The sequence below is a fragment of the Schistocerca piceifrons genome, chromosome X (genome assembly GCF_021461385.2).
Source record: "Schistocerca piceifrons isolate TAMUIC-IGC-003096 chromosome X, iqSchPice1.1, whole genome shotgun sequence".
In the NCBI taxonomy this organism is placed as follows: Eukaryota; Metazoa; Arthropoda; class Insecta; order Orthoptera; family Acrididae; genus Schistocerca; species Schistocerca piceifrons.
The window spans coordinates 355,619,262-355,763,440 of record NC_060149.1 but is presented as its reverse complement, the minus strand read 5'-3'; positions in this window follow the sequence as shown (position 1 = coordinate 355,763,440).

Here is a 144,179-nt window from a genome sequence, read left to right as displayed (position 1 = left end):
CGGTTGAGGATCCATGACGCGAACTTCCCGATCGAGGTGATCCGACAGATTCTAGATCGCGTTTAAATCCGGCCAGTTTGGTGGCCACTGGAGTGCGGTGAACTCATCCCGGTGCCCTTAAAACCGCGCACAATGCTTGCACGATACGTTACACAGTCCTGCTGGCAGATGTAATAATGCCGAGGAAAAACAACATTGACATGGTCCCCAAGGATAGATGTAAACTTGTGTTGGTCCACTGTGCCTTCCATAATGACGAGATCACCCATGGAAAGCCACGAAAACATTTCCCAGACCATAACGCTCGCCCCTCCAGCCCGAACCCTTAGGACGATTATTGCACGGTGTTTTCTTTCAGTCCGATGGAGGATAAAACGTGATTCATCTGAAAAGACCACCTGTCGCCACTCAGTGGACGACCAGCTGCACATTCCAGCCTCGTCGCTGATGAACAGCAGTCAGCATGGGTTGCTGAACTAGGCGCCTGCTGCTGGTATCTGTACAGAGCAACGTTCTATAAACGGTCGTCGAGGAGACACAGGAGACCCCTTGGTTCTTCTGAGAGGTCAGTTGCTCGAACAGTTGCACATCTATTTGATCGTACACATCTGCAGCCGTTGTTCAACAGTCATCTATGGCCCCCCGTCCACTGGGATTTTCTCTGCCTCGTGGTGACTGGGTGTTGTGTGATGTCCTTAGGTTAGTTAGGTTTCAGTAGTTCTAAGTTCTAGGGGACTGATGACCATAGATGTTAAGTCCCATAGTGCTCACAGCCATTTTTTGAACTTCGTCCACCACAGTTGCCTCGCCTCTGGTTTTGAGTTGCGCCATTTTGCCACGCACGATATGCTTTAATCACAGCGGCACACCGACGGTTTATATCTTAGCTGTTTCGTAAATGCCTCCACCTTTTGACTGAAAACCAATGATCATGTCCTTTTGGACGTCAGATAAATCGGTCCGTTTCCATAGCACGATAAAGACTGCATTGTTTGCCGGCCGCGGTGGCCGAGCGGTTCTAGGCACTTCAGTCCGGAACCGCGTGACTGCTACGGTCGCAGGTTCGAATCCTGCCTCGGGCATGGATGTGTGTGATGTCCTTAGGTTAGTTAGGTTTAAGTAGTTCTAAGCTCTAGGGGACTGATGACCTCAGATGTTGAGTCCCACAGTGCTCAGAGCCACTTGAACCATTTGAACTGCATTGTTTCCCGCGTCCCCCCTACAGACATACTGCAGAGTTCGAATTGTAAGAGAGTCAAAGAGAGACTCCTATACTTCGAGCGTCTAGTCACGACAAAAAAGCACTAAATAATAATAATAGTAATAATAAATAATCTACTCAGAAAATTCGAAGAATCGATTTTCAGAGTAGAATCGTCTATACTCATTAGCCCTTACGCGTCGCTTCTGCAAAGACGAAAAAGATAAAATTTTACTAAATACATTTTGCTAGTAGCATATAAACAATAATTCATATCATGTTCTATTCGCGAAATGAACGGTAAAAACGTTTAAATAGGGTATAGTAAGAAATACTCTTTGACAAGTGCTTTATAGTGATTTGCAGAGTGTGAATGTAAGAAAACGGAGCGCAGAAGACTGCTAAAAACCCTAATAGATATAAGCTATAGTGAAAGCGGTAGATAATTTGAGTTTCTCGCATCTGGCAAGCGTTCAGCACCAATGTCACGTATACTAAGAATATTCAGTTCTCTTCAAAGTGGTGTAGGATGAAATGAGACAATGTCACCTGCAGTCCAGAAGTAAAAGCGGTGTGGCAGAATAATTCTGAGCTGATGTAGCTTACCTAAAAGAGATAGCAAGTATAAGGTTCAACGTCCCGCCGACGACGATGTCATTAGGACGCAGCACAAGCTCGGATTGGGGAATGTAAAGAAGCAAATTGACCCTGGGCTTTTAAAAGGGACCACTCAGGCATTTGCCGTAATTGATTTAGGGAAACCACGGAGAAGCTAAAACTGGATGGCTGGACGGTAATTTGAACCACAGTCCCCGCGAAAACGAGTCCAGTGCCTTACCATCGCACCGCTTCGCTCGGTTACGTAAAAGTGTTCGCTTGCAAGGCACTCTCTCCACGCATTCATGAATCACCTTCGTCCGCCCTGAATCTTCAACAGGACATTCAACTGTCTTTAGGATCTCTGGCACTGCGAAATGGCCGATAACAGTCAAAATATTAACAACAGCTACACCTGTTGAGTTAATTTTTAGCACCACTAAAGCTTTTTAAAGATTCTACAACTCCAATGGCAGACAATACAATAAACGCACTATGCATCTCTTTAAGCTCTGATTATAATTTACCAAGAATGTGTCATCACAGAGATATCTGAGAACAAATCCCACTGGCTGGAAGAACACAGTGAAGCAGTGTGTTTTGAAGGGATGGCGTCATAAGTACTAAGATAATTACAAAAAAATTTAATTATAATTTATCTGCAAGTTTTTCACATATTTATCTGCCTAGTCATTTGTTCGAACCCGAAAAATGTGACCCGATCTCGCCATTGTATTTGGGACGTATTCAAATGCTGAGGTGCATTTTTTGTCGGCTTAGTATGAAGTATGTATCTCGGTCGAATAGCTGTCAGTGATAACTGCATTGGTGGCAGTGCTGTTATTGGTTGGTTGGTTTGTGGGGGTTGAAGGGACCAGACTACAAAGTGCTGTGTTATTTTTGTATTTATGGAACATTACACAGATTGCAGGGAATGAATAAATGAAACCCATTAATGTCACACAACCTGCTGATATCGAATAGCACCTAGCCGAGCTACTCCATCGGTCGGACAAATCATCATCAATAAACTCATACACATCTCCTCCAGACGCAAGGATATTGTCCGGGACAGGCTCTGCCTGCTGCCTCCCCGTAATGCCGCATCACCGAACATAAGCAACCAGTGTCGTCGCCGGATCATAGAATGGGTCAATATCATGGTCCAACACTGGAATTGAGTACCCACCAACCGCCGCCACGACAGTTCAGTTCTCGGCAGATTGTTAACTGTCTAAGACATACATGCAGATATGAGAAAATTGTACTTGGGACCAGAACTGTATGTGTTGTTATTCGGATTTCACACGTCCATACTTCATCTTAGCGGGCTCTGCCCCAATAACTCCAGTGTCAACATTTTCATGCATCGTACACAAATAGTCAACTAACAAAAATACGAGTATCTCAGATTAACCCTCGACCATAAACCAACATGGCAACCCCATCTAATAACTATTCAACATAAAGTCCACAACAGAGTAAACCTACTAATTGACCGAACATGAGGATCTCGTATACAGGGTGTCCCAAGAAGAATGGTCAAGTTAAGAGATTTGATGGGAACGGTCATTCGAGCGAAAAGTCTAGTACACATGGGCTAAATGTGTACCTTAAGAGCTGTGGGCACTCCTTCATCCTCGATACTGCGAAACAAATCTCTTCTACTGCAAACTCTTTCCTTTACGTATTTTGGCAGGAGGTAGTATGAACCAAACCAAGATAAAGTTGTCTAATAAATATGGGCTGTAAAATGAGTACCTTAAGAGCTTTGACAGTTCTTCAGAAGAAGAGATGTGATTAACAGTAGTGAAGATGAACAAGTGCTCAGCCGGCCGCGGTGGTCTCGCGGTTCTAGGCGCGCAGTCCGGAACAGTGCGACTGCTACGGTCGCAGGTTCGAATCCTGCCTCGGGCATGGATGTGTGTGATGTCCTTAGGTTAGTTAGGTTTAAGTAGTTCTAAGTTCTAGGGGACTGATGACCACAGCAGTTGAGTCCCATAGTGCTCAGAGCCATTTGAACAAGTGCTCATAGCTCTTAAGGTATACATTTCAGAGTCCATGTTTACTGTACATTTTTTCTTGTTTTGGTCCATACTACTACCTGTCAAAATATGGAAATAAAATAGCTTGCATTTGAAGCGTTCTGTTCCACAGTATCAGAGATGAAGAGGTGCTCACAGCTTTTATGGTATACATTTTAGAGCTCAAGTATAGTGGACATTTTTGCCTCGAATGATCGTTCTGTCATATCTCTGAATACTGGCCATTCCCCCTAGGACCCCCTGTAGAACTCATCCGCATAATATACACTACTGGCCATTAAAATTGCTACACCAAGAAGAAATGCAGTTGATAAACGCGTATTCATTGGACAAATATATTATACTACAACTTACATGTGATTACATTTTCACGCAATTTAGGTGCATAGATCCTGAGAAATCAGTACCCAGAACAACCTCCTCTGGCCGTAATAATGGCCTTGATGCGCCTGGGCATTGAGTCAAACAGAGCTTGGATGGAGTGTACAGGTACAGCTGCCCATGCAGCTTCAACACGATACCAAAGTTTCACGAGTAGTGACTGGCGTATCGTGACGAGAGACGTAAGAGATCTGGAGAATATGCTGGCCAGGGCAGCAGTCGAACATTTTCTGTATCCAGAAAGGCCCGTACAGGACCTGCAACATGCGTTCGTGCATTATCCTACTGAAATGTAGGGTTTCGCAGGGATCGAATGAAGGGTAGAGCCACGGGTCGTAACACATCTGAAATGTAACGTCCACTGTCCAAAGTGCCGTCAATACGAACAAGAGGTGACCGAGACGTGTAACCAATGGCACCCCATACCATCACGCCGGGTGATACGCCAGTAGCCGGCTGGAGTGGCCGAGCGGTTCTAGGCGTTACAGTCTGGAACCGCGCGACCGCTACGGTGGCAGGTTCGAATCCTGCCACGGGCATGGATGTGTGTGATGTCCTTAGGTTAGTTAGGTTTAAGTAGTTCTAAGTTCTAGGGGACTGATGACCTCAGAAGTTAAGTCCCATAGTGCTCAGAGCCGTTTGATATGCCAGTATGGCGATTATGAATACAAGCTTCCAATGTGCGTTCACCGCGATGTCGCCAAACACGGATGTGACCATCATGATGCTGTAAACAGAACCTGGATTCATCCGAAAAAATGACGTTTTGCCATTATGCACCCAGGTTCGTCATTGAGTACACCATCGCAGGCGCTCCTGTCTGTGATGCAGCGTCAAGGGTAACCGCAGCCATGGTCTCCGAGTTGATAGTCCATACTGCTGCAAACGTCGTCGAACTGTTCTTGCAGATGGTTGTTGTCTTGCAAACGTCCCCATCTGTTGACTCAGGGATCGAGACGTGGCTGCACGATCCGTTACAGCCATGCGGATAAGATGTCTGTCATCTCGAGTGCTAGTGATTGGAGGCCGTTAGGATCCAGCACCGATTCCATATTCTGCTAACAGTCATTGGATCTCGACCAACACGAGCAGCGATGTCGCGATACGATAAACCGCAATCGCGATAGGCTACAATCTGACTTTATCAAAGTCGGAAACTTTATGGTACGCATTTCTCCTCCTTACACGAGGTATCACAACAACATTTCACCATCCAACACCGGTCAACTGCTGTTTGTGTAATAGAAATCGGTTGGAAACTTTCCTCATGTCAGCACGTTGTAGGTGTCGCCACCGGCGCCAACCTTGTGCGAATGCTCTGAAAGGGTAATCATTTGCATATCACAGCATCTTCTTCCTGTCGGTTAAATTTCGTGGTGTAGCAATTTTAATGGCCAGTAGTGTAAGAGAGATTAGGGAGTGTTCGGAGGCATGCAGATGGCAATTTTTTCTTTTCTCCATTCGCGAATGGAATATAGTAGAAAATCGTTCATACTGATATGAAGAGCTTCTGCCATGCACTGTATAGTGAGTTGTGGAGTTCGCACACCGCTGATTCAAAACATCACGACACTGCCCACCGCGAGACTGAATTCCGCCTAGTGGCGAAGTACTGCAAGTACCGGGTGATCAAAAAGTCAATATAAATTTGAAAACTGAATAAATCACTGAATAATGTAGATAGAGAGGTACAAATTGACACACATGCTTGGAAAGACATGGGGTTTTATTAGAACCAAAAAAATACAAAAGTTCAAAAAATGTCCGACAGATGGCGATTCATGTGATCAGAATAGCAATAATTAGCGTAACAAAGTAAGACAAAGCAAAGATGATGATCTTTACAGGAGATGCTTAATATGTCCACCATCATTTCTCAACAATAGCTGTAGTCGAGGAATAATGTTGTGAACAGCACTGTAAAGCATGTCCGGAGTTTTGGTGAGGCATTGGCGTCGGATGTTGTCTTTCAGCAACCCTAGAGATGTCGGTCGATCACGATACACTTGCGACTTCAGGTAACCCCAAAGCCAATAATCGCACGGACTGAGGTCTGGGGTCCTGGGAGGCCAAGCATGACGAAAGTGGCGGCTGAGCACGCGATCATCACCAAACGACGCCTTTTGTCGGACATTTTGTGAACTTTTTTTTGTTCTAATAAAACCCCATGTCATTCCAAGCATGTGTGTCAATTTTTACCTCTCTATCTACATTATTCCGTGGTTTATTAAGTTTTCAAATTTATACTGACCTTTTGATCACCCGGTATATACGCGAAGCACAGATGATTGGGAAATCATTCTAACGTATATGTGGGGAAATCCACTGACATAAGCAATCTTGTCAAAGATCATATTGCTATGTCCCAGCGTCTGGGAACGATCATCTCAGAATTGGCGACGCAAGTCGGCTATTCGCGTGCTACTGTCATAAGCACCTACGGAAAATGGCTGAAGGTTGGTGACACAGTGAGTAGAAGACAAAGTGTTGGTCGTCGGAGGTCGGAGGCTCGCCCGCTCTGCGAAGCTGCATAAGCTCAACATGGGGTTCCGCAACAGACGAACCCTACGTGTTCCCAAATGGACCCAGCGGCATAGTCAATTACGATTGCAATGGGCACGGGATCAATGGAAACGTGTCGCCTGGTCAGATGAATCACATTTCTGGTTATACTAGGTCACTCTTCATGTCCAGATACGGCGTCATCCAGTCGAATGGCTGCTCGAAACATGCACCAAGCCACGAACTTGGCCCGGTAGGGCAGTATTATGCTCTGCGAGACGCTCAGCTCGACTCCCATGGTACCTGTGGTAGTAATCGAAGGCATGACAGCTGTAGACTGTGTGATCATTACAGAGGGCGATCTGCATCCCTTCATGCTTGACATCTTGCTCGACGGTGATGGCATCTTCCAGGTTGATACCTATCCGTGTCCCAAGATCAGAATGGGGCTACAGTGGATTGAGGAGCGTGATAGTTAACTCACATTGATGTCTTGACCACCAAATTCGCCTGATCTTTGACCCAATGGAAAACATGTGGAACACTGTCGGGCACCAGCTTTGCGCCCACGAGCCACTGGTTCGTAATTTTCGGGAAATACGTGATCTGTGCGTAGAACTGGTGCCACATACCTCCGGAGACACTCTAAGGACTTGTCGAATCCACACCTCGTAGAATCGCTGCTGTACTGTGTTCCAAAGGCTGCCCAACAAGCTATTTAGCAGGTGATCGTAATGTCTTGGCTTGTCAGTGTATGTAGATGATAAGGTTATTCAGTGCCACCATCTGTTTTAACCTTTTCTGTAATTAATGTTATATTTTCGCGCCTTTGGCAGACAACTGAGTTATAATAGGCAGGCTGCTATAGATGAGCCTATGTAAGCTCATCCCTGCAATTGCAGTGGGCTGGGCGCGGCAGCTTTGCGGGCCTACTTCAACCAATACGGTAACGTGAGTTTGTAGACTTCTCTATGCTACTGCAGCATTATTGCCGCAGCTCTGTAGACGGCTACTGTTTTCGCCCACAGCCATTAGCACTTCGCAACTGAAAGCTGGCAAATCGCTGCCAAACCACAAAAAACCTAAAGCTCGATTGTGGAACGGGACTTTGAACACTGTTACTTCAGAATTTAAGTCCTATCTCCCAACCAATGTGTCCACCTTTCTCAATACGGCGTTGGCGCAGTGGTCAGCACAGTGGGCTCGCATTCGTGAGGAGAACTGTCCAAATTCCCGTCTGACCATCCACATTTAGGTTTTCCGTGATTTCTCCAAATCGCTCCAGGCAAATTCCGCGATGGTTCCTTTTAAAATGGTACGGTCGATGTGCTTCCCCCTCCTTTTGTAATCCGAGCTTGTGCTTCGTCTCTAAAGACCGCGCTGTCAACGAGGCGTTAAACTCTTATATTCCTTCCTATCTCGCTACGCGGACGGCGGTGTTCGGAACAAGTGGCCAAACTTCGCAAGAATGGAAGTCGCTGAAAAATGATGTTGAGGAATATATGCAATCTGTTGTATGGGTGTGTAAATAACAAACGTCTTATCACCTACCGCGCAGCATAAGCTGCAGTTCATTACAAATGGTTCAAATGGCTATGAGCACCATGGGACTTAACATCTGAGGTCATCAGTCCCCTAGAACTTAGAACTACTTAAACCTAACTAACCTAAGGACATCACACACATCCAGGCCCGAGGCAGGATTTGAACCTGCGACCGTAGCGGTCGTGCGGGTCCAGACTGAAGCGCCTAGAACCGCTCGGCCACTCCGGCCGGTGCAGTTCATTACAAGATAGCCTCACGACATGATGCTGGTAAACAGGTATGGGAAGGGGAGGTTGGCAAAACTTATAGGTGACAGCATAGGTGGGGGTGGTGGGACCACTCATGGGAAAATTCCGGTAGTTATGGGTGTTAGAGCTGTACCTTTTTTAGATTGAAGTCAGCTGATAGGTATTCCTGCTTAAGGGAAGTCTCTCTAACAAAGAAACCACTTTCTAAAAAGCTTGGGTATCCGATTAATGAGGGAATTAGTATATTTCATCAAAATATACAAGGTATTAGAGATAAAGTTAGTGAACTGCTTATAGATGTTGACTCTGAAATTATTGGTATATCTGAACACTTCTTAAATAAGGAGATAATTCAGAGGCTTCCTTTACCAGGATACAGGTTGGCTGGCAGCTTTTCTAGGAGCTCTTTGCGGTGTGGGGGAGTAGCCATGTATGTGAAAAACGGTATCCCATTTGAGTCAATTGATGTTTCAAAGTACTGCACTGAAAAGGTGTTTGAATGTTGTGCAGGTGTGGTTAAATTTAGTGGAGCTAAACTTCTTACTGTTGTTATTTATAGATCCCCAAACTCCGATTTCACAACATTTTTGCTAAAGCTAGAGGAGGTTCTTGGTTCACTTTATAGGAAATACAAAATGTTAGTTATATGTGGTGACTTCAATATTAATTGTATAAGTGATTGTGCAAGGAAAAGGATGCTGGTAGGCCTCCTTAATTCATATAATCTTATGCAAACCGTATTCTTTCCAACGAGAGTGCAAGGGAACAGTAGAACAACCATAGACAATATTTTTGTTCATTCGTCATTATTAGAAGGGCATTCTGTTAGCAAAAAGGTGAATGGCCTTTCAGATCATGATGCACAAATTTTAAGTCTAAAAGATTTTTGTGCTGCAACACATGTTAAATATAGTTACCAACTTTTTAGGAAAGCTGATCCAGTTGCTGTACAGACTTTTGTAAACCTTATCAAGGAACAAGAGTGGCAAGATGTTTATAGTGCTGATACAGTAGACGATAAATACACTCCTGGAAATGGAAAAAAGAACACATTGACACCGGTGTGTCAGACCCACCATACTTGCTCCGGACACTGCGAGAGGGCTGTACAAGCAATGATCACACGCACGGCACAGCGGACACACCAGGAACCGCGGTGTTGGCCGTCGAATGGCGCGAGCTGCGCAGCATTTGTGCACCGCCGCCGTCAGTGTCAGCCAGTTTGACGTGGCATACGGAGCTCCATCGCAGTCTTTAACACTGGTAGCATGCCGCGACAGCGTGGACGTGAACCGTATGTGCAGTTGACGGACTTTGAGCGAGGGCGTATATTGGGCATGCGGGAGGCCGGGTGGACGTACCGCCGAATTGCTCAACACGTGGGGCGTGAGGTCTCCACAGTACATCGATGTTGTCACCAGTGGTCGGCGGAAGGTGCACGTGCCCGTCGACCTGGGACCGGACCGCAGCGACGCACGGATGCACGCCAAGACCGTAGGATCCTACGCAGTGCCGTAGGGGACCGCACCGCCACTTCCCAGCAAATTAGGGACACTGTTGCTCCTGGGGTATCGGCGAGGACCATTCGCAACCGTCTCCATGAAGCTGGGCTACGGTCCCGCACACCGTTAGGCCGTCTTCCGCTCACGCCCCAACATCGTGCAGCCCGCCTCCAGTGGTGTCGCGACAGGCGTGAATGGAGGGACGAATGGAAACGTGTCGTCTTCAGCGATGAGAGTCGCTTCTGGCTTGGTGCCAATGATGGTCGTATGCGTGTTTGGCACCGTGCAGGTGAGCGCCACAATCAGGACTGCATACGACCGAGGCACACAGGGCCAACACCCGGCATCATGGTGTGGGGAGCGATCTCCTACACTGGCCGTACACCACTGGTGATCGTCGAGGGGACACTGAATAGTGCACGGTACATCCAAACCGTCATCGAACACATCGTTCTACCATTCCTAGACCGGCAAGGGAACTTGCTGTTCCAACAGGACAATGCACGTCCGCATGTATCCCGTGCCACCCAACGTGCTCTAGAAGGTGTAAGTCAACTACCCTGGCCAGCAAGATCTCCGAATCTGTCCCCCATTGAGCATGTTTGGGACTGGATGAAGCGTCGTCTCACGCGGTCTGCACGTCCAGCACGAACGCTGGTCCAACTGAGGCGCCAGGTGGAAATGGCATGGCAAGCCGTTCCACAGGACTACATCCAGCATCTCTACGATCGTCTCCATGGGAGAATAGCTGTCTGCATTGCTGCGAAAGGTGGATATACACTGTACTAGTGCCGACATTGTGCATGCTCTGTTGCCTGTGTCTATGTGCCTGTGGTTCTGTCAGTGTGATCATGTGATGTATCTGACCCCAGGAATGTATCAATAAAGTTTCCCCTTCCTGGGACAATGAATTCACGGTGTTCTTATTTCAATTTCCAGGAGTGTATAATGCTTTCCTCAAGACTTTTCTCGTGCTCTTCGAAAGTTGCTTTCCGTTAGAACGTTCAAAACAGGGTACTAGCACAAACAGGCAGCCTGGGTGGCTGACTAAAGGGATAAGAATATCTTGTAGAACAAAGTGGCAATTATATCAAAACGTTAGAAACAGTCAAAATCTAAATGCAGCAGCCCATTACAAACAGTATTATAAGGTGCTTAAAAAAGTTATTAGGAAGGCAAAAAGTATGTGGTATGCAGATAGAATAGCTAAGTCTCAGGATAAAATTAAAACCATATGGTCAGTCGTAAAGGAAGTGACTGGTCTGCAGAGACAGGTCGAGAATATAGAATCAGTGCGTAGTGGGGATGTCCGTGTTACTGATAAGTCGCATATATGTACAGTACTTAATAATCACTTTCTGAATATAGCAGGTGAACTAAATAGAAACCTAGTCCCAACAGGGAATCATATAGCGCTCTTAGAAAAAAGTGTTCCGAGACTGTTACCTGAAATGCTCCTCCATGATACTGACAAGAGGGACATTGAGTTAATAATTAAATCTCTAAAGACCAAGAACTCTCATGGATATGACGGGGTATCTAGCAGAATACTTAAGTATTGTTCCACGTATGTTAGCTCAGTACTTAGCCATATCTGTAACTTTTCCTTTAGGAGTGGTCGGTTTCCTGACCGATTAAAGTACTCGGTAGTGAAGTCACTTTATAAAAAGGGAGACAGGGATAATGTTGACAATTATAGACCTATTTCTATGCCATCGGTGTTTGCTAAAGTTATCGAGAAGGTTGTATATACAAGGTTACTGCAGCATTTAAATTCACATAATTTGCTGTCAAATGTACAGTTTGGTTTTAGAAATGGCTTAACAACTGAAAATGCTATAGTCTCTTTTCTCTGTGAGGTTTTGGACGGATTAAATAAAAGGTTGCGAACGTTAGGTGTTTTCTTTGATTTAACGAAGGCTTTTGACTGTGTTGACCACAAAATATTACTGCAGAAGTTGGAACATTATGGAGTAAGGGGAGTAGCTTACAATTGGTTCGCCTCCTACTTTAAGAACAGAAAGCAGAAGGTAATCCTCCGCAATATTGAGAGTGGTAATGATGTTCAGTCCCTATGGGGCACTGTTAAATGGGGCGTCCCCCAAGGGTCGGTGCTGGGGCCACTGCTGTTTCTTATTTATGTAAATGATATGGCTTCTAGTATTACAGGTGATTCAAAAATATTTCTGTTTGCTGATGACACCACCTTGGTAGTGAAGGATCTTGTGTGTAATATTGAAACATTATCAAATAATGTAGTTCATGAAATAAGTTCGTGGCTTGTGGAAAATAATTTGATGCTAAATCACAGTAAGATTCAGTTTTTACAGTTTCTAACCCACAATTCAACAAGAACTGACATTTTAATCAGACAGAATGGGCATGTTATAAGCGAGACGGAACAGTTCAAGTTCCTAGGCGTACGGATAGATAGTAAGCTGTTGTGGAAAGCCCATGATCAGGATCTTGTTCAGAAACTAAATGCCGCTTTATTTACCATTAGAACAGTATCTGAAATAAGTGACATTTCAACACGAAAAGTAGTATACTTCGCATATTTTCATACGCTTATGTCATATGGTATTATTTTTTGGGGTAATTCTTCTGATTCAAAAAGGGTATTTTTGGCTCAAAAACGGGCTGTTCGAGCTATGTATGGTGTAAGTTCGAAAACTTCTTGTCGACCCCTATTCAATAGTGTGGGAATTTTGACATTGCCCTCACAGTATGTATTTTCTTTAATGTCGTTTGTTGTTAGCAATATTAGCTTATTCCCAAGAGTTAGCAGCTTTCACTCAGTTAATACTAGGCAGAAATCAAATCTGCATGTGGAATGCATTTCCTTGACTCTTGTGCAGAAAGGAGTGCAGTATTCTGCTGCATCCATTTTCAATAAGCTACCACAAGAACTCAAAAATCTTAGCAGTAGCCCAAACACTTTTAAGTCTAAACTGAAGAGTTTCCTCATGGCTCACTCCTTCTATTCTGTCGAGGAGCTCCTGGAAGAGCTAAAAAATTAAGCAAATTCCAGTGTTACATTTTTGATTTTCTTTATTTAAACTAACGACTTGTCGCCTGAATATGTTTCTTATATTTCATTTTATCTGTTTCTACAATCGTGTCATAATTTCATTTATTGACTCGTTCCATGACCATGGAGACTTCTCCTAAATGTGGTCCCACGGAACAATAAATAAATAAATAAAATAAAAAAAATAAAACTACCGCACGTACATATTTTTAACACCTGATGTTGAGTAACACATCCGTTTTTGCGTAACTAAAATTATTTACAAGGTGACAATAATTCAATTACACTCCTGGAAATGGAAAAAAGAACACATTGACACCGGTGTGTCAGACCCACCATACTTGCTCCGGACACTGCGAGAGGGCTGTACAAGCAATGGTCACACGCACGGCACAGCGGACACACCAGGAACCGCGGTGTTGGCCGTCGAATGGCGCTAGCTGCGCAGCATTTGTGCACCGCCGCCGTCAGTGTCAGCCAGTTTGCCGTGGCATACGGAGCTCCATCGCAATCTTTAACACTGGTAGCATGCCGCGACAGCGTGGACGTGAACCGTATGTGCAGTTGACGGACTTTGAGCGAGGGCGTATATTGGGCATGCGGGAGGCCGGGTGGACGTACCGCCGAATTGCTCAACACGTGGGGCGTGAGGTCTCCACAGTACATCGATGTTGTCGCCAGTGGTCGGCGGAAGGTGCACGTGCCCGTCGACCTGGGACCGGACCGCAGCGACGCACGGATGCACGCCAAGACCGTAGGATCCTACGCAGTGCCGTAGGGGACCGCACCGCCACTTCCCAGCAAATTAGGGACACTGTTGCTCCTGGGGTATCGGCGAGGACCATTCGCAACCGTCTCCATGAAGCTGGGCTACGGTCCCGCACACCGTTAGGCCGTCTTCCGCTCACGCCCCAACATCGTGCAGCCCGCCTCCAGTGGTGTCGCGACAGGCGTGAATGGAGGGACGAATGGAGACGTGTCGTCTTCAGCGATGAGAGTCGCTTCTGCCTTGGTGCCAATGATGGTCGTATGCGTGTTTGGCGCCGTGCAGGTGAGCGCCACAATCAGGACTGCATACGACCGAGGCACACAGGGCCAACACCTGGCATCAAGGTGTGGGGAGCGATCTCCTAAACTGGCCGTACACCACTGGTGATCGTCGAGGGGACACTGAATAGTGCACGGTACATCCAAACCGTCATCGAACACATCGTTCTACCATTCCTAGACCGGCAAGGGAATTTGCTGTTCCAACAGGACAATGCACGTCCGCATGTATCCCGTGCCACCCAACGTGCTATAGAAGGTGTAAGTCAACTACCCTGGCCAGCAAGATCTCCAGATCTGTCCCCCATTGAGCATGTTTGAGACTGGATGAAGCGTCGTCTCACGCGGTCTGCACTTCCAGCACGAACGCTGGTCCAACTGAGGCGCCGGGTGGAAATGGCATGGCAAGCCGTTCCACAGGACTACATCCAGCATCTCTACGATCGTCTCCATGGGAGAATAGCTGTCTGCATTGCTGCGAAAGGTGGATATACACTGTACTAGTGCCGACATTGTGCATGCTCTGTTGCCTGTGTCTATGTGCCTGTGGTTCTGTCAGTGTGATCATGTGATGTATCTGACCCCAGGAATGTGTCAATAAAGTTTCCCCTTCCTGGGACAATGAATTCACGGTGTTCTTATTTCAATTTCCAGGAGTGTATGTGAAACAAACGTAAATTAGTTACAAACTACGGTATGCACCCACTTTATTGAACATATAAATGTCACTACATATTTTCGGATCTAGGTTATGACGTGATCGATATACCTTCCATAATTGGTAATGATGTGGTGGAGACGAATAGCGCTGAAGTGTCGGAATATCGATACTGTCGATGACTTCTTGAATGGCTGTTTTCAGCTCAGCTATGATTTTGGGGCTATTGCTGTACACTTTTTCTTTGATATAGCCCCACAAAAAGGAGTCGCATGTGTACACATCTGGAGAATATGGCGGCCAATCGCTGCCCACGCCAGTGGTCTCTGGGCACCCCACAACGCGGTCCCCAAAGTACTCCTCCAAAACATTAAACACTCTCCTGCTTCAATGGAGTCGAGCTCCGTGTTGCATGAACCACATCTTGTCGAAATTAGTGTCACTTTGGATAATGGGGATGAAATCATCTTCCGAAACCTTCACGTACCGTTCGGTAGTCACAGTGCTATCAAGGAATGTCGAACCGATTATTCCGTGACTGGACATTGAACACCACACAGTCAACCATTGAGGCTGAAGAGACTCCCCGATCGCGAAATGCGGATTCTCAGTCGCCCAATGCGCCAGTTTTGCTTATTGACGAACCCATCCGAATGAAAGAGGGCTTCGCCGCTAAACCAGACCATACATACCATACTAATTCCCATACATACCATACTAATTCCCAACAGTGCAGTTTGAACGTCCTAATGCAAACCGTTCAAAGCTTACGACGATTTTATTTCATATAGCTCAATAATTGTTTACGGCCTTGCCGCAGTGGATACACCGGTTCCCGTGAGATCACCGACGTTAAGCGCTGTCGGGCGTGGTCGGCACTTGGATGGGTGACCATCCAGGTCGCCATGCGCTGTTGCCATTTTTCTGGGTGCACTCACCCTCGTGATGCCAATTGAGGAGCTACTCGACGGAATAGTAGCGGCTTCAGTCAAGAATACCATCATAACGACCGGGAGAGCGGTGTGCTCACCCCACGCCCTTCCTATCCGCATCCTTCACTGAGGATGACACGGCGGTCGGAAGGTCCCGGTAGGCCACTCGTGGCCTGAAGACGGAGTGCTCAATAATTCTCACGCTGTAAATTGGTTAAAGTTTTAAGTATCCTATTATTATAGAGACTCTAACTTGTTCTGTTAGTTGTCCCACGCTTCTGACAATATTAAAGTGAGATAAAGATCACTAGCCTGCTTAGAAAAGGCCAAAGATTGGATCGTCGTGTACATGTATATGTGAGCTCTGAAATCGATCGTGTGATGGCAAAAAAGGTCCTCAGAAGGTTAGGGCATAACGCGGTGCCTACAAATGAAGTCGAGATGAGCAACTTCCTCTGAGAAGGCTGGGCGAAATGATCGACTGTGTCCTGTTGAACAAACGCTCCAGTCATTCGTCTAAGACTGTTTGAGGAAATGACGCTAAAATTTGATGACCAGACAATGGTTTCAATTTTCTTCCTTCCAAATGCAAAAGGAAGATACCAGTTTAGTTTCAGGTCGATAGAGATGGGTCACTATCTCTGAATGTACAAAGACTGGGAAAAAGTCGACAGTTTTCATCCCAGAGTGAACATTCCGACAGAGAAATCACGGAAACATAAATCAGGTTACAAAAATCATATTCGCATTTGCGGATATGGTGAAACTCCAGCTGAAAAATGTATTGGTGACAACGATAATTTGTGCCGGTTCGGGTCTGGAAACTTTTCGGCTATCCAAGCAGGCTCTATTGTGTCTACATCCTATAGCCGCATAGGTACTGTGATTCTCGTACAGGGAGAGCCGTAAAGTCGTGAGCCAGTTTCTAGAAATGAAGTACCATATTGCAATGTCTATGTTGTTTCACTATACTCTGCGTTCGGACGAAGATTTGAATCCTGCTTTTCGATCAGATTTTCCAGAAGTGCTAATCACCGTGCCACCTCTTTCAGTAAATCAGTAGAGTCTCGTACAAGACAGAAATGTGACTCTCCAGTGCTGACGTACGTGACGGCAGTGAACTGGTGTATGCGTGGCAGGCTGTTGTATGGAGTCAGTGTAGTTAATGTAGAGATGTAACATAGTGTCACAAAGGAACTACCGAGGTTGTAGGTGCCTATGACCACACTGCGAATGAAGTTGCACCATTTGTTGGTGTATCAACGCGGGACGCCCGACGTGTGTACACGGTAAGGTAAGACGGAAGGACGATTAAGGTTTAATGTCCTGATGGCAACGAGGGGTTAGAGGCTGAGCACAAGCTCGGATTAGGGAGAGGTGGGGAAGCAAATCGGTTGATCTATTTCTACGTAACCTTCCCGGCATTTACCATAAGCGACTTAGGGAAATCACGAGAAACATAAATCTGGATGGCCGAACGTGGATTAGAAACACCGTCCTCCCGAATGCGAGTTGAGTGTGCCAATCAGTGCGCCACCTCATTTAGTTACAAGGAATTGTATACCACACACAGTCATGTGACGGCGTATGAAGAGTGCTCGTAAGAAGATTTTAATCGACAGGGACCGGACATGAGTGTTGCGGCTTGCCAATGACAGTCGGTTTCACCCCGACGGATATAGTTGGCACTGAATGCAGGTCCATATTAACCATCTTGCGAGCGAACATTGAAAAAGGGATATGCCTGCTTGTAATGTACTTTTGGAGACGGATACGTCGCAAGACCTATTGCTAACAGCGGTACATAAAGCGGCATTGCTTCAATATGTCAAATAACACAGAAACTGGACAACGGCTGGCTGGTGACGTGTAATGTGGCCCCACAGGTGACAGTTTTGTTTCTTTTCAAATGACAGAAGTGGACCGGCGGCACTATTAGGCGGTTACCTCACTGTGTGTGGAGGCTGCAGTTCAGGCCAGAAGTGATTCTGTAATACTCTGGGATCTTTTTCGTACCATCACTTCTGTCCATTTATTCAAGTTTCCTTGCAGTTGAACCAGGATGTCTATTTAAACATGCTCCATAACCAAGTGTTGTCCTTCCTTCTAAATCTTCATGAGTGTTCAGCTGTCGTGACACAGCTCTTGCACTGCTTGAAGATCGCACATTTGCGTGCAGCATTTTCGGCCTTGTCAACAGTAACTTCTTCAACGATTTTTGGCGCAATTGGCTGTCGGTCTCTCCCAGTAGCAATTCCCAAAACACCATTTAACTCAAACTCATGGCTCTCGTCTTTGAAGATGACAACAGCAATGTTCGCGGGGTCCCTCGCATACGTTCCTGGTTTGGCGAACTCTCAGGCACTCTGTCGCACCTCGACTGGCCAGCTGAATCACCCGAGCTTAATCCCACGGAAAATGTGTGGGACTGTCTGGAGAGGTGAGTGAAATTTAATAGCCAACTTCTCCGCAATTTGGTAGCTGTACGTGATCTGTCATCAATGAGTATCTTCAGCTGGAGAAACTTGTGGGCTCTCTTCCTTCCTGTATCGAGGTGATTATCAGTCTAAGGGTGGTGTCAGCGCGATGTCACCTGGGGATGACTAACTTTTCGTCCGGTATGCTTATCTACATGATTATTTAGAAGCGCACATTGACTTTCCGAGTGTACATAGCGGACAGACAACCACTCTCTCGAGCCTTTCGATACATCTGCATTTGCACTCCGCGATTCACTACTAACGGGTAGCAGAGGGTAAATGAAACACCAGATTAATTACCTCTGCTTACTCTTCCATTCCTGTACGTTACCCAGGGAAAGAAGTTGTCATTACCTGTCTGCATACACTAGAAATAGTCTCATTTTATCCGCATGGTTACTGAGTAAGATGTACAGGGTGGTTATAATTAAACTTTAGTTACTTGAAAGGGCTCCCACAATAAACGAGTTGTCTTAAGAGAATGAAACTTTATGCAAACATTCGTGAAGACGAGCGGAAGAGAAATAACGAATAACCCATTGACAGAAACACATTTTAATTTGTATATAATAGGGTAACATTTTTTTAATTGCGTGCCATATTTATGTTCCAGCTTACAAACGTTGCTCACTGTGACGACCGTCTGTATCCACGGCTGCCTGGAACCACACTAGAGGTTGCTCTACTGCCGCCAGAGACAGCGGTGGACCGTCTAATGTTCAGCTGTCGTGACACAGCTCTTGCACTGTCTGAAGACCGCACATTTTCGTGCGGCATTTTCGTCCTTGTCAACAGTAACTTCTTCAATGATTTTTTACGCAATTGGCTGTCTGTCTCTCCCAGTAACAATTTCCAAAACACCATTTAATTCAAACTTCTGAATCATGTTCTTCAATTCCGCTGTGGAAAGAAGACCTCTCTGTACTCCTTTAATATACTGATAAATGTGAAGAGCAATAGCAATACCACTATTACTTTATGAGTAAAGCCCTGCTCACCTTATCCGGACCCAGGTTGACTGTAACTGTAATTCACACTGATGCTTGTGTTTCAACCATACGTCACCGTAGCAGTACCGGCGCTTAATGGCGAGTCATGGCACTAACACTATTAACAACGCTTATCCCGCAGCGCACAAAGTGAATATCATTCCTATAAAGTTGGGTATCCATACGGTAAATAGTTTTCCGTCCATACTGGCTCAAGTAGTGAAAGTTCAACTATAACTAGCCTGTTAATTTAGCGAAGTTGTATGTTTCTTGTAAGTCTGCAGGATTTCGTGACCGTTGCCAGTGAAGATAAAATCTTCCTTGTCGTAAGGCTACGTTCTGTTCCTCTTCAGTTTCTTCTTATATAGTCGACGTTTCGAGCGCTCTACTGGGATCCTCTTGAGGATCTGCTGGTGTTCCCGGTTGTGTAAGAGAAGAAAGGAGCTGACAGTTATCCAGGAACGCCAGAAGATACTGAAAAAGATCCAGCAGAGGAGTCGAGACGCCGATTGGGGAAGAAGAAATTGAAGAGGCACATGACGCGACTTAACAAACTATGCGCTTCAGTCACATTCCTGTGATCACCGCCTGTGTGCGATGTCAACATATAATAACTATTCACAGACGTCTTGTGGCAGCACTTACATTGGAGTATATGAAGCATGTCGGGGGACCGTGGAAAACAATGCAGTTATTGTATAATGCAGAAACTGAATTATTTTTTCTGACGCCAAAAAGGGCATGATCATTGACTTGCGGGAAAAGTGTGGTAGTATTCCGAAACTGGAAAGTTCGTAAAGTGGTCGCTAGCCGTTGTGGTTAGAGTATAACATGTATGATAAAATGGCGCTATCCAAAACAGGCGCCGAGGCAACTGTGGTGCAGCATGGGTTATAGATGACAGGGGTGAACGACGGTTGCGGAGATCTGTACGGGCGAAAAGACGTGCAGTTGTCGAACAACTGGCATCACAGATAAACCAAGAGGATACCTACAATGTCTCCTCAACGACCGTTCGTTGAAAGTAGCTGTGTATGTGTCTCTGCAGCAATGCCCTGGTTCATGCACCCATACTGATTGCTGTCCATTGGCGACAAAGGCTGGAATTGGCACACCAGCACTGGGCGTGCATTGAGTGGCAGTACGTGGCCTTTTCAGATGAATCACATTTTATGCTCCGTCAGATAGATGATCGTTGGAGCGTACAGCGTGAAACGTATGGTCTGGGGAATGTTTTCGTGGCATTCCCTGGATGATCTTGTCATTCTAGAAGGTACAATCGATCAACACAAGTATGCATCTATTCATGGGGACCATATCCGCTCTATATGCAGTATGTTTTTCCCCGGCATGATGGCATCTACCAGCAGGAAAACGCAACGTGTCACACAGATCGCAGTGTAAGTGCGTGTTTCGAAGAGTACCAGGATGAGTTTACGGAACTCTCGCGGCCACGTATCTCCCCGGATTTAAGGTCAGCCGATTCACGCTGCACAAGATGGTTAGTCAGCTTTTTGATAGGAGGTCACGTTAATGTGACTGGACAGTGTAGATCGGTCTCCAAATAATTTTAGTCACTATTTTATCATGCCTTCATTCTGTGTAAGTGATAGTGCTGATGAATGGCTTTTTATATCTATGTGCCATGAGAAGGAGCATGAATTGTCTCTACAGAAAATACATACTTATAAAGAAGGTGGTGTGCTAGCGCCTTTGAATTGACATGCTACTCTACACGTGGTGTAGTTCCGCAGAAGTAGTGGGAGCGGCCCACGAAAGCGAAAAATTTGGATTTCCATATCATTTATAGAGGGTGAACCCGAGATCCTCTGTCAAAACATATTTTCTTAGAATTTTGGTATCAAGAACCCGTGGTCTTCCGTGGTTAGTCGCAAAGAAATAATTTAACTGCAATTTATTCGGTTTGTTATCCTAATTATCGCTGTTTCTGTGAAAATACCTTGACAATAGTGAAAAAGCCCCTAATATGCAACTCAAAAAACAGAACCATCCGATGTCTCGAAGGCTCCTGTTTACAGATGCAAAAGTACTGTACACTGAGGTGACAAAAGCCATGGGATACCTTCTAATATCGTGTCGGACCACCTTTTGCCCGGCCTAGTGCAGCAACTTGACGTGGCATGGCCGCAACAAGTCCTTGGAAGTCCCCTGCACAAATACTGAGCCATGCTGCTTCTATAGCCGTCCATAATCGTGAAAGTGTTGCCAGTGCACGAACCGACCTCTTGATTATGTCCCATAAATGTTCGATGGGATTCATATCGGGAGATCTGGGTAGCCAAACCATTCGCTCAAACTGTCCAAAACGTTCTTCAAACCAGTCGCGAACAATTGTGGCCTGGTGATCTGGCGTATTGTAGTCCAAAAACATTCTATCGTTTTTTGGAAACATGAAGTCCTTCAATGACTGCAAATGGCCTTCAAGTACCCGAACATCCAGAGGACACAGTCAATTCCGTGTAAACACAGCCCACACCATCATGGAGCCACCACCAGCTTGCACAGTGCCTTGTTGACAACTTGGGTCCATGGTTTCATGGGGTCTGTGCCACACTCGAACCTTAGCGTCAGCTCTTACCAACTGAAATCGGGACTCATCTGAGTACGTCACGGTTTTCCAGTAGTCTAAGGTGCTACTGATAAGGTGACGAGCCCAGGAGAAGCACTGGACGCGATGTCATGCTGTCAGCAAAGGCACTCGCGTCGGTCGTCTGCTGCTATATCCCATTAACGTCAAATTTTGCCGCACTGTTCTAACGGATACGTTCGTAGTACCTCCCACATTGATTTCTGCAGTTATTTCGCGCAGTGTTGCTTATCTGTTAGCACTGACAACGCCACGCAAACGCCGCTGCCCTCAGTCGTTAAGCGAAGGCTGTCGGCCGCTGCGTTGTCTGCGGTGAGAGGTAATGCTTGAAATTTGGTATTCTCGGCACACTCTTGACACTTTGGATCGCGGGTTTCGAATTCCTTAAAGGTTTCCGACATGGAATGTTGCATGGATCTATCTCCGATTACTATTTCGCGTTCAAAGTTGCTTAATTCCCGTCGTGCGGCCATAATGAAGTCGGAAACATTTTCACACGAATCACCTGTGTGGAAATGACAGCTCCGCCAATGCATTGCTCTTTTATATCTTACACTACGGGCCATTAAAATTGCTACACCAAGAAGAAATGCAGATGATAAACGGGTATTCATTGGACAAATACATTATATTAGAACTGACATGTGATTACATTTTCACGCAATTTCGGTGCATAGATCCTGAGAAATTATTACCCAGAACAACCACCTCTGGCCGTAATAGCGGCCTTGATACGCCTGGGCATTGAGTCAAACAGAGCTTGGATGGCGTGTACAGGTACAGCTGCCCATACAGCTTCAACACGATACCACAGTTTCACGAGTAGTGACTGGCGTATTATGATGAGCCAGTTGCTCGGTCACCATTGAAAAGACGTTTTTAATTGGTAAGAGATCTGGAGAATGTGCTGGCCAGGGCAGCAGTCGAACATTTTCAGTATCCGGAAAAGCCCTTACAGGACCTGCAACATGCGGTCGTGCATTATCCTGCTGAAATGTAGGGTTTCGCAGGGATCGAATGAAGGGTAGAGCCACGGGTCGTAACACATCTGAAATGTAACGTCCACTGTTCAAAGTGCCGTCAATGTGAACAAGAGATGACCGAGACGTGTAACCAATGGCACCCCGTACAATCACGCCGGGTGATACGCCAGTATGACGATGACGAATACACGCTTCCAATGTGCGTTCACCGCGATGTCGCCAAACACGGATGCAACCATCATGATGCTGTAAACAGAACCTGGATTTATCCGAAAAAATGACGTTTTGCCATTCGTGCTCCCAGGTTCGTCGTTGAGTACACCATCGCAGGCGCTCCTGTCTGTGATGCAGCGTCAAGGGTAACCGCAGCCATGGTCTACGAGCTGATAAAAAAATGGTTCAAATGGCTCTGAGCACTATGGGACTTAACATCTCAGGTCATCAGTCCCCTAGAACTTAGAACTAGCTAAACCTAACTAACCTAAGGACATCACACACATCCATGCCCGAGGCAGGATTCGAACCTGCGACCGTAGCAGTCGCGCGGTTCCGGACTGCGCGCCTAGAACCGCGAGACCACCGCGGCCGGCTACGAGCTGATAGTCTATGCTGTTGCAAACGTCGTCGAACTGTTCGTGCAGATGGTTGTTGTCTTGCAAACGTCCCCATCTGTTAACTCAGGGATCGGGACGTGGCTGCACGATTCGTTACAGCCATGCTGATAAGATGTCTGTCATCTCGACTGCTAGTGATACGAGGCCGTTGGGATCCATCACGGCGTTCCGTATTACCCTCCTGAACCCACCGATTCCGTATTCTGCTAACAGTCATTGGATCTCGACCAACGCGAGCAGCAGTGTCGCGATACGATAAACTGCAATCGCGATAGGCTACAATCCGACCTCTATCAAAGTTGGAAACGTGATGGTACGCATTTCTCCTGCTTAAACGAGGCATCACAATAACGTTTGACCAGGCAACGACGGTCAACTGCTGTTTGTGTATGAGAAATCGGTTGGAAACTTCCTCATGTCAGCAGGTTGTAGGTGTCGCCACCGGCGCCAACCTTGTGTGAATGCTCTGAAAGGGTAATCATTTGCATATCACAGCATCTTCTTCCCGTCGGTTAAATTTCGCGTCTGTGGCACGTCATCTTCGTGGTGCAGTAATTTTAATGGCCAGTAGTGTATGTATGGAGCACTACTGCCATGTCTCACCACTTCTGTCACCTGAGTATAATCCGGTTGCCGTCGCGGTGAGGTCAGCGTAGTGTCGTTGTGCCGCTCTTCCGTTGCACTCAGTGAACGCACATACGAAGTGTATATCGGATAACTCTTCGCCAGTAAACAACACATTGCTGTGTATCACTGTTAACGTTCAACCAACACTGCCAGAAAAACAAACACGAGACAGAGCCGAGCGTCACTGAATGTAACCTTGAAGGGAAAGAGTGAAATGGGTGTTACTCTTACCAACACCAAGTACCTTGTATAAACAGAAAAACTATGTTTCCAAACAAGATACAAAGTGCATTCCGCCAACATCTGCACTGTTGTACAGATATTTTCAGTGCAATATGGACACAAAGACAAATGGACGTAAGAAATTGAAGGAAATTCGTTTATTTCCTGTGGGCCTTTGTCTCAGAATCTTCTATCGACGTTTGTTAAAAGAATTTGCTGTCGTTTCATCAGTACGAGTGGCTGGCGCTGTCAACGATACACTCTTTGTTGCTAGTGAGGGACCGAAGTCGAGCCCGCGGCTGGAGGTGATATATATCTCTTGGGTCAATGTTTGAGTACTTTTCTTATTAATGCTCTGGAAAAGACTGTATTGGAACTACTAGATGAGCAATCAATTCTAGGGTGATCGAACATAAACGGTGTTGCACGTTGGGGCAGGTTGAGAAATCGGACTCGGCGAAGCACGCGCTGTGTGGGACCGACTACATAATAAAATTCGCCGACGCAGATTTGAGTTGCGGAAAAGAGTTACCACGCCCGTTTGTTCAGGACAGACACAGAAATTCAGTAACACGACAGTAGTTGTAATAAGAAAGAAGAAAGCCTCAAGGTACACGTTTCCTGTATTCCCGTGGTGCAGTGAACGTCCGTTGCGGGTAACAAGGAGAGAACGACAGGGAAACGACTTCAGACGTAGGAGTGACAGGTGCCGAGGGCTCCACTCCAGTCCGCCACCAGCCACAACGGATGAATCATTGACGATGGCAGAAACTTCTGGTGGCGAAACGTCAGAAAAATCGTTAAACTTCTGCCAAAGCCTCAACAATACAGAAATGCAGTTTCTGGAAAGCGGAACCGGAGACAACGGTTGCCTTATATCAAAGCTCTCAGAAATTATCCCCAAACAGCCTCCGAAACTTTGTAGGTGGAGCTCAGTTGTACAGTGTATGTCGCGAAGAGGAACGGTTCTACCACACTTTCTTGGGATTCTCCAAACTGTAATACCACATCTGACGACATTTCCGAATTAATAACGACGCAATGAGTTATATTTTCTAGGAAATCTTCAGTCCACCCGCAAACCAAGATTGGCGATGTTTTACTGAAGTTCAAAAGTTAGCGCGGAATTCAATGCGAAATGTTTTTAATAGTTTCCACAACGAGACTTTGTCTCCAAACCTAAAAGAAAACCCAAAGAGATTCTTGTCGTAAGTAAAATACACCAGCGGCAAGACACAATCAATACCTTCACTGCGCGCAACAATGGTAATATTTCCGCTGATAACACCACTAAAGTCGAGTTATTAAACACAGTATTCCGAAATTCCTTCACCAAAGAAGACGAAGAAAACATTCCAGAATTCGAAGCAAGACCAGCTGCAAACATAAGAACTTCGAAATGGATATTCTCCCTGTAGCGAAGCAACTTAAACCGCTTAATAAAGGCAAGTCTATTAATGTAGGTTAATTCTTACAGAGAAGAAAACAGCAACCAGCCACTATTAATACTGCTATTTATTTAGGTAAATAGCCCCGTTACCGGTTTCGAACTGGTAAGTTCATCATCAGACGGATGTTCACATGATTTTCGAGATACACTTTACATTATCGTCCGTGTATAATGAAAATCATGTGAACAGCCGTCTGATGATGAACTTTCCAGTTCGAAACCGGTAACGGCGCTATTTACCTAAATAAATAGCAATATTAATAGCGGCTGGTTGCTGTTTTCTTCTCTGTAAGAATTAACCTACATTGTAATTCTTCATGCTTTCCCGGCGATCTGTTGACATCTTGGATATTCGGGAATCCAGCCGGATGTTCCGTCGTTCTCTCAGCGAGGCACGCTGTTGAAATATCCCAGTCTCAAGTAGCACCTGAAGAAGACAGCGAGGCACGCTGTTGAAATATCGTGCGAGAACGACGCGAACATCCGGCTGGATTCCGGAATTAACCTACGTTAATTGTACACAGCCACGGTCTCACCATGTCAGTTTTAGACAAAATAGCAAAAGGCAAGTCTTCCGGTACAGGTAGGTAGTATGCGTGGGCTGGGCGGTTTTTTAGGTTAGAAGGCCTCGGGAAAGTACGGGGTGGGCTGCAATGTCAAAGGGTGCATGGCAAATACAGGACGTGCTTGGATCAAGGAACAGTCGGAATTGTAGTTGTAAATTGTTGCAGTTGTGCTGGGAAAGTCCCTGAGCTTCAAGCGCTAATAGAAAGCACAGAAGCTGAAATCGTTATAGGTACAGAAAGCTGGCTAAAGCCTGAAATAAGTTCTGCAGAAATTTTTACAAAGTCTCAGACGGTGTTCAGGAAAGATAGATTACGCAGAATTAGTAGTGGAGTGTTTGTGTCTGTCAGTAGTGGTTTATCTTGTAGTGAAGTCGAAGTAGATACTCCTTGCGAATTGGTATGGGTGGATGTTATACTTAACCGCCCAACTAAGTTAATAATTGGCTCCTTCTACCGCCCCCCAGACTCCGGTGATATAGTTGCTGAACAGTTTAGAGAAAATTTGAGTCTCGTAACAAATAAATACCCCACTCATACGGTTATAGTTGGTGGAGACTTTAACCCTCCCTCGATATGTTGGCAAAAATACTTGTTCAAAACCGGTGGTAGGCAGAAAACATCTACCGAGATTGTCCTAAATGCTTTCTCCGAAAATTATTTCGAGCAGTTAGTCCACTAACCCACGCGAATTGTAAATGGTTGCGAAAACACACTTGACCTCTTACCCACAAACAATCCAGAGCTAATAGAGAGCATCATGACTGATACAGAGTTTAGTGATCACAAGGTCGTTGTAGCTAGGCTCAATACCGTTTCTTCCAAATCCACCAGAAACAAACGCATAATAATTTTATTTAAAAAAGCGGATAAAGTGTCACTAGAAGCCTTCCTAAGAGACAATCTCCATTCCTTCCGAACTGACTATGCAAATGTAGACGAGATGTGGCTCAAATTCAAAGATAAAGTAGCAACAGCAATTGAGAGATTCATACCTCATAAATTGGTAAGAAATGGAACTGATCCCCCATGGTACACAAAACAGGTCCGAACGCTGTTGCAGAGGCAACGGAAAAAGCGTGCGAAGTTCAGAAGAACGCGAGATCCCGAAGATTGGCTAAAATTTACAGACGCGCGAAAGTTGGCACGGACTTCCATGCGAGATGCCTTTAATAGGTTCCACAACGAAACATTGTCTCGAAATTTGGTAGAAAATCCGAAGAAATTCTGGTCGTATGTAAAGTACACAAGCGGCAAGACGCAGTCAATACCTTCACTACGCAGTGCCGATGGTACTGTTACCGACGACTGTGCCGCTAAAGCAGAGTTATTGAACGCAGTTTTCCGAAATTCCTTCACCAGGGAAGACGAATGGAATATTCCAGAATTTGAAACACAAAAAGCTGCTAGCATGAGTTTCTTAGAAGTAGATACCTTAGGGGTTGCGAAGCAACTCAAGTCGCTTGATACGGGCAAGTCTTCGGGTCCAGATTGTATACCGATTAGGTTCCTTTCAGATTACGCTGATACAGTAGCTCCCTACTTAGCAATCATATACAACCGCTCGCTCACCGACAGATCTGTACCTACAGACTGGAAAATTACGCAGGTCGCACCAGTGTTTAAGAAGGGTAGTAGGAGTAATCCATCGAACTACAGACCTATATCATTGACGTCGGTTTGCAGTAGGGTTTTGGAGCATTCATACATTATGAATCATCTCGAAGGGATCGATCTATTGATACGCAATCAGCATGGTTTCAGAAAACATCGTTCTTGTGCAACGCAGCTAGCTCTTTATTCGCACGAGGTAATGGCCGCTATCGACAGGGGATCTCAAGTTGATTCGGTATTTCTAGATTTCCGGAAAGCTTTTGACACCGTTCCTCACAAGCGACTTCTAATTAAAGTGCGGGCCTATGGGGTATCGTCTCAGCTGTGCGACTGGATTCGTGATTTCCTGTCAGGAAGGTCGCAGTTCATAGTAATAGACGGCAAATCATCGAGTAAAACTGAAGTGATATCAGGTGTTCCCCAGGGAAGAGTCCTGGGACCTCTGCTGTTCCTGATCTATATAAATGACCTGGGTGACAATCTGAGCAGTTCTCTTAGGTTGTTCGCAGATGATGCTGTAATTTACCGTCTAGTAAGGTCATCCGAGGACTAGTATCAGTTGCAAAGCGATTTAGAAATGATTGCTGTATGGTGTGGCAGGTGGCAGTTGACGCTAGATAACGAAAAGTGTGAGGTGATCCACATGAGTTCCAAAACAAATCCGTTGGAATTCGATTACTCGATAAATAGTACAGTTCTCAAGGCTGTCAATTCAACTAAGTACCTGGGTGTTAAAATTATGAACAACTTCAGTTGGAAAGACCACATAGATAATATTGTGGGGAAGGCGAGCCAAAGGTTGCGTTTCATTGGCAGAACACTTAGAAGATGCAACAAGTCCACTAAAGAGACAGCTTACACTACACTCGTTCGTCCTCTGTTAGAATATTGCTGCGCGGTGTGGGATCCTTACCAGGTGGGATTGACGGAGGACATCGAAAGGGTGCAGAAAAGGGCAGCTCGTTTTGTATTATCACGTAATAGGGGAGAGAGTGTGACAGATATGATAGGCGAGTTGGGATGTAAGTCATTAAAGCAAAGACGTTTTTCGTCGCGGCGAGATCTATTTACGAAATTCCAGTCACCAACTTTCTCTTACGAATGCGAAAATATTTTGTTGAGCCCAACCTACATAGGTAGGAATGATCATCAAAATAAAATAAGAGAAATCAGAGCTCGAACAGAAAGGTTTAGGTGTTCATTTTTCCCGCGCGCTGTTCGGGAGTGGAATGGTAGAGAGATAGTATGATTGTGTTTCGATGAACCCTCTGCCAAACACTTAAATGTGAATTGCAGAGTAATCATGTAGATGTAGATGTAGATGAACGGTCTGTTGACACATAGTCAGAACGGATTCAGAAAATATATATCTTCTGAAACACAACTGGATCTTTATTCGCATGAGATAATGAGTGCTATCGACAGGACATTTCAAATTGATTCCATATTTCTAGATTTCCAGGTTTTTGACACTGATCTTCACAAGAGACTTCTGATAAAATTGTGTGCCCATGGAGTATCGCTTCAGTTGTGAGGCTGGATTCCTGATTACCGACAGACAGATCACAGTACCTAGTAATCGACAGAAAATCGTCGAGTAAGACACAAGCAATATCTGGTGTTCCCCAAGGAAGTGTTATAGGCCCTCTACTGTTTCAAATCTTTATAAACGGGTCAGGACACATTCTAAGCAGCTCTCTTAGATTGCTTGCAAATGATGCTGTCATTCACGGTCTAGTAAATTCATCAGAACATGAAAACCAATTGGAAAATGACTTAGACACGGCATGTGTATGGTGCGAAAAGTGACAGTTGTCCTTGAATAAGCAAATGTGTGTGATCATTCACATGACTACGAAAAGAAACCCGTTAAATTTCGGTTACACCTTAAATCATACAAATGTAGAGGCTATCAGTTCTACTAAATACGTAGCAATTGCAATTACAGACAACTTAAATTCGACCGATCACACAGATAATGTTGTGGGAAAGGCAATCCAAAGACTGCGTTTTATTGGCAGAACACTTAGAAGATGGAACAAGTCTACTGAAGAGACTGCATACAATGCACTTGTCCGTCCTCTGCTAGAGTAATGCTGTGCAGTATGGGATCAGTATTAGATAGGACTGACGGAGGACAGAGAAAAAGTCCAAAGAAAGGATGCTCGTTTTGTATTATCGCTGAATAGGCGTTGTGATTAGCGAGTTGGTGTGGTAATCATTAAAACAAAGGCGTTTCTTTGTTGCAGCGAAATATTGTTTCAGGAAATTTCAATCACTATCTTTCTCCTCTGAAAGCGATAATATTTTACTGTCGCCAACCTACGTAGATAGAAATGATCATAGCAATAAAATAGTGTTCGTATAGGAGGATTTAAGTGTTCATTTTTTCCACGCGTTGTTACAGAGTGAAATGCTAGAGAAATAGTCTAAAGGTGGTTCGAAGAATCCTCTGCAGGCATTTAAGTGTGAACTGCAGAGTAGTCATGCAGATGTAGATGAAACTGATTCCAATATTCCATTAAGAAAGAACTGTATTGACTAGGTGATGGGGCAGAATTGTAGGGATGGTCTCAAGAAATGCAAGAAAAGGTATCAATAAGTACAGCATCAGCCTGGTGTCCCGTACACGAGCACAAAATGTGTACATAGGTTTAAAAACATTGGAATTATTGGTGCGCGAGATTCCACTTGCGCGTTTATTGTGTTTAAAGGCGGATACAATCGATCAGACACTGGACAACCGCTGCTGCGCGCATTTTCAATCTGGCGCTTCCATGTTAGCTTTCTATCGATTTCAAGTCTAAATATTTTACTGAGGCGCGTGGAACCGGGAACCTACATTCAGTGCGTTTTCTACGATGAGAAACATTAGTCTTGATAAGCAAAACAATCACTCGAGTTTTGTCATATATTTCTTTTGATCTGCTGAGCTGCTGTGTACGATCGTCAAGGAACAGTTGCGATTCATCACGCACAAAACGTTTGTCACTGTCCTGCAAGTCCAGGCTGGTCACAGTAAAACTGACCGAAAAGTATTTTCGGCATTTCGTGATAACATAATCGAAACGGCATCGAGGTCATTACAAAACTGACACAAATCCGAAACCAGGAAAGATGGCTCAAATGTGAGACAGCCCGCCTGAAAGAGTAACAAAATTACAGTGCATGTCAGATGTAATAGTGAGCAGTAAAAGATCTTCATGTCAGGATATAATCAGGAAGTTGCGTCGGCCAACGCGCCGCTTTGATCATTGCAGGGGAAGTTTTTGTACATAGGCTATCGCTTGTAATTGTCACACTTACGGATGATTTAAAAATGGGCACAGGTGTCCGAAACTAGTCACCATCAAGAAATAAAAAAAAGATACTTTTCAGTGAACTTACGACGGAGCTACAACCATTTATTTCAATAAACAGAAAGGTGGTGCATCTCCATCGTTACACATTTTCCGTTTTGAGTAAGTTAAAGCTTCCAGAGAAATCTGCGCGTGTTTCATTGTGTCCATGGTTTTTGAATCATGAAGTATGAGGCCATCTGGGTGCTCACTTTTTCATATCTTGAGACTAGGTGGTGGTGGTGGTTAGTGTTTAACGTCCCGTCAACAACGAGGTCATTAGCGACGGAGCGCAAGCTCGGGTTAGGGAAGGATTGGGAAGGAAATCGGCCGTGCCCTTTCAAAGGAACCATCCCGGCATTTGCCTGAAACGATTTAGGGAAATCACGGAAAACCTAAATCAGGATGGCTGGAGACGCGATTGAACCGTCGCCCTCCAGAATGTTGAGACAAGGTCTTCTTCAACCTGTCCTAGTACGTGGACTCACATAAGGCGCTGCAGTGTGCGTCTTATGCATCAGGTAATTCTCATCAGTACGTTGACTAATATTAACGTTGGCGTTTGGTGTGAAAATTTCGGCACAGTTCTATTTCGGGCACAATGTATAACAGTATTAGCTAAGTGGATTATTGTGAAATGCTAACATCGTGAGCTGTAATTACAATTACGTTACTACAACGAAGTTTACTATTCTGTATTTATACAGCAGTGAGGACTTCAGACGGAATCGCGAAGTTCACGGACAGGTCCTTTGAACCCTGACGAAGGCTATTCTTGGAGTTTAACGTAGGTTAATCCATAATGGAAATATCCAGAGATATACAGTGTGTCCCACTTAAACCTCCCTGATTTCAAGGACCCAGGAGAGAAAAACCACAGTAGATACGACAATGAAAAATGCACCACATTGTAGAGCGTCTCAAAGAATTTATATTCCCGCGTCAGAAGTGCCAAGTATCGTCGCCAGAGTGCATCATGGTCACATGAAGTGAAAATGGCGACTCTGTAGCAGTGCGCACAAGCAATAGTGTGGTTTTGTGAAACAAAATCGCCGATTGCTGGGCAAAGAAATTATCGTCGTGTGTATGAATGTGATCATCCTGATGCGAAAACAATTAAGGAATGGTATAGGAAGTTTCTGGCAACAGGAAGTGTTCTGAAACATTCTGGCAGTGCACGTTACGGAGTTTCAGAAGAGACAGTTGAGGACATCAGACAAACGTTTCTCAGAAGCCTACGTAAGTCAATTCGTCAAGCATCTAGGCAACGTGCAGTTCACAAGCGTCTTCGTATGTGTGCTTACAAAGTGCAAATTCTGCAACATCTGATGCCGAACGACAAACCACGCCGACAACAATTTGCTGTGGATATGCTGCAGCATATTGATATGGATGCCAGCTTCCTGGAAAGATGTTTATTCTCAGATGGCCGGCCGAGGTGACCGAGCGGATCTAGACGCTTCAGTCTGGAACCGCGCGACCGCTACGGTCGCAGGTCCGAATCCTGCCTCGGGCGTGGATGTGTGTGATGTCCTTAGGTTAGTTAGGTTTAAGTAATTCTAAGTTCTAGGGGACTGATGACCTCAGATGTTGGATCCCATAGTGCTCAGAGCCATTTGAACCATTCTCAGATGAGGTAACCTTTCATCTATCAGGAAGGGTTAATAGCCATAATGTTTGGATTTTGGGTCCGCAAAATCGCACATTGCCATTGAACAAGTTCATGTTAGCCCTAAACTAAACGTCTGGTGCAGGCTAATGCAAAATGATGATGATAATAATAATAACAGTGAGTACTTGAGTCAAAAAGTGCTAACTATTTTTTTAAAAATAAAATGGAAAGAAAGCAATACAGAAGTAGGCTACTGCGTCAATAAATTTTTCATCTGCTGTGGAAGTGATAGCACCATTTTTGAAAACGAAAGTCTGTATTTGCATATGATATCTACTTTTCGAGACTGCAAGACGTTTACTAGAAATGCACAGCCGCAATTCGTAGACATATTGGCTGTACAAGTAAGACGTCACATGAACTATAGTGACAACTATCTCATACTAACGACGTTGCAGCACACTCAGGCATTTATAAGTCTCCTTTTGATTCCAATGTTTATTTACAAGATTCAATTTTTGTGTAAATAAATCGCGTGAGGATAGGTATTCTACCTTAAAAATCGAATATTTTCTTAACGGTGTAAATATACTAACCTCTCTGTTTTACGTCATTCAAGATGAGTATACTGAACTGTAAGTGTATCAGATTAACTTTAAAGTATCTATCTACGTAGGGTACGTCTTTCTTAAATAGTTTACATTTTTCTTGGTCACAATGCGAATTCTAAAGGAGAAACTGATTTTAAAGAGAAAAGACAGTGGATGTATCGTTTACTGACCATAAGCAAACGGCTATGGTCAAGACAACTGTACTGTAAGTAATCGAACTACCATAAATTGACGAGGTTTTCTGGTATGTATAATTAAAATCATCGGAAAAACTCGACAATAACAGCAAAAAAATTCACAAGCCTCACAGAGTTTTAAGAACCAAAGGTACGATATCACGCAGTAAACAATGCTAGGGAGCTGCACAGCGAAATGAATCTTGGTAGTCATTAGCGTGGTACAATACATCTGCTATGTTCCACAGTTGTGTGTCCATCTTTTATTCGTTATGAGGTAAAAAAACTAATATAAGAGGACAACTGATTTACGGGTCAAAATTACACACGCAGGAATCCGACGATTTCCTCACTCTTGCAACGTTGACGACACATGGTGCAATAGATCATCTTGGGGTGTAGCAACTGCAGCTGTCGCAAAGACCAGGATTAGCGGGGAGCAGAGTGAAGTTGCATAAATTGCTTGCCTCACTGAAACCCTTCAGTTTCTCTAACTTTTATTCCGACCTTCTCGACAAGAAAGTGTGAATTGGCGTATAATCAAAATCTAGGCTAATTTCAATATGCTGGAAATAATGCGAAGCTTCTGCTTTATGAATTATCGTAAAAAACAATAAATTGATGTTTATTAACTATAGGATCAGTATATTGCGACCAGGTGAACAGTGTGCTGGTAAAAAGTGTACGCAGCACCCTCTGTGCTTTGATATGATGGAGGTGAAAACAGATACATCTTAATATGACAAAGAAAAGAAAGGAACATCAAATAAATCTTTTAATATTCGTATAACCTTCCTTTTCGGAGATAGGGAACGGAATAAGAAGCAAGAAAGATAACATGGGTATACTGATCTTAAGCAGTTTACGACTACACCGGTGGCTCTACAGTCCGTTGGTGGTATGCACATGTACGACATAGTCTATCAGCTTGATTCTCTTCAGGGCCGCAGAGGTCGGTCGTACATCAGCACTTCAAAACCTATTCATTCATTGAAGAATTAGCCCTTAGATCACTATAACGTTGTAGGAAGGTCATCAAAATAATTTTTAATTAAATAAACTGCGTAGGTAAATCCCGTGCGATTAATAAAGTTGTCTTAACAGAAAATTATAGTTTAGATCCTATAAACGTTTATTACAAATAATTCATGCGCATATTTTGGCGGATTCAAATGAAAACAAAGATAAATAATACTTCATGTAGTGGAGCAGAACAACGAAAATGGTACTTTTGCATGAAAATTTTGTCTAACAGCCTATCAATCATGACATTCGAAAGAAAACACTTGAAGTCTAACAACATAGTTTCTCACAGCTGATCACGACTTAAAAGTAAAGCTCATAATCCTAAATAATTACTGTAAAGGCCAGCAAACGAATCCATCACACCCGGGTCTCAGTATTAACCGCAGGGAAGGAGTCAGTTCTCTGCTACTTTTAGTTCCACAAATAAAGTTCTCTTTGGCTGTCAAACTCAGTCACCGAAAATCATCGTCAAATACTTGCGTCCACTAAGAATTTTGTGTATGAGCCTACCCCTCACCAAAATAATCCAGTGATCAGTATCTCAACAATGTTACACTCTTTAATCAACGCTATTCTTCACCGTCCAGATTGTCTTATCTGTTGCTACCGATAGAGCTTCCAAAGACGAAAGCTTACTGAACAAAAACGAAAGACAAAAGATCAGAGACCGTGTGCTGCTGCTCATGATTAAATACTTCCCGTGACGTCACACGGTGCTGAATTGATGTTAAATATTGAAATAATGACCACAATTCAAAACGGAAGCGATTTATGACGTCAAAGTAAGCCCACAATTCTTACGATCATTTTGCCAACTCCCATTACAAAATCAACACAGTGCTACATAAGTTACTCTCAAAATTTCTAACTATGCCTGCGTCCGAGTTTACGATATGAAACAGTTACGTTAAATTACAAAATACAGTACATACGACCAACTTGAAGAAAGTACGTTCTTCTGTCCTCTAGATACATGTTCTTTCATACAAATCTTCTGGTTTCTGTTTGCATTTCCGTGGCGATTTAACATAAGTTTTATTAGTGGCTGTTTACATACATCACACATATCCAACTGTTGACTGCAGGTAGTCATTACCTAGTATTAGATGAAGAAGTAGATAATTCATGCAGGATTCGAGGTGGTTGTTGTATTCTTCACTCAGCAGACTGGTTTGATGCCGCTCTCCACCCTGCTTTATCATGTGCAAGCATCTTCATCTCCAAATAACTACTGTAACCTACATTATTTCCAGTCTACTGTGTTCATCTCTTCGTCTCCTGTAACACTTATATCGATTAGGAGTAGGTTTATTTTATGTAACTGTGTATCTGCAATTATGAAGTGTGTATTCTGTGTTGTTTAAACTCCTTGATGTATGGCGAGAAAATTAGAGTTTTGCAATGTGTATATGAAAAAAGGAAAAGAATATGTTGAAATGGTAAATTATTATAATATGAATATGTTCATAAAAAGAAAATGTTTGTTAAAAGCTGGTTCATGCTTAGGGCAATTGTATTTGTAACATGTAAAAACTGTAGGGCATGGCGCGATGTAAAAGGAAGGTTTGGCGGTCGAACTGAGCGGCTCCTTTTTGTGAACGACACGCATTATGCACGGTACACTTCGACGATGCTAAGAAAGGCAATTGGAAGTTGCACTATAAGGGATTTGCCTCAGATGTAGATCTGGCTATTATTTGGTATTCAAGGCATAATGGAATGGCTCTAATATGTTGAAAATCCGACGCCAAGAAGAGATGTTATAAAGAATTTGTACATCAAGAGCCTTGAGCATAGTTAGCCGCCATGTCGCCTGCCATCAATTTTCGCCACTGCTTATCAAACTTCATACACTCAGTTAAGTACTATATATTGGCATGGTACCAGTTAATTTGTGTGTTGGTTCAATAATAATCACTTAAAACATAAATGTGTGTCCGGAACTATGTTTTCAATCCTGATGACGAACCTACACAGGGTCCTTACCGAAGTGCTACTAAAACCGAGTAACCTGATTTAAAACAACCTATCTTGCATTCATGTGTTTAAAAGTGATTTTTTGTCTAAAGAAAAGAAGCAGTAAAAGTTAAAGCTAAAACCACAAAAGTGAAGTTGGATAGGCTTTTACTAAAGTATCCTTAGTTTATTATAAAATATAGTTTTTTAGGATTACAGGGCAAGATTGTGTAAATACTATTGCAAAGAATACCTGCTTCACAGGTAATTAAAGTTCAAGTACATATAAATCTTCAATGATCATATTTACGATAGTATTTTTAGAAGAAAAATAATGCACAACTTTAAAGAAGGTGTAATTTTGGTACACATCATGAAACGTTCCTTTTTTTAAGTTAATTAAAGCCAGTATTGTATTTTATTGTCTTGCAAAGTAATTTGTGAACTACTCCAAGTGAAGTGAATGATTAGCTTTTAGAGTTAGTCTTTAATACTGTAATAATCAAAGAGCTTTGACTAGTGAAACTAAACTAGTTGATGGGTCCTTATCATATTCTAAACCCATTAGGGAAAAATTGATCTGTTGCTGTTACTAAGGAATTGTGCTATGTGTAGAGGGGCTTAAACAGTGTATTTATGATGTTATTTATCTTTATTTATGTTTTTCATGTCAGTCAAGAAAGAAGCCCCTCATGTCCGAATTTAGTTCTGCACTTCATGCAGTGACATTTCAGTATTTGATTAAGTAGTGCTCTTGAGTGTGGCTGTCATTAGTATGAGCTTGGTGCAAATTTGCTCCCTATAATTTACTTGTGTGAGTGTGTGTGTGTGTGTGTGTGTGTTATTGGCAACTGCTGATACACACAGCACAGAGTGTACTATGTCAGTTTGTATACTGCTTGCTATTCAAAGGGAAATCCCAGCAAAAGTAATTTCAATAACTAATATTCAACTTTCTCAAACATATATTTCCAAATTAATGTGCTTAATTGGGCTGCCACCGTTCATATTTTTCATTCATTTACGATTTCACCACTTTCATTAATCCCCAAGGTTAAAGTCCGTTTGGTTTTTCTCTTAATTTCACCAAATTTGAAATTATACCGAGCGGTCTAAGGCGCTGCAGTCATGGACTGTGCGGCTGGTCCCCGGCGGAGGTTCGAGTCCTCCCTCGGGCATGGGTGTCTGTGTTTGTCCTTAGGATAATTTAGGTTAAGTAGTGTGTAAGCTTAGGGACTGATGACCTTAGCAGTTAAGCCCCATAAGATTTCACACACATTTGAACATTTGAAATTATAGTCCGATACCTCTGTCCATTAGACACACGTGCGGTCAAACTTCAAAATCCTCTCAGAGGGTAACATTAGCGTGTTTCACGACACGTTAGCGTTATATGTGGCTTTTCCCGTGACAGGACTAAAGGTCTGGCTATTAGGTAATAGTGTTATACTCTCTCTGCTATTCTACCTCAACCAATCTTTCCAGTACTAAGTAGGTGATTCCATGATGTCTCAGAATTTAGCGTACCAGAGATTCCCTTCTTTTAATCACGTTATGCCACGAATTTCTTTTCTCCCCAGTTTTATTCAGCACCTCATCGGTAGTTACATGATCTACCCATCTAATCTTCAGCATTCTTCCTTAACATCACATTTCAAAAGCTTCTGTTCTCTTCTTGTCTGAACGTTTCACTTCCATACAAAGCAAGCGTCCAGACATATACCTTCAGAAAACACTTCCCGCTACTTAAATCTATATCCATATCAACAAATTTCCCTTCTTCAGAAACTCTTTTCTTGCTATTGCCTGTCTACATTTTATATCTTTTATTTATTTATTTACACGTCAAGTTCCATAGGACCAAATTGAGGAGCAAATCTCCAAGGTCATAGAACTTGTCAGTACATGAAATTACAAGATAAAAGTAATAACAGATAAAAATAAAGTGTTTATAAACCCAAAAGAAGTCAAACCATAAGTTTAAGTAAACGCAATCAACAATACAACAAGAATCAGCTTAATTTTTCAAGGAACTCCTCAACAGAGTAGGTGGAGTGACCCATGAGGAAACTCTTCAATTTCGATTTGAAAGCGCATGGATTACTGCTAAGATTTTTGAACTCATGTGGTAGCTTCTTGAAAATGGATGCAGCATAATACTGCACAGCAGTTAAGGAAGTCCGATCCAAATGCAGGTTGGATTTCTGTCGAATATTAACGGAGTGAAAGCTGCTTATCCTTGGGAATAAGCTGATATTGTTAACAAGAAACGACAGTAAAGAATGTATATATTGAGAGGCCAAGGTGAAAATACCTAGACTGGTGAAAAGGGGTCAACAAGAGGTTCGCGATCTTACGCCGTTCTGAGCGAAAAATATCCTTTTAGAATGGGAAGAGTTACCCCAAAATATAATACCATATGACATAAGCGAATGAAAATAAACAAAGTAAACTAATTTTCGTGTCGAGCGATCACTTACTTCAGATACCATTTGAATAGTAAAAATGGAAGTATTAAGTCTTCGAACAAGATCCTGAATGTGGGATTTCCACGACAGTTTACTATCTATCTGAACACCTAGACATTTGAACTGCTCAGTTTCACTAACCATATGCCCATTCTGTGAAATTAAAACATCAGGTTTTGTTGAATTGTTTTTTAGAAACTGTAAAAACTGAGTCTTACTGTGATTTAGCGTTAGTTTGTTTTCTACAAGCCATGAACTTATGTCATGAACTGCACTTTTTGAAACAGAGCCAATGTTTCATACAACATCCTTTACTGGCAAGTTAGTGTCATTAGCAAACAGAAATATTTTAGAGTTACCCATAATACAATAGGGTATAACATTTACATAAATAAGAAACAAGAGTGGCCTCAACACTGATCCCTGGGACACCCCTCATTTGACTGTACCCCACTCAGACCCCACATAACAGCTATTCTCAACACTGTGAATAATGACCTTTTGCTGTCTGTTGTTAAGTTAAAGTAAGAGGTGAACCAATAGTGAGCTACTCCCCGTATTCCATAATGGTCCACTTTCTGGAGCAAAATTTTGTGATAAACACAATCGAATTCCTTAATTAAATCAGAAAATATGCCTACCTTACCTCACAGTATCCTATTTACTTCGGCCATGATCAGTTATTTTTCTGCCCAAATAGCAAAACTCTTCTACTACTTTTCGTGTCGCGTTTCCTAATCTAATTCCCTCAGCAGTGCCTGATTTCATTCGACTACGTTCTGTTACCGTTTTTTGCGTTTGTTAATGTTCATTTTATATCCTTATTTGGAGACATTTTCCATTCAATTCAACTGCTCTTCCAAGTCTTTTGCTGTTTTTGACAGAATTACAATGTCATTGGGAAACCTTAAACTTTTTATTTCTTCTCTCTGATCTTTAATTATTTCCCAAAAATTTTCTTTGGTTTTCCTTACTGCTTGTTCAATGCACATATTGAATAACATTAGCGATAAGCTACAACCTTACCTCACTTCCTTCTCCAACGTTGCTTCCCTTTCATGCCCATCGACTCTTGTAACTGCCACCTGGTTCCTGAACAAGTTGTAAATAGTCTTTCGCCCCCTGTATTTTAACCCTGTTACCTTTATAATTTCAAAGAGAATACTGCAGTCAACATTGTCAAAAACTTTCTCTAAGTCTACAAAAGCTATAAACGTAGGTTTCCCTTTCATTAACTATATCCTAAGATACGTCGTAGGGTATTATTGCGTCACGGGTTCCAACATTTCTCCAGAATATAAACTTATCTTCCCCGGAAGTTGGCTTCTGTCAGTTTTTCCATTCATCTGTAGATAATTCGTGTTAGTATTTTTCGACTGTGACTTATTAAACTGGAAGTTCGGTTATATCTACACCTCTCAGAACTTACTCAATTTGGAGTTGGAATTATTACATTCCTCTTGAATGCTGAGGATATATCGCCCATCTCATACATCTTGTATACCTGTTGGAATAGTTTTGTAATGGCTGACTCTCCCAAGGATATCAACAGTTCTGAGGGCATGTTGTCTGCTCCAGAGTCATTATTTCGCCTTAGGTCTTTCAATGCTCTGTCAAATTTTTCTTGTGATATCATATCTCCTGTCTCATCTTCGTGTGTATCCTCTTCTCTTTCTGTAATATTGCCTTCAAGTTCATTTCCCTTGTATACACACTTCTACACACTCCTTCCACCTTTCAGCTTTCCCTTCTTTGCTTATACTGCTTTTCCATCTGAGCGCTTCATATTAATTTAAAGACAGGTGTTTCAAGTAGGAGGGCACTGCCAGTTCTGGCCCAAATCGCTGATGTCAGCACCTTTTGTTATCAGCCTTCCTGGAATTGCACTACTGTCATCATGTCAGAATTCTGGAAACTACACTACCGGTGGGCTGAAGCAATTGTCCTTGTTACATTTAAGGTCATTGACCTCCCCTCCCCTGCCTATCAACGTCATAATGCTGTCAGACAATAGCCAGGGGCCCCATTGCTTTCAGGCAATTTGCTCTCCATTCTAGTTCACATACAATTTGTTATAACACATTCATTCCAGTTCCTCCTTTTGAGTAAGTGGATAAATCTAGTCACTTGTACTCTGTTGTGATGTAGTGCACTGACTGTAGTCAGTCAAAAAGAACGCCAGAGGAAATGAGTTGTAACAGAGCTAACAGCAGGCAGAAAAGAATGTTATGCATTGTGAAGAAAACAACACCACCGACAGGCAATGCAGAGCAGAGCCAGCAGAGCGATTAAGGGACATATTCCTCTGGTTAAAAGCAGTGAAGTTAAAAATGAGTATAGAAAAGTGTAATTTTGTGATGAAAGATGTAGCATACTTAGATCATATCATAAATAAAGATGTCGTTAAGACAGACCAACATTAATTAGACCTGTACGTGAATTTCCTGTACCAGAATCTGTAAAGAAGTTGCAGTCGTTCTTAGAACTATTCACACTTGTTCCTAAAAGGATCTACGGATACTGCTAGACTGTTGACACTGTTGTTAAAAACGGGTACTAAATTTGTGTGGTAAGAAGAGTGCCAGCGTGTTTTTGAGGAGTTAAAAGAATCTTTAACATCAGGTTTGATATTGGTATTCCGAATTTTAATAGAGAACTTTTTATCATGTAATACATCAAACCATGCACTTGGCTGTGTGCTGTCACAAGAGGTAGAAGGTATAGAGCATCCGGTAGCTTAGGCATCAAGACAACTAAATTCTGCATAAAGAAATTATTCCACAATGGGGCAAGAGATGTTAAGAGTTCTTTATGAAATTGCATATTTCAAATGTCATCTGTACAGTAAAAGTTTAGAGTAATAACAGATCATATTGCATTAAATTAGGTGTTGGGGTTAAGGGATCCTTCTAGTAGGTTGACACAATGAGCAGTGGGGCTAAGAGAATTTGATTTCAAAGTTATCATACACCTGGGGAGAAGCACTGAAATGCGGATGGCTTAAGTAGAAAAGTAGCAATATTACATACTGGGGGTGATGAGCATAAAGAATGGCAAACTGCACAGAGAGCGGATGATGAATGTAAGCAGTATTAATCAGCCACAGTTTTGTATTTTGGATGAGTTGCTATGTAAAGAAACCAAGCTGGCACTGTGGGTAGTGTCACCAGCGAAGCTAAGGAACAGAGTGCTACAAGAAGCTCATGATCACATATTAGTGGGTCGTGGAGGTTACAGATCAATCAATAAAAGTGTAGCACAAAGGAGGGATAGACAGGCATACATAAACCAGTATGTGCAGAATTGCACACAGTGCGCACAGAGGGAGATTAGCATCGAACAAGAGTACCATTGCAGAGTTTACCTGAAGCATTAGCACCATTAGAATTTCTGCGGATTGATGTTTTAGGTCCATACGATAAAACACCTGCAGGGAATAAGTATGTACTCACAATCGTAGATCATTTTTCAAGATACGTAGAAATGGTCACGATGTCAAACCAGCAACCAGCAACAGTGGCACAAGCACTTGTCAGTAACTGGGTACTGATGTTTGGAGTTCCTGAAACAATAGTAAGAGACCAGGGAACGAACTTCATGTCAGATCTATTCGAGGAATTGTGTGAGTTATTGAATGTGAAGAAGTTAAGGACGAGACCTCTCCGTCCACAAGCCAATGGAAGAACTGAAAAAGTGCATAGGACAATCGGGAAGATCCTTGGATACTACATTAACTCACATCACACCAACTGGGATGTTTAACTGAAGCATGTCGTCTCCACCAACAACTCAAAAGGCATATGAATACATGATTATCGTCATATGAAGTATTATATGGTCGTAAACGCCATCACCATTTGACATATTGAAAATGAAGAAAGGCAAGACTGGAGAGTCTGTTAAGATATTTGCCAGAGTGATTAGGGAAATTTGGAACAGAGTACAGAGCGAAAATACACGAGCACTGGAGAAACAGGAAGAAGCAGTGGGCTGTACGGCAAGAATGCAACAGTATAAACTTGGTCAGAGGGTGATGCTATCAACTTCGAATACGCCAAAAGGAAAGAAAAATGAGGTTTTTTTTTAAATAATCCGGGGCCACACCAAGTCGTAGAGGCTAAGTCGCCAGTAACTGTCAAGATTAAAATGCTGACGAGAACGACAATTGTGCATGTAGGGGGGTTGAAACATTTTCAATGGAGTCTAGAAGTTATTCCAGTGATAGGAGATACGGATTGGAAAGGGAGAGTGAGGAGAAACGAGTAGTAAGATAAGCAAGAGGTTGTGAATGAAACAGTAACGAGGAACACGTGTGATTATGGCCGAGGTTAGGTACACATTTACTGTAATTAGTATAAGCAGCTGTGAAACAGCAGCGAATTTAGGTGGAGGAAAGTAATAGGTATCCCTGCCCGTAGGTCAGGTGCAGAGAAGGTGAGATGATGCGGTTCATAGCGGGAATACTGATCATCGTTGGGTGGAATCGTTATAGAACCAGCATATAAAGGGGAAGTGCTGTTCTCCACGCAAAAGGACATAATGATCACTAGTCATCACTGGACGATACAGGTAGTATTCGATGCAATGGGAGATGCGTAACGAGGTGAGAAGATTCATATTTGACAAATTCCACCAGGGAATGGAAAGGCTCGCGGTACTCAAAGGAAGTGCCTGGGTGTATGAGGGAGTACATGGATCATACGGGAAATTAGGGAGTGAGATGACCCAGGTACTGGGGTTATTCCACATACATGAAGGAAAAGGGGTTGGATCGAAGACGGAGTTCGGCTTATGAAAACAATATTTGGTAATGCTGATGAAGAAGACATTCGAAGGGTGAACGACACCTTAGTGGGCAAAAGGGAACAAACCGCGAGTGACTGGCACACTACTCAAATTGGAAGTTTAGAGAAGGAAGTATTGAATAACACATGGCTACTACAACAACTGACTGGAGAAGTAATGCGGTATGCCACAGCTGCAGAAGAGGCAGTTAATCAGAATATCAGGACACTACAAACCGAAGTAGAATTCTTAGATAGGGAGGTAGTAATGACAAAATGGTTGCTGTCTGTAGAAAATAGTGCTTGGGAAGCATGAGGGAAAGTAACAGAAATACAGGAGGTTATGCAGTAGGCTGTAAAAGCTCAGCAAGGGGCAGACTTGTCGCCAGAGCAGTATTTGGAGGGTTTAAGGATAGTACAGAAGGAACTACGGCCAGAGTTGGAGCTGGTTTTAGAACTCGAGCACAAAAACTTATCTTTTATATCAAAATAGCCACAGTATCGGTGATAACTGATGGAGCGAAAATTTACATTACTGATCCAAGGACTGTATTCGCCATATGTATGATCGACTTGATGCCAGAATCAATGCCTGCATTGCCGCCTGTGGAGGCTACACCGCGTGCCAGTATAAATGTTGCAGCGTGGGTCGATATGTCGTACCCCAGAACCGCTTGTGCTATTGATCTGAAAATATCATCATTTCATGTACGGTATATATACTATTGCAACAACACATCTTGAGTGATTTGGAAACCTCTAAAAGAGTGCACTATTTTTTTCCAGCAATGTATGTATACACATTGACAAAACACCCAAAAATCTTGTGCTCAAAGAAGAGCAGCAAGTCAGCATCAGTCAACAGTTTGATGCTGACATGTGTCTTTTTTAACATCGCACGAAAGATAGGAGGTGTTGAACTCTTGTACAACATTTACAGTACATCCATACTCCATGGCTGTGGCTGTGAGTCTGCTGGAGAGAACGTGGTTATGATGGGCAATGCGGTTATATCAAGCCTGTCCTTCGAATCCATGCATTTGTAAGAAGAGACACCTTTCCCTGTCATAAGCTGAATCTTTGCATCATAAGGATGTGCAGCTCTGGTGACATGCATATATTCCAGACGTACCGCCTCAGAAACTTTCTGAAGAGACGCTTGCATGGAACGTAATGGACCCATAGGCAGAGTGTTAGTCTTGGTGTGACTGGCGTCTAAAATGAAATGTAGTATACCACATTGTCAGGCATAACGTTGATCCTATCGTCTTTCAAACTGAACTCACCTAAGCGCTCAACAAGAAACTGAGCATCACACCCACTCCAGTTATGGAAGAATACGACGGGTATGTGTCGTGGCAGTTGGTATTTCAAGTTGCAGGAGTTGTGAGCTGTACTGTGGAACGTACCCATTAGATGACATTGGTTTCTACGTGGAATTTCCGCTTTTCTATCCAATGGTATCCCAGAAATATGACAGTCAACTGCTTGCTCATATCTACATCCACATCTACATCCATACTCCGCAAGCCACCTGAAGGTGTGTGGTGGAGATACCTTGAGTACCTCTGTCGGTTCTCCCTTCTATTCCAGTCTCGTATTGATGGTGGAAAGAAAGATTGTCGGTATGCCTCTGTGTGGGCTCTAATCTCTCTAATTTTATCCTCATGGTCTCTTCGCGAGATATACGTAGGAGGGAGCAATATACTGCTTGACTCCTCGGTGAAGGTATGTTCTCGAAACTTCAGCAAAAGCCCGTACCGAGCTACTGAGCGTCTCTCTTGAAGAGTCTTCCACTGGAGTTTATCTATCATCTCCCTAACGCTTTCGCGATTACTAAATGATCCTGTAACGAAGCGCGATGCTCTCCGTTGGATTTCCCTCTTCTATCAACCCTATCTGGTACGGATCCCACACCGGTGAGCAGTATTCAAGCAGTGGGCGAACGAGTGTACTGTAACCTACTTCCTTTCTTTTCGGACGGCATTTCCTTAGGATTCTTCCAATGAATCTCAGTCTGGTATCTGCTTTACTGACGATTAATTTTATATGGTCATTCCATTTTAAATCACTCCTAATGCCTACTCCCAGATAATTTATGGAATTAATTGCTTCCAATTGCTGACCTGCTATATTGTAGCTAAATGATAAAGGATCTTTCTTTCTATGTATTTCCAGCACATTACACTTGTCTACACTGAGATTCAATTGCCATTCCCTGCACCATGCGTCAATTCGTTGCAGATCCTCTTGCATTTCAGTACAATTTTCCATTGTTACAAACTCTCGATATACCACAGCATCATCCCAAAAAGCCTCAGTGTACTCCGATTTTATCTACAATATCATTTATGTATATTGTGAATAGCAATAGACACTCCCCTGTGGCACACCTGAAATCAGTCTTACTTCGGAAGACTTCTCTCCATTGAGAATGACTGCTGCGTTCTGTTATCTAGGAACTCTTCAATCCAATCACACAATTGGTCTGATAGTCCATATGCTCTTACTTTGTTCATTAAACTACTGTGGGGAACTGTATCAAACTCCTTGCGGAAATCAAGAAACACAGCATCTACCTGGGAACCCGTGTCTATGGCCCTCTGAGTCTCGTGGACGAATAGCGCGAGCTGGGTTTCACACGATCGTTTTTTTCGAAACCCATGCTGATTCCTACAGAGTAGATTTTTAGTCTCCAGAAAAGTCATTATACTCGAACATAATACGTGTTCCAAAATTATACAAGTGATCGACGTTAGAGATATAGGTCTATAGTTCTGCACATCTGTTCGAAGTCCCTTCCTGAAAACGCTACGCTCTTCTAGAGACCTACGGTACACCGCTGCAAGAAGGGTGGCAAGTTCCTTCGCGTACTCTGTGTAAAATCGAACTGGCATCCCATCAGGTCCAGCGGCCTTTCCTCTTTTGAGCGATTTTAATTGTTTTTCTATCCCTCTGTCATCTATTTCGATATCCACCATTTTGTCATCTGTGCGATAATCTGCACTACAGTGCAGTCTTCCTCTGTGAAACAGCTTTGGAAAAAGACATTTATTATTTCGGCCCTTAGTCTGTCATCATCAGTTTCAGTGCCATTTTTGTCACAGAGTGTCTGGACATTTCGTTTTGATCCACCTATCGCTTTGACATGAAACCAAAATTTCTTAGGATTTTCTGCCAAGTCAGTACATAGAACTTTACTTTCGAATTTGTTGAACGTCTCTCGCATAGCCCTCCTCACACTACATTTCGCTTCGTGTAATTTTTGTTTGTCTGCATGGCTTTGCCTATGTTTATGTTTGCTGTGAAGTTCCCTTTGCTTCCGTAGCAGTTTTCTAACTCGGTGTTTGCACCACGGTGGCTCTTTTCCATCTCTTACGATCTTGCTTGCCACATACTCATGTAATGCATATTGTACGATGGTTTTGAACTTTGTCTACTGATCCTCAACACTATCTGCACTTGAGATAAAAATTTTGTGTTGAGCCGTCAAGTACCCTGAAATCTGCTTTTTGCCACTTTTGCTAAACAGAAAAATCGCCCTACCTTTTTTAATATTTCTATTTACGGCTGAAATCACCGATGCTGTAACCGCTTTATGATCTCTAATTCCTTGTTCTGCGTTAACTGTTTCAAATAGCTCGGGTCTGTTTGTCACCTGACGGTCTAATATGTTATCACCACGATAACACTCATGGGAGCAGTCCGCAGTTCGTGGCCGTGCGGTAGCGTTCTCGCTTCCCACGCCCGGGTTCCCGGGTTCGATTCCCGGCGGGGTCAGGGATTTTCTCTGCCTCGTGATGACTGGGTGTTGTGTGATGTCCTTAGGTTAGTTAGGTTTAAGTAGTTCTAAGTTCTAGGGGACTGATGACCATAGCTGTTAAGTCCCATAGTGCTCAGAGCCATTTGAAACACTCATGGGAGTTATTCCACTATAAATAGCATAAACACTCACTGTAAGTTTCTCTACCGCAGAGAACAACCATCTTTCAGGATTACCCCAGATGTTTAATTCGAATTGACTGTGATTAGACTTATGCAAGCATACAACTTGATATGTTGCAGCATATGGTAGGTGTGCTTCTGTGAAGGTAGTATGAAAGGCGGTGGGATCGCCTTCACAAAGTGTCAGAGTAGCTGGAAAACACTGAAAGTCAGCGTGTATGACGAAGAGACAGAGATTCTGGTGGTGGGCATTCTTAAACTTTAAGAAATTATTTCCCTTGGTAGCCATTTAGTCATTTATACATATACCGGTCCCTGGCTTGAGCAGTCAGTTAGATGTCTTTCTAGATATTTGCTCTTAGTAAACGAGTTGAGGCATCTGCAGCAAAAATTTCGTTCATGTTCACTTTCACTCAATTGGGCGGAAAGTAGGCAGGGCATGCTTTTGATCCAGACATAGTGATGCTTCTCGCCCTCAGACAATAACAACAAATCGATGTGTTTGGAATGCTGACTGCCACTTTGGAAAAGTAGAGGGCTCTGACTTCTCTGTGCTTTACATCCTTTTGCACAGTGTGCTCCTTTTCCTCTTCTCGTTTGTTATCATCTAATGACGGCCCATAAATGTGTGTTGGATAATAGAGGTTGTGCCTCTCAACTTGTGGTATATCCTGGACTTCTATGAGGATTGAGATTCCATTGAAATAATAATGCCTACAGACATAAGATGTTTGATATGTATCTGTACGATATGCATCTTCCAGGTAATTACTGTTACAAGCTAGAAGCGATTATGCAAAGCAGCATTCCAGACATAAATACACGCTTTTTAAGCAGCAGTTTCTTCTGGAGGAGGGATGAATCTGAACCTGCAATTTACTAGGTCAAAAACATTTGAGTCCACATCAAGATAAAGTATGCATATGAGTGCCTTACTGGACCTCTTTCCTGCATCTGAAAAAAAATGGTCCAGTATGATGCTATTGGTAAAAGTTGTGAACCACTCTAAAATTGACTCGTGCCATGATATCATGCCATTTTCCCTCGGAGTTTGACAGTACTTTTCTCCACTACATCACTATCTTCTTAGGAAGGTAGGGGGGGGGGGGGGAACGGGGAGGGGGGGGGTGAGCTCAGAGTATGGAAATGTCTTGCACAGGCATTTTTGGGGAGCTCATTTTCCAAAACCGTTGGTAGCCCACATCAGTGTTGTGATTCTCACCGGTGGTAGCGAATTTGTACATGGTGAACTTCGAGGAGGAAGTTCTGTCGTCATCCGAATGGAAACCTACTTGCTTTTTCCGTTACGTAGACCACACGTTCGTCATCTGGCCACATGGTATGTATGAACTTCTTGACTTCCTCACACATCTAAACTCCATACACTCCAACATCAAATTCACTATGGAGACTGAAACGGAGGGTAAATTGCCTTTCCTTGACGTCTTGGTCAAGAGAAGGGCTGACAGCACCATAAGTCATGGGGTGTATCGGAAGACAACGCACACTGATCTGTATTTGCACGCAGACAGTTGCCACCACCCTTCACAGAGGAATGGGGTACTTAAAAAACTCTAGTACATAGGGCGCGCACTATCTCTGACGCAGAGTCTACCACAGGAATTGGAACATCTGAGAACTGTATTTCGAACAAATGGGTACTCAGAGTGGCAGATTCAACGTGCTCTCCGCCCAACCACTACAGCACAACCTGTGGAGATGGATGAAATCACGAGGGAGGAGGTAGACACTGCGTTTATTCCATATACAGGTGCACTCTCGGGGAAAATCGCCCGCATTTTGAAGAAACACCGGGTCGGAACTGTGTTTTGTCCTCCGAATAAAACTCGTGCACTGGTGGGGAGCGCCAAAGATGACCTCAGTTTGAGGAAGGCCGGCGTGTACCAGATTCCGAGTCAATGTGGCAAATCGTATATTGGTCAGACGATGCGTACCGTCGAGGATCGATGCCGTGAACACCAGAGGCACACTCGACTGATGTATCCGAGCAAGCCGGCGGTCGCTGAACATTGTTTGTCGGAAAATCACGCTATGGAGTACGAACGCACGAGGATTCTGGTACAGACGTCGAGATACTGGGACAGCGTTGTTAGAGAGGCCATCGAAATTCGCACCAATGACGACCTCATAAACCGTGACTGTGGCTATAATCTTAGCAAGGCTTGGGAACCAGCGATTGGGTCAATCAAGAGTAAATCGAGCAAACGTATAGTTGTGACGACCACGGCGGACAGAGCCATCACACCGACGTCATCTCAGACGCCGTCACAATCTGTTCCACCGCGCGACCGTGGCGCGGGGAGCGGACGGTGGAGGGAGCGTGCCGCAGGCGGAGGGTATTTAAACCGAATCCAGTTCCCTCTGAGCAGCCATAGCGTACGGATCTCCGTGCCGGCACGTTCACAGGAGCTCAGTCCGTCAGTTCACCTGATGATGGCGACATGTATGATCGCCGAAATATTGTACCCGTTGGACACTGTAGACCGGCAGTACACCCGTGGATATTTTGATTATCACATGAGTGTTGTCAGTGGGAGGTTGCAAGATGCTACCCCCAACAGCGCCAGAAACCACAGATTAGTCCAGTTCTGCTGCACAGTTTACCTGGTGAGGTGTAACAGTGTGTGCTGTAGAACTGTTGCTGTAATGTGCACACTGATTTCGATGTTGGTACGGTCTTGGGTATGACAGACAGGGCTAGGGCGAGCACACCATCGTCGACGGTCCCACTCACAGTGAATGCATTTATTGTTGGTATAAGCCAATCTCCAGTCATTTCCAGTACTCCTGCAAAGGAAAAAGCGAGATTGATAAATAGCCTGTGTGGAAAACACACACTCAGTCTATATATGCCTCTCTTGGTAATAATTTTTGATACTTATGTTGAGGTTCATCGGCACTGCTGTAGCCAATGAGTGATTTTCACTACGCATTATCATCGTTCGTCATATTATTCGTTATATCTAATGTTTTGTGGGTCACTTTAGCGTCAACAACTTTTGCTATATCCTTGTCAAGTGCATCTAAAAAAAACACACAAAAAAAGCAAGAACACACACCATAAGTACTGCATGCAAACTTAAATCACTTGTGGAAGAAGAAGAAATAATACTACTTATCTACCTATTTCTCCACAATCAGAATAAAACCCCACCAACTTTAAGGATGTCAACAGCTATGGTCTGGACAGAACAATTTCATGTAGCATGGTTTTATTCCACTTGCATATAATATTCAAGAAAGCATATGATAAGTACTGTTTGCTAACATAAATATTTAATTACAAAACACACAGACATACACATACAGGTATATATACTTTTATCCATCTTCCTGCGAATCACTCATCAGGAAAGCTACAGGATCGTCGTCTCTGAAGTGTAGTCACGATATTCCTGTAGCCTCTTGCAATGGTTGGGGTGAAATAATTGTATCGTGCATGCTACAATTCTGGTCACACATGGACGTAATGGCATTCAGAACATCTAGGAAAACCATTGTTTCTGAGAAACGCGCGCACGCGCGCGCACACACACACACACACACACACACACACACACACATGTATATATATACTCTGTAGCCAGCACTAGCATCCATGTTCCAACTTTTTCTTAGAACAATGCTGACGATGCAACTGCGAGCTTATACATATCACCAATGTACATGTGTGTGGGTGTGTATGTGAAAAACATTTAATATTTCACCACCACCTCTTAGCTGTGCATGTGAATGGAAGTTGTTGAGACACCAATGTGAAATAAATATATATAGTATTATGGCAACAGTTCATGCAGTTTTTTCTGTGGGTGTGCGAAAAACATAAAATATTTCAACACTGCCACTTTATTGTGCATGTGAACAGAAGTTGTTGAGATATACATGGGTAATAAGCACACATAATATCATGCTGATAGATCATGTTTTTACGTAGACCCAATAGCATGCTGATGTGAAGCTACTGGTACATGTCATGCATCACTTTCTGACGTCTGACATGCTGCACGCACTCACTGCTGACATGGTGTCTGTGTGCTGGGCGTGGTCGGCTGCAGTAGCACACGATGCAGAACTCCGTGGTGAGGTATGTAACGAATCGGTACATATAAATGCATGTAGTTCATAGCAATAGTTTTTTAATTATGAAAACAAGTATATGAGCAGCTGAATAAATAAATACATAGTGTTAAAAGACAATATCATTTATTGAAAATCCAACTCAAAAGAATTTGTACATTATCTGAAAAACACATATAAGCACTGTTGTCATCACTACACATTTGCATGAGTTTGCATAGATGGACAGTACTACTCATCGGATTTCGAATTGATATACTCTTGAAGAATTCTGCCAGCGACAACACTTTTTCACAGCCTTTGATGTAAATTGTTATGTCTCTATGCTCATAGATTCTGAGTAATGTCACCATATTTTCATGCAAAATTATCTCAGAATCTCAGTGATTCTCATGATAAACCCGAGTTACCCATTTGGTGGTTCATCGAGTCCTAGCAGAGTGTACTGAAGTAAATGGTTTGGGTGATGCAACGATTGTGGAATACCCAGCTAATACTCATACAGCACTGAATAATGCAGTGAAAGCAACACCCTTAATCACAAACTGTCACATTTGTAATAAAACCCCTGTCTACCTGCAATGATGTTTGCACTCTGAGGCATCTTCATGAAATATTGTGCATGTTGCGCACTATCTCTACATTTATACTCCGCATTGTACGATTCCTGTGAGAGATTAATAGTTTATGAGATGGTCATGCAGGTTTAATGCATATGCTATGGTGCCTGGAGGAAAGTTCTGTAAAGATTCAGATTCAGTATGTATCTCTACAGTTTAATTTTTGATGGCCTCGTTTTATTTTGAACAATCTGTCACCAATAACGGCCCTAATTCTTTAAATTTCTGTGGACTGAGCATCCATCCGAATTCACTCTTCGGTGTGACGTCATAAGCGCGTGACTGCGTGTGAGATCGCTCTCTAAGTTTTCGTATATTTTTACGTTTCAGATACATATTTTAACGGTTTTTGTGATAATATTTACTATATAAGTGACTTATTAGTGGTTTCTTCATTCACCTCCGCCTTTCTTGTGTTGTGACCTGATATTTGTGAGTGTTTCGTATCGAGCAACTGAACCTCTTACCTGTGTTTGCATTCCTCGCTGACCAGTTGCAGCTGTAGCGGCGCATCGAAAGCTAAGTACTAATTAATTGTTTGTGTATAGTGGTTTATTTAGGAACTTTAGTAGTCTTCAACTGGTGTTCTTGGTGTTTTCTGGTGAAATAATTTCAGAAGAAATTTTTGGGAACTGTTTTCAGTTTCGTTACTGTGTCATTAGACGTTTGATTTTCTTTCTGTGTTAGTCTTTTGTTATATTCTCATTTGCTTTTGATTAATACTGTTAATAATAGTAGTTACTTCCCTTGTAGAGTAAGTTTGTGATTACTGTAGTCAGTTTATTAACATCTTCATATTGTACTAGCGGAACTTAGATCAAGTAGTTTTCTTGTTTCAATAACTGTAAAATTTTACCATGAGTGAGAAGTGTGGGCTTTGCCGTAGGTTCGTGAGTAGTGGATTGCGGTGTGAGACTTGTTCGAAGTATTTTCACTGGGGGGAATCCAGTGGGGAGGCCAGTGGACGTTCTGGTGACATCCTCTCCTGGAACTGCAGGTTATGTAGCAAGAGTAAGTTGATAGAGGAGCAGGAGCGTAAGACCTGTGCCCTTCAGGTGCAGTTGAAAAACGCACAGGAGGAGCTAGATATGATGAGGAGGGAGAAGGGGGTTGGGGAATGGGAGCTGGCTGTTGGCAAGAGATCTGCTAGGAGAAGGAGATTCAGATAGTTTTACTATTGGTGTTTGCAATAGATATGACCAACTGTCAGAGTCTAGTGGAGAGGAATCTCTAGTAGCTGTGGATGTAGGAAGTATGCAGCAGACCTCAGCAGTTACGGTGGCTAGGACAGTTGCAAAGTCTAAGAGAAAGAAGAAGGTTCTGCTGTTAGGTAGTTCTTTTTGTGGCGGTGTTCGTAGCGACAAACACTTGGCTGTAGAAATGGCTTACGAAGTCACCGCCACACTTTTAATAGCGGGCCGACTGGTCCGCTGGAACAGTGAACAGAAAGATGAAAGCTCAAACACTCATATTAAATAAAAGTCGGTACTTATCTTTTATTAAGGAAGATACAGTAACACAGTAGTGAACTCGGTGTCTACAGAAATCTGTCTAGTTCGAGTCGGAGCGGCTAGGTCAGCGTCGGCTGACGACAAACAACAACTCTGCTGCGATGAACACACAACTGACTAGCAAGTACACAATTCGGTGGCGAGTACACAACTGAGCGGCGAATGCAGAACTGTCCTAGCGCTCGCGACTCCAGCGCTTAAGAACCCAGAAGCCAGCGGTGGCGCGCGCAGACTTGCGGCGATTTGCTGTCTCGCTGGAGCTGCTTATGCGGACGGCGTCCGGACTTTGATGCTGCCAACCTTTTGGCAGCGGGCTCGGGTGGCATTACTGGCTAGGACATAACACTCCTCCCCCCAAATCGCCGCACCGTGGTTGAATAATGACGTGGCGAGCGTCGACGGCGGGGGAGGGGTCGGGCCGCAGGCGTAGCAGAAGAGACCGGGGCGGAGACTGTCGTCGGTGGCAGTCCCCGGTCCGCACCCCAGCATTGGCTGCGGGGGGCCTCGGGAAACACCGACTGAAAACCGAGGTCAGGGTGCACGCCTGTGACCACGGGCGCAGCTTCTGGTACTGGACGCGACGGGGCGTCGGGATCCACGAAGAGAGGCAGCGTCTCCTGACGCTGCGTCGACGGCTGCTGAGTGGGCGCCGGACAAGGCGCTGCGGTGTCAGACTCCTTGGGGGTGCCCAAGGAAAGCGGCTGCAGGACAGCCTGCACAGCCACCGCTTGGGAAGGCGGCCCGGCTGAGGGGTCGACGTCCATCAGCTCCGAAGGCGGTGGCGACTGAAGAGGGACCGCAGGCGCCGGAGCGACCACCTGGGGCGCTCCCGAATGAAGCTGCGCGGGAGGCATCAACGGGACGGGCTGTCGGCGTGGTAGCGGCGACGGCTGCTGCTACTGCTGCTGCCCTGGGGGCGGCAGCGAAGTCGGAAGGCGCGGCTGGAACCCGCCGCGGACCAAATCTGTGGACAAAGAACGAGCGGCAGAATCCGGGCGGCCAGCGCGGCGCAACTGGTTCTGATGCCTCCTGTGCACCCCAGTAGCACCTTGAACAGTATAAAAACCGCGACCCTGGACACTTATCACGGTACCACGTTCCCAACGACGGCGACCGTGATAAACTCTGAAAAAAAACGGCGTCGTTGCGCTGAAAACGCGTGCGATGCTCAGAAGCGGCGGGTCGATCCGGGGGGGTGCAACAACCGTAGTAGGGTGCGATGACGACGGCCGTGGAGAAGCTCTGCAGGCGAAGGGCCGTCGCGTGGCGTGGTCCGGTACGACGACAGGAACGTGATGAGGGCCTGCTGACGAGAGTGCGTAGCACGAAGGCGGTCCATATGATCCTTGAATGTGCGTACAAAACGTTCCGCTGCATCATTCGATTGAGGGTGGAACGGCGGAGTAAGAACATGGCGAATGCCATTGGCAGAACAAAAACGTTCAAATTCAGCAGAGGTAAATTGTGGACCATTGTCAGACACTAAAACTTCTGGAAGACCCTCAATACAAAAAATTGAAGTCAACGCCTGTATAGTTTGTGCAGACGTTGTAGACTGCATGGGCACAACAAACGGAAAATTACTAAATGCATCTATCACGATGAGCCAACGAGAATTCCAATATGGACCAGCGAAATCAATATGTACTCGCTGCCAGGGACCGGCAGGGCGTGCCCACTCAAAATAGCGTTGAGGCGGAGCAGCTTGGTGTTCGGCACACGTCGAACAATCTGTAGACATCTGCGTAATCTGCTTATCAATGCCGATCCATGTACAATGACGGCGGGCAAGCTGCTTGGTGCGGACCACTCCCCAATGACCTTGATGCAACAAGTCGAGGACCTTGGATTGGAGCACTTGGGGAACCACTACACGAAGCTGGTCATTCTCGGTGCGTAACAGCAAAACTCCGTGCGAAACAGACAACAGATGACGTTGCGGATAATAGCGACGAACCACAGGATCCGATATGTCCTTTGCCTTGGACGGCCAACCACGTTGAACAAAACGTAATAGTAAACTCAGATGAGGATCCGTAGCTGTCTCACGTGCCACCTGACGATAATCAATCGGAAAATCCCGGAGGGATTGATGCTCATCGGCGTCAATCTGATGGCAAGAGTCTTCAGAGGAATCGAAGACATCATCCGCAGCAATCGGCAATCTAGAAAGCGCGTCAGCGTTTGCATGCTGAGCTGTAGGGCGATACAGTATCTCATACTGGTATTGTGATAACAAAAGAGCCCAACGTTGTAGTCTCTGAGCTGTCCGCTGAGGAACTGGTTTAGACGGATGAAACAGTGACGTCAGGGGCTTGTGATCTGTTACTAAATAGAATGGTCTACCATAGAGGTAGTGATGGAATTTTGTGACACCGAACACAATAGCCAACGCTTCCTTGCCCAATTGGCTATAATTACACTGAGCTTTGTTTAGCAATTTAGATGCGAACGCAATAGGACGTTCGGTGTTACCGACTCGGTGAGACAACACAGCACCGAGGCCGTAAGAAGAGGCATCACAAGCTAACACCAGAGGCTTGTTAGGGTCGTAATGGACCAGACAACGATCATTCAATAAAGCCTCTTTAAGCTGCGGAAAGGCTGATTGGCAATCAGCTGACCACACAAACGGAACATTCTTACGGCGGAGACGATGCAACGGTGCAGCAATCTGTGATGCATTAGGTATAAACCTAATATAATACGTCAATTTGCCAAGAACTGCTTGCAATTCATGCCGATTGCGAGGGGCGGGCAAATCACGAATAGCTGCTAAATGTGACTGGGAGGGATGAATGCTTTGAGCGTTAATAACATGTCCCAGATACTCCATCTCCGTAAGGAAAAATGAACATTTATCGATGTTGCAACGGAGGCCTGCCTGAGACAACACTTTAAACAAACACTCCAAATTACGGAAATGTTCAGCAGGCGTCCGACCGGACACAACAATATCGTCTAAATAGTTGCAACACGATGGCACATTAGCCAGAAGTTGTGACAAAAAACGCTGAAAAACAGCTGGAGCTGACGCACAACCAAAAGGCAAACGCAGAAAACGGAACAACCCCAACGACGTGTTTATGACAAAATACTGTTGTGATTGCTCGTCGAGGGGCAATTGCAAATATGCTTCACGGAGATCAATTTTGGAAAAGAAACGAGCTTCCCCTAACTTATCCATCAGCTCGTCCGGTCTAGGCAAAGGAAAAGAATCAATGACAGTCTGAGGATTAACTGTCGACTTAAAACCAGCACACAAACGTAACTTGCCAGACGGTTTCTTTATAATAACTAAGGGAGAAGCCCACTGGCTCGCTGAAACGGGTTGAATAACACCGTTGTTTTGCCAACGACGAAGTTCCTCTTCTACAGGCGCCCGGAGGGCGTGAGGCACTGGACGAGCACGACAAAATCGAGGCTGAGCATTATCTTTTAACGTAATATGAGCGGCAAAGTTCGCAGCACAACCTAGTTCGTCTTTAAATATGTCACTGTATTGTTTACACAAATCGGTTATGCTGTCTTGAGGAACAACAACAGAATTAATTTGCAACACATTGTCTTGGATAGACAGGCCAAACAAGTCAAAACAGTCTAATCCGAAAATGTTTACACTGTCTGTAGCGCGGAGCACTGTGAATGAAACTGTTTTTGTATTGCCACGGAATGTGGCTGGCACGCTACATACACCTAACACAGGAATTTGTTCGCCACTGTAAGTAGCCAAAGAATGTTTTGCCGCTGAAAGTTTAGGGCGGCCGATAGCCGCATACGTAGCACTATTTATGAGAGTCACAGACGCACCAGTGTCTAATTGAAAATTGAAGGTCTTATCCTGGATGCGTAGTTTCACAAATAGTTTATTACACTGTCTCTGGATCGGTGCAGTGGAGGCGGAAGACACAAAATCAGCGCGTTTAGCGCGCGTCCGCTGCGTACGACAACTCGTGGGTTGGGCGGGTGGAACAACAACTCCCGCTTCACTTGCAGTCTGTACATCACTTTTCACAGCGTTTGAATTACGCTTGGGTCGCATAGCAGAGGGCTGGGTGGGTGGCTTAATGCGAACAAGTTTATTACCCACACGAACCGTGGAAGAGTCTTTAAACGCGACCTTCTGGGCGGGCAGGCTTTGAAGAACATGAATATCCATGGGGTGGGCAGCACTAGAATTGTTCTTGCGTTTACGCAAACAAACAGTCTGGATGTGTCCTTTCCTTTGACAAAAGTGACAAACCGCGTTTCTTAACGGGCAACGTTCACGAGGATGAGCCAGAACACACTTAGGGCAAGACTTAACTCTATCATTCTGCACACGCGGCTGACGAATGTGTTTAACATGACGCGGCCGGCTAGTGTTTACAGTCTGACTCTGCCGGTGGGGCCGCGGGCGTGACACAACTTGCTTAGCACAGGCAATTTGAGAAATACATGGCTGATCTAACTCACACTCAGCATAGTCAAAAGTATCTTGGGCTTCAATGATGTTCATCACAGTCTCTAATGACGGGTCAGGCAACTTTAAGATAGCAGCACGAATACGAGAATCTGCAATGTTTTGAGTAATAGCGTCTCGTAACATGACATCACTGTAGGAAGCTCCACACACACAATTAAATCGGCACTGACGGGTGAGGCCCCGTAAATCTGTTAACCACTGTTTATTAGATTGATGTGGCAGTTTCTTTAATCTGAAGAACTTAAATCTGGCTGCTGCCACATGAACTCGCGACTCGAAATACTCAGCAAGCTTGTTAACAACAACGTCATAGTCTAAAGCTTCTGGCTGGGATTCCGGGAACAACTTACAAAGTAGTCGATAGACTTCCACGCCTGCAGTGGAAATTAAATAAAGCTGCCGCTCAGTACCTGTGATTTTGTAGACAGTCATGTGCGCCTGCAACTGCGCGAAATATCCTCGCCATTCTTCTCTGGATTCATCAAAAGCCCGGAACTGTGGTGCTGCCTGTGCTTGTTCCTTTTGTGTTGGAGGATTAGCCGCTTGTTTGGCGATTGCTTCCACCAGACTTTGTATTTGCTGACTCTGTAACAAGATCAACTGTTGTAATTCGGCAGACATAGTGAACACAAATTAAACCAGCCTCCAAAAGTTTATCGCTATAATTAGTATAACAAGAACAAGTTGAACCAGCCCTGCACACGAGTTCGGAAGTCCTCGTCGCCAGTTTTGTGGCGGTGTTCGTAGCGACAAACACTTGGCTGTAGAAATGGCTTACGAAGTCACCGCCACACTTTTAATAGCGGGCCGACCGGTCCGCTGGAACAGTGAACAGAAAGATGAAAGCCCAAACACTCATATTAAATAAAAGTCGGTACTTATCTTTTATTAAGGAAGATACAGTAACACAGTAGTGAACTCGGTGTCTACAGAATCTGTCTAGTTCGAGTCGGAGCGGCTAGGTCAGCGTCGGCTGACGACAAACAACAACTCTGCTGCGATGAACACACAACTGACTAGCAAGTACACAATTCGGTGGCGAGTACACAACTGAGCGGCGAATGCAGAACTGTCCTAGCGCTCGCGACTCCAGCGCTTAAGAACCCAGAAGCCAGCGGTGGCGCGCGCAGACTTGCGGCGATTTGCTGTCTCGCTGGCGCTGCTTATGCGGACGGCGTCCGGACTTTGATGCTGCCAACCTTTTGGCAGCGGGCTCGGGTGGCATTACTGGCTAGGACATAACAGTTCTCATGGTAGAGGTGTAGGCCAGCAGTTGCAGGAAGTGTTGGGCAATGAGTAAAAGGTCACCAGCATTCTGAAGCCTAATGCAGGATTGGCTCAGGTGACGTAGGGGGGGGGGGGGGGTTATGTAGGGATTTTACTAAAGAAGATCACGTAGTGATTGTGAGTGGGGCTGGTAATAGTATTGATAGGGATGGGGAGTATGACATAGATGATGACCTGGAAAAGATAGCCAGTCAGACTGGCAACACGAATGTGCATTTCGTGGAACTGTTTCAGCGTCACGATCGGCCTCATCTTAATACAGCCGTCAAGCGTAATAACATGAGAATTGGGGGTGCGCTGATGACAGAAGGCATGAGTCACATTTCAGTGGTGTCGGTGGAGTCTATCAGCAGGACGGGCTGCACTAGACATGGCCTGCACCTCAACAGGTATGGAAAGGGGAGGTTGGCAAAGCTTATAGGTGACAGCACAGGTGGGGGTGGTGGGATCACTCATGGGAAAATTCCTGCAGTAGTGGGTGTTAGAGCTCCACCTTTTTTAGACTGAAGTCAGCTAATAGGTATTCTGCTTAAGGGAAGTCTCTCTAACAAAGAAACCACTTTCGACAAAGCTTAGGTATCCGAGTAATGAGGGAATTAGTATATTTCATCAAAATATACAAGGTATTAGAGATAAAGTCAGTGAACTGCTTATAGGTGTTGACTCTGAAATTATTGGTATATCTGAACACTTCTTAAACAAGGAGATAATTCAGAGGCTTCCTTTACCAGGATACAGGTTGGCTGGCTGCTTTTCTAGGAGCTCTCTGCAGTGTGGGGGAGCAGTAATGTTTGTGAAAAACGGTATCCCATTTGAGTCAGTTGATGTTTCAAAGTACTGCACTGAAAAGGTGTTTGAATGTTGTGCAGGTGTGGTTAAATTTAGCGGAGTTAAACTTCTAACTGTTGTTATTTATAGATTCCCAGACTCTGATTTCACAACATTTTTGCTAAAGCTAGAGGAGGTTCTTGGTTCACTTTATAGGAAATACAAAATGTTAGTTATATGTGGTGACTTCAATATTAATTGTATAAGTGATTGTGCAAGGAAAAGGATGCTGGTAGGCCTCCTTAATTCATATAATCTTATGCAAACCGTATTCTTTCCAACGAGAGTGCAAGGGAACAGTAGTACAACCATAGACAACATTTTTGTTCATACCTCATTACTAGAAGGGCATTCTGTTAGCAAAAAAGTGAATGGCCTTTCAGATCATGATGCACAAGTTTTAACTCTAAAAGATTTTTATGCTGCAACACATGTTAAATATAGTTATCAACTTTTTAGGAAAGCTGATCCAGTTGCTGTAGAGACCTTTGTAAACCTTATCAAGGAACAAGAGTGGCAAGATGTTTATAGTGCTGATACAGTAGACGATAAATATAATGCTTTGCTCAAGACTTTTCTCGTGCTCTTTGAAAGCTGCTTTCCGTTAGAACGTTCAGAACAGGGTACTAGCACAAACAGGCAGCCTGGGTGGCTGACTAGAGGGATAAGAATGTCCTGTAGAACAAAGTGGCAATTATATCAAAACGTTAGAAACAGTCAAAATCTAAATGCAGCAGCCCATTACAAACAGTATTGTAAGGTGCTTAAAAAAGTTATTAGGAAGGCAAAAAGTATGTGGTATGCAGATAGAATAGCTAAGTCTCAGGATAAAATTAAAACCATATGGTCAGTCGTAAAGGAAGTGACTGGTCTGTAGAGACAGGTCGAGGATATAGAATCAGTGCGTAGTGGAAATGTTCGTGTTACTGATAAGTCGTCTATATGTACAGTATTTAATAATCACTTTCTGAATGTAACAGGTGAACTAAATAGAAACCTAGTCCCAACAGGGAATCATATAGCGCTCGTAGAAAAAAGTGTTCCGAGACTGTTACCTGAAATGCTCCTCCATGATACTGACAAGAGGGAGATTGAGTTAATAATTAAATCACTAAAGACCAAGAACTCTCATGGATATGACGGGGTATCTAGCAGAATACTGAAGTATTGTTCTATGAATGTTAGTCCAGTACTTAGCCATATCTGTAACTTTTCCTTTAGGAATGGTCGGTTTCCTGATCGATTAAAGTACTCGGTAGTGAAGCCACTTTATAAAAAGGGAGACAGGGATAATGTTGACAATTTTAGACCTATTTCTATGCCATCGGTGTTTGCTAAAGTTATCGAGAAGGTTGTATATACAAGGTTACTGGAGCATTTAAATTCACATAATTTGCTGTCAAATGTACAGTTTGGTTTTAGAAATGGTTTAACAACTGAAAATGCTATATTCTCTTTTCTCTGTGAGGTTTTGGACGGATTAAATAAAAGGTTGCGAACGCTAGGTGTTTTCTTTGATTTAACGAAGGCTTTTGACTGTGTTGACCACAAAATATTACTGCAGAAGTTGGACCATTATGGAGTAAGGGGAGTAGCTTACAATTGGTTCGCCTCTTACTTTAAGAACAGAAAGTAGAAGGTAATTCTCCGCGATATTGAGAGTAGTAGTGATGTTCAGTCCCAATGGGGCACTGTTAAGTGGGGCGTTCCCCTAGGGTCCGTGCTGGGACCACTGCTGTTTCTTATTTATATAAATGATATGCCTTCTAGTATTACAGGTGATTCAAAAACATTTCTGTTTGCTGATGACACCAGCTTGATAGTGAAGGATCTTGTGTGTAATATTGAAACATAATCAAATAATGTAGTTGATGAAATAAGTTCGTGGCTTGTGGAAAATAATTTGATGCTAAATCACAGTAAGACTCAGTTTTTACGGTTTCAAACTCACAATTCAACAAGAACTGATATTTTGATCAGACAGAATGGGCATATTATAAGCGAGACTAAACAGTTCAGTTTCCTAGGCGTTCGGATAGATAGTAAGCTGTTGTGGAAAGCCCATGTTCAGGATCCTGTTCAGAAACTAAATGCTGCTTTATTTACCATTAGAACAGTATCTGAAATAAGTGACAGTTCAACACGAAAAGTAGTCTACTTCGCATATTTTCATACGCTTATGTCATATGGTATTATTTTTTGGGGTAATTCTTCTGATTCAAAAAGGGTATTTTTGGCTCAAAAAGGGGCTGTTCGAGCTATATGTGGTGTAAGTTCGAGAACCTCTTGTCGACCCCTACTCAATAGTCTGGGAATTTCTGACATTTCCCTCACAGTATATATTTTCTTTAATGTCGTTTGTTGTTAGCAATATTAGCTATTTCCAAGAGTTAGCAGCTTTCACTCAGTTAATACTAGGCAGAAATCAAATCTGCATGTGGAATGCACTTCCTTGACTCTTGTGCAGAAAAGAGTGCACTATTCTGGTGCATCCATTTTCAATAAGCTACCACAAGAATTCAATAATCTTAGCAGTAGCTCAAACGCTTTTATGTCTAAGCTGAAGAGTTTTTTCACGGCTCACTCCTTCTATTCTGTCGACGAGCTCCTGGAAGGACTGAAAAATTAAGCAGATTCCAGTGTTACATTGTTGATTTTCTTTATTTAAACTTACGAATTGTCGCCTGAATACGTTTCTTGTATTTCATTTTATCTGTTTCTACTATCGTGTTATAATTTCATGTATTGACTCGTTCCATGACCATGGAGACTTCTCCTTAATTTGGTCCCACGGAACAATAAATAAATAAATAAATAAAAATAAAAAAAATAATTCTCATAGTAAAAATAGCAAAACATTGCGCACATGTCATACAGTAGGCCAACATTGTTCTTGCCCCACACAAGCTGTAAGTTATCACATAGAAAATAATTGGAATTTAAGTACACTCTAGTAACTGTTAATTTACAGTTGCGCATGTGCTCGAATCCTTTTTTAGATTCCTCTTTCTGTCTGTTTGCGGAGCCAGAATAATGAATCAAGCATTTCTGGTTGAACTAATGTCTTAATTGTCCAACATTTGCTTGGATGGCTCTGTAAGGATTTGATACTCGTAAGTTCCCAATAACAGAAAGGTAATTGTAGCTGAGCACCTGCATTCAACACACACAAAATTTTCAGATGCTTCGCGTTTGATACCGATATATGGGGTACTTTGCACACTGTAGTGAACTGAGATTCATTCTCTTTGCTGTCGAACATACAATTATGGACAGATGACTGATGAGATTGTCTGACGTTAGGAGCCAACAGTTAATTGATATCAATAACTAAATGAAATCAGACACATAGGATACAACATTAAGGGTTTCATGTATGAATGTAAAAGGTTGCTTATATGATCAAACAATGAAAGAAACAGAACAAAATTATAAATCTCACGGCCGATTTGACTGGGCGTGGACACGACTCAGTTATAAAGGGGTGAGGAGGGGGTCGGAGACGAATCGTCTCATCACTATTCACTATCGTCCGTCGTGTACTGCTGTCAGTAGCAGGCGCTACGTCGGTACGGCGCGTCCCTTCGAGACTGTGCGGCGCAAGTCGGCTGCCTTCATCAGCAATCGTAGCTTTGTGGCGAGGCCCAGGTACGATCTCCGCGTTGTCTGACAGTTGTCGGTTGCGAGGCCGAAGCTGTGATAATCACGGAGTCGGAAGGCGGATGATGGGGATGGGTGGAAGGGCACCCATGTCCTCTCGCTTCCGCGGTGCCTCCACGACTCCCCTTATCGCTTCTCTTCCAACCCTCAGCTCAACTCCTCTTCTTAATATTCTTCCTTTCGGTGTTCTCATTGGCGTACAAAATTTTCACTGCAGCCCAGTGACGGATCGCCATTTCATAGCCACGCCTCTCCGTGCAGGGTGGAAATGTTCTATCTGGCGTAGACTGGCGTGTGCCTCGTGAATTGGCATCTTTCTCACGATCTCATATTCTTATAATATTTTCCTGCATTCCGAGGCTGTTGTGAGAACAGCTACACAACATTTCTTTGTAACCATTCTCCCTGCGTACAGCCTGGACAGACTCATGTTTGAGCTCCGTCCCAAAATCGTCCGGCGTCCATGATTTATAAGGAATGTCTTTGCTGTCGAGAAAAACATCTTCTTAAGAACGCTGACTTCTTTCGCACGCTTCCCTGAGCCAATTCCCCGCGCTCCTGCTATCTAAGGCAGGTAAAATGACTGCCGCTGGGCCAGAAGAACTCACATGCTTTCACACGTACATTCTTGGCGTTCTGTCCTAATAGCTGCAGGTGTCCATCAGTTCTCTACATCTACATAATTATATACTCCGCTAGCCACCAATCTACATCCTCAGCCGGCCGGAGTGGCTGAGCGGTTCTAGGCGCTACAATCTGGCACCGCGCGACCACTGCGGTCGCAGGTTCGAATCCTGCCTCGTGCATGGATGTGTGTGATGTCCTTAGGTTAGATAGGTTTAAGTAGTTCTAAGTTCTAGGGGACAGATGACCTCAGAAGTTAAGTCCCACAGTGCTCAGAGCCATTTGAATCTACATCCTCGGTGAAGATCGGATTTCGGAATTTAGTGAGCAGCCCCTTCCGTTTAGTGCGCCGTCTATCTGCAAGTGTGTCCCACTTCAAACTTTCTATGAGATTTGTAACGCTCTCGCGATGGCTAAATGTAGCATCTTGCCGCTCTTCTTTGGACCATCTCAATCTCTTGAATCATACCCAACTGGTAACGGTCCGATACAGACGAACAATATTCTAAGACTGGACGAACTAACTTATTGTAACCTATTCCCATTGTTAAAGGACTACAGCGCTTCAGGATTCTACCAATCAACCGCAATCTAGAGTTCGCCTTACCCGTTACTTGTGTAATCTGATCATTCGATTTGAGATCATATCGAATAGTGACACCCAGATACTTGACAGATGTTACCGCTTCCAAAGACTGAGCATTTATTTTGTACTCGTACATTAATGGGGATTTGCGCCTTGTTATATGCAGTAGGTTACACCTGGCTTCCCGCTGTGTGCTTGCAGAATGACTGCAGTGTCCTCTCCTCAGGAGCTCGCCCCAGCACGTCTGTTTCCCTCCTCCTCTTCGGTCGCTCACGGCGAGTTGGCGAAAGAGGCCGCGATCGGACGTACTAAAACACCAATTTACCCAACACAATTTTATTTTATTTTTCTTGTGATCCTGCGGTGATAACTGAGTTGTTATCCATAACACTTCGAACCAGAATCAGCTCTTTTTTGGCCTTCATAATAACTTATTTATTATCCTCTGAGAACTCTATTAACGTTTTGAGTGGGATACACACAGCAAACTGGTCACTAGTTGCTCTGTATATGAACCACCTTGCATTTTGTAAAGCATTCAGGCAGGTCTGAGGTTGCTGTGGAGACATATGTTTTGAGAGTCAATGTGATTCCAAAGTTTCTTGTGTGGTCGACCTCAACACCATCAATTTCATATCTTTTTCTTGAAACAGAAAGGCGAATGCATTACATTTAAGTTGCCATTTTGCTGATGGAGAGCTTCCATCCTACTTGTTTACAAACATTCCTTCCAAATATAGAAAGCTCTTGCTTGGAAGTATTAAATCATCTGTATACTGAATCAGAGTTCTTATCTCATCATTTGTATTAAACGGTATCGAAGCAAAAGGTTTGCAGGGGAAATATTCCTGACAAGTGATTGGAGCACCATACTGAACTGGAGTTGTACAGAATAATATCATTTTGAGATTTAAATCCTATCGATTTAAGGAAGTCATAATTCTCACTTGTTATGATATGCTGCTTCCGCCGCAAAGTGGTGTTTAGGTAGCTGTGTGCCTCGTTTTTATACTTTATACCCATGCTGCATCAGGTGAAGGTCTACTACAATTTCCTCACCATAAAAACCTACTAGATTCCTATCTTTGTTCACAAAGTTCATCTCGGAATGGTCTACTGTCCGAACAGTTACTGGAAGGTGTATGGTATTGTTATGCACCTCAAAAATTTATAATCTGTGACCATTGTGGGACAGGATCCGTAGAATGTATGGATCTGTCATTTGATACACATTCGTTGTGATACTACACTCAGCACACACCATACTGACTGGTAGTACATTCACTGGCTGATCAGACTCACAAATTTTATCTGTATTATTCTGCAAACATTGGCGCCTAAATAAAGCTTCTAGTCATTCTATTGAACCTTGTGGCTAAAGATTACTGTTTCTTCTGTTGTCTTTATCACTGTTTTAAATGTATTAACGTTTGCATGTAACTCAAAGTCTTATACAGGTCGTTTTATATACACATTCAAATCGTCAGTATCGTATGAGCCAGGGTGTATTTCCACAACTTTACCACTTCCTAAATCCAGTTTATTATTCACCTCCGCGATATTACGTATACTGTTGCACACTGATGAGCCAAAACATGATGACCACCTGCTTAATAGCTTGTTTTTCCGACTTTGCAACGAAATATATCACTGAATCTGCTTATCAGGGATCCAACGGTTCGGTAGATTTGTGAAGATACGTGGCATTAGATGTCTACGCGCAGGTCACGTAATTCACGAAATAACAGATCACTGATTTGTGTACACGGTGGTAGCGCCGATAGCAACCCTGGTGGATTCCATAGATTTACATCAGACGAATCTGGTAGCCGAGACATCAGCGTGAGTTCACTATAATGTTCCTCAAACCATTGTGGGGCCAGACGATTATACTGCTGATGACATTATTGTCGGCGAAGACATCAAGCATGAAGGTGCGCAGGTGCCTCGCAGCTGTCAGTCTGTCTTCGATTGTTACCACAGGTCCCACGCAAGCGCAGGAGAATGTCTCCCATAGCATAACAGTGCTCCCATCAACCTGCGTCCATGGCGCTCTGCACGTTTCGAGTCGCTGTTCACATCGATGACGAAGTTTGTGGAGACGACCATCGACCTAGTGTAGCAAAAATGTGATTCATCTGAAGAGCTGACATGTTTCCATTAATCGAGATGGTCCCACGCCCATTGCAATCATAACTGATGATGTCGTTGGGTCAACATGTGAACCCGTAGAAGTGGTCTGCTGTGGAGCTCCATTTTCAACAATGTACAATAAATGGTGTGCTCCAAAACACTTGTGCGTGCACCAGAATTTTGCTCTTTTGGCGGAGATGCCACAGATCACCATCTATTCTACTTTACAGAGCATAGAAGCGTCCAAACCCACCATTCTGTGATGAATCGTCGTCGTCCAACCATTTAGCGCCTAGTAGTACTTTCACTGTCCTTCTATCTCTTTCCGTAGATGCTCACAATAGTAGCAAATTAACATTCGACCATCTTCGCTGTTTTCGAGATACTCATGCACAAATGGTTCAAATGGCTCTGAGCACTATGGGACTTAACATCTGAGGTCATCAGTCCCCTAGAACTTAGAACTACTTAAACCTAACTAACCTAATGGCATCACATACATCCATGCCCGAGGCAGGATTCGAACCTGCGACCGTAGCGGTCGCACGGTTCCAGACTGTGGGGCCTAGAACCGCTCGGCCACCCTGGCCGGCACTCATTGACAGGCCCTGCGTAATAATAATCTGCCCTTTGTCAAAGTCGCTCCAGCCTGTATCTTCGTTAGGGTGATCCCCTGTGTGGGCTCCACTTAACACACTTTCGTTACTGCTTCACATGTCTGCAACGCCACCAGGCGGCATCCAACATCGCGGTGGGCAGTGGTCATAATATTTTGACTCATCGTTGTATGTTTCCAGACTGATCAATCCAATACACTCCCCATTGCTTAGAACTGTAGGGGTAAAGTAATTCACTTTTAATAATGGCGAACATTCTTGTAATGTAAAGGCAATGACATTGCTTCTAAACCTCAACTCATGTAGTGATGTTCATGCTGCTTGTTCTGTGCAATCGTTATGAGAATCATTAGGCAGAAATGTCCTCAGATATATGAATCGAAGTAGAAAATTATAGAATACCTGGTTCTAACCAACACAACTCTTTTAGTGGTCTTCATTCATCATGAGTTAAAGCAGTACACATATCTCCTGTTTGTCTTAACGTATGCAATCCAGTTAGTTCCACACCTTACTGCAACATCTAAATTGACAATCCCACATTATTTGGGTTTCCACATCGTCGTTGGCAATGTATCCCCAACAAACATTCTACGAAATCTTGGAATTTTGAATTTTCTGAAAAATGTAACCAGATCCGTACTTTCACCAACTGCGACATTGATATTGTGGTCAAAGACTGGAATAAAAAACATCTGAGATCTGTATTTGTAAGCAGCCCGTCTGGTAGTATCGCCATGAGCTTTTCTTTTCTGAAAAACTCAAGCCCTTCCCTGTGCCGCGTAAAATATAGTCTTTTACCAATAGCTATGGCATCTATTATGTTAGTACGCCTTTTAGCCTCTTTACCTGCTCCTCTGCGTTTTGTATATTCTTTACTGTTCGAGCTATGGCAACTGCCCCTCCTACTAATGATCCAATTGCTAATAGGCCCACAAGTTCAAGAATTAGGAGCAGAATGATTCCAACAGATGTCTTAGGTATTGGCAGAACCATAGGCATTTTTACACGTCTTCTTGCTCCTTTCTGCTTTTAGGTACTTTTAGCCGCTGTCTGGATACCATTCCTAAAACACTCTATAGGTCCTTTCTTCTTCCTCTTTAGCGTACGATGAGCTGCATTCATAAGTTGTCGGAAATATATCCCAGCACTCAATGTAAGTTTGGCATGCATTGCTTTATCAACTGCAAATGCTGCAATACATTGTCCTATGCCTATGTTCTTAGCTAAAATTCAGCCTGTAACGTGACGTTCTGCCAAATTTCAATATCATCCTCCTTGAAGACAAAATGTAGTATACTAATTCCCTTGCCGGCCGGTGTGGCCGTGCGGTTCTAGGCGCTTCAGTCTGGAACCGCGTGACCGCTACGGTCGCAGGTTCGAATCCTGCCTTGGGCATGGATGTGTGTGATGTCCTTAGGTTAGTTAGGTTTAAGTAGTTCTAAGTTCTAGGGGACTGATGACCATAGATGTTAAGTCCCATAGTGCTCAGAGCCATTTGAACCATTTGAACTAATTCCCTTATCACTAAGAGCCAGATGCTTTTATAGCTTCATTTCAGGCACTGTTGTTGCATCCATTGACATGCAGTTCAACTGGTAACTTATTGAGAACACAACCGTCGCCTCTTCTGATATACTTCCTAGCACTCATGTCACCCAACTGCACTGGTTGGAATTTGCGTGTCCTGTTTATATACCATATTGTGAATGTTCACCCAACTGCTGTACTTTGATGGAAAGCCAAGCCAATTAACTGATGCCTTGTTCGCTCATTGTCATCTGATGTGCTCTATGAGAAACATGTCCAGTTCAGAGCTTTTCTGTAACTCTTTTGTGTGAAAGCTTCTAGTAATTTCTTCACATTCACTGTCCTTGAAGAATACCTCGACTGACCAGTTCAGTGTGTAAGACTTCTCAAACACAGTTTTGTATTTCAAAATATGCACCGAAACACCTACATTGGATTTCTTCATACGACTTTTCACTGTATTTAGAACCTAATTGTCACAGACATCATCTGGTCTCATTTTTATGGTACTGTATACAGTCTGCTTATAGTGCTTCATTATTTGTAAGAGAATGTGTACCAATTTGTATGACACTTGAAGATTAAATCTCATCCATATACAGTTTTTTATCTTCCTGTTCAAACATTCCACAATACTCGCTCTCATGTAGGAGAACGTCTAGTAGTGTAATATCATTCCACTACTTACTTGAAGTACCTGCTGTACAGTTCACCTCTGTGGCCTGATTTGTACCCACCAGAAGCAATTGTTCAGACACCTGTGCAACTTCTTTCCCAGTCTTTGCTGTCATTCGCAGGACTCATGAGAATTTGAAATATGTATCTATGACTATTAAAACATATTTTAAGTTTCTATTTTCACATGAATATTGTTTCTTATCTATGATATTGGCTTGTCACAGATAATCCAAACCTCATATTATGACACATCTACATGAGAAGGTTTTGTGTGCACGCTCAAACATCTATCTTCATAATTACTGAATAATGTGTCTTCCTCGAATCTCCAAAATGATTGATATGACTTAGGTCATGTGAGCTTTATTCTCTGCTGCAGGTGATGTTGTGAGTAGTCGTAGTCATTGTATGATTTTCTTGGGTTCATCGTAGTGTATGTACTACAGAGGTAGTTTGTTCAGTCTTTTACGCAGAATGTCAATGTCTTCACCTACACTATATGTGGCAGATAGTGCGGGTCTAATACTATTACTATATTTCCTACTGTTTGAGCCTTTTATTCGTCCATTCAAGGAGTTGTTAGCCTATGTGCATTACTCCTATGTAATATTTCAGCACAAGCATTTATCTCTTTCGCAAAATACTTGCCTGGGTTAGAAGTTTTAAAGAATATTACATTCAGTAAACCCAGTACTTATTCAGATGCCTTATTCCCAACGTGTATTGCATTCTCATTTCAATGTAAAGTGTGTTTAAATAAAATATATGGTTTATCCTTGCTGACTCTATATGTTCTGTCTAACTCACTATCACTGTGATGGTTAGTGAAATCAGTAATAGCATATCCTTCTTCTTCATCTTCTTCTCCACCTCTTCTATGATAGTGACAGCCTTTTTAGACTTTCAGTTACTGTTTTAAACGTTTCTAAGTGAGAATGATCTCGTTGCAGCTGTCCCAATTTGAGCAATCGTAATTTCTGCCACATAGCCTTCTGTGCCTTAATAACCTTAAATTTTGGCGACATGCTGTTGCCTACCGAAGATGCGTCTTTGAGACTACCGATGATGATGGAACACAACTTCCATATCAATTGCCTTGATAAATCCAAGCATATCCATTAGTGATGTATTTATAGAGTCAATTTTCCCATAGACATATACTACACGTTGCTGGATTCTTTCGTTCAACTACTCCATTTCGTTTTTTTTCTAGCTACTGCCTTGACAAGAATATCCACTTTTGTTGATTTTGGGTTGATTGCCTACATTTTCCTACCAACATGTAGATGTATGCTCGGCCTGTGTCTCACACCCTTTGAACGACTCGCATGACATGTGTGTGAATTTGTCCATAATTTATTGTATACTGATATAGTTGGGTATTGATACATTATCTTTTAAGCAGAAACTCGTGGAAATTTCATCTATATCAACTGTAATTCAAAATCCTCATAATCATCTTGAGGTTGAAGCTCTTTTGTCTGTGTTCCCTTTAACAATAACAAATGTTTTTGGGTGGGGTCCGACTTTAGCAAAACACAATTTTGTTTGTTGTCCTATTCATGTTTCACTGCAGTTGCAGCAACAACAGTGGATTTATTATTATTATGGCTGTTAAACATAAGGAATGTTCTTTACTGTTTTAGTACATGTAAATATTAGTTTCTAAATCGTAATTACATATTTTTGAAGAGCACATAAAATTATGTATTCATACCTTCTTACCACATGGTGTGGTTTTCCTGCTATATTACGTTTTTACAGTGTCTGTTATACCTTACAGTTTGACATCTGCAACAATATACATCTCAATGTAGGCAAAATGTTTACACAAAAAATTAGATTTATAAACTGTTATGGCTATACCTGAAATTAATCATTTATGTGAAGGTTGTGTGTGTGTATCTGTCTGTCTGTCTGTGTGTGTGTGTGTGTGTGTGTGTGTGTGTGTGTGTGTGTGTGTGTATTTACATTATGTTTCACTTACGCTTCCTGTTTTCGTCATCTTCTTCATTGTCAAGTTTTGTGTATTGAGTTGTCACTGTCACTGTCACTGACACTGTGTACCAGCTATAAAAACAAGTAATAAATGAATACACAGCTCTCTGCAATGGAACTCTGTTCTCTGCTCTCAAAAAAGTATTAGATAATACCGTCCTATAGAACTCCCCCCCTCCCCCCCCACCAATATATATATATATCTATATATATATATATATATATATATATATATATATATATATATATATATATTGAAAGGGTACAGTACCGCCCGACATTGAAAATAGGTACAACATACTTCATTATTTTTGTCAGAATAACACATTTTTTTTGGTAAAATAACTCAATTTCAATTAATACAGCGAAGCCGGATACCAGTGTGGGAAAGAATGACAATTTATTTATTTAATTGATCACATGTGCACTCCCACAAAGTAAATCCCTACATCCAGTTTGGTGAGATCTGTGAAATGAATGAATGTATGGTCGTCTGCTAACCGCAGATAGTGAATGTGAATATATGATCATCTTTGAGTCGATCCTTTGGCCACCTTTGGTGGGACCAAAGAGATGAAATTTACCAGAGCTTTGTGCGCCTGAAATGTGGCTGACCAATACGATAGCAAGGTGCTTCCCCCATCTCGACAGAGATGGGAGAGAACCTCAGGAACGGCCATGTTTCAGCACTCTGCCGCTGGATCTTGTGCTGTTAAGACCTGTTTTAGTTGTGCTCCGTAATGACGAAAGAGTGGAGACATGGTATGCATGTGGAATATTTGAGAATAGTTTGAAATATTAATTTCTCTATTTCAGGAACTTTTGTGGGGGGAATTAAATGTCAGGCAGGTAATATTAATGGGATTGTAGGAATCTTCGGAAGTGACCAACGGTCACAATGAAACCACGTGTAGCAATAAGTTGAAATACTTCCGTGTTCTTAAGTTAAGCTGAATTACTAGCGTGGGTACAATAAGTTGAAATATTTAAGAAATAGCGTGTGTACCATAAGTTGAAATATTTAAGAAATGGCGTGTGAAGGACTTGAAATTAGAGACGAGTACTTCCACGTGGTGAGTACTGTGAGAGTCTCAAACTGGGTATGAGACAAAAGACAAAGAGAAGTACTCGTCTATGGTATCAGTTGAGGACTCGCGTGTGTGATGAATACGTTCTTAAAATTACTTTATGTAATATGATTCCGTGTGACGCTAGATTCAAACTCTGAGAGAGAAGCAAGGTGAGTTGGCCGTCTATCCAGCAACGCCACTTGGCTTGCATTGCACAGGAAGACGTGCAAATATCTCCAGAGTTCATAGTAGGAAAGTAGAATTACAAAGTGGGGCTGTGTCGTGTGAAACTGGGATAAATATTAATTGAAGTGGGAAAGCGGAAAGTGATAGTGTTGTGACTATTTAGTGTAGTATTTCATGTTGTAGTGTGATGTATGTCATGTAATTTGGGTATGTGTGGTTTGCATGGGAGAGTAGCAAGGTAGTTTCAAAAGATTAGTGGGTTATGCTTGTTCCTTCTGTATCGCTCGATCTGGAGGAAAGTTTCGTGATGATGATTGTGAGAGTCGAAGTGTGAGGTATAATAAAAGATCCACCATCCTATCCAGAAAGTGCACTGTAGCGTTAAAAGTAATTACGAGACCATAATATAGAGATTCACCATTGTAAAGCCATGCCCACTGGGCGGAATTTCTTATGTGTTATTGTTGTAGGTTGTAGAATTTGTGTGTTTAGGTTAGAGAATTTAGGTTAATGCCAATGAGTCCAGTTTAATTGGTGCGATTTGATTATGGCAGGTACTTAACACGTAATGTATAAAGTAAACATTGTGATCTGTATGGAATAGGGTACGTTTATACTGCTGTTACAGGTAACATCTGTAATGTGATCGAAGTTTTTTAAATTAGACGCCATCTGATCTATAGTATGTCATAGTCGTGGTGACAGTTATAATGAGGTGCTGTGTATGGTTGTTCGGAATCTGGTGTTAGTGAAAGAGGCCACTAGCACCAAAGTTTCTAACACTTGGGCTGTCCCATCTCTCCCAGCTTGTATGTTCTCTGCACACATTTAATTTTCATATAAACTTAGATTCCTAACTAGCAAATTCTTTACTGTGTATAGTGGACCATTCAGAGTGAGGCGGATTGTCCATGAAAATGCTGTACTGATTGAGACGATCAAGGGAAAACAATCTCGTGGGCTTCATCACATTTCTTACATCAAATTATGGAAAAGTTAAGGCTAGATCGAAAGTAGGCAAGTTATGGTAGATAGTGTTTTTATTTGTGGTGCGTAACGTTGTGCAGGGTCAAAATCGAACATAAGAATTTTCAGGCGGAATGTCAGGAAGTATGACGGAATAGACTGGTCGAATGAGCCATGAACAGGGTCGACAGAGTGGTGTATGTACGTATTTTTTGTCATATGAATAAGGATCAAGCAGAAACGACGTGATGATTAATGAGTGGATAAAGATGGTAGATAGAGAAGCGACGTGATAAATAGTAGTGGATAAAGGGGACATTTAAGGAGAGAAGCGATGTGAAGCAGTGTGATTAATAAATAGAGATTCGACGTGATGAAACAGTGGTAAATAAAGGTGAGTAGAATTAATAATGTGGAGATGTCTTAGATTATGTTACAGAGAGGCGTGTGTATGCTGCAATAGAGATTGATGCCAATGGCGAAGGAAGACCAGGAAATGATGGAGTAATGGACGGACGGAGAGCCGAAATACGAATGAAGAGATGAGGACAACTGCACAATGTGAAAGGACATAAAGGGAGTATGAGATCCAGATGGTGAACGTTGTGAAATACTGACGTAAGATGTAATATAAGTGTAGATCTAATTCTTAGCATAACATTTGCGATTTGGCAAAAATAATATTTTTTGTTGTTGTTGAAGCCTGGTACCAGTATAACTAACCAAAACGGTACCAAGAATGTGTACAGTTATTTTGCAGGAGGAATAATTTGTGTATTTTTTGTTCTTAGATGAAATGCCGCAATTCTAAATTGAATGCAGAGCTAAGCCGATGGAGAAAGGTGCCAGAGTGAAAGGACGAATTCGGAGACTGGAATGCTATCTCCGAAACAGCTTCATGTGTTATGTGGTTGAGTATAAGGGAGCAAAGGTATGGTATGTTGTGAGTGTGGTGGTGTTATAAGTATAAGGGAGCAAAGGTATGGTATGTTGTCGTGAGTGTGGTGGTGTTAAGGTTAGCTGACTTCTAGACCTATTCTGTTAGTGTATTAATGGATTGAATGAGAAGGAAAATGTGATGTCTGGTGAGTGAGAGTCGTAGAGTAGTGTGATCAATGCGCACACTCCTGTAAAGGGGATGCTACCGATCTGTAACTAAAACATTATTATGTATTGTTTGATTTGGATGAACCTCGATGGCAGGTCAGGATCCGACATCATGTGGATGGTTCATACGTGTCCTAGAAATGTTGTTATATATAATAAAATGTAAAGTATGTAAAGAGATACTAATTTCAGTCTGTCACAAGCACAAAGGTGCATTGTATGTTGTAGATTTAGAGTCACCAGTTTCTAAAATGTTTATTGTGATAGGATGTTAGAGTAGTCTACTATTTTATATTGTAATTATGAGTTGTATAGATTGTTTATTATTCCTTTTGGTTTTTTTTTACACTTTCATGTTTTGTATGAGGGACGACAGGTACAATCAATAGCGCAAGTGTGGGCTGTATATAGAAAAGGGATAAATGTTGATGTATGTGTAGAAAACTAGGGTGTATAGTTTTATGTTTTTTAGAACAAAGATTCTTTTATTACCAATGTATCTAATAGATCATACATGTAATCAATGAGTATTTAAATATATCCTTTTGTCTGTAATGCTGCGAGATGCACGGAAGGGTCTGACTGATTGGGTGTCGTAACGCCCATACCGCTAGCGGGCCGAGCTGACGTAGCCATGGCGACGGGCGACAGAGCCGCGGCACTCCCCACTCCACTGCCGGACGGGGTACACTCCACGCGCCCGCTACAGCAGGGCAACGGCCTGGGGCGACACGCACGTACCACTGGCCATTCATAAGTTCCGCCACCCTTACGACTGGGGAAAGTATCCCGCGGAGGCAACAGCGGGTGGTTTCTTCTGCTCAACGGCGCGCGCAGCGGCGCCACGGCAGAAAGGACGACGTGCGGCAGAGCCCGGCGGGCATTTGTTACCAGCAACTATTAACTAGTACTGGACTGTGGAGCCGTGAAGCAAGATGACTGCTCGTATGTCTCCATAAGGTGGAAAGTGAAAGACTGGTGTTCCCACGTTGTGAGTGGTGGAAAAGATTTTGTTGTTTTGTTTTGTCTTGACCACTGAACGGTGGGATCCATAAACTTTTGGCAGTGACTGGTTAAGTGTGCTTTGTGAATTGCATGTGGGACGCTTGGTATTCTTGAAGAGGACAGTTGTCGTTTGGTGACTAATTATTGTATGAACGCAAGAAACTAGATTGGGACATTGACATTTGCGTCTGTAGTAGGAGACATTTCTTTAATTGGTGTGGGAATAAGTGCTGTTTGTTGGAACTTACGACTTTTAATTACACCATGAACTGAAAGGACAGAACCGTGGGTAATAGTAGTTGTAGGACCATTTCTGGACGACCAGATTCGTGCGGATGGTACGCTGAGAGTGACTATGACATTTGTGTTTAATGTGAGATACAGTTTACTGTTCAGTGCGTGTTCAAAATGCCGATTTGAGTGACTTAAAGACTTTCGTCCGGGAAACCATGGGAGAGCTTTGACACCGAGACAGTGTTTCTAGGAAAACTATCAGCAACTTTTTGACCCCAAGAAAATCACAGAATGAAATGATTCAGTGTGACTCGCAAGATAGGGAATAATGTATTTGTAATTGTGTAAATGTTTTTTTATGTGTTTCATTCCTGAAGAGACAGCAAGTGTAATTGTATTTTATTAACATTTGTGTTTAGAATAGTTAGTGTTTTTTTTTGTTTGTTCTGGGTTATCAAGTTCACGTAGCATGTTTATTAGAATATTTGGTACAATGATGCTTTAATTATTAGCCAGTGGCGTAATACTAACGTAGCGGCCCTTGTAGCATTGATCAGTAAGATTGTCACAGGGGACAAGAGTTTGCATTGCACAACAAATATCGGAATTAACTGATGCATTTTAATGTCGTGGACAGTAATGATCTTGTTGGTGTGTTGACTGAAGTCACTTATTTTCATTATTGCAGTGGTGATATTTCACATTAAAGTGTAACGAAGGCTAGTCGAAATGCAAGTTCTTGTCGTCTAAATGTGCGACAACAGAGAAATGAGCAGTAAAGTAAGATACGAGAGCTACTGGTGGATTCAAGCACTTATTGCTAACTATTTATTGCGTGTATTGATATGGAGCCTGACTTCTACGTGTAACTAGTGTACGCAATTTCTTTTTCTTTTGTTGATTTTGTTTTGTATTTAGACATTGCCGTGTAAAGATTATTACAACGCAATTTATGAATGTCAGATTACTTGTTCTGTGTTTGGACGGTGAGCTACTTACAATTTCAAGAGTACAATTAGTATTTTTTTTTATTTGTCATAGAATTAGTGAAGTTCGGATTACTCATAAAAATAACGAAGATCCCAGTAACTAAGCAAATTTTTATCTCTCCATTATTTTTTATTTGTATGATGTGATGTTTTATTTGTCATTTGGATTGTTGTAAATATGTATGTGTACGTTACTCCGGATTGTGGAGAGTACAATAATGCAACAACTGTGTCAATAATTTGGTAAAGTAACAGCATTTGGTCGTCTATTTGAGGTCACCAGAAGCTAAGGTCTCCTCCTGGTTATTTTTATGACTTGCTATGTTTGTTTTAATACAGTTTTCTTAAAAAAATGTTCGGAACTACCCTCGCATTGCAAGGATAGTACCGTGCCATTTTTTTCTGCATGGGTAGCCGGTGGTGAAAGGGTACAGTACCACCCGACATTGAAAATAGGTACAACATACTTCATTATTTTTGTCAGAACAACACATTTTTTTTGGTAAAATAACTCAATTTCAATTAATACAGCGAAGCCGGATACCAGTGTGGGAAAGAATGACAATTTATTTATTTAATTGATCACATGTGCACTCCCACAAAGTAAATCCCTACATCCAGTTTGGTGAGATCTGTGAAATGAATGAATGTATGGTCGTCTGCTAACCGCAGATAGTGAATGTGAATATATGATCATCTTTGAGTCGATCCTTTGGCCACCTTTGGTGGGACCAAAGAGATGAAATTTACCAGAGCTTTGTGCGCCTGAAATGTGGCTGACTAATACGATAGCAAGGTGCTTCCCCCATCTCGACAGAGATGGGAGAGAACCTCAGGAACGGCCATGTTTCAGCACTCTGCCGCTGGATCTTGTGCTGTTAAGACCTGTTTTAGTTGTGCTCCGTAATGACGAAAGAGTGGAGACATGGTATGCATGTGGAATATTTGAGAATAGTTTGAAATATTAATATCTCTATTTCAGGAACTTTTGTGGGGGGAATTAAATGACAGGCAGGTAATATTAATGGGATTGTAGGAATCTTCGGAAGTGACCAACGGTCACAATGAAACCATCTGTAGCAATAAGTTGAAATACTTCCGTGTGCTTAAGTTAAGCTGAATTACTAGCGTGGGTACAATAAGTTGAAATATTTAAGAAATAGCGTGTGTACCATAAGTTGAAATATTTAAGAAATGGCGTGTGAAGGACTTGAAATTAGAGACGAGTACTTCCACGTGGTGAGTACTGTGTGAGTCTCAAACTGGGTATGAGACAAAAGACAAAGAGAAGTACTCGTCTATGGTATCAGTTGAGGACTCGCGTGTGTGATGAATACGTTCTTAAAATTACTTTATGTAATATGATTCCGTGTGACGCTAGATTCAAACTCTGAGAGAGAAGCAAGGTGAGTTGGCCGTCTATCCAGCAACGCCACTTGGCTTGCATTGCACAGGAAGACGTGCAAATATCTCCAGAGTTCATAGTAGGAAAGTAGAATTACAAAGTGGGGCAGTGTCGTGTGAAACTGGGATAAATATTAATTGAAGTGGGAAAGCGGAAAGTGATAGTGTTGTGACTATTTAGTGTAGTATTTCATGTTGTAGTGTGATGTATGTCATGTAATTTGGGTATGTGTGGTTTGCATGGGAGAGTAGCAAGGTAGTTTCAAAAGATTAGTGGGTTATGCTTGTTCCTTCTGTATCGCTCGATCTGGAGGAAAGTTTCGTGATGATGATTGTGAGAGTCGAAGTGTGAGGTATAATAAAAGATCCACCATCCTATCCAGAAAGTGCACTGTAGCGTTAAAAGTAATTACGAGACCATAATATAGAGATTCACCATTGTAAAGCCATGCCCACTGGGCGGAATTTCTTATGTGTTATTGTTGTAGGTTGTAGAATTTGTGTGTTTAGGTTAGAGAATTTAGGTTAATGCCAATGAGTCCAGTTTAATTGGTGCGATTTGATTATGGCAGGTACTTAACACGTAATGTATAAAGTAAACATTGTGATCTGTATGGAATAGGGTACGTTTATACTGCTGTTACAGGTAACATCTGTAATGTGATCGAAGTTTTTTAAATTAGATGCCATCTGATCTATAGTATGTCATAGTCGTGGTGACAGTTATAATGAGGTGCTGTGTATGGTTGTTCGGAATCTGGTGTTAGTGAAAGAGGCCACTAGCACCAAAGTTTCTAACACTTGGGCTGTCCCATCTCTCCCAGCTTGTATGTTCTCTGCACACATTTAATTTTCATATAAACTTAGATTCCTAACTAGCAAATTCTTTACTGTGTATAGTGGACCATTCAGAGTGAGGCGGATTGTCCATGAAAATGCTGTACTGATTGAGACGATCAAGGGAAAACAATCTCGTGGGCTTCATCACATTTCTTACATCAAATTATGGAAAAGTTAAGGCTAGATCGAAAGTAGGCAAGTTATGGTAGATAGTGTTTTTATTTGTGGTGCGTAACGTTGTGCAGGGTCAAAATCGAACATAAGAATTTTCAGGCGGAATGTCAGGAAGTATGACGGAATAGACTGGTCGAATGAGCCATGAACAGGGTCGACAGAGTGGTGTATGTACGTATTTTTTGTCATATGAATAAGGATCAAGCAGAAACGACGTGATGATTAATGAGTGGATAAAGATGGTAGATAGAGAAGCGACGTGATAAATAGTAGTGGATAAAGGGGACATTTAAGGAGAGAAGCGATGTGAAGCAGTGTGATTAATAAATAGAGATTCGACGTGATGAAACAGTGGTAAATAAAGGTGAGTAGAATTAATAATGTGGAGATGTCTTAGATTATGTTACAGAGAGGCGTGTGTATGCTGCAATAGAGATTGATGCCAATGGCGAAGGAAGACCAGGAAATGATGGAGTAATGGACGGACGGAGAGCCGAAATACGAATGAAGAGATGAGGACAACTGCACAATGTGAAAGGACATAAAGGGAGTATGAGATCCAGATGGTGAACGTTGTGAAATACTGACGTAAGATGTAATATAAGTGTAGATCTAATTCTTAGCATAACATTTGCGATTTGGCAAAAATAATATTTTTTGTTGTTGTTGAAGCCTGGTACCAGTATAACTAACCAAAACGGTACCAAGAATGTGTACAGTTATTTTGCAGGAGGAATAATTTGTGTATTTTTTGTTCTTAGATGAAATGCCGCAATTCTAAATTGAATGCAGAGCTAAGCCGATGGAGAAAGGTGCCAGAGTGAAAGGACGAATTCGGAGACTGGAATGCTATCTCCGAAACAGCTTCATGTGTTATGTGGTTGAGTATAAGGGAGCAAAGGTATGGTATGTTGTGAGTGTGGTGGTGTTATAAGTATAAGGGAGCAAAGGTATGGTATGTTGTCGTGAGTGTGGTGGTGTTAGGGTTAGCTGACTTCTAGACCTATTCTGTTAGTGTATTAATGGATTAAATGAGAAGGAAAATGTGATGTCTGGTGAGTGAGAGTCGTAGAGTAGTGTGATTAATGCGCACACTCCTGTAAAGGGGATGCTACCGATCTGTAACTAAAACATTATTATGTATTGTTTGATTTGGATGAACCTCGATGGCAGGTCAGGATCCGACATCATGTGGATGGTTCATACATGTCCTAGAAATGTTGTTATATATAATAAAATGTAAAGTATGTAAAGAGATACTAATTTCAGTCTGTCACAAGCACAAAGGTGCATTGTATGTTGTAGATTTAGAGTCACCAGTTTCTAAAATGTTTATTGTGATAGGATGTTAGAGTGGTCTACTATTTTATATTGTAATTATGAGTTGTATAGATTGTTTATTATTCCTTTTGGTTTTTTTTTACACTTTCATGTTTTGTATGAGGGACGACAGGTACAATCAATAGCGCAAGTGTGGGCTGTATATAGAAAAGGGATAAATGTTGATGTATGTGTAGAAAACTAGGGTGTATAGTTTTATGTTTTTTAGAACAAAGATTCTTTTATTACCAATGTATCTAATAGATCATACATGTAATCAATGAGTATTTAAATATATCCTTTTGTCTGTAATGTTGCGAGATGCACGGAAGGGTCTGACTGATTGGGTGTCGTAACGCCCATACCGCTAGCGGGCCGAGCTGACGTAGCCATGGCGACGGGCGACAGAGCCGCGGCACTCCCCACTCCACTGCCGGACGGGGTACACTCCACGCGCCCGCTACAGCAGGGCAACGGCCTGGGGCGACACGCACGTACCACTGGCCATTCATAAGTTCCGCCACCCTTACGACTGGGGAAAGTATCCCGCGGAGGCAACAGCGGGTGGTTTCTTCTGCTCACCTGCACCAGGCGAACGGCCTACCCGACGGGAGGCCCTAGCCACACATTTCCATTTTTCTGCTCAACGGCGCGCGCAGCGGCGCCACGGCAGAAAGGACGACGAGCGGCAGAGCCCGGCGGGCATTTGTTACCAGCAACTATTAACTAGTACTGGACTGTGGAGCCGTGAAGCAAGATGACTGCTCGTATGTCTCCATAAGGTGGAAAGTGAAAGACTGGTGTTCCCACGTTGTGAGTGGTGGAAAAGATTTTGTTGTTTTGTTTTGTCTTGACCACTGAACGGTGGGATCCATAAACCTTTGGCAGTGACTGGTTAAGTGTGCTTTGTGAATTGCATGTGGGACGCTTGGTATTCTTGAAGAGGACAGTTGTCGTTTGGTGACTAATTATTGTATGAACGCAAGAAACTAGATTGGGACATTGACATTTGCGTCTGTAGTAGGAGACATTTCTTTAATTGGTGCGGGAATAAGTGCTGTTTGTTGGAACTTACGACTTTTAATTACACCATGAACTGAAAGGACAGAACCGTGGGTAATAGTAGTTGTAGGACCATTTCTGGACGACCAGATTCGTGTGAATGGTACGCTGAGAGTGACTATGACATTTGTGTTTAATGTGAGATACAGTTTACTGTTCAGTGCGTGTTCAAAATGCCGATTTGAGTGACTTAAAGACTTTCGTCTGGGAAACCATGGGAGAGCTTTGACACCGAGACAGTGTTTCTAGGAAAACTATCAGCAACTTTTTGACCCCAAGAAAATCACAGAATGAAATGATTCTGTGTGACTCGCAAGATAGGGAATAATGTATTTGTAATTGTGTAAATGTTTTTTTATGTGTTTCATTCCTGAAGAGACAGCAAGTGTAATTGTATTTTATTAACATTTGTGTTTAGAATAGTTAGTGTTTTTTTTTTTTTTTTTGTTTGTTCTGGGTTACCAAGTTCACGTAGCATGTTTATTAGAATATTTGGTACAATGATGCTTTAATTATTAGCCAGTGGCGTAATACTAACGTAGCGGCCCTTGTAGCATTGATCAGTAAGATTGTCACAGGGGACAAGAGTTTGCATTGCACAACAAATATCGGAATTAACTGATGCATTTTAATGTCGTGGACAGTAATGATCTTGTTGGTGTGTTGACTGAAGTCACTTATTTTCATTATTGCAGTGGTGATATTTCACATTAAAGTGTAACGAAGGCTAGTCGAAATGCAAGTTCTTGTCGTCTAAATGTGCGACAACAGAGAAATGAGCAGTAGAGTAAGATACGAGAGCTACTGGTGGATTCAAGCACTTATTGCTAACTATTTATTGCGTGTATTGATATGGAGCCTGACTTCTACGTGTAACTAGTGTACGCAATTTTTTTTTCTTTTGTTGATTTTGTTTTGTATTTAGACATTGCCGTGTAAAGATTATTACAACGCAATTTATGAATGTCAGATTACTTGTTCTGTGTTTGGACGGTGAGCTACTTACAATTTCATGAGTACAATTAGTATTTTTTTTTATTTGTCATAGAATTAGTGAAGTTCGGATTACTCATAAAAATAACGAAGATCCCAGTAACTAAGCAAATTTTTATCTCACCATTATTTTTTATTTGTATGATGTGATGTTTTATTTGTCATTTGGATTGTTGTAAATAAGTATGTGTACGTTACTCCAGATTGTGGAGAGTACAATAATGCAACAACTGTGTCAATAATTTGGTAAAGTAACAGCATTTGGTCGTCTATTTGAGGTCACCAGAAGCTAAGGTCTCCTCCTGGTTATTTTTATGACTTGCCATGTTTGTTTTAATACAGTTTTCTTAAAAAAATGTACGGAACTACCCTCGCATTGCAAGGATAGTACCGTGCCATTTTTTTCTGCATGGGTAGCCGGTGGTGAAAGGGTACAGTACCGCCCGACATTGAAAATAGGTACAACATACTTCATTATTTTTGTCAGAACAACACATTTTTTTGGTAAAATAACTCAATTTCAATTAATACAGCGAAGCCGGATACCAGTGTGGGAAAGAATGACAATTTATTTATTTAATTGATCACATGTGCACTCCCACAAAGTAAATCCCTACATCCAGTTTGGTGAGATCTGTGAAATGAATGAATGTATGGTCGTCTGCTAACCGCAGATAGTGAATGTGAATATATGATCATCTTTGAGTCGATCCTTTGGCCACCTTTGGTGGGACCAAAGAGATGAAATTTACCAGAGCTTTGAGCGCCTGAAATGTGGCTGACCAATACGATAGCAAGGTGCTTCCCCCACCTCGACAGAGATGGGAGAGAACCTCAGGAACGGCCATGTTTCAGCACTCTGCCGCTGGATCTTGTGCTGTTAAGACCTGTTTTAGTTGTGCTCCGTAATAACGAAAGAGTGGAGACATGGTATGCATGTGGAATAATTAAGAATAGTTTGAAATATTAATTTCTCTATTTCGGGAACTTTTGTGGGGGGAATTAAATGTCAGGCAGGTAATATTAATGGGATTGTGGGAATCTTCGGAAGTGACCAACGGTCACAATGAAACCACGTGTAGCAATAAGTTGAAATACTTCCGTGTGCTTAAGTTAAGCTGAATTACTAGCGTGGGTACAATAAGTTGAAATATTTAAGAAGTAGCATGTGTACCATAAGTTGAAATATTTAAGAAATGGCGTGTGCAGGACTTGAAATTAGAGACGAGTACTTCCACGTGGTGAGTACTGTGTGAGTCTCAAACTGGGTATGAGACAAAAGACAAAGAGAAGTACTCGTCCATGGTATCAGTTGAGGACTCGCGTGTGTGATGAATACGTTCTTAAAATTACTTTATGTAATATGATTCCGTGTGACGCTAGATTCAAACTCTGAGAGAGAAGCAAGGTGAGTTGGCCGTCTATCCAGCAACGCCACTTGGCTTGCATTGCACAGGAAGACGTGCAAATATCTCCAGAGTTCATAGTAGGAAAGTAGAATTACAAAGTGGGGCAGTGTCGTGTGAAGCTGGGATAAATATTAATTGAAGTGGGAAAGCGGAAAGTGATAGTGTTGTGACTATTTAGTGTAGTATTTCATGTTGTAGTGTGATGTATGTCATGTAATTTGGGTATGTGTGGTTTGCATGGGAGAGTAGCAAGGTAGTTTCAAAAGATTAGTGGGTTATGCTTGTTCCTTCTGTATCGCTCGATCTGGAGGAAAGTTTCGTGATGATGATTGTGAGAGTCGAAGTGTGAGGTATAATAAAAGATCCACCATCCTATCCAGAAAGTGCACTGTAGCTTTAAAAGTAATTACGAGACCATAATATAGAGATTCACCATTGTAAAGCCATGCCCACTGGGCGGAATTTCTTATGTGTTATTGTTGTAGGTTGTAGAATTTGTGTGTTTAGGTTAGAGAATTTAGGTTAATGCCAATGAGTCCAGTTTAATTGGTGCGATTTGATTATGGCAGGTACTTAACACGTAATGTATAAAGTAAACATTGTGATCTGTATGGAATAGGGTACGTTTATACTGCTGTTACAGGTAACATCTGTAATGTGATCGAAGTTTTTTAAATTAGATGCCATCTGATCTATAGTATGTCATAGTCGTGGTGACAGTTATAATGAGGTGCTGTGTATGGTTGTTCGGAATCTGGTGTTAGTGAAAGAGGCCACTAGCACCAAAGTTTCTAACACTTGGGCTGTCCCATCTCTCCCAGCTTGTATATTCTCTGCACACATTTAATTTTCATATAAACTTAGATTCCTAACTAGCAAATTCTTTACTGTGTATAGTGGACCATTCAGAGTGAGGCGGATTGTCCATGAAAATGCTGTACTGATTGAGACGATCAAGGGAAAACAATCTCGTGGGCTTCATCACATTTCTTACATCAAATTATGGAAAAGTTAAGGCTAGATCGAAAGTAGGCAACTTATGGTAGATAGTCAGTGTTTTTATTTGTGGTGCGTAACGTTGTGCAGGGTCAAAATCGAACATAAGAATTTTCAGGCGGAATGTCAGGAAGTATGACGGAATAGACTGGTCGAATGAGCCATGAACAGGAGTCGACAGAGTGGTGTATGTACGTATTTTTTGTCATATGAATAAGGATCAAGCAGAAACGACGTGATGATTAATGAGTGGATAAAGATGGTAGATAGAGAAGCGACGTGATAAATAGTAGTGGATAAAGGGGACATTTAAGGAGAGAAGCGACGTGAAGCAGTGTGATTAATAAATAGAGATTCGACGTGATGAAACAGTGGTAAATAAAGGTGAGTAGAATTAATAATGTGGAGATGTCTTAGATTATGTTACAGAGAGGCGTGTGTATGCTGCAATAGAGATTGATGCCAATGGCGAAGGAAGACCAGGAAATGATGGAGTAATGGACGGACGGAGAGCCGAAATACGAATGAAGAGATGAGGACAACTGCACAATGTGAAAGGACATAAAGGGAGTATGAGATCCAGATGGTGAACGTTGTGAAATACTGACGTAAGATGTAATATAAGTGTAGATCTAATTCTTAGCACAACATTTGCGATTTGGCAAAAATAATATTTTTTGTTGTTGTTGAAGCCTGGTACCAGTATAACTAACCAAAACGGTACCAAGAATGTGTACAGTTATTTTGCAGGAGGAATAATTTGTGTATTTTTTGTTCTTAGATGAAATGCCGCAATTCTAAATTGAATGCAGAGCTAAGCCGATGGAGAAAGGTGCCAGAGTGAAAGGACGAATTCGGAGACTGGAATGCTATCTCCGAAACAGCTTCATGTGTTATGTGGTTGAGTATAAGGGAGCAAAGGTATGGTATGTTGTGAGTGTGGTGGTGTTATAAGTATAAGGGAGCAAAGGTATGGTATGTTGTCGTGAGTGTGGTGGTGTTAAGGTTAGCTGACTTCTAGACCTATTCTGTTAGTGTAATATTGGATTGAATGAGAAGGAAAATGTGATGTCTGGTGAGTGAGAGTCGTAGAGTAGTGTGATCAATGCGCACACTCCTGTAAAGGGGATGCTACCGATCTGTAACTAAAACATTATTATGTATTGTTTGATTTGGATGAACCTCGATGGCAGGTCAGGATCCGACATCATGTGGATGGTTCATACGTGACCTAGAAATGTTGTTATATATAATAAAATGTAAAGTATGTAAAGAGATACTAATTTCAGTCTGTCACAAGCACAAAGGTGCATTGTATGTTGTAGATTTAGAGTCACCAGTTTCTAAAATGTTTATTGTGATAGGATGTTAGAGTAGTCTACTATTTTATATTGTAATTATGAGTTGTATAGATTGTTTATTATTCCTTTTGGTTTTTTTTTTACACTTTCATGTTTTGTATGAGGGACGACAGGTACAATCAATAGCGCAAGTGTGGGCTGTATATAGAAAAGGGATAAATGTTGATGTATGTGTAGAAAACTAGGGTGTATAGTTTTATGTTTTTTAGAACAAAGATTCTTTTATTACCAATGTATCTAATAGATCATACATGTAATCAATGAGTATTTAAATATATCCTTTTGTCTGTAATGTTGCGAGATGCACGGAAGGGTCTGACTGATTGGGTGTCGTAACGCCCATACCGCTAGCGGGCCGAGCTGACGTAGCCATGGCGACGGGCGACAGAGCCGCGGCACTCCCCACTCCACTGCCGGACGGGGTACACTCCACGCGCCCGCTACAGCAGGGCAACGGCCTGGGGCGACACGCACGTACCACTGGCCATTCATAAGTTCCGCCACCCTTACGGCTGGGGAAAGTATCCCGCGGAGGCAACAGCGGGTGGTTTCTTCTGCTCAACGGCGCGCGCAGCGGCGCCACGGCAGAAAGGACGACGTGCGGCAGAGCCTGGCGGGCATTTGTTACCAGCAACTATTAACTAGTACTGGACTGTGGAGCCGTGAAGCAAGATGACTCCTCGTATGTCTCCATAAGGTGGAAAGTGAAAGACTGGTGTTCCCACGTTGTGAGTGGTGGAAAAGATTTTGTTGTTTTGTTTTGTCTTGACCACTGAACGGTGGGATCCATAAACCTTTGGCAGTGACTGGTTAAGTGTGCTTTGTGAATTGCATGTGGGACGCTTGGTATTCTTGAAGAGGACAGTTGTCGTTTGGTGACAATTATTGTATGAACGCAAGAAACTAGATTGGGACATTGACATTTGCGTCTGTAGTAGGAGACATTTCTTTAATTGGTGCGGGAATAAGTGCTGTTTGTTGGAACTTACGACTTTTAATTACACCATGAACTGAAAGGACAGAACCGTGGGTAATAGTAGTTGTAGGACCATTTCTGGACGACCAGATTCGTGTGGCTGGTACGCTGAGAGTGACTATGACATTTGTGTTTAATGTGAGATACAGTTTACTGTTCAGTGCGTGTTCAAAATGCCGGTTTGAGTGACTTAAAGACTTTCGTCCGGGAAACCATGGGTGAGCTTTGACACCGAGACAGTGTTTCTAGGAAAACTATCAGCAACTTTTTGACCCCAAGAAAATCACAGAATGAAATGATTCCGTGTGACTCGCAAGATAGGGAATAATGTATTTGTAATTGTGTAAATGTTTTTTTATGTGTTTCATTCCTGAAGAGACAGCAAGTGTAATTGTATTTTATTAACATTTGTGTTTAGAATAGTTAGTGTTTTTTTTTGTTTGTTCTGGGTTATCAAGTTCACGTAGCATGTTTATTAGAATATTTGGTACAATGATGCTTTAATTATTAGCCAGTGGCGTAATACTAACGTAGCGGCCCTTGTAGCATTGATCAGTAAGATTGTCACAGGGGACAAGAGTTTGCATTGCACAACAAATATCGGAATTAACTGATGCATTTTAATGTCGTGGACAGTAATGATCTTGTTGGTGTGTTGACTGAAGTCACTTATTTTCATTATTGCAGTGGTGATATTTCACATTAAAGTGTAACGAAGGCTAGTCGAAATGCAAGTTCTTGTCGTCTAAATGTGCGACAACAGAGAAATGAGCAGTAGAGTAAGATACGAGAGCTACTGGTGGATTCAAGCACTTATTGCTAACTATTTATTGCGTGTATTGATATGGAGCCTGACTTCTACGTGTAACTAGTGTACGCAATTTTTTTTTCTTTTGTTGATTTTGTTTTGTATTTAGACATTGCCGTGTAAAGATTATTACAACGCAATTTATGAATGTCAGATTACTTGTTCTGTGTTTGGACGGTGAGCTACTTACAATTTCATGAGTACAATTAGTATTTTTTTTTATTTGTCATAGAATTAGTGAAGTTCGGATTACTCATAAAAATAACGAAGATCCCAGTAACTAAGCAAATTTTTATCTCACCATTATTTTTTATTTGTATGATGTGATGTTTTATTTGTCATTTGGATTGTTGTAAATATGTATGTGTACGTTACTCCGGATTGTGGAGAGTACAATAATGCAACAACTGTGTCAATAATTTGGTAAAGTAACAGCATTTGGTCGTCTATTTGAGGTCACCAGAAGCTAAGGTCTCCTCCTGGTTATTTTTATGACTTGCTATGTTTGTTTTAATACAGTTTTCTTAAAAAAATGTTCGGAACTACCCTCGCATTGCAAGGATAGTACCGTGCCATTTTTTTCTGCATGGGTAGCCGGTGGTGAAAGGGTACAGTACCGCCCGACATTGAAAATAGGTACAACATACTTCATTATTTTTGTCAGAACAACACATTTTTTTGGTAAAATAACTCAATTTCAATTAATACAGCGAAGCCGGATACCAGTGTGGGAAAGAATGACAATTTATTTATTTAATTGATCACATGTGCACTCCCACAAAGTAAATCCCTACATCCAGTTTGGTGAGATCTGTGAAATGAATGAATGTATGGTCGTCTGCTAACCGCAGATAGTGAATGTGAATATATGATCATCTTTGAGTCGATCCTTTGGCCACCTTTGGTGGGACCAAAGAGATGAAATTTACCAGAGCTTTGAGCGCCTGAAATGTGGCTGACCAATACGATAGCAAGGTGCTTCCCCCACCTCGACAGAGATGGGAGAGAACCTCAGGAACGGCCATGTTTCAGCACTCTGCCGCTGGATCTTGTGCTGTTAAGACCTGTTTTAGTTGTGCTCCGTAATGACGAAAGAGTGGAGACATGGTATGCATGTGGAATATTTAAGAATAGTTTGAAATATTAATTTCTCTATTTCAGGAACTTTTGTGGGGAGAATTAAATGTCAGGCAGGTAATATTAATGGGATTGTAGGAATCTTCGGAAGTGACCAACGGTCACAATGAAACCACGTGTAGCAATAAGTTGAAATACTTCCGTGTGCTTAAGTTAAGCTGAATTACTAGCGTGGGTACAATAAGTTGAAATATTTAAGAAATAGCGTGTGTACCATAAGTTGAAATATTTAAGAAATGGCGTGTGCAGGACTTGAAATTAGAGACGAGTACTTCCACGTGGTGAGTACTGTGTGAGTCTCAAACTGGCTATGAGACAAAAGACAAAGAGAAGTACTCGTCCATGGTATCAGTTGAGGACTCGCGTGTGTGATGAATACGTTCTTAAAATTACTTTATGTAATATGATTCCGTGTGACGCTAGATTCAAACTCTGAGAGAGAAGCAAGGTGAGTCGGCCGTCTATCCAGCAACGCCACTTGGCTTGCATTGCACAGGAAGACGTGCAAATATCTCCCGAGTTCATAGTAGGAAAGTAGAATTACAAAGTGGGGCAGTGTCGTATGAAGCTGGGATAAATATTAATTGAAGTGGGAAAGCGGAAAGTGATAGTGTTGTGACTATTTAGTGTAGTATTTCATGTTGTAGTGTGATGTATGTCATGTAATTTGGGTATGTGTGGTTTGCATGGGAGAGTAGCAAGGTAGTTTCAAAAGATTAGTGGGTTATGCTTGTTCCTTCTGTATCGCTCGATCTGGAGGAAAGTTTCGTGATGATGATTGTGAGAGTCGAAGTGTGAGGTATAATAAAAGATCCACCATCCTATCCAGAAAGTGCACTGTAGCGTTAAAAATAATTACGAGACCATAATATAGAGATTCACCATTGTAAAGCCATGCCCACTGGGCGGAATTTCTTATGTGTTATTGTTGTATGTTGTAGAATTTGTGTGTTTAGGTTAGAGAATTTATCGGAATAAATAAGATAGTGAAAAGAAAAAGATTGATGGACTTTTACTTTGAATTGTATGTTGTCATAATGTCCCGAATTTATAATGTGTGCGGTGGCCACGTGTTGACAAAAGACGTTAAATAAAAGACAAAAAAAGAAAATGTGGTATTGCCAGTGCGTAGTGTACAGTCAGAGTTCTGTAAATTATTGATAGTCAGATGCGTGTTTCCGTTGCGTATTAATCATATAGGAGGATAACTTGTAACTTAAATTGTGAGTACGAGAGTTCATGTTACTCGATAAATTAAGAATGAATCCACTCGCTTGGCAGACCACTCATCTTGCAGGCCTGACTGCTTGATGCCACAGTATGAGCAAGGCTTTTGGGTGCCTCTCAATATAATTGTCATATACATCTACATGATTACTTTGCAATTTACATTTAAGTGCTTGGCAGATGGTTCATCGAACCACAATCATACGATCTCCCTACCATTCCACTACTGAACAGCGCGCGGGAAAAACGAACACCTAAACTTTTCTGTTCGAGCTCTGATTTCTCTTGTTTTATTTTGATGATCATTCCTACCTATGTAGGTTGGGCCCAACAAAATGTTTTCGCATTCGGAAGAGAAAGTTGCTGACTGAAATTTCGTAAATAGATCTCGCTGCGACGAAAAACGTCTTTGCTTTAATGACTTACATCTCAACTCGCGTATCATATCTGCCACACTCTCTCCCCTATTATGTGATAATTCAAAACAAGCTGCCCTTTTTTGCACCCTTTCGATGTCCTCCGTCAATCCCACCTGGTAAAGATCCCGCACTGCGCAGCAATATTCTAACAGAGGACGAACGAGTGTGGTGTAAGCTGTCTCTTTAGTGGACTTGTTGCATCTTCTAAGTGTCCTGCCAATGAAACGCAACCTTTGGCTCGCCTTCCTCACAATATTATCTATGTGTTTTTTCCAACTGAAGTTATTGGTAATCTTTACACCCAAGTACTTAGTTGAATTTACAGCCTTGAGAAATGTACTTTTATCGAGTAATCGAATTCCAACGGATTTGTTTTGGAACTCATGTGGATCACCTCACACTTTTCGTTATTTAGCGTCAACTGCCACCTGCCACACCATACAGCAATCGTTTCTAAATCGCTTTGCAACTGATACTGGTCTTCGGATGACCTTACTAGACGGTACATTACAGCACCATCTGCGAACAACCTAAGAGAACTGCTCAGATTGTCACCCAGGTCATCTATATAGAACCGCACGACCGCTACGGTCGCAGGTTCGAATCCTACCTCGGGCATGGATGTGTGTGATGTCCTTAGGTTAGTTAGGTTTAAGTAGTTCTAGGGGACTTATGACCACAGCAGTTGAGTCCTATAGTGCTCAGAGCCATTTTCATCTATATAAACCAGGAACAGCAGAGGTCCCAGGACGCTTCCCAGGGAACACCTGATATCACTTCAGTTTTACTCGATGATTTGCCGTCTGTTAATACGAACTGCGACCTTCCTGACAGGAAATCACGAATCCAGTCGCACAACTGAGACGATACCCCGTAGGCCCGCAGCTCGATTAGAAGTCGCTTGTGAGGAACGGTGTCAAAAGTTTTCCGGAAATCTAGAAATACGGGATCAACTTGAGATCCCCTGTCGATAGCGGCCATTACTTCGTGCGAATAAAGAGCTAGCTGCGTTGCACAAGAACGATGTTTTCTGAAACCATGCTGATTACGTATCAATAGATCGTTCCCTTCGAGGTGATTCATAATGTTTGAATACAGTATATGCTCCAAAACCCTACTGCAAACCGACGTCAATGATATAGGCCTGTAGTTCGATGGATTACTCCTACTACCCTTCTTAAACACTGGTGCGACCTGCGCAATTTTCCAATCTGTAGGTACAGATCTATCGGTGAGCGAGCGGTTGTATATGATTGCTAATTAGGCAGCTATTGTATCAGCGTAATCTGAAAGGAACCTAATCGGTATACAATCTGGACCTGAAGACTTGCCCGTATCAAGCGATTTAAGTTGCTTCGCAACCCCTAAGGCACCTACTTCTAAGAAACTCATGCTAGCAGCTGTTCATGTTTCAAATTCTGGAATATTCCATTCGTCTTCCCTGGTGAAGGAATTTCGGAAAACTGCGTTCAATAACTACGCTTTAGCGGCACAGTCGTCGGTAACAGTACCATCGGCACTGCGCAGCGAAGGTATTGACTGCGGCTTGCCACTTGTGTACTTTACATACGACCAGAATTTCTTCGGATTTTCTACCAAATTTCGAGACAATGTTTCGTTGTGCAACCTATTAAAGGCATCTCGCATTGAAGTCCGTGCCAACTTTCGCGCGTCTGTAAATTTTAGCCAATCTTCGGGATTTCGCGTTCTTCTGAACTTCGCATGCTTTTTCTGTTGCCTTTGCAACAGCGTTCGTACCTATTTTGTCTACCATGGGGGATCAGTTCCATCTCTTACACAATTTATGAGGTACGAATCTCTCAATTGCTGTTGCTACCATATCTTTGAATTTGAGCCACATCTTGTCTACATTTGCATAGTCAGTTCGGAAGGAATGGAGATTGTCTCTTAGGAAGGCTTCTAGTGATACTTTATCCGCTTTTTTAAATAAAATTATTTTGCGTTTGTTTCTGGTGGATTTGGAAGAAACGGTATTGAGCCTAGCTACAACGACCTTGTGATCACTAATCCCTGTATCAGTCATGATGCTCTGTATTAGCTCTGGATTGTTTGTGGGTAAGAGGTCAAGTGTGTTTTCGCAACCATTTACAATTCGCGTGGGTTCGTGGACTAACTGCTCGAAATAATTTTCGGAGAAAGGAATTAGGACAATCTCGGAAGATGTTTTCTGCCTACCACCGGTTTTGAACAAGTATTTTTGCCAACATATCGAGGGAAGGTTGAAGTCCCCACCAACTATAACCGTATGAGTGGGGTATTTATTTGTTACGAGACTCAAATTTTCTCTGAACTCTTCAGCAACTATATCATCGGAGTATGGGGGTCGGTAGAATGAGCCAATTATTAACTTAGTTCGGCTGTTAAGCATAACCTCCACCCATACCAATTCGCATGGAGTATCCACTTCGACTTCACTACAAGATAAACCACTACTGACAGACACAAACACTCCACCACCAATTCTGCCTAATCTATCTTTCCTGAACACCGTCTGAGACTTCGGAAAAATTTCTGCAGAACTTATTTCAGGCTTTAGCCAGCTTTCTGTACCTATAACGATTTCAGCTTCTGTGCTTTCTATTAGCGCTTGAAGCTCAGGGACTTTCCCAACACAACTACACACACACACACACACACACACACACAATCTTTCACATAAATTATTAATTTTAGACATAGCCATAACAGTTTATAAATCGTAATTTTTGCGTAAAAGTTTTCCTTACATTAAGTTGTATATAGTTTTAGATGACAAACTGTAAAGAAAAACAGACACTGTAAAAACGTAATATAGCAGAAAAACCACACTATGTGGTAAGAAGGTATGAATACATAATTTTATGTGCTCTTCAAAAATCTGTAATTACTATTTAGAAACTAATATTTACATGTATCAATACAGTAAAGAACATTCCTAATGTTTAACAGCCACAATAAGAAAATATAACTCACTGATGATGCTGCAACTGCAGTGAAACTTGTCTGGTACAACAGACTAAATTGCATTTTGGTGAAGGCGGACCCCACCCATAAACAAATTCCTCATCTAAACTATAACCGAAAGCCATACTGCAAGATATTCCAGCAGTTTCTACATATATGATCAAACTCATTGAATGTCATGTCAGCCCCTACATGTGATTGGTAAATATGTTTTAAATTCATACTGTCTTGTTTGAGAGCGATAATAAAATCATCTCTTACCAACTGCTATGGATTTATGGAACACATCTGTCTCAAATAAAAGCCATCGCATTTCCTATGATGATGGAAAGATAAATACTTAAGTATCTCCTCCTGCTTTTCCTCTATAGTGTCATCAAATGTGAATACACCGTTTGGCCCTACACTCACAGATGGTGGAATATCACTGGTTTCCCTGAATTTCTTGAAGGTTACTCCATCAATGCTACGCAAAACCTCCTATAATAGCTGGCATTTGGGGTGAATAATGTCTCCACTCCAAGAAGATTCAACTGGAATGTGGTAAACGTTACAGAACAAGATTAGTCTTACCACAGTTGGATGGTGCAACCATCAAAGCATTTCTATTATTGGGAAACGGCAAACCCATTTTTCTTCTTTTCCCAGTTTCTGATATCATTGTAAGACCAGTCGGTTACTAAAAGGCCCTTGTGATGAGGGTGGCTCATCCACTAGGTCTTTATACTGTAGAAAACACACACTAAACTTTTTTGTTCATTTATTTATAAACTCCCACATTTAGTAGGGTACGTGAAGGTACTTCAGTAAGATCGTAGTTCTGTGTCCACGTCTAACCAGCTGGTTCACACATTTCTACTTGTACTGAAGTACAATAGGAACCATAGACTTGAGCAATGATTACTTCTGATGGATGAAGAACAATTTGCTTCACGTTCTCTCATAGAATCAGTAGACATAGGTTTGACAGCTTTGTCAACAGTCTAGAACAAGCTGGAGTTCCTAAATGGAATACATTAGATTGTTGAAAAGACTAATCCTGTAGATGAGTACACTCATCCTTGATAAATACACTCCTGGAAATGGAAAAAGGAACACATTGACACCGGTGTGTCAGACCCACCATACTTGCTCCGGACACTGCGAGAGGGCTGTACAAGCAATGATCACACGCACGGCACAGCGGACACACCAGGAACCGCAGTGTTGGCCGTCGAATGGCGCTAGCTGCGCAGCATTTGTGCACCGCCGCCGTCAGTGTCAGCCAGTTTGCCGTGGCATACGGAGCTCCATCGCAGTCTTTAACACTGGTAGCATGCCGCGACAGCGTGGACGTGAACCGTATGTGCAGTAGACGGACTTTGAGCGAGGGCGTATAGTGGGCATGCGGGAGGCCGGGTGGACGTACCGCCGAATTGCTCAACACGTGGGGCGTGAGGTCTCCACAGTACATCGATGTTGTCGCCAGTGGTCGGCGGAAGGTGCACGTGCCCGTCGACCTGGGACCGGACCGCAGCGACGCACGGATGCACGCCAAGACCGTAGGATCCTACGCAGTGCCGTAGGGGACCGCACCGCCACTTCCCAGCAAATTAGGGACACTGTTGCTCCTGGGGTATCGGCGAGGACCATTCGCAACCGTCTCCATGAAGCTGGGCTACGGTCCCGCACACCGTTAGGCCGTCTTCCGCTCACGCCCCAACATCGTGCAGCCCGCCTCCAGTGGTGTCGCGACAGGCGTGAATGGAGGGACGAATGGAGACGTGTCGTCTTCAGCGATGAGAGTCGCTTCTGCCTTGGTGCCAATGATGGTCGTATGCGTGTTTGGCACCGTGCAGGTGAGCGCCACAATCAGGACTGCATACGACCGAGGCACACAGGGCCAACACCCGGCATCATGGTGTGGGGAGCGACCTCCTACACTGGCCGTACACCACTGGTGATCGTCGAGGGGACACACGATACATCCAAACCGTCATCTAACCCATCGTTCTATTCCTAGACCGGCAAGAGAACTTGCTGTTCCAACAGGACAATGCACGTCCGCATGTATCCCGTGCCACCCAACGTGCTCTAGAAGGTGTAAGTCAACTACCCTGGCCAGCAAGATCTCCGGATCTGTCCCCCATTGAGCATGTTTGGGACTGGATGAAGCGTCGTCTCACGCGGTCTGCACGTCCAGCACGAACGCTGGTCCAACTGAGGCGCCAGGTGGAAATGGCATGGCAAGCCGTTCCACAGAACTACATCCAGCATCTCTACGATCGTCTCCATGGGAGAGTAGCAGCCTGCATTGCTGCGAAAGGTGGATATACACTGTACTAGTGCCGACATTGTGCATGCTCTGTTGCCTGTGTCTATGTGCCTGTGGTTCTGTCAATGTGATCATGTGATGTATCTGACCCCAGGAATGTGTCAATAAAGTTTCCCCTCCCTGGGACAATGAATTCACGGTGTTCTTATTTCAATTTCCAGGAGTGTAGTTTAACTGTTATCGGGAAGTCCCCTACTGTGATTGCATGATCGCCCAGTACCACTGAGGGAAAGGGAACATTTCCATCGAGTAAAGCAGAAATGTACACTGAAGTATCACGTAGCTGAATCGATACATCTAGGGATAATATTAGTTCCACATCACTATAGTGAGGATTTTTTTAATACCACCACCAGACAGAACTCACATCTCGCAATTATTCTCACGCTGATATGTTTCCACGTGTTCTTGTTTAAACTGTAACTGGCATTAAACAGCATTATTTGTCTGTTAGGTGTCTGCTGCTATGATGAGTCTCCCACATCTAAAAGCGGAAAAAATAATTATTAATTAAGTTTCTTCATATATTTTTTCAACTACATTCTTATTCATGATCATCGGCGCCAAGACTTACACAGCATCTGCCTTGCAGCAAGGAGTGTTTCTGTGCACCTCAACATGATTATCCTTTGAATATTTTCACCTGACTAGGTGAATGATTTGTTAGTAGCTGTTAGTATTTATAATTTTTTAGCAGGAGTACATGCAACTTTAAAAAAAATAATTATTTCGTCTCTGGTGTTCGGTATAGAGGAACAAATGCTCTGAGCCCTACGGTCAATAAATAAATGAGTTTTTCCCATGTGTACTATTTCTTTCTTAATAATAATAATAATAATAATAATAATAATAATAATAATAATAAATAAAGCCATAGCAGCTTAATATGTTGGTTGCTTGGAAAACTATTTCCGTTTAGGAATCAAACACTTTACTCACTTTCATTTTCAGTGGAACCTTCCCGGCATCCATAGGGAGGGGCGGGGGCAAAGCGCTCAGGGGTTGCAGCCTGAGGCCTGGCCACCATGTCCCATCGGTACCCCAGGAACCAAGGAAGATGTAGGGAAAGAGTACTAGAAAATGTAAAAACCATGTCAGTTTTTTGTTAACATCAAAATGCGTAGCAGGAAACCGACGTCGCAAGGAAGAGAGAGCATCAATTCCACACTCAGTGGGACTACCGTTGCATATTTTCTCAGAGAAGAACATTCAAATGACCGGGGAATAATTTGAGCTAAGAGAGGAAAATACGTGGATGAACTGCTCATTGTAGTAGAGAAAATTAGAGAAATGTATCTGTATTTGGGATTTCAGACAACTACGCAATGACATTCATTAACTATGTGTCAAAAATCAAGGACATTTTTCTCGCTGTCAGCAAACGAGTAGTGATCTGCATGTCCACAAATCCACTTCACGGAGTTCGTCTTCATTTGTGGGAAGTATCCTGAATCTAGAAAGGGGAGCAGGTGAGGAGATATGTGATGAGACATCGTACAAGTAATAAAGGCTAGCGTCTGTTGCACCAAGAACCAGATCTGTATTGCCAGTTCACTCACCAGATGATGCATGTCTGTGTTCATAACATCACGGGCGACACATGTTGGAGTGTCTGCAAGGTGAATCCCGTGAAGGTTTGACCAGCATACTTGCTTCCCATTTACTATAGGATACCATACAGACTGGATGTCAGTTATAAGTTAAGGAGCCAGACGGCACTCCACTCAACATGAGGTTGCTTCCCTTTATCCACATTTGGTGTCCTATTCTGCTGAAAAAAGCCATAGACTGTCTTTGTGGCCATCAAGTGTATTGGCAATAACGCATTATGGACATAGCTCAGTTTGAGGGGAAAAAGTGGATCTAAAAGATGTTCGTCGAGACGTCTGATACAGGCCTAGACCACCCTTGCACCGTAGGAGGATGAGGGTCTCATGCCGAATCTTCAACAGCAAGCCATGGCAAACATACAAACCCAGTGCCGCTAGTATGAGGCAGGCCGTAGGTGGCAGAATGGGAAGTGTCTGTACCACGTCGGGGATATGCGACGACACATATACATTAACATATTTTGTCCGTTGCAGAAGGTAGAGGACTTGTAAACGATAATGTGATTGGGACAGTAGGCGCCGGCGGTTGCAAGCCATTGCGCACTGCATATCACCCGTGTAATTGAGTCCTAAGCATTGGATAGTAGCAGCTACACGCAATGAAGTAGCGCTATACTCAGGAAGCCCCACACCTATAGGCATAGCGTTCGATTTGTGGACATTAAGGCAGCTACTAGAAGCTTCGCCGTAGGTGGTAACCCATGCCAAGGACTCCTTGACTTCAGCACCACTACGAAGAATTAGGACGAAATCGTCCACATAAGTAACGCAAAAAACATGGGCACCGAGAGACATCCCAGACGGGCGTTTATGGACGCCACAGAGCAACGTTTCCGTGGCGAAACCGTGCAACAGTGCAGGTAGCGGTCAGCCTTGATGCACCGAACGACGTATCAAGATGGGAGAAATGAGATGGACGTTTTAGAGTACATGAAACGTCGCTCCATGAAGGAGACGCATTACGACGGCGATGGTAGTTTCAGGGCATCCCATATTGCGGAGCACCCCTACCAAGTAGTCGTGATCGACTCGATCGAAAGCCTCGCTGAAGTCAAGAATATCCAAAATCCCAGGCATACGATGAGCTTTAGCAACGGCATTTATGTCTCGGTAATGATAGTGGGCAGTGCGAATGTCATTGGCTCTGTATAAAACACACACAACACTTTTTTGTTTATTTATGTATAATCTCTTACATACAGCACGGTATGTGAAGATACTTAAGTAAGATCGTAGTTCTGTATCTACATCTGGGCAGCTGTTTCACACATTTCTACTTGTATTGAAGCGCAATGTGAACCATACAGTGGAGCGATGATTTCTTCTGATGGCTGAAGAATAATTTGCTTCCCATTCTCTCATAGAATCAGTAGACATATGGCTGCCAACTTTGTCGATAGTCTAGAACACGCTGGATCGTGTAACTGGAATACACTAGATTGTTAAAAAGACTAAGCCTGTAGATAAGTACACTCTCTCTTGCTAAGTAGTTTAACTGTTAGCAGGAAGTCCCCTACTGTGATTGCACGATCACCCAGTATCACTGAGGGAAAGGGAACATTTCCGTAGAGTAAAGCAGAAATCTGCATTGAAGCATCACACACCTGAATCCACTCATCTAGGAATGATATTAGTTCCACATCACTATACTGAGGATTTTTTAATGCCACCGCCGGATAGAACTCAAGAATTCACATCTTGAGATCATTCCCATACTGACACGTTTACAGATGCTCTTGTTTAAATTGTAACTGACATTAAACAGCGTTATTTGCCTTTATTTGCCTGTTAGGGGGTGCTGCTGTAATGAGTTTGCGAAAAAATGAGTTTGCGAAAAAATAATTGTTACTTAAGTTTCCATATATATATTTTAGAAGTGCATTCTTATTCGTCATCATCGGGGGTAATACTTACACTTCATCTGTCTTGCAGCAAGGAGTGTTGCTACGCACCTCAACATGGTTATGGTTTGAGAACTCTCGCGCGACTAGCTGTTAGTATGTTTAATTTTTTTCGCAGGAGTGTATGCAACTTTAAAAAAATAATTATATCATCCTTGGTGTTCGGTATAAAGGAATAAATAATCTGAGCCATACAATTAATAAATTAATGATTTTTTCCAGTTTCTTAAAAGTAAAGTAATAATGGTAGCCAATGTAGCTGATAAATTTAGTGCGATAGGTAATTATTTCCGGTTACGAATTCAACACTTTACTCAATAAGCCACACTGGCTACTGTTCTTAGTTTTTCATTATTTACACTTAAATACTGAGAATGGGGTTAGGGTGGTGAAATAAGAACAACTTTCAGAATGAAACTTTCACTCTGTAGGGGAGAGTGCGCTGATATGAAACTTTGTAGCTGATTAAAATTGGACGCCCGACCGAGACTCGAACTCGAGACCCTTGTCATTCGGGTGCTCTACCAACTGCGCTACCCAACCACAGCCAAGGAGCTCTCCTCAGAGCCTTACATCTGCCAGTACTTCATCTCCTACCTTCCAGACTTCACAGACGCTCTCCTGCACCTTATCTATCTGTTCGCAATAGCAGCCCCCATGTAAGGGTGGGTAATCAACTAAGGGAAATAATGAGAATAGTCTGAGAAGCACTGTGGTCCTCACAGTGTGTATGGTTGTCAATTTCTGTTAGAAGAGCCTTCCAAGCGTCTACGGAGTACACGAAGATCCAGAAAAACTCTGATCTCGCCATCTACCAGAACCTCATTGGCGTTAATGGCTTGAAATACAGATGCCAATATTGGCAGAAATGGTTAGCACTAGAATTCTTTGACGTAAGATAGGAATGCTGAAGATAAGGTGGGTAGATCACGTAACTAATGAGGAGGTATTGAATAGGATTGGGGAGAAGAGAAGTTTGTGGCACAACTTGACCAGAAGAAGGGATCAGTTGGCAGGACATGTTTTGAGGCATCAAGGGATCACAAATTTAGCATTGGAGGGCAGCGTGGAGGGTAAAAATCGTAGAGGGAGACCAAGAGATCAATACACTAAGCAGATTCAGAAGGATGTAGGTTGCAGTAGGTACTGGGAGATGAAGAAGCTTGCACAGGATAGAGTAGCATGGAGAGCTGCATCAAACCAGTCTCAGGACTGAAGACCACAACAACAACAAGATAGGAACAGAAGGAGATCTGATACGCATATACCGTCGTGATTGGTCCAACATTTAAGATAAAAAACTTAAACCCCACTAGAAAACCATGGGTGGCGTCTTATCGAGTGACTACTGGAGTAGATACAGGAAGATGACGGTGTGGGGTCTGCAAGACGACGCTCTGTGTGACTGTGGACAGGTGCAATTCACAGAACTCTTACTAGACTGCCAGATACATCTGCTGGACAGATACCCTTCATACTTGTACAACTGCCTAAGTACAGCACTAGATTAACTTTTGAAATAGTGCAGCCGTGTAGAATTAGAGGGTCCTCTTCTTCACCTTACTTTCTAATTATATTTTGTGCATTATGTATAATTATGGTTTTTGGGTTCTGAAAAATAAAAAACGGAAATAGTGAACTTTGAAAAATTAGACATTTCTACTAGCCACCAGATTAAGAAACTTCAGTCGTAGAACTGTTCAAAGGTGGCCAACATTCGAAACATGGAAGTAACCCTGTCATACGCTGTTAGTAAGGTGGTAATTTAAATTTCATATTATTGACTAGTAGAAAGCACACTTATGCAGACGGCAGCAAAAATAGTCCTGCCAACTAATACTGAACTTGTTTCAGACATCTGTTTCGAACAACCAGTCCGAAAGCCCTCACGCAAGAAAAATATTACAGACCTAATGGTTCAAATGGCTCTGAGCACTACGGGACTTAACATCCATGGTCATCAGTCCCCTAGAACTTAGAACTACTTAAACCTAACTAACCTAAGGACATTACGCAACACCCAGCCATCACGAGGCAGAGAAAATCCCTGACCCCGCCGGGAATCGAACCCGGGAACCTGGGCGCGGGAAGCGAGAACGCTACAACACGACCACGAGCTACGGGCTATTACAGCCCTCCTAGATACAAAAAGACCTACCCTTTTAGACATATCGTCAAACGGACAAAGATTAGCGTCTACGATGCTACTGCAGCACGATGATCACTGATGACAAAGACAGCTAAATAAGTTTTTTATGTTTGGAAGAAGTTTGGTCTTGTAGACTAAGAGAAACTTAATGATGGAGTGCCAGAGGATGTTTGGACCCCGCGACTGCAGAAAGCGAATCCAGAGTATTAATAACTATATAATCACACTATGTATTCATTCCAAGCTCAACAAACGTAGAAGAGCTGCGGTCAAAGCGTAAACAGATTATAAATCATACCGTTGATAAAGACGTAATAAGTAAGACGGAAAATAACCACCTTGGTTACTAATACTATAAGCAGATTGCTGCGGAAACAGTATTTATTACACACTCGCTGCAGAAGACAATGTAGGGAACTGGTAGAGAAGCTTAATGACAACTCATGCTTGTATAACAAGGACTACGCGCGATGTCTACGACGATGTCTACAGTTACAGCCTGGCGATTATGAAGTCACTTCAAGAAACCCCCCTCTCCGTGAGAGCAAATCCATTGCGATGAACATAGCAAACGAATAGCTGATTGCTAATCGCATCGGCTGGAGCAAGTCATTTATCGCGCTTCAGTGCACGTATAGCTTATCTACACTAGTAGTCAAGCGATTTTTTACTAGTTTTCATGTTCAGGGGACTTTCTCTGATAATACACTCCTGGAAATTGAAATAAGAACACCGTGAATTCATTGTCCCAGGAAGTGGAAACGTTATTGACACATTCCTGGGGTCAGATACATCACATGATCACACTGACAGAACCACAGGCACAGAGACACAGGCAACAGAGCATGCACAATGTCGGCACTAGTACAGTGTATATCCACCTTTCGCAGCAATGCAGGCTGCTATTCTCCCATGGAGACGATCGTAGAGATGCTGGATGTAGTCCTGTGGAACGGCTTGCCATGCCATTTCCACCTGGCGCCTCAGTTGGACCAGCGTTCGTGCTGGACGTGCAGACCGCGTGAGACGACGCTTCATCCAGTCCCAAACATGCTCAATGGGGGACAGATCCTGATATCTTGCTGGCCAGGGTAGTTGACTTACACCTTCTAGAGCACGTTGGGTGGCACGGGATACATGCGGACGTGCATTGTCCTGTTGGAACAGCAAGTTCCCTTGCCGGTCTAGGAATGGTAGAACGATGGGTTCGATGACGGTTTGGATGTACCGTGCACTACTCAGTGTCCCCTCGACGATCACCAGTGGTGTACGGCCAGTGTAGGAGATCGCTCCCCACACCATGATGCCGGGTGTTGGCCCTGTGTGCCTCGGTCGTATGCAGCCCTGATTGTGGCGCTCACCTGCACGGCGCCAAACACGCATACGACCATCATTGGCACCAAGGCAGAAGCGACTCTCATCGCTGAAGACGACACGTCTCCATTCGTCCCTCCATTCACGCCTGTCGCGACACCACTGGAGGCGGGCTGCACGATGTTGGGGCGTGAGCGGAAGACGGCCTAACGGTGTGCGGGACCGTAGCCCAGCTTCATGGAGACGGTTGCGAATGGTCCTCGCCGATACCCCAGGAGCAACAGTGTCCCTAATTTGCTGGGAAGTGGCGGTGCGGTCCCCTACGGCACTGCGTAGGATCCTACGGTCTTGGCGTGCATCCGTGCGTCGCTGCGGTCCGGTCCCAGGTCGACGGGCACGTGCACCTTCCGCCGACCACTGGCGACAACATCGATGTACTGTGGAGACCTCACGCCCCACGTGTTGAGCAATTCGGCGGTACGTCCACCCGGCCTCCCGGATGCCCACTATACGCCCTCGCTCAAAGTCCGTCAACTGCACATACGGTTCACGTCCACGCTGTCGCGGCATGCTACCAGTGTTAAAGACTGCGATGGAGCTCCGTATGCCACTGCAAACTGGCTGACACTGACGGCGGCGGTGCACAAATGCTGCGCAGCTAGCGCCATTCGACGGCCAACACCGCGGTTCCTGGTGTGTCCGCTGTGCCGTGCGTGTGATCATTGCTTGTACAGCCCTCTCGCAGTGTCCGGAGCAAGTATGGTGGGTCTGACACACCGGTGTCAATGTGTTCTTTTTTCCATTTCCAGGAGTGTATTTTTAGCCTTATGTTTACGATCAAACAGTTACCGATTTGACATTACTATGCAGTCTAGTATAGCCATAAGCTGAAACAAAAAAGTGTGCAGATATTTTTAAATTGTAAGGGCTTCTTTAGTTGACGAGTTGCTATATAATATATTAAAGTACGAATGGTTGTGTGCAGAAGTTAGTCTATTTTATAACTTAGTTTCCTAGGATTTTACTACCCTTTTTTTCTTTTTTAGAACATATCATCTAACGATGCCTTGTTAATAACTCGAAACTGGTAATGAACCTAATGTGTGAGCTGAGGCTGAAATATTTGATAAAAAAGTTTACAGGACGGGCACTGTCTCCCTAAACTAGTCCATGTAACAACAATACCTGTTAGTGCAAGAGTTATCCAGATTTGGAATCTTAGTTGCGCAGCTGTGCATTTTAGATGTTGTAAGGTATGTTAACGAACTGTCGTATCTAAACTCTCAGCGAAGGCGTACTAAGTGAGCAGGAGACTAGCATACATGTAGAAACGTCTGAAAAAGTTGGGAGTTGGTGTCCATTACGATGAGACGCCTGTGGGAGTTGAAATGTTATTGATCTGAACAACATCTCTGACGTGGAACTGCCGGTCGTTGTGACCGAGCGGTTCTAGGCGCTTCAGTCTGGAACCGCGCGACCGCTACGGTCGCAGGTTCGAATCCTGCCTCGGGCATGGATGTGTGTGATGTCCTTAGGTTAGTTAGGTTTAAGTAGTTCTAAGTTCTAGGGGACTGATGACCTCAGATGTGCTCAGAGCCATTTAAGGTGGAACTAATAATACATATTAGTGATAGTAGTAAGACTGCTTGTGTTGTGGTCGTGCGTACACGCTTGAGAGACGAAAATTTTAGACACAAAAATAGCAATAAGGCCCCCATAATTTAAATGATTATATGTGCTTGCTAGAGATATTGCCCTCTTCGTATCTATTACTCTCAGGTGATATGAATAGCACGCATCGTTTTAATGTCAGCACGTACCGTATAACGCAGCAGAGATCGCTAACGGATGCTTGTGCGGTGGCTTTAGATTCTGAGGTAGCCGTTTCCTATCATTGTGGTGGAAGAAATTTTCACTGAAAGTATTTGGCCGCCATGGATGCAGAGGCTGTAGCGTCATGTCTCTGATCACCAGAATATGTGTCAATGTCCTGAATTAAATTCCAAACCTCTCCGCAGTGTCGCATGACGTGAGGGCATGTGACACGGTTGATGGCGAGAATTCTGTCGGATCGAGCACTAAGCTCAGCAGAAACTTTTGTGCTACTCGAGAGGAGTAGGCTATGTGATAGTCCCCGGTTTTACCATTTCCCTTATCTTCATCCGTAACAACACAAAGGTGGCACTACACCATACATACAGTCATCTACAAATACACATACATCGACAGATCGTAAGTGATTGGAGGAAAGAAACGGCAAACCATCTCCAGGAGGATCTTAACTAGAGACGATACTGCGGGTTCATCCTATTTGTCCCAAACGCTCACTTTCTAAATATGAGATTGACTTCGAATATATTGTATATTTCGCCAAAAGACCATTCTAAGTTAAATAATTAGTTTGGTTTGTTAGCTACATGGTTTTTATTGTTAGGACGAGCGGTTGTAGGCGCTTCAGTCTGGAACCGCGCGACCGCTACGGTCGCAGGTTCGAATCCTGCCTCGGGCATGGATGTGCGTGATGTCCTTAGGTTAGTTAGGTTTAAGTAGTTCTAAGTTCAAGGGGACTGATGACCTCAGATGTTAAGTCCCATAGTGCTCAGAGCCATTTGAACCATTTTTTTATTGTTATTTTAACTGACATATAATGTATACAAAAAATGGTTCAAATGGCTCTGAGCACTATGGGACTTAACTTCTGAGGTCATCAGTCCCCTAGAACTTAGAACTACTTAAACCTAAATAACCGAAGGACATCACACACATCCATGCCCGAGACACGATTCGAACCTGCGACCGTAGCTGCCTCGCGGTTCCAGATTGTAGCGCCTAGAACCGATCGGCCACCCCAGCCGGCTTAATGTATACAAACGCAGCCTTTGTGTAAATAAGAAATCATATTTTAAGACTGATATCAACGTTACCTAAGGAATTTAATTTGTTAATTTCTGAATTTTTAATTTTTGCATTTGTTACTTCTGCATCATTTACTATCTTTTCTTTTAAGTCTGAAGGCTAAAAGTCAAATGAGTAATCTTTACAATATTGTCAATTTTTATTTTTTATACTTAAAAGGTACCCATGCATGTATGAGCTTCTTTGATTGTTGAACAAGTAGCACAAATTATATTCTACGAGTTTTCGGGATTGTAGTCGGATCATGTTAACTTCTTGCCACAATATTTCGGCTGGCAATCGTTCACCCATCTTCAGGTGAGTGTCCGCCATTGACCATGAACTAACAGTCTCCTGTGGCGGACACTCACCTGAAGATAGAGTCCGCAGCTCGTGATCAAGTGGCTAGCGTTGCTACCTCTGGATCACAGGGTCCCGGTTTCGATTCCCGACTGGTTTGGGGATTTTCTCTGCCCGAGGGTTGGGTGTTTGTGTTGTCCTCATCATTTCACCATCATCCTCAACATTCGTGAAAGTGGATAGGTTGGACTGGGAAAAAAATTAGATTGTGAAACAATAGGGACTTTGTAGGAGCGCTGATAACCCGGCAGTTGAGCGCCCCAGAAACCAAAAATCATCATCAACATCATCATCAGAAGATAGATGAACGGTTGGCAGCCGACGTTTGTTGCAAGAAGTCAACATGATCCGGCTGCAATCCCGAAACCTCATAGAATATTCAGTAGGCAGACAAAACTTCAAGAATCATAGCACAAATCATTGTTAGGAGATTTGTTTTTCAAAATAATGAAAGTGGCTGTCAGACACTAAAGATTATGTCCCGTTTTAAAGACCCATATCAAGCACAAGCCGGGCTTTATTTTGGTAAAATAAACCTCATCATCGATACATCTTTGCTCTATCACGTATGGGGTGTAATGCAACCAAAATTTTGTGATAACAGTTCTTCCATACTGGAGGAAAGCTCTGAGCTGCAGCAGACACTGGGTGAAGGACTGGAGAATTTAAAATCGTTGAGTGGCGCAAAGCCGCCAGCAACTGTTTAGAATGGGAATGGTGCAGAAGCACGACTGTGGAATGCAGCTGTTCCCTAGAAAGTAAGCGTCAGCTTAGCCTACTACCCGTGAGAGATGTAAGGACACCTCGCAAATTATGAGCGAAATACAAGGTCGGAGGTGCGAGCAGGCAATGCGGGGTCGAACATGCGCCAGACATCAATCCTCGCGCCGTGGATCGTTCAATTTCTGTCAACCACACAAGATACTGCCGCCGCGCAATGTTCTCCTGTGGAGATTTCCGATAGGAGGTACCCCATGCTGCCAGAACTGTCAAACTACACGATAAACTCCCCGGAAATCGCATATCTACATCTACATCTACATTGATACTCCGCAAGCCACCCAACGGTGTGTGGCGGAGGGCACTTTACGTGCCACTGTCATTACCTCCCTTTCCTGTTCCAGTCGCGTATGGTTCGCGGGAAGAACGACTGTCTGAAAGCCTCCGTGCGCGCTCTAATCTCTCTAATTTTACATTCGTGATCTCCTCGGGAGGTATAAGTAGGGGGAAGCAATATATTCGATACCTCATCCAGAAACGCACCCTCTCGAAACCTGGCGAGCAAGCTACACCGCGATGCAGAGCGCCTCTCTTGCAGAGTCTGCCACTTGAGTTTATTAAACATCTCCGTAACGCTATCACGGTTACCAAATAACCCTGTGACGAAACGCGCCGCTCTTCTTTGGATCTTCTCTATCTCCTCCGTCAGACCGATCTGGTACGGATCTCACACTGATGAGCAATACTCAAGTATAGCTCGAACGAGTGTTTTGTAAGCCACCTCCTTTGTTGATGGACTACATTTTCTAAGCACTCTCCCAATGAATCTCAACCTGGTACCCGCCTTACTTGCTGTAACGTAAATATTCCCTACTACCCTTGCAAGATCACGCACACGAGAAGGAATGGTAGAGGGCAGGGTACCTCCAACTTTCACTTCTCGCAGCACAATAAATAACCTTCCAGCCAATTGACCACCCAGATTAACAGTCGGCGTAATTGTATACTCTTTCTAGCCGATTGACCATCCAGATTAACAGTGGGCGTAATTGTATACTAATGAGTTAAGGCATTGATGTTCATTGGTCTTGATACAACTCTCCTGATACCTCTAATTTTCAAGGTTCCTTTAATATTCATTCTCTTCAAATCCCGATCGGTCGAAGTTGAAGAAAATAAATATTCATTTCCTCTTCAAATCCCGATCGGTCGGAGCTGAAGAAAATAAATACCTTAGTGAACGATGTTTAAGTTTTTTTACCTCATCCTCAAATTTTCGGGCCGATTCCGCAGCTTGAAATTTTGTTATCTTACGTCATCCAGTTCTGGATTTCTGTTTGAAGTAATACTTCCCTTGAAATCACTGTAATGAACGTCGTGTCCAGTTTGATGTGAGTAACGTAGTAGGTCACTATCATGCACATCATGTAAATTGTATCGAGTATCCTTGAAATACGTAAACACCAGTTTTGGTAACAATTGTGCCTTGTCCCCCCTTGAATATCTACAGTTTTTCTTGTGCACTACTCGGTCATATTGCTGTGGACTGATTCGAAATCTGTTCATAATTGTATTTTACTATGCTGCGGGTGATCGTCTATGTACGTATTTATGTTTAGTACCCGCTTCTTGGAGAACGATTGTCCTTTACTACATTTCACCGGAGACGGGATTTGTCGCTCCCTGTTCGACAAAGATGATGAACTATATGCCTCAAAACCTGTTTCTGTATCACTTTCACTTGTTAAGAACGTATCGTCGTCATTGTACTCTTCATGTAGATCGTCCGCACAGTCGAGCGTATACGAAACCACACATTCCACTGACTCATCTTGCGGAAACGCTAATATTTCTTCTGCCACTTTTTTCTCTCTCTGTAGAATTCCTTGGGTTCCTTTCTGACGAAATTCAGCTTTGGCTACCATTGTTGTAGATACAATACAGTGTTTGTTTTGTTTATCGTTGCCATTCCTCTGCTTTGTAACAATACGTCTAGCACTGTAGCACTGTTGTTGTGCGTCGGCTAAGCAGTTCAACTACGCTTCATACACTCATGCTGTCTTCATCACTCGATACCTCCAGTCCCTCCCTGTTGCCATTATCAATCTGTTATGGTAGCATGGTAGATAATATTTGGGGCATCGAATGCTGTAAACATTATTGGCCTTTTGCGAGGTGGCACTCAAGGGGTTCCTTGTTAGACATCATCGAGTGAAATGAGAGCATTCTCGATCCAGCTTTAGTTGCGGGTTGGTGTTGAATGGTGATGGCTCAGGAAAGCTTCCGGGCTATCGTGAAATCCATGCTGCGACGCGATGCCGCTGTCAACAGGAAGGTTCTAATTCAATGTCTCTTAAATACAACAGACGAAAGCATATCGTCAGCCATCCCCCATGATGCTTTTTGACGACTAAGCTACCGCCACCACAGCACTTTCTCCCATCTCTCATCAGCAACACACCACAGGCACAATTTCTAGACATACAGAAAAAAGACAACGTTCAGCAGCACAATCCCCGCCATTGCATGTCACTCAGATGTACACAAGGATGATGCACACAAAACGTTGACACACAGAGTAAACAAAATCGCATTGAACAAAGAGGACAGGGAGAAAGAATTAGGCATCATTAAGCAAATTGCAATGGCTAATGACTTCCCCAGTTCAATGATAGACAAAACGCAGAAACAAATAACAAAAAAGCTCTAGAAGGAACAAATAATGCAATCAAATTTATGGCCAGCATATCTTACGTAATTGACATTTCTCAAAAAATAGCAAACTTGCTTAGGTTAAATAACGTTAAAGTGTCTCTCTCCACAAAAAATAAACTACAACAGACATTTTTCCTCACCTTAAACACGAAAAAAGATAAATTCTCAGACTCAGGAATAAACAACAATCACATGTAAAACTTGTTCAAGTTACTGCTGAGGACGAAGTGACAGTAACTTCCAAATCAGATATACTAAACATATCAAATGTTACATACACAACCAATTTATAAGATCAGCAATAGCAACGCACATAAAGAACACTGGTCACCCATTAAAAAACGCAGAAGAAATCTTAAGATACTGCCCCACTTCTAAAAATCACATGCAGTGGATTTAAAGGAGGAGCTGGAAATTTTTGTAGAAAACAAAAAGCAAGGAGAAAAAATTCTCAGTGACAAACCAGATATTTTTGGCAGCTACAGTAACCTCCATAAATATGTACATTTCCTCAGAGACTCTAATCAACATCTACAACAAAACAGAAATCTAATCGATGGTTCAATAGTGAATAATGATTAAATAAATTTCATATTTTACAACTTTATAATGTAAATCACAAAAATGTAGTATCTCTGACTATGTAAAAACTATTCGTGATGTCATAATATCTCTGTAGGATGTTCTGGTAAGAAAAACAAACAGTGTAAGTGATGATGTTCGTGTGTGTGATATCCTGTGTAGTGGAGGAGGCACAGTACTTGTCGAGACAAACAAAAACACAATCTCCAACATTAGCATGTTAAAACATTCCAAAATTTATTTTTTCCGACTTTCCGGTTTCGGTATAACCTCAAAAAGAGAACTACAGTGCAAGAGAGAGGAGCAAAATTACACTTGCAAACATCATAAAAAATATTTATGTAAACAAATCCACTTGAAAGTTAGAATAAATCCACGAAACGCGTTGTGCTAAGAATGAAAAAATAAGTAACTGGTGTGTTTTTCAGTATTTCAATCCTTAAAACACACAAAAACAAAGCATACCTCTACACTCTACTCGCAGTCAACACAGTCATCTACTTCAAACGTTTATATTTAAGACATAATACCCAGATCTCAAGAAAAAGAGGCGTCAGTGAAATTAGTGAATGAAAACTCTTCAAATTTCAATGACTGAACAGTAATATATGATCCCTTCCTTTCTTTTGCCCCAGTAAAGAAAAAAGAAGGAAGGAAGGACGATAAAGATTTAACATATCGTCGACGACGATGTCATTTAAAAGGAGTACAAGCTCAGATTGGGTAACGATGGATAATTAAATCGGCAGTGTCCTTTCCAAAGGAAGTAATCTCGCATTTGCCTTAAGCTATTTAGCTAAACCACGGATATCCTTTATAGCGAGGGCCGAACGAAGGTTGAAACAACGTCCTCCCAAATGTGAGTCCAGTGCATAACCACTGTGGTACCTCGCTCGACTGTATCATAATAAGGTCTGTACATGTCATCCAAGTAACCTGAAGTAGTATCAATATAGCTCGCTTATCTATTCGCCAAAATAATCGATTGGTTTAGTGGCGACCCATATAGAGACAGAAGACGTCCAAAACTTGACTTTTAAGGATACGGCGAGGGTCATTTTTTCATCTTTTAGACTCATTTAGTTCGATTGGTCTACAAATATCTTTTATTTTCGAGAATATACTACAGTTTGTGAGAGAAAGAGAATTCCCTGCGGTCAGTCACATAATTCTTAGATATCCGCAGTGTGGCCCATCTATAACGAATTATGTCACAAATGTTGTTATTCGAATTATCTCGATCGCAGAAATCAATAACGAGGTTGACCAGTTTCAACTGTTAAGCAGCCACCATCAGAACTAAAACAGAACAGAAAAGACAGAATGCAAATAAGTACTGAAAAATATGAAATAAGAAAGTGCATACATAATGTAGGACAGAACGTAACGTAGTAATGGTCACAACATAGAAACTGACTCTCGCACACTGCGACACGTGACTCTGCAACAAGTTTACTGTGTATGTTTCCTCCGATATATATGCACTTTCTTTATTTCATATTTTACAGTAACTATTTGCATTCTGTCTTCTCTGCTCTTTTTTAGTCATGATAATGGTTGCTTAGCAGTTGAAATCGTTCAACCTTGTCATTAATTTCTGTGATCAGAATAATTTCAGTAAAAATGTTATACCGCGTGCCCATAGACAGAGTCTAGTTTTATATAACGAATAAGTTGTGATAACTGAAAGAATCCATGCTTGACCGTGGCTCGAAGCCTACTCTTCTTCCGATACATATCCGACGTCAATCTCCGGTCTAGCACGGATTCTGAGTCGTCACAACATATTCATTACATTACAGGTTCAGCATTTCCGAGTGTTTTTCGCTTGTATCATTTCATATCGTTGCGACTGCATTCTTACCATCGCCGTTATACTACGTTTCATTTCAGGGAGTTTAATTCACTTTATATCACAAATACAAAACATTCGTTTTCTTGTGGAAATTACAACGTTTTGAGAAGTTACCAGGAATCGGATTTTGCCGCTGACAGCATCAGAAGGCAATTACCGTTATGCTTAGGTTTCATTAAGGCACTTGAAGCGCGCTCAGTTTGCACCATCCAAGTCTGATTTCAAATTAGTGAACAGCTGCCGTGAATCACCTATTGCTCCTGAAGTTACTAACATGTTTTATCAAGAAAAAGGTAATTACAAGAAATTAATCTCTTATTCTAGGGCTAATTAAATGTGTAATAATGAAATAAAATGAAAGAAAATACTTGTATCTGTGCCCGCCTACCACGTGTTATAAAAATATGATTTTCATTTAAAAGCGATGAACTCTTCATTGAATCATGATGCTGATGAAGAAAGATTTGTCCTAGTTCCTTGTAAAAATGAGCAGTCCTTTAATTTCTTCCAGCAGTGAGTGATTTATTTATTTTAACTATGTGAAATTTTAGAAATTGGAGTTTGCGATGTTGGCATTTCTTGAATACAAATTACGAAGTTAATGATCACGTGGTACTGTATGAACCATGCCCTTCGTAGTGGCTTACGACGAATTAAAAGTGGTATCAGTTAGCATACACAAGTGACTGGTTGTAGTTATCTGTGTATTTAAGTTGATTTTCAGATCTAGCACAAAAATAATGTTCCCATCCAAAAGCAAAAATAGCAGCTCACCGCGGAGATAGCAAACAGTGAAACTGTGCTTCACGAGCGTGCAGGTAGAACCCGTTTACGACATGCTCTGTCTGTTCCACGGTATGTGAAAGCGCCATTATTGTTCGGAGACGAGAATTTGAGTTATATCACCGTAAGACGCAACGCCTGCTGGAAGAAATGCGTTAGCTCACTGTTGAGTTCTGCGAGCAGCTAATATCCTGGAGCTAATGACTCGGAAATAGGCTTCTAAACTGTCACTGCCTTGAAAGAATGCGCGTACTGTCGCTCGTAACAATACATTCTGACAAAACTCGTTACCAGAACAGCTGAGCGACACTTGTTGTGGCACAAAAACTGCTGAGAAGAAATCTGACGGAAGGCAAGAAGAAATTTCTATGTACTTCTGACATTTCACATGGAAAAGGACTTCACCGCTGCGAAGGTTACATTCAAATACAGTACTTTACAAGTGGAAGGTTAGGTAGAATAATAATTATGATATCCATGTGGGACACAACAATGGATATTGCTGCATTTGGGGATCAAAAATAGTCGGATAATATCTGCTCGTCTAGGTAGATCACAACTTTGAAATGGAAATGAAGGAGCTTGTACGATCAGATAATTGTGAGCAGTGAAACTGTAAAATAAAGTTGACCCAGATGTTGGAAGCTGCACTCGAAAAACATCAAACATTTGAAGTTCACATTCTGTTTCTTGTACGAAGCCATAGTTTCCTGCTGGAAGAATCTCAATATTCCAAAGTAGAATCGCCACGTAAGTGTTACGAGCTGCTTTATTTAGCTGATGATTCTATCAGAATGATGGAAACATGCAGAAAGAACTCTTCAGATATGCTCCCAGTCGACAGTAAACTACTACATGTCAACATTTCTGCAAAGCTCTCCAGCATAAAATAGCACAAATGACAACAGCTATCTTTTATTTTTTCCCGACGGTATTTTCGTTCCGTCATTACAGCTACAAGAAAATGTGTGTTTATCTCACCAGACGCGTTTCGTTTTATTGAGGTAAAGCATCATACGTGGTCTGTAATTAAAGATATTTGCAATTTCATTTGTTTTAAGATGGAAAAACAGTTCGTTAACAATTTATTGGTTCCTATTTACGGTGATTTCCGCTTCGTTTTTCGCCTACATCAGGAAATGCGGTCTGCTAGCACGTGTTTGGTGTCTTTCTTCATTGGACACTAATACTTGTAGTTTAATTTTTTGTTGCTCTGCAGAACTATACGTTTCTTACATTTTACATAGGACACTTTTTCGTATTCTAAGTGTATTGTTTTTTGTAGTGTTGCCAACATAATATTGCCACTAGTTCGTCTTTGACCCATACTTTTCTTTAGTTAATTACATGTGTGTTATTCAATTTAATCATGTTGCTGGGTATTTATATACTGCGTAAGAGTAATGATGGAATATTGATGGATTTTTTTTATTTTGTTAATCAGTGGGGGAGGGAGAAACAAAGATGAATGGTCATAAGTGCATAGTGGTGTGATGGACAGTGAGTTGTGAGTTGGAGGAAAACCTGAGGAGCAAGAGGTGAAATGAGATTGGATGGGTGGGGGGGAGTTGGGTGGCCGAGGGCGGAGGATGGAAAAGGCTCCTTCCTTTTTCGTATGATTTTTTCAGTTATTTTATATAGCGTCTGGCTTACAATATTTATTTGGTCATTGAGCAACTGTTTATTTTGTGTTAATGATTTGTGTATGTGGAAATTTTCTTGGAAAGGGAGGAAGTGTCTGTCTTCAGTAACTCTTGCGATGTTCACATCTTTTTCAGTACTGCTTGGTCTGTCGTATTCGTGTTTTAGATGATCTGCAAATATTAAATGGTTTGTACCGTATTTTAACGCTCTGATGCTCTGATGTTTTCTTTATATCTTCTGTGGAATGTCCTACAGCTATTCCAATGTATATTTTATCACAATCTCTGCAACGGAAGTGGTAGACAACAGATTTCTTTATGTATTTTATCACTTAACTATCAGGTAATCTTCCAAAGGATGCTTGTTCGCCCGTGGGTACAAGAGATATGGAGAAATAAAAACAACAAAAACGTGGACATAAACAAAGAATATATTTCCTGGTTGCAAACATGGGACGTATTGCTTGACAAAGCAATGCCATTCTCCATTTTTGTGGGAGAGATGTGGCGGGTGGTTTTACTGAGAGTTACGTTAAATACGAGATATTAGTTGAGCGCGTTCGATTTTTTTTTAAATTATTCTTCTGTGATCCAATTCCTAAACATGAAACCTACAATTCATGGCAGGCTTAATTTCTGAAAACGCTCGAAACTGCCGTAACAGGTGATTACAAAGATTTTTCAGAAAATCTAGATTTTGAAATTGAATAGACTGCGCGTACAAAATGTGTTTAAAATGTGTTGAGAATGTTAATGACTACAGAGTGGGTAAATTATATAAATGGAAATTAACTTTTCATGTCACTTTTGGAGAGTTAATTTTGTGAATTAACTATTCTGCAGAAAGGAAGAAAGGTTCTAAAACATTCAATGCCTCTTGGAATTTTTGTATATTAGAAAAAAAGCATTTCCGTGCAGTATGTAAGGGACTCCAAACGCTCCTTAACATATGTTAAAGAATGATTTATCTTACAACTCTTTTCGTTGCTTTCACTAGTTCAATGTCGTCTTTCGGAAATTTATGGCTTTGATTTGTTTGGCATTTGCCTTTCCCCAAATTAATTCTCTCCTAATAGTTTCCTTTACTATTTACTTATCTCCTTCAAGCTCAGTTACAGCCTTCGAAACAAAGAATGATATCAGTATGTACACTAAATTAGGGTTTCTGTGACCCTCTCATAATTTCACAAGTAACAAAATTTATTTTCTCACGGGGTGCCTAGTTTGTTACGTTTTCCATGTCAGTTACGGAATCACTTAATGCATTAAGTTATTTATTGGCTGACACCCGATGTGGACGTCTTATTCCTTTCGTCCTCTGCCGGCTTACTAGCCGCACTGCCCATCCTGACATACTTCAGTTTTATTCCTCGACCGGCCATCCCGCAATTTAAAACCTTCGATAAAAACTGAGGTCCATTTTTGAAAGGTGTGTTTTCGGTTTCACACTTAAGAAACTGTTTTATGGCTGGTCTTTTATTAATGAACACATTTTTAAAGGTTTCTAAAACACTTCTAAAAGTAGTAGGATCTAGGAAAAACAAGTCTGTGATTTAGGCTATGGCAAAAACAAACCTAGTGCTGCTATCTCCTTAATGTCGACCGGCTATTTGTGTTACAGGATTTGCTGGCTCATCACAGTACGAACTTATTGTTGTTTAAATATTTCTTATTGTCCTCTACTTCATTACTGCAACTAGTAAATAAATAAATTTCCATAACAGATTCTTTTTTGAACAATGCAATACCAACAGACAACATTTTGATTGTTCATTGTTTCTCCTAAATAACACTACATCATATACACTCCTGGAAATTGAAATAAGAACACCGTGAATTCATTGTCCCAGGAAGGGGAAACTTTATTGACACATTCCTGGGGTCAGATACATCACATGGTCACACTGACAGAACCACAGGCACATAGACACAGGCAACAGAGCATGCACAATGTCGGCACTAGTACAGTGTATATCCACCTTCCGCAGCAATGCAGGCTGCTATTCTCCCATGGAGACGATCGTAGAGATGCTGGATGTAGTCCTGTGGAACGGCTTGCCATGCCATTTCCACCTGGCGCCTCAGTTGGACCAGCGTTCGTGCTGGACGTGCAGACCACGTGAGACGACGCTTCATCCAGTCCCAAACATGCTCAATGGGGGACAGATCCTGATATCTTGCTGGCCAGGGTAGTTGACTTACACCTTCTAGAGCACGTTGGGTGGCACGGGATACATGCGGACGTGCATTGTCCTGTTGGAACAGCAAGTTCCCTTGCCGGTCTAGGAATGGTAGAACGATGGGTTCGATGACGGTTTGGATGTACCGTGCACTACTCAGTGTCCCCTCGACGATCACCAGTGGTGTACGGCCAGTGTAGGAGATCGCTCCCCACACCATGATGCCGGGTGTTGGCCCTGTGTGCCTCGGTCGTATGCAGCCCTGATTGTGGCGCTCACCTGCACGGCGCCAAACACGCATACGACCATCATTGGCACCAAGGCAGAAGCGACTCTCATCGCTGAAGACGACACGTCTCCATTCGTCCCTCCATTCACGCCTGTCGCGACACCACTGGAGGCGGGCTGCACGATGTTGGGGCGTGAGCGGAAGACGGCCTAACGGTGTGCGGGACCGTAACCCAGCTTCATGGAGACGGTTGCGAATGGTCCTCGCCGATACCCCAGGAGCAACAGTGTCCCTAATTTGCTGGGAAGTGGCGGTGCGGTCCCCTACGGCACTGCGTAGGATCCTACGGTCTTGGCGTGCATCCGTGCGTCGCTGCGGTCCGGTCCCAGGTCGACGGGCACGTGCACCTTCCGCCGACCACTGGCGACAACATCGATGTACTGTGGAGACCTCACGCCCCACGTGTTGAGCAATTCGGCGGTACGTCCACCCGGCCTCCCGGATGCCCACTATACGCCCTCGCTCAAAGTCCGTCAACTGCACATACGGTTCACGTCCACGCTGTCGCGGCATGCTACCAGTGTTAAAGACTGCGATGGAGCTCCGTATGCCACGGCAAACTGGCTGACACTGACGGCGGCGGTGCACAAATGCTGCGCAGCTAGCGCCATTCGACGGCCAACACCGCGGTTCCTGGTGTGTCCGCTGTGCCGTGCGTGTGATCATTGCTTGTACAGCCCTCTCGCAGTGTCCGGAGCAAGTATGGTGGGTCTGACACACCGGTGTCAATGTGTTCTTTTTTCCATTTCCAGGAGTGTATATTCAAATTATGACATAATTTTTGGCTTTCCCTGTTTTTTATCTTTATTAAGTTACTCGCAAATTGTAATAAAACTCCGTAATTTTCTTCCTCCGGTTACATCTTTGAAGTATATGATTTTCAACTTTCCCACTTCGAAGTGTGGGGTCCTCGGTATTTTCCATGACAATTGTCAGTCAGCACAACAAGTCTGGTATTTTGTTCTTGCATTCCTTGAAGAATTCAATTTTCACTCTTAATTTTCTTAATAACGCTAATAATGTTAATCTATTGTGCGTAAATTGGTCCGCTTAAAAAGAATAAGACCTTAGCGTTTATGTACATTACTGTTTTATATCGCTATGGGAAATTCCTAAGCTTCACGCTATGGCAGTCACTCGTCTCTTAAATTCTGTAGTTCATTTCGTAATAACAAATACAGTACAATCGGTCGACGTTCCTCTTGACTGACGTGTTTAATAATCTGGAACCGCTCTACTTCAATGCTACACCCGCCTGCTATCTGTATTGACGAAAAGATTTGATCTTAGGCTAGCTCAGCCTTTAAACTTCTGATATCTTTTGATATTTCTCAGCCTAATAACATTGATATCCCGTTTTGGTATATCTTGGAAAGCATTCAATGGCTGAGTGCACAAAAACTGTCATCGAATCCACAGATGAAAGAAACAAACAAAATTAACGCATTCTTCTCTAAAGGATGGTTCTCCTGAACCGCTCTATCTATTTTAAACATTCTACGAAAAATAGTGAGAAAATTCCGATTTATGTGTTATTCTCAAGGAAATAATTGTGAAAAAGAAGGTAAGAAGGTAATAAAAATATTTCAGTTTCTCAACATGTATCCCAAATTCAACTCTTGATTGGCATCCCACTAGTTCAAAGTAAAGAGAGATTTGTGATACATCCAAATATATAAAAAAAGTAGAAGTAGGGTGGAAACACAAACTCAGAGAAAAATTGCTATTTCTGGGAGTTGACCTCCGTCCCACTGGGAGTCAACTCAAAGTGGAGGGTTAGGTTTTGTTGCTGTTGATGCTATTGGTAGGTGAGACTTCACAAGGCATGACTTGCATCTCAGTAGGAAAGGGAAGAGTAAATTGGCTGGTATAGTAGCAAAATCTCTAAGGGGGGCATTGAAATTCATGGGAGTACCTCTTTTTAGGCTAAGATCAGTGTCCAATGATTCAACATTGAAAGAAATTAAGCTTAATGAGAAGCTCAGACAGGCAGGTACTAGAGATGTTAAAATATCACAAGATTCTCATAAAAGTACAGTGAAAAACAACGTCAGTATGTCATAAGATTCTCATAAAAGCACAGTGGAAAATTATGTTAGTATATTGCATAATAATATCAGAGGACGAAAAAACAAACTAGATGAGCGTCTTGTTTGCTTAGAAGATTTAGAAAATGAGGGTGGAATAGATGTAGTATGCCTGTCTGAACATCATATAGTCACAGATATGGAAAAGGTAACTGTAGGTGGATTTAAGCTTTCAGCACATGTAAGTAGAGACACTATGGAGAGAGAGGAGAAGTTGCCATACATATTAAAATTTATCACTGTGTGAAAAATTTAGAAACCAAAAATTTTGTGTAGAGCAACATATAGATGTATGTGCATATTAGCTTAAATTAAGTAATGGTTCTTTTATAACTGTAGCTGTGTATGGGTCCCAGTGGGAAATTTTCAGCTATTTTTCAAAAACTTGTATTCTTGTTGTGCTATCGATCAGACAAAGCTAAGCAAATTATTGTTTGTGGGAATTTGAACGTAGATTTTCTGAAAGAGTCCTACAGAAAGCTTCACCCTGAAGTATTACTTGGTTCTTTCATTTTGACGTTAGTTATTGATTTTCCAACTCCTGTGGTACAGGAAAGCACCACACTGATAGTTAATGTTTTTATGGAGCAAGATACATTTAATCAAATAAAAACTTTTCTTGTCAAGAATGGTCTGTCTCATCATGATGCATAGCTAGTTACAGTATAGACATAGCTCCATATCGTAATGCAAAACAGCCCTCCAGAACAGTGCCTTCAATTAACGATTTAACAACTCAAATTCTAGAGAAAGCTGGGATGAGGTGTACGGGGAACCTGATGCTAATTTAAAATGTAACCTATTTCATTATACCATTGTGAGTATATTTGAAAATAGTTTCCCTAAGAAAACAGTGAAACCAACTAAAGAGGCATGGATTACGAAAGGGATAAAAATATCTTGTTAACAAAAAAGGGAAATGTATCTTATAGATAGAAGGCGTAATGATCCAGAAAGAGTGAAATATTATAAAAACTACTGCGATGTATTTAGAAAAGCCGCGCGGGATTAGCCGAGCGATCTAGGGGCGCTGCAGTCATGGACTGTGCGGCTGGTCCCGGCGGAGGTTCGAGTCCTCCCTCGGGCATGGGTGTGTGTATTTGTCCTTAGGATAATTTAGGTTAAGTAGTGTGTAAGCTTAGGGACTGATGACCTTAGCAGTTAAGTCCCATAAGATTTCACACACATTTTGAACATTTTTATCAAGAAAAGTTATTAAAAAGTCCAGAAGTATGTGCATTAGGTCTGACATTAACAACTCTGATAACAAAGTTAAAACAATTTGGAATATTGTTAAAACGGAAACAGGGCAACCGAGAGCACAGGAAGACTGTATTTCAGTCAAACTCAATTAAAAAGTTTGCTAACAAAATGTCAGAAGTAGGAAATATTTTTAATAATCATTTTTTAAGTGCTGTGGAGAAAATAGTATCCTACTATTCATTAGAAAATGCAAGCCTGTATATGGAAGAGGCAATAACTATGTAATTTGATAAAACTGAAATTCAGCCCTTCTCTCCTACTGAAATTAGGAAAATAATAAATTCACTCAAACGTAAAAGCCCTCATGGAATTGATGACATTTCCAACGGAGTTACTCATACGGGGCAGGAAGAGTACTACTCTTTGAACACTATCGCAGCAGTTGATCAAACAGTAACACTTGAAAGTTAAGTTCTAAAAATAACCATTTATTGATCGCAAGAAACTATTTAGTACTTAACGCAGTGGTTGGCGTCTGGCCTCTCCATGTAAAAGTTTTCCCAAACATTTGAGCAGAGTACGAGTGTCACTGTAAACTACAAAAGGGCTACACGTGTCATCTTTTCTAATACATTAAAATTTCATCTGAAGCTCTGATATCATTAAATCAAAGTCCTAGCAGATCTAATACAATCGCAAATACACTGCTGGCCATTAAATCTGCAACTCCAGGAAAGATAGCAAGGAAACGAAATCTTACGTATTGTGCGTTTACAGTACACCTACATACATACGAGTACTCCGCAAGCCACCGTACAGTGCACGGCGGAGGGTATCACGTACCATCACTAGTCATTTCCTTTCCTGTTCCACTAGCAAACAGATCGAGGGAAAAACGACTATTTATAAGACTGCGTACTTACCCTAATTCCTCTCACTGTATCTTCGAAATGCGCGTTGGCGGCAGCAGAATCGCTCTGTAGTCGGCCTCAAATGCCAGTTATCTACATTTCCGGAATAGTGTCTCGCGAGAAGAGCGCCACTTTCCCTCCAGAGATTCAAATGGTTCAAATGGCTCTAAGCACTATGGGACTTAACATCTGAGGTCATCAATCCTCTATAACTTAGAACTACTTGAACCTAACTAACCTAAGGACATCACACACACCCATGCCCGAGGCAGGATTCGAACATGCGACCGTAGCAGCAGCGCCTAGAACTGCTCGGCCACAGCGGCCGGCTCCAGAGATTCCCATTTGAGTTTAAGAGGCATTACCGTAGTACTTGCATGGGGGTCGAACCTTCCGGTAACATGTCTAGCAGAACACCTCTGAATTGCTTCGATGTCTTCCTTTAATCCGACTTGGTGGGGATTCTAAACACTCGAGCGATAATCAAGAATGGGCTGCAGTAGCGTTCTATACGCCGCCTCCTTTATAGACGAGCTACACTTTCCCAAAATTCTCCCTTCACGACTACCTACCTGAGGTGCTCATTCCATTTCATACTGCCTAGACATTTAATCGATGTCACTGTGTCAAGAAGCGCGTTATTAATGCTGTATTCGAACATTAAGAGATTGTTTTTCCTATTCATCCACATTAACTTACATTTTTCTACATTTAGAACAAGCTGCCATTCACCACACCAACTAGAAATTCTGTGTAAGTCATCTTGTATCCCGTACAGTCACTCGAGGATGGCACTTTCCAGTACACCATGTCATCATCAAAAAGTGGCGGCATACTGCTGCTCACCGCATCCGTCACATCATTTATGCATATAGAGAATAACAGCGCTCCTATCACACTTGCCAGGGGTATTCTAACGATACCCTTGTCTGTGATGAACACTCGCCATCGAGGACAACACACTGAGTTAAAAAGTGTGAGAATCACTCATATATCTGGGAACCTATTTCGTATGTTCCTACCTTCGTTAACAGTCTGCAGTGGGGCACCCTGTCAAAAGCTTTGCGGAGATCTAGGAATATGGAATCTACCTGTCGTTCTCCATCCATGGTTTGAAGGATATCGTGTGAGGAAAGAGCAAGCTGAGTTTCGCATGAGCGATGCTTTCTGAATACGTGTTGATTTGTGAACAGAAACTTTTCTATCTCAAGGAAATTCTTTCTATTCGACCTCAGAATGTGTTCAAGAATTCTGAAGCAATCCAATGTTAAGGACATTGGTCTATAATTATGCGGGTATGTTCTTTTGCCTTTCTTGTAATCCAGATTTACCCGCGCTTTTTCCAGTCCCTTGGGAATTTGCTGTGGGCGAGAGATTCGTGGTAAATGCAAGTTAAGTAAGAGGCCAATGCCGCACAGAGTACCCCTGTAAGACCGAATTAGAATTCGATCTAGACCTGAAACGCGAAATTTAAAACTTCAGTTTTCCATTTGCTGTCTTCTATTGCCATACCAGACTGGTCGGGGCGAGTGACTGGATAGAAGCCTTTAGCCTGCTTAGTGATTTTACGTTATGAGCAGAATTTTCTCGGGTTCTCAGCAGGATCTTTCGCTAAGGTATGATGTTCCGAGTTGACGTAGGCTTCGAGCATTGATCTTCTTATGGACGCACGAAATTGTCAACAATACAGGGTGATTTTTACCACCGTGTACAAACTCTAAGGATTGATCGATGGGAGGATACGAGCAAAAAGGTTCTAATGAACTTATGTCCGGAAATGCATAGTTTTCATACTAGAGACCATTTATTGCATCATGTTTTGTAACAGAGACGGCGGTCCAACACGTGCTGCACCATGCAGCCTCAGTTATCCAGCACTGTCGATAACAAAAAATTTAAACAGGCAATCGTACGACTTTGACATCGTTCAAAACATATTTATTACTGCTTTGCCGCAGAATTTACTCCGACGTATTTATCTCTCCAGAGCTGCGTTTGACTTCTCCTCCAACAACATTCCAAATAGTCAGAGGCTACGCTGCCCCTTTTCAGTGACATGAAGACAGAGATCACCATCACTCATCCTCTCTCTTCAAAAGGACTGCTGCCTCTAGCAGGCTCACAATACTCGAAAACACATGTAAAAGACCATGCCTAATTAATCTATGCAAACTCAATGATACATAACCAGAAAAACAACAAAACTACAAATACTCTACTACTTTCTGGATCGCAAAGCATACGGTACTTCATGCTGTACTCTATGTTCCTGGTTTTCTCTGTGCTTAGCACCTCACTTCACTCCCTCTATCTTCCTCTTTCGCGCCTGTGACACGCCTGGAATCACATCTGGGCAACCCTTAAATGGCTGTAACCGCCCAATGTGTACTATCGCTGTTGTAGTTGGCAGCTGAAGCTTAACTTTAACGGGAGATGTGGTTTCAACAACTTTGTATGACCCTTGATATCTCATGAGGAACTTCTTCGTTTTCCATTTTTGCGTGTAGGGGCTGGACAGCATTACCCATTGCCCCACTCTATACTGCGGTAAACTTCCCTTCCGCTTCGCTGCGTCTCCCTGCCTTCCAAAGCCTCCATATTCGCCTTTTGTACACGTTTCCAAACATCCTGAATTGTCCTTGCAAATTGATGTACAGATTCACCAGTTCTTCCTTTCTGTAGCTTCACTAAATCAAACGGTGACAGCATTTTTTTGTCTGTACACTACCTCATATGGAGAGAAACCTGTATTTGTACGGACTTTTGCATTGTATGCTCATACAATATGCCTCAAATACTCATCCCACTAATAGTGATGAGAATCCACATAAAAACAATCTTCCCGATTGTTCAGTGTACCCGTTCTGTCCTTCCATTTGCCTGTGGATGCAATCCACTTATCCTCAACTTCTTTCTGTTCAACAATTTACACAGTTCCTTCATTAAATCCAACATGAAATTGACTCCTTGGTCAGTAATTATTGTCTCTGATACACTAAACTTCAAAATCCAGTTGTTTCCTAACACTTAAGCGACCATTGCTGCCTGTTGATTTGGCATAGCCACCATCTCCACATACCTCAAAAAATGGTCTGTTATTGTCAGGACGAATCTGTTCCCTGATGGTGATCGCCTGAAAGGTCCTAAGACATCGATCCCACTTCTGACACCAAATGTAGTGGGAAGAGGTAGAAGGTACCATATTAAAACTCGCCAAGAACTTTCCAAGTGATACACCAAACTTCAAAATCCAGTTGTTTCCAAACGCTTATGAGACCATTGCTGCCTGTTGATTTTGCATAGCCACCATCTCCACATACCTCGAAAAATGGTCTATTAAAAATCTGTTCCCTGATGGTGTTCGCCTGAAAGGTCCTAAGACATCGATCCCACTTCTGACACCTAATGTATAGGGAAGAGGTAGAAGGCACCATATTAAAACTCGACGAGAGCTTTCCAAGTGATTAATTGTTTCCAACTACAGTGCCCGCGTTTCTCTTGGTCTGCGTCACAGGGCCCTGCAATGCTGAGGAAGTACCGCAGCGGCCTGTGCAACATAATGCTGTGACGTGATGGCCTTGGACAGCTGCGGAGTTGTGACGGTGTCAGGATGCACTAACAGTTGGCTCAGCGGTCTGTGTCCCTGCCGACTCAGCTCTTCTCGGTGTGAGCCGCAGGTGGCCAGCTGCTACTTCTTCTCGCCGGAGTGGCTGAGACCGCAGCGACGACAAGCGCCCGTGATCTGGCATCTGAATCTGCGGCATTCACCTCAGGATGCCTCCGGCGTGTGTTGGAAGCCAGGACGACTGCCCACAGTAGTGAGCTGTGGAGTGGCCCACCACTGGCTGGCTGGCTATGGTCCCCGTGTCGACCTCAGGCTGTCGAACCAATGACCCGCTGTGGACTGGAACGCTGGCGCCCCATCTGCTGCTGTGTGTAGCCGGTGGTGTGACACTCGTCGCCGTCCAGGAGAGCTTCCACACTTGAATGAATCTCCTTAGAAAATGGCACCTATTTATACTCAGCTGCGCGCCTCTGTTTTTCCAAACGCGCCGCTTCGCGTCACGTACTCATAACACGCTAGGTTTGCTCCTTCTGCCTACGACTTGCAACATGAAAAACAGCTACGTATACTCTTTCAGCAATTTGATGGCCCTGTGGCCTCTATTCTACTTCGCAACTGTTGGTATGTGTAACTCACTGTAATCCGGCCCACACCTGGCTGTAACTTTTGCTCAGAATATCGCACAAAACTAATCCTCTCTATCCTAAACGGTGTTTCCACTACAGTATGTATTGAAAATGGTTTCCATATACCTCTACACATGCGTGTACGCGCCATAGCACTTTCTGTCTCACACATTCACATCGTCCAGGCTGCATCTGATCAGTGTCAAAGGCAGCATGAGTACACTTCTCCAGACTCTCCACATCTGGAATGGGCTCTGCATGCACAATACTTTTGAGATGGCCCCATAACCATAAATCCCACAGGCTGAGATTCAGTGAACGAGCAGGCCATGCAACTGGACACCGTCATCCGATCCTTTGACCAGGGAAGACATGATTGAGATGCATCCAGATGTTAATGGTGAAGTGGGCTGAAGCACCATCATGTAACAGCCACATAACCTTTCGAATCATCAATGGCACTTCTTCCAGTAGGGGAGGCAAAATCATCCGCAAGAAACGCCAATAGTTCCGACCCGTTAGGCGACGTGTAAGGAAGACTGGTCCCAAAATAAGGTCGCCAATTCTCCCAGTCCACGCATTCCGACTGCACCAATGCTGATGATTCGCTGTCACCATACCATGGGGGTTTTGTATACTGTCGCGCAGATGACTGTCGTGAAAGTTGAAGATACCACTCCGTGAAACGTGGCCTCATCTGTGAATAGGATGGATGACAGAAATCCTGGAATCGTGGTTGTCTGTTGAAGAAACCAATGACAAAACTGCTCCTGATGTGGAAAAGCTGTCGCTAGTAAGTCCTGCAAACGCTATAGGTGATAAGGGTAGTAACAATTGTCATGGAGAATGTTCCACACGGTCATCTGGCTTACCCTGTACTGGCGGGCCAACTGCCTGGTACTGACTTGATAGTAGTCTTCCACGGCTTAGTCACATTTTCCTCCAAGTCTGGTGTCCGAACATTTCGGGTACGTACTTCATGATTTCCTGCTTCCTGAAACGACTCTGTCTCGGATAAACGGCGAAACACTGTTCCAAAAACTGAATGTTATGGTTGTTGTCGGCGAGGATAAGTCTCCTGATACAACCCTGCTGACTGCCGACCATTGGAATTTGCCTTTCTTTAAGTAAACACTACGTCGCCAAGGTGAGTCAGCAAAAGGGAATCTGATACAACATTACCAATTACTATGGCAGGAGAGGGCGCTAGGGAAGAGTACCACCCAGTGCTAGGAAACCATGCATACTGTAACTGTGACTTCATGGAAAAGCGCATATTAGACCACAGTCTCTGCCGCGCGGGATTAGCCGAGCGGTCTCAGACGCTGCAGTAATGGACTGTTCGGCTGGTCTCGGCGGAGTTTCGAGGCTCCCTCGGGCATGGGTGTGTGTATTTGTCCTTAGGATAATTTAGATTAATTAGTGTGTAAGCTTAGGGACTGATGACCTTGGCAGTTAAGTCCCATAAGATGTCACACACATTTGAACATTTTTTGAGCACAGTCTCCGTAACAGAGTATGATTGAATAAACGCTTTCTAGTATGGAAACCATGCATTTCCGAACATAAGTTCATTAGACCTATTTTTGTTCCGTATCCTCTCGTCAATCAATCCCTAGAGTTTATACACGGTGGAAAAAATCACCCTTTATATTGCACCTCACTATCGGATGCTGTCTGACGATGTGCAGGTAGTTTTTCGATCCCACGCATGTAGTGATTTGCTGATTCTGAGTTAAACCATGGTTAAAGCGCAATCACCAAAACAAACAAAATAAAACAAAATCTAACTTTCCTGGTGGTTGATTGATAAGGGCTGAGAAAGGTAAACACATGAGGGTGTCAGATGAGAACACGTGCGGTAGGCGTATTTGTCAACCTAGCTCCTTGGTGCTGTCTTCCTGGTCGAATTTTTAACTCTGCGACTGCAGTCGCAGGCATTTCATTTGTTGGCAACAAATGTCAACTGCGCAAGATACATTCCAGTGAAGCAGTTCGTAACACAAAACACCTTCTTTGTGCCACCAGACATTTATCAATGACAATACATTTTGTAGACATATATAGGCCAACGTGTGAGATAATGTTCGTTATGGCTTATCCACTATTTTCTCCTGATGAAGTCACCATACGGTACTTGAAATCGCCATCTTGCCTCACTGATCGTGGTTTACAGTGACTTTCATAAATTTATTACATCAAATGCCAGGATCAGTCCTCTGAAAGGGCACAGACGACATCCTTCCCTATCCTTCCCAGTTCGAGATTGTGCTTCGTGTCTAATCTCAACCATGCATGAGCAGCACTTGTTAGACGGAGGGGGTCCGACAGCCGATCAGATCCAGTCATTCCACCAGGAAGGAGGTACATGGCTCGTGCTGTCTGTGGTTCAACCATGCCTAGACAGTCAATATCGCGGAACGATCGCGTCCGTATTGTTACTGTGTGCCAGGAGGGTTCTCAACAAGGGAAGTGTCCAGGCGTCTCGGAGTGAACCAAAGCGATGTTGTTCGGACATGGAGGAGATACAGAGAGACAGGAACTGTCGATGACATGCCTCGCTCAGGCCGCGCAAGGGCTACTACTGCAGTGGATGACCGCTACCTACGGATTATGGCTCGGAGTAACCCTGACAACAACACAACCATGTTGAATAATGCTTTTCGTGCAGACACAGAACGTCGTGTTATGGCTCAAACTGTGCGCAATAGGCTGCATGATGCGCAACTTCACTCCCGACATCCATGGCAAGGTTCATCTTTGCAACCACGACACCATGCGGCACGGTACAGATAGGCCCAACAACATGCCGAATGACCCGCTCAGGATTGGCATCACGTTCTCTTCACCGATGAGTGTCGCATATGCCTTCAACCAGACAATCGTCGGAGACGTGTTTGGAGGCAACCCGGCCAGGCTGAACGCCTTAGACACCCTGTCCTGTGAGTGCAGCATGTTGGAGGTTCCCTGCTGTTTTGGGATGGCATTATGTGGGGCTGATGTACGCCGCTGGTGGCCATAGAAGAAGCCGAAACAGCTGTATGATATGTGAATGCCATCCTCCGACCGATAGTGCAACCATATAGGCTACATATTGGCGAGGCATTCATCTATTTGGACGACAATTTGCTGCCCCATCGTGTACATCTTGTGAATGACTACCTTCAGGATAACGATATCGCTCGACTAGAGTGGCCAACATGTTCCCCAGACATGAACCCTATCGAAAATGCCTGGAATAGATTGAGAAGGGCTATTTATGGACGACGTGACCCACCAACCACTCTGAGGGATCTACCCCGAATCGCTGTTGAGGAGTAGGACAATCTGGACTAACAGTGCCTCGATGAACTTGTGGATTGTATGCCACGACGAATACAGGCATGCATCAATGCAAGAGGACGTGCTACTGGGAATTAGAGATACCGGTGTGTGCAGCCATCTAGACCGCCACCTCTGAAGGTCTCGCTGTATGGTGGGACAACATGCAATGTGTGGATTTCATGAGCAATAAAAAGGGCGGAAGTGATGTTTATGTTGATCTCTTTTCCAATTTTCTGTTCAGGCTCCGGAACTCTCAGAACCGAGGTGATGCAAAACTTTTTCTGTGGTAGCAGACATATTTTACAGTCTTAAGTAATTTTTATTTTAACATCTAGTTCTGCAGCTTACTTATTGCCACTGTTTATCACCTTTACGTTAACCGGTGCAATAGTTCAAGTCTCTTCCTCACAAGCACATCTATGGCGTTACGCTCAAGAATCGGTTCTTTCACTTTCTCTCAGTGCAATTTTTTGGTAAGACATTTACGACAATATCAGAAGAATCTTGTTCCTTGTGCCTCTTATAATCTCTTGAGTCTCACAAAGTATTGTTTGTAAGTTGAAAACTTCCCCCATTGCCATATAGCATGGTCCGTTAATTTCTGCGAGATATTCTCCAAGCTCTCCCTGAATGAGATGATGTTACAATCCTTGCTTCAGGTGGTCTATGGAAGCATTCTATTGCAACGTTTGTTTCACAATAGGAGGGCTGCGTATGTTCTGGACCACTTTGCACTCAATCGCAGCACTGAAATGTGCAACACTACTTACGTTACAATCCACGACCTCTTATCTACGTCATTACTCCTAATCAATAACCTACTTGTTATCTTGTCTAAGCCATGCCCCTTTTTCCTATGACAGCACGTTGGCGGGAAATTAATCGTCATTTTCTCGCCCTGTGAAGTGATCAGTGCCTCACACTGTTAACTGACTATCATTGCTCTACCCTGTAACATCCAGAGATAATGTCAGTCACTCTGTAAACAGACCGGCATTGCCCGACCCTGTAAGCTGGCCATTGTTGTCCCATCCAATAGTATCCAGGATAATGGCAGTCACCATTTAAATTGACCTACATTGCCCCACTCTGGAAACTGACCATTGTTGCTCCATCCCGTAAGTTGACTGTCATTGTCCCAGCCTTTAAGTTGAATCATCATCACCTCAACCTGTGAACTCACCATCATTGCCTCACCCAACAGCATCGGTTACGGTGGTAACCTTTTAAACTGATCACCATTGTCCCACTCTGTAAACTGAACTATCATTATCCCACCCCGTGAACTCACCATCATTGCCCCTGGCTAACAGTATTAATGGCAGGATACTTGTAAACTGTTTATCTCCGCCACACCCTGTAAATTGACAAATATTGGCCCATCCTATGAACTGGCCATCATTGCCACACCCAGTAGTACCTCTCTCTCTCTCTCCCTCTCTATCTCTCCTGCATCCAACCACTGCTGCACTCGAACCTGAAAATGTGTGCATATCATCTGTCTCAGATGTGTGTGTGTGTGTGTGTGTGTGTGTGTGTTTGTGTGTGTGTGTGTGTGTGTGTGTGTGTGTGTGCACTTGCATAATTTTGATATAAAAAAACTCAGATCGTTCACACACGGCCGGCCAAAGTGGCCGAGCGGTTCTAGGCGTTACAGTCTGGAACCGCGCGACCGCTGCGGTTGTAGGTTTGAATCCTGCCTCGGGCATGGATGTGTGTGATGCCCTTAGGTTAGTTAGGTTTCAGTAGTTCTAGGGGACTGATGACCTCAGCAGTTGAGTCCCATAGTGCTCAGAGCCATTTTCGTTCACACTCGTTTGTAACATGGAGTCATTTTATGCAGTTCATGTAAAGCTTATATATTTGTTTTGTTTTTTTTAACTAGCATTAGTCATTCAGATTGAACATGATGGATACTCGTACATCCTGACTGCCTGTTTTGTCATTATTCTTTTTTTAATTTCCTGCCAACGTGATGTCATAGAAAAAATGACATGACTAGTAACAACACGGTTATTATTGCATTAATAAGGAGTGATGACATCGTAGATAAGGATATATGGCTTGTGAAGTCATTGGTTTTCATGGTTCAATACTGCATTTAAGTGCGAAGTAGTCGCCATCTTGAATTGTTACGTCAGTGGTATCACATGTTTGAGTACCATGCTTTGTGCAAAGTAGCCCAGAGCATTCATGACTCTCCTACCACCCACGTTTGAAGCTTACATACTACTAGATATTAATGAAGCCTCTAGGGTAATTCACTTTCTGCCACTACTGGCGTCCAGTTGTAACGTCGCGAGTCAATACGCACTAGCGTTATTGCAGTAAGCCACTTTGCAGTACGGCTCGTAGCATTGGAGCCATTGACAGTGACAGAGACAGCCCCTTGTATCTTAGCAATCACTCTTTCGCACCTATCGCTATCCTAGCCATGGGAAGCGGTACGTGTGTCAGTTCGAGCGACAGAATATTCAAGCCCCTAAGAATCTAAATAAACTATACTAAATATGATTCAATTTAGTTAAAAGTCATTATACTTCCCTTTGTTGTTAAAAAGAAGATTGTGTAAAAATCTCAGCTTTCTAGCTGGCGTAGTTTCAGAGTTAGAGAAAATTACCTAAAACACCCCAAACCGACACTTGTAGGATTAGAGTCAGTTAGGGTTCATAACAGTTTGTCTTTTAGTATCATTTGGAATCATTAATGAAGTTCACAAAATGTTAAGTCAATTTGTTTCATTTTCATAATTAAAAACGTTAACTATTTTTCATTTTCGTAATAAAAAATTCAGATAAGGTCAGTATTTATTTAATGTGTTGTTGTGTGAGTAAATGAGAATGAGTGAGATTGTGTATGTGGGACAAACGAAAAATTCAGTATTATCTGATGTTAAACAGTATGTAACTATGTCATGGGAAAGTGGGTGAAGCAAGCAGTTGCAATCAAAGCTGTAATTTCCCCACCTTGCTGATGACGTATGTCCAAGGGTACTTGCTTTTGTAATAAGGCAGGCAGAATAGCCATTTGATTTTCTAAAGTCATTTCAAGATTAGTTTTCTTTTCGTTTGGTTTTGTTAAACATTTTATTAAGATTTGGATGATGAAGTGAGGTAAATGCATCTGTGAATATTGATTGGCGTAGGACAGTTTTGGCGCGAGATAGAACTCGAAGGATTGTTTTGACTGGCTGGTCATTTTGAACAACCAATCAGAGTTAAGCTTTTCCCGCGCTCTATCAGGTAGTTATAGGCCCTGTAAGGAACGGCAGGGAGTCAGTCGCTGGCTAGCTATCGGACATGCAGGTCATGTTGGACGTGTCCGTCTACATTATAAGTAAAATGAAGAAGTTATTGGTTTCTCGCGTCCGGATTGTATTGCCGTGAAAGCAGTTGCATTGACGGACAGATTGTGAAAATCTGAGCTTTGTGTTGTGATCTGTTGGAAAGATAAACGCGGGTGAACTTTCGGCCTTTGAATAATTCTGCGTGGCCTGTTTCATATTCATCTATGGAATAGTTGGCGAGCAGCTTCTTTATTAGAAATCCATTGAAAAGGACTGACTGTGAAACTCATATATTATAGCAGAGTAATGACTGTAAATCGCGTAATAATTCGGGTCGGACTTAAGTACCTTTCTGCCTGCCTTGCGTGTGTACTGGTTTGCATGAACTGTGAGCTGAGGACAGTGATGTTATTCGTTAATTAAATTCGGACTGATGGCAAGTGCGTAATTTTGAACTTAAAGAAATAAAATAACTCGTTGCAGAATATTGCCATTTTTTCTAAAGAGATGAACAAATCACCCTTCACCCGAAATTTGTTATAATATATTACAGGATAGCTTGCTACCAGAGTTCATACTGACTTTGCAAACGTAGGTATTGACGGTGTTTTTCTTTAACACTGCTTTTAACATCGTCTGAACAGTATCTACGTATGTAGAGAAACGGGCTGGTGATCAGACGCCGTACTGAGATAGGTGGAACTTTGGTAGTGCACAGTACGACGAGAGACGGTGATCAAACATTTACGCCGCAATTCTAACGCGCCCCGCCGCACAGCGTAGTTACTCAATATATAAAAGACAGTCCAAATGAGACAAATGGAAAAAGTAGGTAAACTGTATATTATTTCAAAGGTAATTGCCAGAACTGTTAATACATTTATCCCACTGTGAGGCAAGATGCCCTCATGGAAAACGTTGGCAGGTTCCTATAGCCATGACTGTACCGAGGAGTGCACTTCTTTGTCTGGAGCACATAGATGGCCACGAATGCTTTTCTTCAGGGCTCCAAGAACATGGAAAACGCGTGGGGAGAGATTGGGGCTGTATGGAGGATGCGTAAAAGCTTCCCAGTGAAACTTCTGCTGTGTAGTCTAAACAATCTTGGCAATATGTGGGCCCGTTCATGTGGGTCCGTAGACAACTGTAAACATTTTTCCATGCAGTAATGAAGGCAATGACAGTCTTGTCTCACAACGTGATAAGTGTATTACCAGTAACGTCCATTACTTTTGAAATAAGAAACAGTTTACTTACTTTTTGCCTTTTGTCTCGTTTTCCTTTGACCGCCCCTTATATGTTCGAACTGGAATCTAAAATTTCACTACTGTTCATTTCTGGCTTCAGTCAGCTTTCTGTTCCCAGTAGTATGTGGTCATTTTTATGAGGTTAGGACTTTCCATGGTCCTCTTGTGGTTAGCGAATGCCATATTAACGTTTTCTCTTTTTACACTGAGGGAACGAATCCCATCTGACTTAATTTAGGAGCATACCGAGCTCAGACCGGCTTTGCTTTTTGACTTAGCAGTTATTTTGTTGGGAGGTTCCATTACCTGCCTTATGCTGGAACTCCCAGTTACCAGTGCATCCACACTCTGTGCACGTTCGCAACTATCAGGAGAAGTACGATAGTTGCAACAAACGTAGCCTGTCTCCCTGGTTCAGGTGTATTCTCAGCAGTGGATAGCCTCTCGTGTCTGTTGTTAGGGTGTAAAGCAACGTCGCCCCTTCCTTCTAGATACTCGCGAACCCGCCATCGCTCGCCATTCACCCTCAGGTAGGGACAACCAGCCAGGCTATATACATCGGAAAGTGCAGTACAGTCAGGAATCCCATACGACGCCAGAGGCTCCCGAAGTGTCATAGCCTTCACTCAGGAGTCCCAGCCTCGCCGCCGCCTCAGCATGTATGTATCTGTGACCAATGGAGCTTCAACATTTAGCTGTTTCCAGACAGCAGCCAGTTCGCGCTGCATCGATGTGCAATCCGAACACCTATTCTCCACTACGTTCTATCAATACTAGTAACTGAAGACTACCTGAAGACTGCAGTGCGATTGCCATAACAAGAGATCTTCCAGCGAATACGTCAGTCTATGCCACCCAGTTGTCAGCCGTTCTATAATGTTCCAGGAAGGCACTTCCTAGACGTTAAACCCTAAGCTTTCTTGTTTCCCACTTTTAAGCATTGTTTGAAATGATGGTACTTACTTCTTCATACTTGGTTTTAATGCACGCCCAGCGCCTTAAACACTGTGTGACCGCTCTTTGCAAATGATAAAGGCGTATCACTGTCTTTTCCAGCCCCACATAAGAACATCCTAATGCACCTGTGTGAACTCCATACCTCTGCAACCTTCCTCCCACACCTCTGTCACTTTGTTCTATGCGCAATCCAGGTATGGGTTCGTTCGGGCCATTCCTTCTGGCTGTTGTAGTTCTCACAAAATTTAACGTGGATCGGCGTAGCGTGGGAGCATGTCGTTATCAGACCTTATACTGGTCATCAAAGTGACAGATGGGCACTATCTCAGCGTACATGATCAGGGCCAGATCCAATGGCCACTCCATCTTCGAAATCTTGTAGATTCTACTACGAGCAGAGCAGTTCAGGGAAATTCACCGTCGCCAGCTTCCTGCAATGGTCAACTACACTCCTGGAAATGGACACTTGCTCCGGACACTGCGAGAGGGCTGTACAAGCAATGATCACACGCACGGCACAGCGGACACACCAGGAACCGCGGTGTTGGCCGTCGAATGGCGCTAGCTGCGCAGCATTTGTGCACCGCCGCCGTCAGTGTCAGCCAGTTTGCCGTGGCATACGGAGCTCCATCGCAGTCTTTAACACTGGTAGCATGCCGCGACAGCGTGGACGTGAACCGTATGTGCAGTTGACGGACTTTGAGCGAGGGCGTATAGTGGGCATGCGGGAGGCCGGGTGGACGTACCGCCGAATTGCTCAACACGTGGGGCGTGAGGTCTCCACAGTACATCGATGTTGTCGCCAGTGGTCGGCGGAAGGTGCACGTGCCCGTCGACCTGGGACCGGACCGCAGCGACGCACGGATGCACGCCAAGACCGTAGGATCCTACGCAGTGCCGTAGGGGACCGCACCGCCACTTCCCAGCAAATTAGGGACACTGTTGCTCCTGGGGTATCGGCGAGGACCATTCGCAACCGTCTCCATGAAGCTGGGCTACGGTCCCGCACACCGTTAGGCCGTCTTCCGCTCACGCCCCAACATCGTGCAGCCCGCCTCCAGTGGTGTCGCGACAGGCGTGAATGGAGGGACGAATGGAGACGTGTCGTCTTCAGCGATGAGAGTCGCTTCTGCCTTGGTGCCAATGATGGTCGTATGCGTGTTTGGCGCCGTGCAGGTGAGCGCCACAATCAGGACTGCATACGACCGAGGCACACAGGGCCAACACCCGGCATCATGGTGTGGGGAGCGATCTCCTACACTGGCCGTACACCACTGGTGATCGTCGAGGGGACACTGAATAGTGCACGGTACATCCAAACCGTCATCGAACCCATCGTTCTACCATTCCTAGACCGGCAAGGGAACTTGCTGTTCCAACAGGACAATGCACGTCCGCATGTATCCCGTGCCACCCAACGTGCTCTAGAAGGTGTAAGTCAACTACCCTGGCCAGCAAGATATCAGGATCTGTCCCCCATTGAGCATGTTTGGGACTGGATGAAGCGTCGTCTCACGCGGTCTGCACGTCCAGCACGAACGCTGGTCCAACTGAGGCGCCAGGTGGAAATGGCATGGCAAGCCGCTCCACAGGACTACATCCAGCATCTCTACGATCGTCTCCATGGGAGAATAGCAGCCTGCATTGCTGCGGAAGGTGGATATACACTGTACTAGTGCCGACATTGTGCATGCTCTGTTGCCTGTGTCTATGTGCCTGTGGTTCTGTCAGTGTGACCATGTGATGTATCTGACCCCAGGAATGTGTCAATAAAGTTTCCCCTTCCTGGGACAATGAATTCACGGTGTTCTTATTTCAATTTCCAGGAGTGTACATACAGACGTATGAGGCCAAAATCGATTACACCTGGCCTCAACAGCGGACAGACGGCTCAAAGTTTACAGTTTACCGAGTCACTCGCCAATCACAATCCATAAGACAGAAACTTCGTGGGCTACAGACGCCATCAAGGCACAAGGGGATATTTGTTATCCGAATTTCGCAGGGAAATGAGATCAGAACCCTATCCCTGATGGCTGAATCATATATTGAATTTATGGTAAATCATATGTACACTTAGCAGTACGACACAATATTCTGTCGCACCTGAACTCTATCCAAGTGCAGAATTAATATTACACTCTGTAGGTGGCTGCGCGCATTTATGGCTCTGAGCACTATGGGAGTCAACATCTGAGGTCATGTCCCCTAGACCTTAGAACTACTTAAACCTAACTAACCTGAGCACTATGGGACTCAACATCTGAGGTCATCAGTCCCCTAGACCTTAGAACTACTTAAACCTAACCAACCTAAGGACATCACACAGATCCATGCCCGAGGCAGGATTCGAACCTGCGACAGTGGCGGTCGCGCCGTTCCGGACTGAGGCGCCTAGAGCGCATTTATGACTCGTGATGATAGAGTACAAACTGTGCGTTAGAATAGGACTCAAAACTGCTTTTTTGCCTCCCACGGACAAAGCTCTTCCCGCATTGGTAAGACACAGGACTCATATTCAGGAGGACGGCTGTTCAAATCCCCGTCTTGCCATCCAAATTCATGTTTTCCATTATTTCAACATATTGCTTAATACTAATGGCAGAACTGTGCCTTGTAAGAGTGCAATTATCGATGTTTCTACGGGGTATCGAATTTTACACTTACCAATCTCCAATGGAGCCAAGAACACATAAACTATGATATCAAAAGTATCCGGACACCTGGCTGAAAATGACTTACAAGTTTGTGGCGCCCCCCATTGGTAATGCTGGGACCCAATATGGTGTTGGCCTTGATGACAGCTTCCACTCTCGCAGGCATGCTTTCAATCAGGTGCTGGAACGTTTCTTGAGAAATGGCAGCCCATTCTCCACGGAGTGCTGCACTGAGGAGAGGTATCGATGTCGGTCGGTGAGCTCTGGCGTTCCAAAACATCCCAAAGGTGCTCTATAGGATTCAGATCAGGACTCTGTGCAGGTCAGTCCATTACAGGCATGTTACTGTCGTGTAATCACTCCGCCACAGGGAGTGCATTATGAACAGGAGATCGATCGTGTTGAAAGATGCAATCGCCATCCCCGAATTGCTCTTCAACAGTGGAAAGCAAGAAGGTGCTTAAAACATCAATGTAGGCCTATGCTGTGATAGTGCCACGCAAAACAACAAGGGGTGCACGCCCCCCACCCCCACCCCTCCACCCCCACCCCCATGAAAAACACTACCACACCATAACACCACCGCCTCCGAATTTTACTGTTGGCATTACACACGCTGGCAGATGATGTTCACCGGGCATTCGCCGTACCCACACCCTGCAATCGGATCGCCACATTGTGTACCGTGATTCGTCACTCCACACAACGTTTTTCCACTGTTCAATCGTCCAATGTTTCCTCTCCTTACACCAAGCGAGGCCTCGTTTGGCATTTACTGGCATGATTTGTGGCTTATGAGCAGCAGCTCGGCCATGAAATCCAAGTTTTCTCACCTCCCACCTAACTGTCATAGTATTTGCAGTGGATCCTGATGCAATTTAGAATTCCTGTCTGATGGTCTGGATACATGTCTGCCTATTACACATTATGACCCTCTTCAACTGTCGCTTTTGTGCTGTACGTGTCCCTTCACGTTTCCACTTCACTATCACATCGGGAACAGTGGACCTAGGGATGTTTAGGAGAGTGGAAATCTCGCGTACAGACGTATGACACAAGTGACACCCGATCACCTGACCACGTTCGAAGTCCGTCAGTTCCGCGGATTGCCCCATTCTGCTCTTTCACGATGGCTCATGACTACTGAGCTCGTTGATATGGAGTACCTGGCAGTAGGTGGTAGCACATTCCACCTAATATGAAAAACGTATGTTTTTGAGAGTGTCCGGATACTTTTGATCACATAGTGTATGAAGTGGGTATGCCCCCTTTGCTAGGGAGGGGGTGAGTTTTTCTGCGACTACAGAAAAGGCGAGTAAGGAGTCAGACTGCGAGATCGCCTCATGGAACGAACAATTAGAAGTCGGGTCGCGGTCCCCGTTGGCGCGAATCGGAGCGTTAAGTACTCTCTAAGACAAAAAAGATGCATCACGAAAGAATTATCCGAATGAGACGCAAATCGATTGATGTGATGTACATGTACAGACAAACGATTACAATTTCAGAAAACACTCGATGACTCGTTCAAGAGAAAGAGCTGCAGAAATTGGGCAAGTCAATAACTCGTTGGTCCACATCTGGCCCTTGTGCAAGCAGGTATTCAGCTTGACATTGACTGACAGAGTTGTTGGATGCCCTCCTGAGGGATATCGTGCCAAATTGTGTCCAATTCGAGAGTCAGTCAGCAAAAATGCTAAGCTGGTTGGAGGGCCCTGTCCATAACGCTTCAAACGTTCTCGGCTGAGAAGTCAATGAGATTCCAGGGCGAAGACGTGTCGGGAGACGCCCTGGGCTGTGGTCCGATACCAACCTGACTGTCACCGGCCATATGGCCGAACAACCAGGAGTGATGGTTTGGGGTGCTATTTCTTTTCATAGCAGAGTCGCTGTAGTTGTTATTAGCACCCTTACAGCATAGTGGTACGACGATGCTCTACGTCCAATTTTGTTGCCCTCCATGGCAAGTCATCCTGGGCTTACATTTCTGCAAGACAGTGCCTGCCCACATACGGCAAGAGTTTCTACTGCATTTCTTCGTGTTTGCCAAACCCCAACTTGGCCATCAAGGTCGCCGAATCTCTCCCCAATTGGGAACCTTTGGAGCATTGTGTATAGGAACCTCGAACAATTTCGGGATTTTCACGGTCTAAAGCGCCAATTGGATAGAATGTGGCACGATATCCCTCAGGTAGACATCCAGCAAAACCATGAGTCAATGCCAAGCCGAATAACTACTTGCATAAGAGCCAGAGATTGAATTGCCAGATTTGTGAAGCACTTTCTCTTGAATAAATCATCAATTTTTTTAAATTGTAATCATTTGTTTGTCTGTACATGTATATCGCATCTACCGATTTCCATCCCTTTTTTGTCTTAGAGTTTATTAATTTTATGGTCACTATCGTGAAATATGAAACAGTGTATTTTTCTTTAACGGAATCCTAAAGAACAGTGCCTACATCAAGTGACAATGTGAATAGTCTATTTGTGCATGGACTCATGGTGAACTTTAGATCAACGTAGGGACATTTTTCGTGAACCTAAGATATCATAAACCCAGTGTTATTTATAAACTGCTTAAGCTAAAAGTCTCTGTGGTGTCACCGCCAGACACCACACTTGCTAGGTGGTAGCCTTTAAATCGGCCGCGGTCCGTTAGTATACGTCGGACCCGCGTGTCGCCACTGTCAGTGATGGCAGACCGAGCGCCACCATACGGCAGGTCTAGAGAGACGTCCTAGCACTCGCCCCAGTTGTACAGCCGACTTTGCTAGCAACGCTACACTGATAAATACGCTCTCAATTGCCGAGACGATAGTTAGCATAGCCTTCAGCTACGTCATTTGCTACGACCTAGCAAGGCGCCATTACCAGTTTATATTGAGATTGTTGTTAATGTATCAACAAGAGCGATGTACACCAATTATGGATTAAAGTTAAGTATTCCAGAAGCTATGTACCTTATTGGCTATATTAATTACATTGTCCTGTTCCAGACCTCACGCCAGTTTGCGTGAGCTTAAAGCGTGCATTTCGGCCTCCTTTAGCAACACGGTGTTGGCTCTTCTGCCAACACATCACATGGCGCTGAGGATTTTGTGTTCATATTGATAGACTGAATTACTTGTGTCATGGCTTCGCTACAATCTCCAGATGTACTGTCCGAATTTTATCGCTAGCAGAATCAGCAGACGCAGGCCTTATTGGATGCCCTTGGACAGCTCGTCCAGGGTCAACGTGCAATGCAAAACGATGCGGCAGCCGCCGCTCCACCGCTACCACAGCCACAACACGCTGTTGCACCACCTTTTCGTCCTTTTGATGCGGCACTGGAAAGCTGGACGGAGTGGTCACGCCAATTTGGATTCCATCTCGCCGCCTACAGAATTCAAGGTATTGAGCGGCAGCCTTTTTTGCTTTCTTGTGTAGGCGTCCAGACGTACCGAGTGATAGTGAAATTATTTCCCCGACGCGACGTAGCAACTCTGTCCTACAAAGAAATTTTGTCTGCATTAGATGCATATTTCAAAGAATCAGTCAATGAAGTTGCCAAACAGTATACGTTCTTTCATACAAAACGTACGGCCGGTAAGACTAATAGGGAGTGGGTTGCAACTTTGCAAGGCCTTACTGGGGATTGTACTTTTGAGTGTCAATGTGGACTCCCTTATTCAGATACTATGGTACGTGATGCAATTGCACAGAACGTTTCTGATGTTCGTATACGGGAACAGATTTTGAAACTAGTCAATCCCTCCCTTCAACAAGTGATAGACATATTGGATCGGCAGGACACACTTGACTTTGCACAGGAATCGTTTGAAACTGCACCAGCTGTGTGTCACATTAACCGGCCCGCCGGGCGCGCTGCACGGAACAGTAAACAGCCCTCGCGCTCGTCCGCGCAGCTGCCGCAAGCTCCGCTACGTGTGCCGCGCAAGCAAGCAAATGCAGTGCTAAAATCATGCCCGCGGTGTGCTACTAGACATTCGCGTGACAATTGCGTGTCACGCCAAGCTATTTGCTTTTTCTGTAATAAAAAAGGGCATGTTCAAAGTGTTTGCCAGAAAAAGCTCAGATCGGATACTCACAACCATTCCAGGCCCCTTGCTTCGCGCCGGAATCGAACCGAGAATACTCAGGCTCGTGAACCTTCGCCCATGGACATTCATGTAGTTAATTCCACTCCGCCCAGTGCCGCTCTCTCTAACAGTGACTGTGTTCGTCCCAAAAATAGTGTGCGTCGACATTGCAGGAAATCCCGTCACGTAGCAAGTGCTTCTGTACCAGTGTCTGTTCACGTTGCACGAGACAGTCGCTCTTGTCGTCAGCAGGACAATAAACATTTTGTAGATTTGGACATTCATGGCACCATGATCCCATTCCAGCTCGATACCGGAGCTGCAGTTTCTCTGATCAATCACGACACGTACAAACAGCTGGGCACACCTCCGTTGCGTGCCGTAAATGTTAAGTTAACTGGCTATTCCGGTCAGGATATCCCTGTGTTAGGACAGTGCAGCCTTCTTGCAACATACAAGGGACAAACAAAACTTGTGTCATTTTCCGTTCTTCATTCTTCTTCTGCTGTGAACTTGTTTGGTTTAGATTTTTTTCAGTTGCTTAACTTGTCTATAGTCAATCAGGTCCTATCAGTTAACCAGACTGTGCCTTCAGCCAGTGTTTCTCGTCTATGTGAAGAACTTGGAGACATTTTTGCACCGAGCCTTGGTTGCGCTAAGAACTATAAAGCACATTTGGAACTGAAAGTAAACGCGCAACCGAAATTTTTCAGAGCGCGCAATGTTCCCCACGTCTAGCGTGATGAGGTCGCAAGAACATTACACGATTTGGAATCACAACGTGTAACTGAACGTGTGCAGGCTTCTCTCTGGGCATCACCCTTAGTAATTTTGCCAAAACCTTCCGGAAAATTGAGACTTTGTGTGGACTTCAAAGCTACAGTGAATCCACAACTAGTGATTGCAACTTTTCCTTTACCCCGCCCGGAAGATCTTTTTGACAAACTGTGCCCCGGTAAATATTTTTCGAAGTTGAACCTAGCAGATGCGTACTTGCAAATACCGGTGCACGAAGAATCCCAGCGCGTTTTGGTGGTTAACACGCATGTTGGTTTGTATCGGTTCAAACGACTGCCATTCGGGTGTGCATCCGCCCCTGCATTGTTTCAGCAATATCTGCAAACTGTTTGTGCGTCGGTCCCTACTGCAGCAAACTATCTGGACGATATTGTGATCTCCGGAAAGACAGAAGAAGAACATTTAGCCAATCTCAGAACATTATTTCAGGTCTTGCGACGAAATGGTCTTCGCTTGCGGATGGACAAATGTGTGTTTTTTGCTCGGGACTTACCCTACCTGGGCCATGTACTCAATGCCCAAGGCATACATCCGAGTCCAGAGCACCTCCGTGCCATACAAGACTTGCCTTCGCCGCAGAATTTGAAGCAGCTACAGAGTGTGCTGGGAAAAATAAATTACTATAACAGATATGTGCGCCACGCCTCTTCCATTTCAGCTCCGCTTCATCGCTTACGCCGTAAAGGTGTTCCGTTCGTCTGGACGACGGAATGCGAACGCGCCTTTCGCCAGTAGAAATCGGCGTTGCTTTCTAATACTTGCCTTACGTCATTCGATCCCCAGAAACCCCTTTTGTTGATGGCTGATGCATCGGATTTCGGGATCGGTGCTGTGCTTGCGCACAAAGATGGATCGCATGATCGCCCTATTGCCTTTGCGTCCAAATTGCTCTCGTCTGCACAAAGAAATTATTCACAGATCGAGAAAGAAGCACTAGCTCTCGTATTTGGTGTTACAAAGTTTCATGATTTCTTGTATGGTCGTCACTTTACCATCATCACAGACCACAAACCTTTGACATCGCATTTTCATCCGACCAAGCCTGTCCCTCCACGTACAGTGCAGAAATTCATTCGCTGGTCTATTTTC